General features: G+C 38.1%; 4 protein-coding genes across 6 annotated transcripts; 1 reads left to right on the forward strand and 3 right to left on the reverse strand.

Annotated features, from left to right (window-relative positions):
* The first annotated feature begins 279 nt into the window (after positions 1 to 279).
* On the forward strand, positions 280 to 75404 carry PPP4R4 (protein phosphatase 4 regulatory subunit 4). Of its 3 annotated transcripts, XM_074908592.1 has the most exons (25): positions 280 to 841; positions 1341 to 1414; positions 25688 to 25790; positions 33913 to 34060; positions 34747 to 34820; positions 36911 to 37017; positions 39541 to 39648; positions 44049 to 44170; positions 46741 to 46863; positions 49421 to 49590; positions 50643 to 50762; positions 52595 to 52672; positions 54149 to 54232; positions 55514 to 55696; positions 56411 to 56516; positions 57318 to 57465; positions 60950 to 61094; positions 61962 to 62003; positions 62095 to 62169; positions 64626 to 64701; positions 65106 to 65186; positions 65527 to 65620; positions 66080 to 66150; positions 66948 to 67086; positions 72755 to 75404. In XM_074908592.1, the coding sequence occupies exons 1-25, from the start codon at positions 725 to 727 to the stop codon at positions 72777 to 72779; spliced, it is 2613 nt and encodes an 870-aa protein (XP_074764693.1). In that variant the 5' UTR covers positions 280 to 724; the 3' UTR covers positions 72780 to 75404. The 3 variants fall into 3 exon arrangements, with proteins under 3 accessions (XP_074764693.1, XP_074764694.1, XP_074764695.1); XM_074908593.1 differs by lacking the exon at positions 62095 to 62169; XM_074908594.1 differs by lacking the exons at positions 280 to 841; positions 25688 to 25790 and having other exon boundaries at positions 1342 to 1414.
* A 1350-nt stretch (positions 75405 to 76754) lies between these two features.
* Positions 76755 to 82190, reverse strand: SERPINA10 (serpin family A member 10). The gene is made up of 4 exons (XM_074909251.1): positions 81458 to 82190; positions 79675 to 79948; positions 78806 to 78953; positions 76755 to 76946 (listed from the first exon to the last, which is right to left on the reverse strand). The coding sequence occupies exons 1-4, from the start codon at positions 82164 to 82166 to the stop codon at positions 76755 to 76757; spliced, it is 1323 nt and encodes a 440-aa protein (XP_074765352.1). The 5' UTR covers positions 82167 to 82190.
* Positions 82191 to 102274: 20084 nt separating this feature from the next.
* Positions 102275 to 106961, reverse strand: LOC141961899 (alpha-1-antiproteinase-like). Its single transcript, XM_074909253.1, has 4 exons — positions 106313 to 106961; positions 105050 to 105320; positions 103103 to 103250; positions 102275 to 102469 (listed from the first exon to the last, which is right to left on the reverse strand). The coding sequence occupies exons 1-4, from the start codon at positions 106959 to 106961 to the stop codon at positions 102275 to 102277; spliced, it is 1263 nt and encodes a 420-aa protein (XP_074765354.1).
* A 30280-nt stretch (positions 106962 to 137241) lies between these two features.
* On the reverse strand, positions 137242 to 143954 carry LOC141961900 (alpha-1-antitrypsin-like). The gene is made up of 5 exons (XM_074909254.1): positions 143934 to 143954; positions 141589 to 142257; positions 140655 to 140925; positions 139966 to 140113; positions 137242 to 138280 (listed from the first exon to the last, which is right to left on the reverse strand). The coding sequence occupies exons 2-5, from the start codon at positions 142238 to 142240 to the stop codon at positions 138071 to 138073; spliced, it is 1281 nt and encodes a 426-aa protein (XP_074765355.1). The 5' UTR covers positions 142241 to 142257; positions 143934 to 143954; the 3' UTR covers positions 137242 to 138070.
* Positions 143955 to 144179: the final 225 nt, after the last annotated feature.

The raw sequence follows: 144179 nt of genomic DNA on the forward strand, positions 1-144179 counted from the left end.
GCTCGGGAGCTGTTTGGCCCCGCGGAGGCCGCTGTAGCGCCGCGTTGCCCCGGCGACCGGCTCGGCGGTGCGGGGGCCGGCACCGTGCGGGCCGCGGGGCAGCGCCGGGCCGGGGCTGGGCCGGGGCCGGGGCGCTCACGCCGGCCGGGCGACGGGGGTGGGGGAGCTGCGCCGCGGAAGCGGGACGGGGGCGGGGAGCGTCACTGCACCACAGCGGCCGCCCGTCCCGCCTCCCGGGGTGGGAGGGCAGAGGCGGCAGCCGGGCACCGCGGCGGGGGGGCTGCTCCGCTCCGCGCCCTGCGCCGTCGGCGAGGAGCGAGCCGCGCGGCCCGGGCGCTGCGCGGAGGGGTTCCGCCGCCCCCTGCCCGCGCCCCCCCCCCCGGGGACGGGGCGGCCCGCGAAGGGGGGAAACTTGGCTCGAAACTCCCCGCGGCCGCACCGGGCTGCCGGGGGCTGCGGGCGCCGGCCCCGCTCCCTGCCCGCCCGGGGCAAGCGGGGAAAGTTTCCCGGCAGGAGGCTCGGCGGGGGCGAGCGGCGGCGGGCGGCCGGTGCCGCAGTGTGTGCGCTGAGGCGAGGCCGGCGGCGGGTTCCTGGCGGCCTCCCGGCGGCAGGAGGCAGGCGGCTGGCGCGCTCGGAGGGGGTGTTGCGCCGTGTCGGTCCTGCCTCCTTCAGCGCGATGTGAGAGTCGGGGAGAGCAGCGGTTGCCAAAGGCTTTAGGTGTTACATGCATCCAATAATCATCTTCTCCAAAATGGATTTTAGTCAGAGCAATTTATTTGGATACATAGAAGACCTGCAGGAACTAACTATTATAGAGAGGCCAGTACGCAGGAGCCTGAAGGTATACACTTCAAAATAGAACGATGCTTTAAAATCCATTTGAAATTGTGTCTGTTTTATTTATGCACAGCTAACTGAATAGGCAGTTTATTTTTCACAGCACCAGGATACTAAAAATTGGGTTTGGTCATTTTGGAATAAGCAGTCTCGAATTCTATAAAGCAGGGGCTTAATATTTTCAGTATAAGAATATTAAGATGGAAAAAAAATAGACTAACTTAGTTCTTTAGATTAATTCATATGTGACTTGTTTATACTTTAAGTGATTAATAGTGATGGTGGCTGACATGGAACTGTACTTCTGTTACATTCCATCTTTTCCTGGTGAAAGATTTATTTGATTGAATTTGAAATGTTGGCTAGGGATTTCAGGGATTAAATTCAAATTACTTTTGGAACTATCCCTGGATATGTGGGGAGGAAGGGGTTGTTTTAAGAAGATTAAAATGATGAAATAGTAAGGCATTGTAAACTCATAATCTCTATTTCACGCTTGACAGACACCAGAAGAAATAGAAAGATTGACAGTTGATGAAGAGCTCAGTGATATTGAAAGGGCTGTTTATCTCCTCAGGTATTTCCTAAAATATTACTGTGAAACATTGCTCACCATCATGATTACATACAGGTTTTTTTATTGGTGCTTTACTCTTTATTTTCTGTCTTTCGCTAGTAGTTTTTTTACTTTCTGCTGCATTAAACATACAGGCAGGATAAAAATAGGTACTGCATTTTTTTAAAAAAATGCATAGAATGAGATGCTTATGTACGTGTATAAACATTTCTGAGTTTCTAATATGGCCCTCACCAACACTGAGTTGTACTTCATCTTCTTTTTGCCTGCAGTTGATTTTGCAAGATTCCCTGAGTGTTAACATTAATAACACCAATCATCCACTGACTTCATATTCACCCTAAGGCATGAGCAGTTACCACAGACTGATAACAGGGCTGTTTGAGCATACTGTGTATGTCTGGGCTTTCAGAAGAGAAAATTTAAGAGATTAGTTTTACAGTCCTTGGGAAATACTGTAGAAGATACTATATTAATGCTTCCCCGTGTTCTGTTTTTCATCTTACCTCCTTCTTATTCTTTATTTATTTGCAGCTACTTGAATAACTTAAATTTTCATAGTTTGAAATACAGATCTTTCAACTACTGTGTAAGTCATCTTCGAGAGTACAAATGTTCTGAGGGATTTTGATTTGAATATGCATTTTTAAACAATACCTAGTAATTGGAGAACCAGCTGCAGCTCCCTCTCAGTTTGCTTATTCTGCTATTTTAAATGCTCTTCTAGTCTATGCCTGTCCTCAACGTTTCTCTTTTTGGGGTGCATGGCATTATTTTTAGGCAAGTATTTTTGTCCACTGATACTACTTTTGATACTGAGTTTTGCTTATGTTTTTTATTAATGCTGAGCTTTAATAAATAGTGGATTTTAAAACTTGCTTTGGTAATAGTTCCTGTAATCAAAGCAGTCTGTTGACTCTAGGGAAATTCAGAGGAAACATGCATGTGATGTGTATCATTGCAAAGGATGCATATAAATTTTGGGTTTTACCTCACAGCAGTCATCATAGTTTAATTTTTCCCCCTCTTTCCCTGTGTGGCAGCAAATTTCTTTGCTCTTTTCCCAATTAAAGATCAGGTTTCCAGCAATATGTCTTTACTGGATCATTGCCTTGTTAAAGGGTAAAAGGTTCCACTTCATATCTTTCATCTTAATAATTGCTTTTCAACCTGGCCTTGAACTTCTCCCAATATCTTTATCTGCTTTCTCTCTACTTGAGCAGCTGTTCTGGGGACATAATATTATTTTCCTTGTGATGAAGTGTTCATTTTTGCCTCTGCATTATCCTCATTGCTGAAAGGTAGCTTCAACTCTGATAAACTTCTTGTAAGGCAGTCACTTGCTGTTGATTGTCTAGGTATGTTAATACAATAATCCAGTGGAAGCTTTTGGCTGTTCAGTAGTGTATTACCTTCCCTGTACTGAGTGGAGTATAAGCAATCAGAGTTGAAAAGCTGCCTGTAACACAGGTAGTATGCTCTATATAATGTACAAAGGTATGTAGTTTTGGCTTGTCTGGTGTTTTTTAATCTATTATAATACAATAACCCTGCCTGTTCCTGTTTGACAATGTCAGTCTGGTCTTTTCATGCCTCGTTTTCTCACATGGATGCATTATTTACCGTCCTTCAGGTTGTCCCTCACGTGGGACTCTCCTTGATGTTATCCAAAACAACGCTGCATTTTCTGAAAATCCCACTATAAAAATTGCTTTGGTGAGATTGAGATGAATTGTTAATGATGTCTGTGTTGTGCTCCATTTGGAAGGGATGAGGTATCTCCGTATACGTTAAAAAATACGCAAGAACAATAATTGAAAGCAAATCTCTTACTTTAAATTCTACACATAGTATCAAAATACTTAATGTTATGTCACATTGTCTTTTATATTGTCACTTATTTATGTCACCCTAATCTGCAAGTTGGAGATTTTTATTTTACTGAGGAGGGTATCTTTGGTGTTGCACAGTACAATGGAGCTGACTAATACTGAGTGAAACCTTTGTATGATACAACAAAGCTAATGTTTACTAATTATTCCGTGAAAGTGCAAGAGTCCTCACATTTTAATGGCGTTCATTTTGAACAAAAAAGCCCAATCGCTTTCTTCTCTTTTCGCATCTTCCTTTCCCTACAAAAACTGTCCCAACTTCTCTCCTCCCCACGCTTGAACTTGGATACTCTGATCTGCTTATATGCAGAGTTGTATGTTTAGTAGACACTTCCTTTTTCTAGGTTTCTGCTTCTGAAGTCTTTTACTATTGTAGTCTGAAAACAGGTACATTGACATCATAGTTGGAGAGAATAGTACAGCCTTTTACTGTCTGAGGTTTTTGGTGCCTGAATAGTGGGTTGGGTTTGGTTTGGTTTGTGGCTTTTTTTTTTTTCCTTCTTCTTCTTTTTTCCTGTGACTGATTCTTGATATACTGTGTGTATGAGGAGGTATTAATTTCTCAACTCCGATCAGTTTCATCAGTTCATTCTTCTCTTTTCACCTCTTGTATTACTTCTAATTTGCCAGTAATACTATGGAAGTTTCTGACATGCTCTTTTATTTCTTGATATTGTAAACTTATTTGTTTTGCTCATCTAGTATGTATTTGTATCCATCTAATGATTATTTTGTATTTCCACAATATCTTGTCTGCCTCTGTCTAGCCATGATGTATTGTCATAGATTTTGTAAATTTCTGTTCATTATCTTCTCCTAAGTATGACATAAATCTATGTCTACCAATGTTCTTAGCACATGGGAAGTACATTTCCACATTAATCCTTTTTGAAACCTCAGTCTCACAGGAATGTGGCTTCATTTTAATTGGTTTTCTATTGTTACTTATCATAGTTTGGTTTTACATTCTAAAGTGCTAATTGTAATTTTGCCAGTCCCAACAAGTTTTTATATTTGATTGTTATTTTTAGGGGATGACTTTTATTTCAGTCTCTCCTTTCCTGCCAGTGCTATTCTTCAGATAACTATGTAATGATGTAGACTGACAAGATGATCTAGCTATAGCTAATAATTTTTAGTCAGATTAGTTTTCAGATGAATCAACTCCCTGATACAGAAACAGTCATGCAAGCAAAAGAAAAGGACTCAGTAGCTCTCCTGGTGGCCAGAGTCACTTTCATATGACAAAAGCATGGGTGAACTTCAGCTTTAGATGATTGTTGCCCAGAGTACTCAGTTTTAATTAGGTAACATTCTGCAATTAGATTTAGCAAGTTCTAATTTAATAAGAATGCGGTAACAAATTGGATTGTCATTTGTTGTAATCTCAATTAACCTTGATTCTGGTTGAGGAACTGGGCTTCCTTAGACCAGTTTGTCAGGGATGTTTATGAATTTGCCCTGGAAATCAAATAGATTATGGTACCTAAAGATAGGGAGAGGCATCTAAGTATCTAGGATCTGTTTTAGAGCTTCAGCCTGAGTGCTTTGGGGGTTTCTGGAACATCTAACTGGAGTAACTGAAGAGTTGTATTCTGACTGTATTTTGGATATTGCTGCACCAACAGAAGAACAAGGAGAGCAAAATAGTTATGTACATCTCAACCATGTTGTTTTCAAGATTGATGGCTTATCATAAAATCATCAGCAGATTAAAAGGAGCTGCCAGACTTCGCACCGAACCAGCTGAATGGTTTTCATTCTGCTTCAGGGCATCATGACCTCTACCAGGACAGTGGCAATAAGCAGCTTGGGGACAGTAATTTTTATTCCTGCTATGAACTTTTGCCTATAGTCTTACTTTCTGTGTTAGCTGATGTTTGATTGCTGTTATTACTTATTTTTATTTGTCTTACATATTGGCATACAGCCAATAGTAAAGTATGTATTCTTTATCTGGTTTGAATCTGGTTTGGGTACAGGGGTGCTGACTGACATGCACGTTGTAGCATGGTTTGTTTCCTGAGGACTTTTCTGATAGATTTTCCTCGGGGTTTTACATTGTTGTGTGTATTGTATTATTTTGTATTCACCTACTTTTTGTTTATTTGTGCCTGCTTTATGTTAAAGCTTTCAGGCCTTGACATTTCTGTCATACTCAAAATAACAGGGTAATAATGAGTTATCAAGGTGGAAGATTGAATTATTCACCCTTTTAGGAACATACTGTAATTTGTTTTTGGAGTGATCCTATCTCTCAGTTTAGAAAACAAAACAATCCTCCTTCAAAACATTTAGCACAGTTTTTGAAGACACAATAGATACTTTATCAAGATTGGAAAGAATTCAATGCCTGTAAAATTAGCGTGTCTTTAAAAAAAAATTTGTACTTTATTGTAGCCATTTGTGATTAGCTAGAGTATTCTCAGATTCTAAACAACTTTTTATACATTATATGTTGTTAATTGTGAGTGTCAAAACCACTAACATTACAAAGATTTAAAAAATTTTTCTTTCTAGTTTTTAGTCTTCATCATGTTAGTTTTGGAGGTTGTAGGTGCAGGCAATGCACCTTTGAATTTAAATTGAACCGTTCATTTAAATGTAACTTTAGGAACTGATTTTCTAATGTACACATTGTGTCACTTTTTCTGTGTTACATAATCCTGAGAACTGGCTTCTCTCTTCCAATTATACAGCTTCTGAATTTATGGTCCCAATGCATACATAGTATACCGAAAGATCCAGCTGTCATGCTAAGCACATTGGAAGATAATTCTTCCAACTATACTGGCAAGCTGTAATTACTAACATAAAAAGTATTTCTTCAGTCTTTCCCCACCCTCCCCCCTGTATTTTATTTTGTAAATAACAAATTTTATACAAGTTTCATTCCTGATTCACTTAATTGGACAGATGAGTTGCTTGACCTTGACTCAGTTGCACAAACAAATGAATATATATGAAATTGATTCTTTCATCTTAAAGTGAAAGGTGTACCTGTAGTCTTCTGAAATGATGCCAAGTCACATGCTTTTTATTAAAATTTGGATTTATGCAAATACTTTGGTTGATCATATTTGCTGAGTTGAAACTACAGCTGGGGAACCAGCTCTAAGTGTACAGAGCAGAGTTCATGTAGTGCTCTGAGAAACCTCAAAAAAAAAAAAAAGAAAAAAAAGAAAAATTTACATTTCAGTTTTCTTTCTCTGGCCACAATCAGTGCAGGAAGATGGCAATGCCAGTCCTCTACCCATTCTGGTGTTTGTGCTACATTTGCCCTTGTGCCTGCACAGTGCATTGGGGAATTTGTCTGAAGCAAGCCATGAAAATAATGGTTAGTTTTGAAACAGATCAATTGTGTGATCCAGGACTTTGTGCAACTGAAAAAAAGCCCTGTGTCAGCACAAGAGAATTGGGAACAGTGCTTGAGAGTGGGTGAAATGGCTTTGAGACTTACATTTGGCTGCTTTATGGTATTCGTAAAGCTATGGTTTCCTGTTGTATAGTTTTGCAGTCAAGCTGAATGAAGCTCTTCCTATATCAGAAAGAGTAGCTCTTCTCTCCTTCCTTACATAACTGCGTGTTACTGATAAATTTTGTGTGCCAGCACTAATGCTATTGCAGCCATGCAGTCTCGGTCAGATTAGGGAACAGATGCTAATCCTAAGAAATTTTTCAGGTACTTGCTTCCAACAAAATGTGCAACTGCATGACTTCTTGTGCTACTGTAAGCGGGAGCATGAACAGAGAAGTCACAGCTGGTACAGTACTCTCCCATCAACAGTAGAACAGATTTAGTTCAGGTTACTCTAATCTTGAATCTGTACTTTGTATCTGTGAAGTCAAATACTGGTTGAAATGATCAGAGAGTATAAAGTATTAGCTGTAGTGTATTTAATGAACCCTTTGACATTAAATGGACTTCTGGAAGTGTACATGAGAGCTGCGATGTGTGAGATCAGTGGTAGCTCTTCCTTCTGCATTGCTTAATTCTCCTCTGGAGATGTCAATTATATTTATGTTTCAGAGCATCTTTGTGCATGACATAATAAGGAGAAACTAGGTAGCTATGTAGATGCCTTTTATAATAGTTGTAAACACAACTGTATTATAGTTGTAAACACAACTGAAAGAACTGTGAGTTTTCATAACTTCTAAAAATTGTTTTCTTGCCCTGGTAAAACCTTATCATGCTCTCCTAGAAAAGATCTACATAGGAATATCCAGCTACACATTTACAATGTTTCTTTCTTTCTACATGGCAAATCCCATACAGCAATAACATGTTGCCCAGCAGGGGACTGAGTTTGTTTTGTTTTTGTTCAGATGAGCACTGGCATTTAATAAATAACTTCAACAGCTGCATAGTTAATTTTGAGATGGCACATACAGCAGCAGAAGTAGGGAGGTGACAGTGCCCTTGTATTCTGCACTGGTGAGGCCACACCTGGAGTGTTGTGTCCAGTTTTGGGCACCTCAATACGAGAGAGATATCGAGGTGCTGGAGTGAGTGCAGAGGAGGGCAACGAAGCTGGTGAAGGGCCTGGAGAATAAATCCTGTGAGGAGAGATTGAGGGAGCTGGGACTGTTCAGTTTGAGGAAGAGAAGGCTGAGGGGAGACCTCATCACTCTCTACAGCTACCTGAAAGGACATTGTAGAGAGGCTGGTGCTGGTCTCTTCTCACAGGTAATTAGTGACAGAACAAGGGGGAGCGGCTTTAAACTCCAACAAGGGAGGTTCAGACTGGACATTAGGAAAAATTTTTTTAAAAGGAAGAGTGGCCAGACAGTGGAATAGGCTGCCCAGGGAGGTGGTGGAGTCACCATCCCTGGATGTGTTTAAGGGTCGTTTAGATGAGATGCTGGGGGATATGGTGTAGGGGAGAACTTTGTAGAGTAGGGCTGATGGTTGGACTCAATGATCCCAAGGGTTTTTTCCAACCTGAATGTTTCTATGATTCTATAATTAATGTATAATAATTCTTCTATGTATCACCTTCCTTAAAAAACTCCAAGTGTTTATAACAACATTTTGTACTTTTAAGGAGCTCTTATGCTGGGTCAGTATTACTAATTTATGTTCGTATCCTTTACCTGATTTGGGAACAGATAATAGTATTACGCTAGTTTATGTTAGGACCTGGGATGCATCCAGTGGAAACTGCATGAAGACGTAGATGGGAAAATGCAATGTTTTGTGTTAGAATACATCGAAGGTGCAAACTCCTCAAAGAGTAGGCCAAACTGTCCATTTATGGCAAGCATGAGAACACTTTCACGTGATGGTGCACTGTAATATGACTGTCATATGCTAGTGACTGAAACAAGTGTCTAGTGAATTTTCTTGCAAACCCCTTCTGGTGTTTTGAGGACTATTTTGCCATAGGCATGGAGAGCCCTTCACATGTCATGGCAAGATGCTTCCATGGCCCTGCACTTTATTTGTTGCTGACAGAGGGAAGAAGCAGCAATTAGTACTGGTCCAGCTACTCTTCCCCTAAAAGCAGCAGTAGATATTTCAGTTTTGTGAATATCAGACTAGTAGTGTGCACCATTACCTGTCCCAAAATGTGAGTACCTGTCCCAAAAATGTGAGTACTTTAAGACTCTTCAGAATAATGATTCTTAGTGCTGATACACCACATTTTTACATTCAGAGCTCTTTTAGATACTTATCAGAATTTCCACAAAGTGAGGCAGATAATGATAATGATCCATTATGTATTGGTTCACATTGCTGCACTTTGTAAAGTTTGAGTGAAAGGAAGTTGTTTTACTGAGGTGAAATTTTGATTATAATTTAGGGACTTCAGGAACTAGGACTTCAGGAACTAGGACTTCAGGCCTGGGCCTGTGTCTGTGCCTCAGCTGATATGCTATGACAGGAATAATTTGGAATGAGACAAGAAATAGCTTCACTGAGTTTTAAAATTAATCCTGTTCTCTGGGGTATACTTGTAGAACTGTTATATTTAGCTATTTTTAGAGTTAACTTCAGTAATATTAATGTTTTTGTCTTTATCTAACCAGCTGGTAGTCTAAATGCCAACACTGTGGTAAAGTTACATCGGATCTTTGTCAAGACTCAGACCCCCAAAGCTTTATGTCACAAGATAGAAACCAGGATTATTTCATCACTTAAACAGAAATTTTTACACCGTGAAGACAGAATGGGAATGTAGACAGTTCTTGAGATTAATATGAGGAGGTTTCCATTATTCATGGAGAAGTTCTTCTGTGTTGGTTGGGGCATTTTATTCAATCTTTCAGAAGTTCTCTTTAGGTCTTGAAAACAAACAGAAAAGGAAATAGGAAGGGATTTCTATAGTGAGGATTTCTATTGACAGAGTCTGACAAAACCCATATTACAGCTAAAGAGCCAACTGTTTAAATGATACACAATTGTAGGACTCTGTGTCTGAAAAAGAAGATCGCTTCAGATTCCTAAAACTGATGCCACAAGTGGCATTTCTAACCAAAGACAGAGTTATGTCCTCAGGGAAAGATTTTTAAAGATAGGCTAGTGATGCAAAACTAGAAAGAATCTTTTCATTTGAATATGATAGTGATGGGAATGCTATATAACTGAGTTTTCAAAACTCACAGTTTGAGAATTAATGTGTCACTGGCATTCTTACATTTTGATTCCCCCCTTACCCATCCTAGGTTGTGTATGGGTCTTGCCATTCTGAACAATAATAGTATCTTTTGCAGGCTTTGAAAATAAGGGTTCTCTAACTCTTACACCTCAGTCTGTTAAAACTAGTTTTAGATGGCTATCACCTTCACTGCAGCTGAAGTCGCTTCTCTCCGTGAATAAACTTGCTGGTGTCATGGAGACACTTTTTGACAAGATAGAGTCTTTCCAATTGTATGTTAATTCCCTATAGCCTATCAGATGAACACCCCTGTCTACAGAAGAAAAATGTCATCTTCTTTATGAGTCATAATAAAACAGAATGAGAAAAGAGACAAAGAAGCACTTGGAAACTTCTGCTAGATCTCTTAGATACATCTGTCTGAGGCATGCTTTATTGCCTCTGGCTGATACTTTTATACAAGCAGGAAGATATACCAGATGTTTCATATCCATGTTATTATTTGAATAGACTCTTGATGATGCAGGTATTCTTATTTAAATTCTACCTTTTAGCTTCTTTTACTTTCGAATAAATGTTTTTGCCTGTTCCTGTTTGCAAAGCATTACCCTACAAGGGGTTAACTTTTAAGTAATAAAAATATCAGGCTCTGGATATATTCCTGCATCTCTTGGTAGCGGTTGTTTCAGGAGCAGTTTCTTTATTCCGTGTTGCGTGTCTGTGGGTTCTGAGAATGTGTACAACTCTCATGTGCAGATGAGCTGAGTCATTCTTTGTCAGTCGTATCAATTCACAGCAAAACCGAGGGGAATTTCTATTTCTTGAACCTGTTTCCAACAATAATTAACATCTTGCCCATCTATCCCTACATACTAAGGAATTTTAGATACCTACCCCTTTCTTAACAGACTCTGTGGACAGACAGTACTTCTTAGTCATTGTATAATTCCAAAATTACGCATTCTTTGTTTACAGAAACATGCTACAGTGTGATTTTTAGCCCCAGTGATTTCTACTTTGCTGTTCTTTCACTCTTCTTAAATTTGCTATAGCATAATAAAGTCAGGTTCAGGCTGTCTGTAAGGAGGGATAGATGAACTGACATGAATGGAATTATATTAATTTAAAATGTGTGTGAATCCAAGCTGAGTAGAGTAACTAGGGCTTTTGTTTTACTGACTTTACTCACAGTAGCCAGGAAGGTATTTTATGTCTTCAAAATTTTTTTTTAAACATACATTTTCTGGAAGATCATGTAAATAAAGGTGACCAGCATCACCAAGTCAAAATAATGTATAATGATGAAGAAAGACTGAAGCTTCAAAGAGCATAGTCTTATGTTCTTTGTAACAGGGGAAAACCAAAAGTAATTTATACATTCTTCTCATCCTTACCCATTTTTCAGTAATCATCCAGTTTAAGAGAATTTTTCTGGCTTTGCAAATAGATCAATGCAGACATTTTAAAAACCTATGAGAAAAATGCCTTAGGAAAAAGTTAAATCTTCCACTTGGAAAAAAAAAAAGATTTTTTTTTTCCCTAGTGTATCTTAAATCAGAATGATATAATTGGGTTTTATTTTTTTAAATGGCAATGCACTGTAACTTTGAATAAAATTGCCAGAGTTGCACAGAGTTTTATGTGGCAGTCCAGGAACATGAGGAAGGGTATAAGCAGAAAGTCTTGTAGCCTGTATTTTGGGTTTTTGGTGGTTTTTTTTTTGCTTATGAGAATAGCTTTACATACAAATTGTCAATTATGTCCCTGTTGTACAAATTGTCAATTATTTCCCTAGTAAAAAGCTTTGAGTCCACATTTCTTGAAGTAAAAACAGTGAATTAATTTGGATAGTATCAATTAGCTTTCCCCCCCAATGGCTGTTGTTGAATAACAAAAGAGAACAGCATTAAGCACTGGAGCCATCAGCTTATGCTAAGATTATACAGAAGTTGTTCAAAGCTGCCTGTATAATTCCAACACATTTTCCTTTACGAGGTGGAGAAGAACAGGGAAGTTGGATTCAAGCTGTGTTGAAGCATTGATAACTCAATTGATATAAACAGAGCTGCACAGTAGGAGAGAAGCACTGTTGCACTCAGTAATACCAATACATTTTGCTTGCAAGGGTTATGTCTGCAAAATGGATGATTTACTGTTTGCCTGTGCTGCATCAGAACTCCAACTGACCAGCTTGTGGTCTGACTTTCCAAAGTAGTATATATTCTCTATTTCCCCCCCTCCTTTATCCTTTTTCTTTTTTTCTTCCTTCCACACACCCTCCAACTTCTGTTATCAAGAGTATATTGAGAAGGCTAGATGAGGGACAGTAAGGCAATACTTCAAAAATGCTAACTTTTTTTTTTTTTTGTAAATATGAATTAATTGTGTTGTCTCTGACAGAACAGACATATGTAAAAGAGAAATGTGAAAGGCATCTGCTTTAATATACATCTTTACATGTTGATATTACTTACATTGTTGTGCAGGCCTGCATGTTGGCTTTAAATGTTGACTTTAAAGGGAGAAACAGAAAAGATGCCATTTTCACTGCTGAAATTGTAACTGAGCTTTTTGAGGAGGAGGATTTATGTCCATATTAAATAGCAAAACATGAGTCACTGCCTCATTGCTGCTTGCAACAAAATTCTTCTGTTATAAACAGTTAATCTCCTTTATGTAATTTCATTTAAAAGTTCAGGATTAGGATACCTATTTGTCTGCCATTTTGGGAGCTAGAAGTTATTTAGGGTAGAGACTTCTATTTTTATTTTTACTTTTTTTACAACTGCTTCAAGTGCTAACCAGATGAATGGTGACAAAATTAACATGCTTCTTTAGTGCAGGTTTTAACCCAAGAGTACGTCTGTTTCCTCTTATCACCACGTAAGACCAACTGTAGATGCATTTTAAGGGTTACTTGTAACTTCTTTTGAACCTTGCATGCCTGTTGTATTACACATGAAGAAAATACTTGCACCATGAGTTTGTAATAAATTATTAGGTGCATACTCTTAAGGGCAGATAAATACACTTGTGTTTGGATCACTTAAACTGTCCCACCTATTTGAAAGCAATGTGTTAGAGAGTAGATAGATCAATAAAATTAATATCCAGATCTTTGTATCTTACTTATTTATTGCCAATTCTGAAGGCTTTAAATATTTGCTTTTCCAGCGCCTCATCATACTTCCTGATTAAATGAAGAAGAAGATTTTTATTTTTTAAATGAATAATTGAAAAGGCAGCTTTTGGATATATTGTTTATAATGCCCAACACCTATAAGCTGAAGAAGATTTTAAGTAGATTTTAGTAATTGAGTCATAAACACCTCAATGACCTAACATTTTACGTGACTTTTGTTGAAGGATGCAAGTGCTAGGTATTTTTTTTATTCTGTTGCTCCCCCTTTTTGAGCCCAACATACAGAAGAGTGATTTTATTTTTCCCCAAAAGCTATTCCTTGCATGTGCATACATCTTATTTTCCTTTTATTTGCCGTCATCCCTATGACTGTGGGTTTGTCTTAGGCTCATTATCTTCAGAAGACTACACACCAAATACCAGTGGACATGGTTAGTGTGACACCTGTAAAGACTACACTGGCCCTGTGATACTCGTCAAGAACTTTGCAGTTCTGGATCACTGAAATAACATTGATAATCTTAAGTTCTGTGTGCTGTTTTTGAGGTAAAGTCTACCTGTAGATATCCATTTGCATTGGTGCCATATCAGATACCTAATAAAAGTCTAATTTATTAAAATAATACATTGTGTTAATATTCCACAGTGAGTTTAGACTAAACATTTTCTGTCCACACCTTTTAGTGATCAGTTAATTCTGTTCGTTTTCAGTAACAAACAAACCAAAGGTAGGGGAAAATAAGTGGTGTTCAAATGTTATTGTATCAGTGGTTGCCTTTTACCGTAATTTTTCTTTTTCCATGTTACTTTTGTTTCCATAGAAAGATATTGATACTAACATGGTAAACAGATAAGCCAGATGTTCTGTGTTTAATACTCGTATGCTGCGATGATTCTATGCAGTTGAGTATATTTGACACACATTCAGATGAAAGAGATACTCTTTTCTTTCAGAGATTGTTCTGAACTAATTTTAGTAAATGTGGGTGGAATTACTGGTAAATGCTTTATTTATTCTTTCCATTGCAGAATGTCAAACTCTTTTTGAGATAATTGTACTGTTAGAAATAATTTAAAATATGAGTATGGTAGGAAAAAATAGTCTAACAAAAGGCTAAGATCATTGTAGTGATTTTGAAAGTAGGGAATGTTATTGGGATTATAATTACCTGAACCTAGTTGGGTAGGCAGGAGGATTCTGATGCTGTGCTCATAATAATTTTAACAGGGATGTAAATACAGATGAATTATCTGTATGTATAAGTCATTTAAATCTACTGTTTGAAATTATTCTGTCATCTGGAAATTTGCAAGACTTGTGTCATCACTTCAATTTGTTTATTATGTTAATTGTATTAGCTGGTTTGATTATCTGTCCACTCCAAGCTGTATGTCGTCAGTGGAACAAAGCTCACGTATTGCTGGGAGACATAACTCTGACTCTTCATTTTAATTAAGTGGCTGAATTTTATCCTACTTTCCAAAGTGAACATTAATCAAGTAAAACACTTTTTTGTTTGACAGAACATGAATCAGCAACGACTTGAAATTGAAGTATTTTTTAGTTATTTGCATGTTTACCTCAGAAAGCTGCCTTTAATCTATGATTGTTTCTGATGGATGAGAAAGCAACACTGGAGTTAGCTGTTTGACATTGTATTGCTGATGCATGTAACTGCTTCAGTCTGAAGTAGATGTCCCATACTACTTGAAAACATTTGAATAATGAACAGAAGGTGAACAAGCAAGGCTTTCCACTTTTGAGGTGTTTAAAAGCTATCTTATACGAGGTTTTTGTCTTTGTTTTCTAATTATTTTTTTCTTTTGAGTCACCAGGTCCTTTGAGTTTGACAGCAATAATTTGGTAAAAATGTAGTGTTAACTGGTTGAAGTCCTTCTGAGGTCACAATCAGATTTCCATGGTTGGGAAGAAAGACCTGCTTCTTCAGCTAAAGCTTCAAAAGGGTTTCTAAAATTTCAAATGTATTTTTCAGTGCTTACAATTTTACTCCCCTATTTTTCAAATTGAAATACAAACAGTTTATGTTATTGTATGTGATATCTATCTACTTAAAATATCTCTATAGATATATAGAGATATTTCTGTTGCATATGGGGGAAAATGCTCTGAGCAATGGCTTCAAACCCTTGGATTCAGTCTCCTTACCCTTTTTTATTTTTATTTTCCTTGTGGCTTTTCATTCATTCATTCATTCATTCATTCACTGTACTCATACACTGTACTTTCATTCATTCTGTACTCAGCATTCTTTACAGTGTCTCTGCTGGTCTCTTACATTTGCATTTTCTTTTGATCCAGTCTGTGTGGTTTTGAAAATGGATGATTGACTTGTCCAAAGTATGTTTTATGCACCATTTGTCTGTGTTATAGCAGTTGATGCAGCAACTTAGATTTTGTTGTTCTAGATCTTATAAGCCTATTCTAAAAAGTTTGAATTTTTTGAAAGAGGGCTTAAAAGTCCTACTTGTACTTTAAGTCTTTGAAGGTTATTGTTATTTGAGGCTTTTACCATAGTCTTCAATACAAAACAAGCTCTTGCTTATCCAGAAAAGGCTTTTTTGTTGTTGTTGTTCATATAGACAAATAGACCAGTAACAGTTGCTTTCCTAACCTTTGATGTGTTTTTCCTAATGGCATGCAGAGGAATTCCTAATGGAATTAGTATAGCATAGTTAATTTTTGAATAAATGATTGGAGACTCATAGCACAGGATAGGGTGAATGTAAGTGATACCTTCTGTTAGACTAGTCAATGTATCTTGAAAAAACAGACAATTTTTTAGATCTGCAAGTCCATCTTCTAAAGGAGAGATTGAAATACACAGATACTGCTTTCTGGATCAAGAACCTTTAAATATTTCTGAGAAGATTCTCATTAACTTCCACAACTATTGGTTAGGGTTGCTGTGAAAAAAACAGAAAACCCACAAATTAATACAAGATGGAATATGTTATGGTCAGAAGGGATCAGAATGCATGATAGAAAGACACACAGATAAGTAATAAAGTGGGAGCTTTTGGATCTGTTGTGTATAATACCCCACACATGTAAGACCCTTGAGTTGAAGAAGACTCTAAGTAGATACTAGGACTTGTTAGATCATCTGAAGTGTTCATTTCTTCCGTGTCACAAATAGCTAACTCTGTGGATGAAATATACTGATACCACAAATAAGACTGGAGAGTGAAAAGAGATCCTGTGTCTAAATTAGAGTATAAGATAAATTTAGGTCAGCAGAAGTAATCTACCCTTCGAGAATTTGGTTAGCATCTGTGATTTTTTTTTTTTCCTTCTAACTTTCTGTGTAGAAAAATTACAGGTCTTGTAGTTTTTCAGAAGACTTCTTATATCATATAATGCATGCTGTGAAGTGACAAAATCTTGTTGAAGTGAAAATTATAAATTCTGAGACAGTGAATGAGGACTGGACAGAGAAAAAAATAGTATCAGCTACTAGCTCATTTTTATTATATCACCTAGGAATTGGAAATTGTATTGTCTTGATTTTGGAGTGAAAAGACTGCTTTTACTTCTCAAATTTAGACTCAGAATAAAAAATACTAAGATAAATTCTACCCAGAGACCATACAAAATGCAATATGTGCTATAAGTCATCTAAGGAAGAGGAAATATTTATCTTCTAGGAGATAGTAACGTTGATACTAGGGTAATATTTGAGAGGAAAAATGTGTTCCTTTGAGGCAATTTTTATATTCCTGAAACTTTTCTTAAAATTCAAGAGAGAAGAGCTTAATGTTTCCTCATAGCAATTAGTGTCTAAACTCACAGAAATTGATGATATTAGGAAGAATGAAGTTATTGTGTCATTACAGTACATTTGTTTTGGCTCAGGAACAGAAGGGAGTACTTGTATGAATTATAAATTCTTTCTCTTTGACAGCTGGTCAGCAAGCAAACAGAAATAAGAAACTTCAGTTGACCAAACTGATCCTGGTAAACAATGTTACTATGAATACAAAACTCCTGGGCAGCTAAATCTGGGTTTTTTATTCTGATTTTAATTGCACTAGAAGTTTTATGTTAGTGGTGCATGTTCAGATATGTACTAAGATCAGATTAATTCTTATTTTTTAATTTATAGATCACGTAGATTTTATTCAGATGTGCTGTAAAATTACTACAAGCACGTGTATCTGAGTAGAAGATCAGGATAAGAAGGTGGTTTTGCAAATGAGATTTTAATTGAAAAGCGTTACAATGTCAGTTGCAAGATGTTCACGTTGTGATATTATCAGGACTTCTGACTCTTGAAAATGGATATTAATCAGGTGTTACATTTTCAGATTCATTTTATTCTATCTTATTTTCAGTAAAATTATATAAAATTATAGAAGCCTGAAAATAAAGTTTCTTGTCTTTATTTGGTCTGGCTAGACAGGTAAGAGAGGGAGGGAGGGAAGGGTTAAAGGACAAAGCTGCTTAATGCTTCTTTGGCCCCATGGCAGTCTTGGACTTTGTTATATTCTGGTTTATATCACTGTTCTAGAATCTTGCATATTGTAATAAATTTCATATACATGAAGGCTTGCATATATAAATGTTATGCTGTATTAGTACAGAAAAAGGCTATTAGTTTCTAGGACAATTTAAATTAGTTTTGAGGTTGTTACATATGGTGCCCAGCTAACTGTGATCTTCAAAAGGTGTTCTGACAATAAAGAAAGTGCAGCATATGGCTTAGGAGCCCAAATACTGTATTTTAATACATAAGATTGCTTATAATATATAAAATAATTAATATGATGCATAGATCTGTAATTATGTATATGTATGTGTCTAAATGAGTAATGTTTTTAAATTTTTGTACTAGCTTTTTTTGAGAAAGAAGCCTCTTTTTTTAGCAGTTACTGTACAATGCCAGAAATGTAAGCAGTTTGATACATCAGATACATGATTTTAGAAGTATATCCCATATATCTTGTGTATTTTGCAGTTTCAAATCCTAGGGCAAATTATCAGATAAAACATCATTTTGATTCCAGATGCTTTTATTTGTCATTTGCAACATGGTAGAGGATAATACACAATTTTGTACAGCACTTATGGTCTATAAAATCTACCTTATAATGTATAGTTTTAATAGTTTTAAGACCATGTTAATATTTGTACAGCTCATTCTTCTCAGTCTTTGTTCAGCTAAGTCTTTTAAAGTTATTTTAATGAAATGATCCTTCCATGGGACTGAGTCAGTTTACAATATACTTATTACAAGATATGTCAGATGTTCAGATACACCTGGTATACAATTTATGTTTACAGAAGTATACTTAGATTGTAAGTATGCATAACAAGAAATAAAGGGAAAGTTACTGCTTTACACTGGTGTTAAGAAAGGATTGTACTTTTACAGAAAATACCAGACTCTATTTTATCAAAGGAGTATTCACCTCGAAAAAACCCCAAAATTAGTCTTAAAATCACTCAATATTTGTGATTTCAATACATTTTTCTACTTTCTAGAATTTTTCCCCTTTTTGTTATGAAAAACCTGAAATTATACAATCAAAGATAAAATCAAAAAATAAAACTTGAAAAAGAGTTTTTACTTAGTAAGAGTAGTATATAGGAAGCAGTTTTATAAATTTAAAGTCTGTGCCTACCCATCTGCATCGGAAAGATTGATATATAAAAATCTTCACAGTAAAAGAAGATTCTCTAAGGACGTCTTGTGGACCAAGCACTTTTATGTTATTGACAGAAATACTTAACTGGATTTCTAGTTTGCCTTGGCAACCAGTATATTGTACAGGAGAAGAGAAATCCTGGAAGGAGAATTGATACTGAATCATTCTGAATAGGCTAAATCCTGTCAGATACTGAGCTTTTATACAAAGAGAAAATTAATTTTAGGATTTACGAATCACAGTCACAGAATAGTTTAGGTGGTTGGGGACGTCTGGAGGTCATTCAGCCCAATGCCCTGCTCAAAGCAGGGCCATCTTCCATGTCTAATGTAATTTGTTGTTAGATCAGGTTGTTCAAGACATTGTCCAGGTGAGTTTTGAATGTCTCCAAGGATCCTCCAACCTCCAAGCACCCTTTTTCAGTGTTTGACAATGTTCTTTGTGAATGTCTTTTTCCTAATACCTAATAGTTATTGAATACTTTAGTCATTTTTTATCATGTTATTCTAATCCCTTGTTGGTAAATTTTTACTTCTGTTTTCAGCAAATGCAGATTTAGACCAACACAGAACATTTTGGGAGTCTTGCACTGAAAATAATGTCACTTATGAGGTGTTAACACTGTAATTCCCTGCAGCCATCCCTCAGAACTCCTAGGTTTATAAAATCAAGTTACACAAAGCACAGACTTCAGGGGTTGATTCAACAATGGCTATTTAGCAAATAATTTTTGTTGAACAGATACAGTTAGCTACAGTGTTAAAGAAAAGTCAGTTCATAAACACAGTGCTTTAGTTGGATCTTGGGTAAACACTATGCTGTATTCAGCTTCTGTCATCACGTTTTGCAGGCTAGTGCAAATGAAGGGGAGACATATAAATCTATCTTATCTTTTTGAAACTCCTTTGTGGTAATATTCTCTTGGGGAACATTCAGTGACTAATCTTTCTTCATGCTGTAGAAGGAGCTGTAGTCCTTCATTCCCTTTCTAGATACAAATGTTCCTAATTGAGTACCCAGGGACCTTTTAAACTTTTTTGTTCTTATTTTGCATAATCTGTTTTTAAAAATGCTTTAAAAATTAAATTCAAGTTGAATATTTAAGCATCCATTTTAAGTAGCTATTTTTTTAAAAATATATCTTATTGTCTGCCCTGAGTTTGCTGAAAGTTTACAAACCTGGAAACACCTATCCTGAATATAATCATAGAATCATAGTATAGTTGTGCTGGGAAGAAACCTCTGGAGATCATCTAGTCCACCTCCCTGCTCAAAACAGTGTCAGTTAGAGAAATGTATTAAGGATCTTGTCCTCAACTCAGGGTTTTGAATCCTAAGGATGGAGACTCTACCATGTGTCTGGGCAACTCACTCCAATATTTGAGCACTCTGACATAGAAGGAATCTGCCTCTGTCTTCTTCACAGCCTTACATCAGATTTTATACCTATTAAATAAGGCCCCCAAGCCTTCTCAAAACTAAAAACCTTGTTGTCTAAGCTTCTGCTCATATTTTAGATGATATAACCATTTTAGCGGTCCTTCGATGGACTGGCTGCCATCTGTCTATGGGTTTCTTTTGCTGAATAGAGAATAATAATCACCTCCCTTGAGTTGTTGATGATGCTTTCCTAGTGCAGCCCAGAATGCTGTCAGCTGCCTTTGCCACAACAATGCATTGCTGGCTCCTGGTCAACTTGGTGTCCACTGGGACCTCCAGGTCCTTTTCTGTCAAGCTACTTTCCAGTTGGCTGGCCCCCAGCCTGTACTGGTGCAGGGGGTTATTCTTGCATTTCCTGCTGTTGAACTTTGTAAGATCCCTGTTGGTTTGTTTCTCCAGCTTGATGAGGAAGCACAACCATTTGGTCTATCAGGCCCTCCTCCTGATTTTGTCATCTGCATACTAGCTGAAGGTGCACTCTGTTCCATTATCCAGGTCATTAATCAAACCATTAAACAATATTGCCCCTCGTGTAGGTGCCTGAAGTAAACCACTCTTGGCTGGATTCCAGCTTGCTGCCTTTCCACTGATGACAACCCTTTAAGCTCAATAGTTCAGCCAGCTTTCAGTCCACATTGCTTTCCATTTGTCTTGCTTGTACGTCATCAGTTTATCTATGAGGATATTATGGGAGACAATGTCAAAAGCCTTGCTAAATTAAGTTAAACTACTTCTACCATCCAAGCCAGTCGTGTCATAGAGGGCTGTCAAGTCGATTGTTCAGGCATGATTTCCTTTTCACCAAACCTGACTACTCAACGTCCCTGTTTTGTCCTTTGTATGTTTGTAAATGGTTTCTAGGAGGATTTGCTTCAGTCTCAAGGCAATCTCAAATATAATGTAGAGGGTAGAAAAACAAGTAAAACCAAATGTAGGGGCTAGAGGGAGAGGTTTAGTGCTACCCTTGTGCTTGAGAAGTACCAGCTCTTCAGTGAGCCTTGTAGTTAGACCAGCTCTGGTACCAGAGGCTGGCAGCAAGCAGCTGGTCTTGCAGAGGCAGTATGTATTAGGACAGAAGTGTTCAGGCATGAGAGCTTTCCCCCTGGTTGAGGATTCCCAGCATTATAAAGTCACTGGGATCTTCTGTAGGATAAACTCAGAAGATGAGTCCTGAAGTTTTATATTTAAATGATCTTATCTATGTGGATTTTGCTAGCATAAAAGAGGTTGAGCTAAATTGCTTCTAAGTATAGGGCTCTGTTGAGTTCTTCTATAGTTAGCACTGTTAATAAAGGAATAGCACCTTCATTACATTGAGCTTACTGTGACTCTGAAGAAAAGATTTAGCACTTATTTTAATATATTTATTAGTACAAAAATGTCTACATCTGAGCATTTAGCAATAATTCACTGTAATCCTGAAGTCTTTAAGGTTTAAAGAAAATCTATGGTACGGCTCCTTTAGAAATAGGAGAAAAATCTTCTGCAGTTGGAAAATTACAGGCTGTGTAGGTGTTGAAATGCCTCCTGCTTCACATTCTTAATTCTGGCAGCAGGCCAGATACTAAGCATTTCTGCTTTAAAGGGAAATGCTCCCCTTTTCTTTATGTTTCTGATGGATAAATGTTGCATTTTGGTTTCATTTTTTAGCAGTTAGGATTTCTTCCGTCTTGATACAAAATGAATAAAACTTTTTGTTAAATAGCTTCTCCAAGTTACCTTGATCTTCTACATTATTGCTGGATAATACAAAGGCATGCATGTTTTTCTTGCAGGTTGTATCATAAGACGTTGTGGGCCTCATCCACCCTGTGACCCTTTTCTGCTCTGGGAGCTCTAGATTTCTCAGTTCTGCTTTAAAGCTTTGTTGGAATAAGTATGTGATACCCAGAGAAATCTTCCATAAACATAAAATACTTTAATATTCATGGATTTAAATTAGATAATAAAATGGTTTTGAATAATGCAAAAATATTGCAAGTTGTAAATAGGTCAGTTATTAATCATTAATTTAAGTTGATTTTCAGTAGTTGACAGAATACTGTCCTTTCACTGAGTTTAGATGTTACTGGGAGACTTGTTTTTATTGAGAGAGCTCATACATGTTTACCAAATAAGATTTCAGGGATGCTAATATTAAAATTGGTTTAAAAATCTGTACCTCTCATCCGTTCTTGCTGGTTTTGAAGGGCATTAAAAAGGGCTTTGGTATAGCTTTGCTCAGTCAAAACTTGCCAACATTCTTGTGTTTATAGACAACAATTAAAAAGATAGAGGGGTGTATATGGTAACTAGTCAGAAAATTGGTTCCTAATACTTTTAAGAAAGTCACATCATCTTAATTTTACATCAGTAGTAGTCTTAACAGAGAGTTAAAAAAAATATAATAATACTGATACATTTTCTCAGTTGGAATACACACTGTATTTTAAAAAACATACAGTATTGGGTTAGTATTTTCTGTATTCCTAAAGTAAGGTATAAACCAAGAGAAAAGATAACCCATTTTCAAAAAATACAGGAAATGGTGATTGGTTTTTGTCAAGTCTCTTACTCTTAACCTTGAAATTATGTAACATTTGTCTTGTTTTCAGCCTGTTGAGGTTTTTTTAATCATTATTTTTGTTATTACACTGATACTGTGAATTTCAGTGGGGCTTTTTTACATTTGTGTTGAGCTCCATCTCCAGCTATAATTTTGTTTTCTCTTTATTGTTGTAAATGTATAGGCACAATAAAGGTGACGTCTCCACACTGGGAATGATTCCCAGAATTTGCTTAGCGGGTCAGAATGTTGCAGCCCTGATGACAGCAATGTGTGCTAACCTCAGTACAGTGTTCACAGCTTTCGTCTCACTTAGTACTCATCATAGAATTTATGATAACTCTCCTATTTGGGTTCTTACCTTTCTGAAGTATAAGGTGTACTGGTTCCTGGCATTTGTCGTATGTAGCAACTATTTAGAACAATTATTGCCATGACTAAATGTGAGATGGGATACTTCTTGATTGCTCTGGAACTCAGGGAAGTAGGAATGTTTTATTTTGTTTCAGATTAGTTCTATGAGTTAGGTGCTATAATCACAAAAGCATTTCTAAAGATGTTAATTCAAGTTCATATTGGACATTAGGGAAAGGCTTTTCACTGGGAGGGTGGTTGGTCACTGGAACAGGCTCCCCAGGGAAGCAGTCATGGCACCAAGCCTGCTGGAGTTCAAGGAGTGTCTGGACGATGCTCTTAGGCATATGGTTTAGTTTTATGTAGTCCTGTGAGGAGCAGGGAGTTGGACTTGATGGTTCTTATGGATCCTTTCCAATCTGGGATATGCTATGATTCTAATACATTACTATGTGAGAAATCAATGGTACTACTTGCAATGGCGAAGCTAAGCATAAACATGAATGCCTGTAGGACTAAACCTTGTAATGTGTTTCTGTGGGCAGGAGCATTGTTTACTTACAGTGCAGGTGACATGCAGGAGAGCTAGTCTGTGTCTGCCTTTACAGGCAGTAGAGAGAAACAGGCACTTCAGGGGCACTGTCCATCTCATCTATTTAGGCTGAGATAAATTACTTTTTACTTAGTCCTATTTCTCTCCATTGATTTTAAAGAAAAATTATCTTAGAAGAGGAAATGTGCAATCTAAGATTAGGTTAAATCCATCGTGTATGCTTTAGATGCATACTTTCAAATTAACAGGTACTTCGTGTAATTCTCACAAAAAATGAGACATATCTGCTGTAGCAAGATTTACTCTTTCTGGAAGAGGAATGTTTTGTTGGGGCAGAGGCTTTCTCATGTTAAGACCCTTAAATAGAGTGATAGTTCGTAGTTGGTGAGTTGAGTAATTACACCCATCTGTAGAATGGAAATCCAACTCAAAAATCAACTGGGGTGTGTATGACTCTCCACCTTGCAAAGACAATTTTAATTTCTGAATTCCTGCCTTCCAGCCTGCACTTAATCTTCCAGAATGTACTGCCTTCTGAAATGGAGAATAATCTTTGTGAGGATAGTGAAGAATGCTTTATTTCTTAAATATACTGAAATTGCAGTTTGCTAAACATGATTAAGTTAATATTGGTGATACCTAATTGTTGTTTGAATATTTTCACTGGGAAATTATAGTGTGCAAAGAAAAAAAAAATTCCAGTAGGATAGTACAGTATCTCTGTGGGACTATTTTAGTGTCTGTTGATTTTAACCAAAGCTTTTACTTTTCCTTCTTGCTTATTATATAAACATTTCCTAATTTTTAAAAGCACATTTGTATACATTTAACAAAATGGATCTAAATTGGCCTGCCTGACTGTACCTATAATTTTATTTCATCTGCTGAAAGACATGAATGTTGAGGATGATATAGAGCATTAATGGAATGTGTAAAGTTATTTTCAGCTCTAAACACTGCAGAAAAGCTTTATATCTTCACTGTGAATTCCCTAATATACTTCAGAAAAGAACTGGAAAATTACTCTGTAAAACTGCTGTCTTCTGACCAATTTGTCTACCTAGTTCCCTTTCTGAGCTCATATGCTTCACTAAGAAAACTTCGAATGACGATGGGATGGGGAGAGGCATATGGAACTATTTAAAAGTAGTTTTATTATGAAGTTCTTTTAAAATTATAATCCTACTGTACATTTAGTTGTAATGTCACACTAAGAAAAATGCTTGCATGTGTACAGTTGAGCTTTGTGTGCTTATTTAAAAATGAGCTGCTTAGCTGTTGGAATAAATCTGAATTTGTTTAGCAAAATGGATTTTATGCATTTAAATAGAATAAAGGATGTCTTGATGTTTAGTTTTATTTTTAATTTTGGCATCCAGACTCTTTCTGATTCTGTTCTAGTTTATCCACTTGGGTAGTTTTGGTTTTCATCTCATGCCTTTTCTTCATTCCTGTCTACCGTTTCCCTCCCATCCTTTTTTTTTTTTTTTCCCCTTTTCAATTGTGGGATACCATTGAAAGACAGGATGAGGAAAAGGGTATAAGATCTGCAATCTAACTAAGTTTTTGCATCCTCCTTTAATGATGTTTGTCAGTATACATTTGATTATACATCTGTTTTTCCTGCATAAAGGAAGGAATGGTAGACTTCTGTTAAAATGTTGTACACTGAGTGCATTTTTCATTTATGTCTTCTATTTGTCCCCTTCCTATGCTTTATCACTTGTGCTGTTAACATATAAAAGCTCCCACAAAACTACTGCCTTGATCATCCAGTGTGAAAAGATCTTTCAAGCATTTTATATTTTTTTCCAAAGCCACACTAAAAATTAGAATATTCCATATTAGAAATTATACATAACAGCTTTTATGGTTGATTTTTTTAATGTTTTCTACTACTTATTATATACAAAAATTAAGGCCTCTCTCAACTTACTATATGAATAACCTGGGTAGTGTGAATTTGTTGTTCAGTTTGTTTTTTTTTGTTTTTTGTGTTTTTTTTGGTTTTTTAATGAAAGCTGTGAGCTTGTAACCATCATAGAGAGTAATGTATTGTATATATATATTTTTGTAAGTTCTGGCCAGGATGTCCAAGGAACAAGTGTGGTGGCAAATCTTCCAGTCCTCATGCGACAGAATCCTGCAGACACACTTCGTCGGGTTTTACCAAAAATCAGAGTAAGTTTTGTGTAATGAGGTTTGAATGTATTTTATCTGCCAGTATAAGTATTTTAACAAAGGCAAAAAAAATCATCTTTTACTGCAAACTCACTCTCTAGGAGATATATGTCCAGCAGATCTTCCACAATTCAGTGAATTTACAAAGTATTGCATGTATTTTTTTTTTTTAAATGTTACACAGGAAAAAAAAAAAAGCAGAATGAATACTATTTACATATCCTAAAGATTTACCGGTGTTTTGACAGATTTTTGAGAACTCTTTTTTTGAGGATCAGCCAATCATAATGGTTCATTTTGATATTCTCAATCTCCTTCCATCCAAACATTAAGATTTTCATGCTGCTGTCCCAAAAAGTATACTTTGCTTTTAGCTGTCTGAAGTTTCACACGTTGCCCTACACATTTTTAGTAAGTCATTGTTAGCTGTGGTAGATGCATACTGGCCACGTAATGTTACACAGTGATTTTATATACAGTTATGTTTATATAAAGGATATTTGGGTTGTTTAAGCTGGAAAACAGAAGGGTCCAGGGTGACCTTATTGCAAACTTTCAATATTTAAAGGGGGCTAATAAGAAAGATGGGGAGGGACTTCTTAGTAGGGCCTATTGCAATAGGACAAGGAGTAATGGGTTTAAACTAAAAGGGGCTAGATTTAGACTAGATATAAGGAAGAAATTTTTTATGATGAGGGTGATGAAACACTGGAACAGGTTGCCCATAGAGGTGACAGATGCCCCATCCCTGGAAGCATTCAGGGCCAGGTTGGATGGGGCTCTGAGCAACCTGATCTGGTTGAAGATGTCCCTGCTCATTGCAGGGGGGTTGGACTAGATGACCTTTAAAGGTCCCTTCCAACACAAACCATTCTATGATTTTAAGTAAGATAAATATCTCTGTATTTCCATTCTGCCCCAGGTATGGCCCCTTGCCTAGAAGAAATGAAAAAGTTAATTTAAGGAGCATCTTCAGCCAAATAAAAACAAATTGCATCACAAATGCAAATGCAAAGCCTAATAACTCTAGAGCTAATAACTAATAACTCTATGTAAGGCTACAATTGGAATTAAGACTTTGCTTATGTTGTCATGCCTGTTAGAGTGGTTTTCAGTGGTTGTTTTTTAGTGGTGGTTTCCAGTGATTTTCAGTGGTTTTCAGAGCTACCAGATGAGTGGAAAAATACATTGGGTTTTAGCTGTCAAAATATCTGAAAGTTTATTTGGTAACAGCAAATTTTTGAGTTTTTTTTTCATTTAGTCAGTGTATTATCAGTCTTCTACTGATACTATTGACAGTTTTAATGTGATTAAAATAAAGTTTTGATTTAGAAGAGTCTCTGGCCTGACCTCATGCAATTGATCACTCATATAAACCTGGTTCTAATTTATACAAATTGTCAGCTAAAGGAACATTGTGTTTGTTAGTAGCTGTTCGAATGTTTGTGCTCTCTGTGGGAAAAGAAGTAAAAGTCACTAGGGTTTCTTGTAGAAAATTTATTTCAGAGCATTGAGTTGTGTTCATAACATTATGGACAGACTCAGTTTCCCCCAAAATTTTTAGACCTACATTTGACATTTTCAGTAGTGTGATTCAGTCATGATTTTACTAGGATGCTGTAGAATTTAAAGGTTTTTTCCCCATATAATTTAAAATTCTCTTTTTCACGCAATTTGGCAACAGCAATGTCATTTTCTTGTTGCAAAAACTAATGCTTAAGAAGAGTATTTGGATCACTAACTTCAGAAAGACGGAGTTTGACTAGTTACTGACTTAAGATAAATATGTATTTCATGATCTAAAATACCTTGAACTGGAACTTTGAGTTATGTTAAGAATCCTCTCAGCTATGTTATCCTCTCTGTGTCAAGCACCTTAGGGATGAGAAGAAAAAGTCTTCTGTAGTAGCTACTGTGAGTTTTCTTCCTATATCTGTATCAGATTCTCACTGCCAGGTGTAAGAATGTATATAATTATGTTAGTAACAAACGTGAGATGGCTGAGTCACATGCTTATGTTATGCAGTTTTCTATCTACAGAGGAGATGATTACTGAATAGCAAATTGGGCCCATGCCAGAATAATACTTGTTTGTTTCAGTAATTTCTCATTTATAATTCATTGTTTTCTTTGCTGAAGTTTTGAAGAAATGAATTGTTTATTTTATTGAAAAGCTGTCTGGATATGTATCTCTCAGCTTTTTTGTTTGTTTTTGTTTGTTTGTTTGTTTGTTGTGTTTTGGTTTTTTTTGTTTTTTTTTTTTTCAAGGCAGCTACTGTAACATTCTATTAATAAAAGAATTCCAGAAAAAAAGGAAAAATTACTTGGCATATTTCTTACTGCATGTGGATTTGTTCTTAAAGTGAATCCTACCTCTGTGTCCTAATCTTAAGAAAGAGGCTACTCAAGGGACAATTCAGTTTTTATGAAAAAATAATGTAATGAGTTACATTCTGCTCATTTGTTATGAATTGATTGACTGAAAGGTGAGGAACAAATATGTATGTAGTCCTCAACTGATTACTTAGCAATATTCTCTAGGATATTTAAATGCAAGCCCTACTGCAGAAGAGTCTTAAGTTCCATGTGGTAGGTGTACTCAGTAATACTCCATGCACCAATATATACTGGGGGCCACCCAACTGAAAAGCAGTTTTGCAGAAGAAGACAAGGGGGTCCTGGTGGACCCCAAGTTGAACATGATCCAGCAGTGTGCCCCTGTGGCAAAGCATCCAGGGCTGCATTAAACAAAACATTGCCAGGAGTTCGAAGACAGTGATCCTTCCCCTCTACTCCACTTTCTGTTCTAATACTACACTTGGAGCATTGTGTCCAGTTCTGAACTTCCCAGTACAAGAGAGACATGGACATAATGAAAGGAGTACAATGAAGGTCCATGAAGAGGATTAAGGGACTGGAACATCTCTCCTATGAGGAAAGGCTGTGAGGGCTGAGACTGTTCAACATGGAGAAGAGAAGGCTTGGAGAGGATCTTATCAATGTATATAAATACTTGAAGGGAGAGGATGCAAAAAGGGTGCTAGGCTCTTTTCAGTGGTACCCAGTGACAGGGCAAGAGGCAGTGGGCATGAACTGAAATACAGGAGGTTCCCTCAGAGTACCAGGAAACACTTTTTCACTGTGAGGGTGACTGGGCACTGTCACAGTTTGCCCAGAGAGGTGGTTGTCTCCCTCCTTGGAGATACTCAAAAGGTGTCTGGACATGTACTGGCTCTAGGTGGCCCTACTTGAGCAGAGGAATTGGACAAAATGTTCTCCAGAGGACCCTTCCAGCCTCAGCCATTCTGTGAATATCAGATATCACCTGTAAACTTCATATATTATCTCCTGAAACTTCTGTGAGCCCAGGAGACTCCTATTCTTAAGAGGAGCTGTTCCAGCTTTTGGCTGATTATTTAAATTCGCAAATGGACAAGAAATAGCTGTCCTCAGAACTGAGGAGTGGTACAGGCTGACAGTTTAGAAAACATTAAAGTACTTGTTATCATGTTCTGTGCTATAAGATGCAGATCAGTAGGAATTTTGTTTGAATATATATATATATATATATGTATTTAAAAAAATGCTTGCAGAAAAAAGAATGACTTGAAGTTACAAAGTAATTGAAAACCCTTTAGTTTAAACCAAGTTTCTGCAGTTACTACCAGATGTTATGCTGACATTCATAATGCATTCTTTCCTAAACCAACCTACAGGCTTCAAGAAAAGTTTTAAAAAATTTTCTGTTTAACATACTGAATCAATTTTTTTTCCTCTGGTGTTTCTGCTTTGAGAGCAGAGTTCTTACTGAAATGAAGGAGTAATAAGAAACTCAGGGGGTTTTTTACCCTTATTTGTCAGGGTGTGGAGAAGTGGTAGTCTTTACTTCTCTGCCTTTAATAAAAAGTATAATATAGGAGTACAGTTTTTGATTCTAGTCTTAGGTTTTTTATATAGGAATGGAGAAAAAATTTAAAGGGTGATCATTAGCATGATCAGAGCCTAGGGCCTGGAAAATACTTAAATGGTGGAGTTTGAGCAAAGTTTGTTTAGATCAGGTAGTACTTAATTACTTTGTAAAAGTATCTTCCTGCATAATATTAAAGGACATTCAACTGAAAACAGTATATGAAGAAAGAAGAGTTAGAAATTGAAGACAGAAATATTAGAAATGAAGCAGACAATTAATAATAAATCAATTTTTTTTAGCAAATAACGGAGGAAAATAGTGTGTTTTTCATCTTGCAGTGTTTTTTAAATTAAAACTAAATGCCTTCCTAGATGATGAATTAAATGAAACCTGAGTTAATGGGCTCAAGCAGAGGTAAAAGAGTGAAATAGAATGAAGTCAGTCTAAATCTAAGTGTTCCTTTCATGTTTAAGATTTATAAATTGAGACTTTATGGAATGTATGAGATAAATTTCTTTCTGTGGCTATACTCTTATAAAGCAGGTTCTTCAGTGGTGCTCTGTTAGTTAATATTTATTTAATCTCTAATAGAACTGTTCTGTTGTATCTATATTCACTGCACTTTCAACTGCAAAACAGTATTTGGCATCATTAACCACTTGACCTTTTTTTTTCTTATCCTTGTTTGTATTGGAGGAATAGTCCTGAACATTAAATGGAAACTGTTAGAGTCTATAAAGGCATAATTGAACTCAACTGCAATCAGAGTCTTGCAGATGTAGTCTGGCATTGCAGGGAAATAATCTGATTTAAATTACTGCACTTGGTTTCACTTCTGTAGATTGTGAAAAATAATCTGTGAATTCAAATTTACACATGAACAGTGAGTTGTATAGTAGTTTCAGGGTGCTATTTATCTGAAAGTATCGTCACCATATAACTGGGTAGGGAAACCAGTATACTTATTTAGCATAGTTGCAGAAACCCAAAGTAAAAATAAATACTGTTTTTATTAGAGCTGAGGAGAAACAGATAGAGGAAGAAATAAATGTAAGGAGTGTTCTGGCTGGATATATTACAAATTTTTATTTCACTTGTGAAAAATTGATAAACCTGGTTACTTTTCTAAATAAATATTGGAATAGATATATGCAAATTGCTTATCATTCCTTGAAACCTAATTAAATTAAAAGTATATCAAAGACCCTTTATATATTTAACATAAGTGTTTTAGGTCTGAGATGAGCAAAATCAAACATACACTACGTCAATAAATATGCCGGATCTAAGTAATGGTTAAATTGGGTATCAATATTTTGGTTATGCTAATAAAATAAATACATTGTATATCATTTAGATGTTAGCATAGGAATGAGATTATTAAATATTTAAAAAAATTCTACAGTTAAAATGAAGTGGCATCCTTGTATGGGTCCTTTTGCGTAGAGATCCCCACTCTCTGGATTTCTGCATGCACCTCCTCCTGAACCTTGGAAGTCATTGAAATGCATATTGAGGGAAAGCTTAGTCATTCTTCTCAGCTTTCTTGTTGTGCACCAAATGGCTCCTTTGAAATTATGTTAGTATTTTCCCCATTTTCCATCCTTGGGCACTGCCACTGAAAGCAGTGGAGGGAGATTGCAGGCATCTATCTGATTGACTAATAAGAGATTTTTCCAAATGCTGTGACTGCAGAAAACTATGACTACTCTCATTGAAGTGCATACATCAAGCATTATTTGGTGCTGTCTGATTAGTTCCAAACTCATTTTCAGTTACCTGTTTTCGTAATATATCAGTCTCCCCTTGAAAGCTTTTCTTTTCCCCAGTTGTTTTTATAGTTTAACAAGTGTAGACTGATTTTCATGCTGTCTTATATACCTAACATTTATTTTAAGGTCTATCCTCATTGTATCTTTGAGGTTCTGTAATCTCCATTATTTCTGTGTCTTTTTAGTCCTTAGTGAAGATTTCTGTCACATCAACAAAAAACGATTGGCTATGTTTCTGCTTGCAGCATTCTTTAAAGAAAATTCTGTTGCTGCAGGACATAAATGAGTGCATTAAACTAGAGGTGCATTTTCTGTTTTCTAATTAATGGAATAAACCAGGCTTTCTAAATTCTGCAAGTTTTGATGCCTGAGTTTAACTTGCAGGCATTAGGATAGTTCAAGAACATGCTAATACCTTTAAATTCTGTTAAATATGCTTGGCTGAATAAGACAGACAGGGAAAGCTTTTTTTCCTCCAGAGTGAGAATCTGTGGAGGATCCATGTCTATACATGGATAAAAATGCATTACTTTCAAAATAAATACATTTATATTAAGTAAATTAAGTCATTCAACTTGAGTTCAGTGCAATTGGAATGAAGAGACCTGTACATTTTCATATGTGGAACTATAGAGTTCTGAGTGCAACAATCGATGCAGGCAGGTGTGTAAGCAATCTAGAAATTTACATTTCAGTGTCTCCCGAGGTCCATGAGGAGACACATCCAGAGAATGTGTTCTCACACATGATTATCCAGAGTTGTGTGGATCTGTGGAGGAGACTATTTGGAAACTTTATTTGATGGTAAGTAACTCTGTTTGCATTGCATACAAAGAGAATACATAAATAAAATTGAATTCAACTCTGTTATGTTCGGGTCTGCAGTGTGATCTTAGTATGTACAGAGTGTAGATAGTTCTTTTGATTATTTTGGATATGTAAACCAAAATCCTAGAACAGTGTGCACAGGTATTCTGATCCCAGAAATATTCAAATTACAAAATTGTTAGGTGTCCTTATTCTTGGCAATGGCTGTTGTAATAACAATGAAGGAACAAGGACAGAGGTAGGCTGTGGAGATAACAAGAGGGCGGTTTCCATGGCTATTGAATGCAATTATTTTATCACACTTTGATTTGTAAACTGCAGTGCTATTTCTTTTTTTTCATTTGGGAGAGGAGGGGCACAGAGAAGAATGCTTTCACAAATATACACGGCTGTAAACTGAGGCAGCTGTTCGATAAGTAATGGCTCTCTTTGAAATCAGATAATTAACTATATATTTGCATGCACAAACTGGTTGACAGTTGTCTAATGAAAACTTCTTGGTGCTTTGAAGTACTAAATTTCTCAGATGTTCTCTGCAAACTGTATTTTCTCAGCAAAATTCCTCTGCTATATAATACCTAGGTGTATAATGAATATTTACTTAAACTGATCTATCATGTTTTTTTAAAAAAATTAAATTATCAGCTTATCATTGATTTTTGATATGCAATCTGAGAAAACACTGTTCATCTCAAGCACTTTAAAAAAACCCAAACAAAACCACACATATAAAGTGTTTAGGAAGTATGAGCTTTAAATTCTTACTGAGTTTGGAATCACTTGTAGAATGAGTATAATGCTTTAGTAGTAGAATAATACACTTTATTTTCTCATGAGGTAGAGATGCATTTAGAAAAGTAAACAAATGGAATGTTCACCTAGCTGATACGTGCATACTTACAATGAATGCTATGTCATAGACTGCATCCTGCAAGCTCTTTGGCGTGTGCGTAAGTCTGAAATTTAAGTTGCCTTTTTGTTTCATTCAGAAAATTTAGTAATATTCCTATATTATCTTTGTTTAACTTTTGAATTAAAGATGGCCTAATTACTTATATTCTTATATGTTAAAGCTAAGTACTAATAAATGCTGAGTTACCTAGATAAATATTCTAGTACATCTTGCTTTATTCTTGAGAATATATATATATATATATACACACACACTTATATATAAATTTTCGTTTGTGTTCCATGTCAGTTGGCAAGGGATGAAATTTAAATTGCCTTCTGCTATTTCAGTATCTCTCACTGGATGAATGAAATATTTCTTTTTAATTCATGTGCATAAATTGCAGAAGCGTAATTGTTGGCTGGTCTGTTTTTACCTCTCATTTTCCAAAGCAGAAAAATCTACATGTATGCTTTAATGCAACAAATTCACAAAAAATATTGTCATTAACGTTATTTTTCCTTAAAGGTTCATGCTATAATATAAGAGATTTTAATATCTCCAAGTAATTGCTGTTAAGAGAAAATAATTTTACAGACCATTTTGTAGTTTACCGAGGATGCTACATTTTCATTCTTAAAAGTGAATACAAAAATATGAATCTTCTTTCAGTACGTTTCTGCCTCGTGCTTTAAACTGATATAATTTGTAATTATACAGGAGGTGCTGCACGTTGCAGGAGTGGAAATGCAGTTAACAGCTGCTGTTTCATTTTTGACTGTTCTGCAAGAGGAGTCGGTATCCATTCATACGTACTCCCACTCCTTCCTACACATCATTCTCCAGAACCTGGAACACAGAGATGCAGGTCAGGGCTGGACGACTATACAGATGACTGATTGCTTCTATATGTTTTGTTTCCTTAGTGACCGTACAATACTGTGTAAAGCAGTGAGTGCAATCACTGTGACTTTGTATCTAGACTTGCATGAATGAAAAGATTTTTGCATGCTGACCACTAACATACTGATATATAAATGTAATTCTGATTGAAGCAAACAAAACCACTTTGTCTGAAGGACTAAATCCTGAAGTTGTTACTGAGTTCGAGCTTCTACTGAAGTATCAGAATTTTGTGGCTGAGAAAATGTAGGGAGGGTGGTTGACATTTCTTCTGTGATGATTAGTTTTCTTATACTCTGACACTATATTTATGATACAAAGGAAAAAAAAAGGCCTCATGTAAAACTAGAAAGTTTCAGTCAGCATAAAAAAAGGATATACTTCTAAATGAGGGGAATTATCTTTTCAAAACAAACAGGATCATTATTACATTTTGCAGCAATTGAAAAGATAAAAGAAATGGGGACAGAATTTGCTTCTCACCTATCCTACTTCTTAGTTTGAAGTCTTGAATGTTAATTTTGTGGCTTTTAGATACAGAGGTCCTTGAGGTGTGTATAGGAAGTGAGAACCAATTTTGTAAAACTGATGTGTGTTTTGTTATACTTGTTGTACGTACAACATAACACATAACCCATTTCTTTCTAACAGGTGTCAGCAACGCATGGCTAGAAACCCTTCTTGCTGTAATAGAGGCTTTACCAAAAGAGACTATCAGACATGAGGTAACAATATTCCCCCACTTACGCTAACAACAAGTTAGTAGTATTTTGTAAGATTGTATTTTCCTGCAAGGCTCATTTATTTTAGTAAGATTTGTGGCAGTTCTGTGCCTGTGAAAACAGTAATGCTTGTGCAACATACTGTAAGAGAGGAGTGTGCTAAAAGGTGAGGCAGGAAGGTCACCTTAAAAAATTTTATCGTTCTTCTGCAAATAAAGACTATTTACTGTAACACTTCCACTGCACTTAGTATTCTCAGTAACATACTCTTATGTATCCTGTTTTGGTTTATAGGATAGTATCTCACTCTGTGTCTTCGTGAAGAAACTACATTTTGTTTGCTATTGGACTAAAATTCTGATTTCTGCTAAATGGGACTGAATGCTAGAGATCCATTTCATTGTGTATTTCAGTTGTTCTTGATGTACCAAAACAATGCCTTGCAAACACTTAGTTTTTCACTGTGTAGCTCAAGAAACAGGAAGGAAATCTATTGCAAAGTCATAATGTCACTTCCCTTTACTCGGCTAATTTATTCAGTTTTAAGTATTCATATTTCATTGTTAAGTTTAAAAGCTTTGCAATGGGTGTATTTTACTGTGTTTATAATTTTAAACAATATGTAAATTTAAATATATGATTCTTTATTATAAAAATACTTACTAAAATTAGTGGGTAATTGAAACCCAGCACTGTTTAAAAACATAAACTTCTAAATGGTGAAAGGTTAGGTCATAAGAAAAAAAGAAAAATTATTCTATCACCTCCAGTATCTAACTGTAGTGTAATTTTAAAGATGCCATTTAAACAAGATGGAGTTTCTTGCCTGATTTGTCTCCAGGATCACATTTTTAAGTTTCCACAAAAATTCGCTTCGGGAAGAAAACTGTTCAGGATAAAGCAGTGTTGATTCAGCAGCTATACAGAAACCTGAATCAGAAAAGGATGCTTTTGTGTTACTTCAAGGATCTTTGTATCAGAAAACTTGGAATATTCTAGTTAATTTTTTTGTAAGTAAAAGTCATAGGACAATCATCGATTTCAAGGACATAAGGAAAGGTGTGTGTCTCAAACCAAAGGTCAGTCTAACCCACTATCCTGTCTCTGGCAGCAGGCACTTCATGGGAGAGACTGTGTCTAGGTCAGTAAGTGGAGCTGGGATAGACGTGGTGCGTTTGCTGTCATAGTTCAAACACCACATAAGTAATATGCAGACTGTAGATAACTACTGATATGTTTCTTTATGCAGCATTATAGTTAGAAGCATACCTTAATGTACTAATTCTAGTCTGGGTGATCTGTTTTTCCTTAGGGTGGTAAGAGGAGAAGAAAAATGCTTTTAGAATATTGTTGGACTTTCCTGCCCTGTCTGTTTTCCTGTTGTGGAGCTCTGCAGAAGAGCTTGAGTGAGGAACTGTGGCAGACTACAGGAGAAACCTCTCTGTAATGTTTCTCCTGGCCTGGCACCTGGATTTCTGTGATTATTTCTGGGCAAAAAAATAATATATCGAGGTGATCCAGCAAATGACAGCAGAGCTCCAATAAATATGCAGATTTTCTCCATCTGTATGGAAATTAAACCTCTTCCCTTCAGATCTCCAAAGTATGCATAATTGAGAGGGATCTTTGCCTCAAAACATTATATCAAAAGAGGTGCTTCCTGAGAAAACTTATGAGAAGGAATCTCAGAGAGGCTTCCTTTTTCTTTCTCTATTTTTTTTTACTGTGCAGGAATGTATTTAACAACTTTTGTGAAAATTACCAGCTAATAGCTATAAATATTCATACACTGCTTAGTCTCAAAATAAAGACACAAGTAGACAGATGTAAAACAGTGGCTGTGATGTGAATCATAAACTGCTATTTGGGCCAAAATATGGGCTTAATATGCTATAATTAGCACTGAATATTAAATATGAGTTTCCAGTAGACTATTAATGTACATAGGCATCATTATTGTTAGTACTGATTAATTCCCTGAAAGTGGTAGATGATATTTGGGGTATGTTTTTCTAGATATTTTTTTTAAGAGGAGGAATATGTTATTTACTGCTTAAATTTCTGCATTCATATTTCTTTTTTCTTTCATATAGATCCTGAATCCACTTGTTTCCAAAGCACAGCTTTCTCAAACACTTCAGTCCCGCTTAGTTAGTTGTAAAATCATGGGAAAATTAGCTAACAAATTTGAAGCTCATATGTAAGTAGACTGTACATATATTTTCATTTCATAGTATATACCGGTATTTCTTTGTTAGTGGGCAAAAATTGCTACAAAAAAGTAGACTTTATTGCAAAAATTAAATGCTTTCTTTTTACAGATTCCTTTATCTAGATATTAATTAATAATTAAAAAAATGTTAATTATGTAACTAGCATAATTAGTCTTGGTTCCTCGGTTTATCATTCAGTTTATATGTTCTTCCACAGGTTTGAATGGGTACCATTTTCATGCCATTCTTCCATACTGTTTTTCTTATTAGGAAGTAAGCCAAACAGTGGTTTTCTCTGCAATTTAAAGACAAAAGACAACTTCATTACCTTAGAGTTTCTTGTTATAACAAGAAGAATCCTGTTCCTAACTTTTTTTTTTTTTTGTCTAGCCAAATATAACTTGTAGATATATATTTTTTTTCTATCCCTAATTATATGGAGGTGTATCAAGAGCCACTGTTGTTGCCTGATATTATCCAGCTCTTAGATTTAATGTCTGTGAGTCTGGACAGTGGTGCTGAAGAGGGAAACGATGGAAGTAAATCTGAATAACTAAACTGCCCAAAGCTGTTGGTATTGTACATTCCCTGGACAATTTATCCAGTCTTATGATAGTAGGACCATTTCACCAAATGTGTTTCCTATCCAGGCAATTGGCCACATGTGATTTTGCATTAGAAAAGAAATCCAGAAATGTACTAAAATCACAGAAACCCTGTTGAGCTGAGGAAGTCTGCTCTAATAATGGTTTTGATCTGCCCCAAAATGCAAGAATTCAGTATAACAGAAAAGATGAACAACAGGACCGTATGACAAGACATTTAGGAATAAATTTATTTTAATTATGATTTTTTTCTTCCAATAAAAAAGAACTAGAAGCAACCAAAAGGAAGCTATCTACACCTTCATTTGCTATGTAGACTATGCTTGTTGGGCATGCAGAAGTTAATTTGCATGTTTTTTTGAGAAAGTTTGAGAATTTTTTGAGATTGTTATCAAAGCCTTCAAATCTTTATCTTCAAAATTTGTAGAATTCTGGCAGAATCACTATTGCTTTTATTTATTTGATGTTACAGTCTCATGAAAATAAAGTGACTTTCCAGATTACTTGTAATCTTATGAGAGATTATAATAGTGCTAGCCATAATAAATTCATGTAATCATACCTTCTTTTGTGGTGTTTCTTTAATATGATTCCTTGCTTTTCAGAAGTAGGAAATCCCTAATTTCAGTGAACCTATATTAGCACCATTTCTGTACAGAAGCTACATGTTAAGAAGATGGCTGAGAATTTTCTGGGACATACTGATAGAGGGTTTTGAGTGCAGTTTAGAGGGCTGAAAAGAGATCTGGATCTGCTGGTTTAGGATGTGACAGGCTAAGTAAGATTCATGACACACTCTCATTCTCCTTGTGTGAGATGTCTTGGTATAGGCTTAGGAGATGTGTCTGGCCTCAGGATCAGGCAATATATAAGCATATCTTCATATTCTTCTTCAGAATGGCACCATTTTACTCATAAAATTTATACTATAATTAAAATTTCACATGACTCCCAGGTTATTTTAGAGTATTGAAAAAGTCCTGACCTTGGAATAGAACACCAGTTTTTCAACCCTCTGTTCGAACAGCTAGTTAAAACCAAGTCTTTTTTGGAAGTAATCACTACTTCAGCATATTCTAAAATGCCAAACTCTCAAGACTTTGTACAAGTTTTGAAACTTGAGGCCAAATTTTTCTGTAAGAAGTAAATTAATTTTCACTGGAATGAGTGGAGGCTGTGCAAGCTGGCTTGAAAATTTGCTTGTCTATGTCTTCATATTATTTCTCTTGAGTTTTGCAACAACATAAGGATTTGGATAGAGATATTTTATGAATACTTATGACAGCATCTTGGGCAGTGAAAGGAAACACAATGGCTGATTCTGCCAAGTTGTGGTATGTGTTTTTACTTAAATATAATTCAAAATAGTTATTTGTATCTGCCATTGATTTAACATGAATACTTGGGTCTACTTGCATAAAGGCATTGCAGTACTGAAGCTTTTAATCTTAGTCTTTTTCTACTTCCCAAATACCACTTTGGCGATACATGCATACCAAAGATGAGGTATTAGAGACTGTTAATTGGGATTTGCACTTCCATTTATGTAATTCTTTGTGTTCTTACAGTGGCTGTTCAAAATTGTACTGAAGATGGTTATTAAATGACGACAGCAACTCTAAGCCTACCTACTATTTTTGTAGTTCAAAAAAAAGATAGGTGAAATATGAGCAAATTATAATGACTGTATATAATCCTTTTGGTCTTTCTCTGTAGCACATATTTGCATCTGATGTACAGTATTCTTTTACTCAAAAAAAATCATTTACCATGTGTGATAAATTAGTTTAATAAAAAATTGCCATTAGAAGTAATATATTGGTAAAATTTGAGTGGATCCACTACAGAGTGGATTTTGTATATTGTTGTTCTGTATATATTAATAAAGAATGTTCACGGTTTTAGTATTAAAAGAGAGATTCTTCCACTGGTAAAATCACTGTGCCAGGATGTGGAATATGAAGTTAGAACTTGCATGTGTCGGCAACTGGAACATATAGCTCAAGGAATAGGGTGAGTACAGTTTGCATAACTGCTTTTAAATGCAAAATCTTTCTCTAAAATATCTAATGGTAACCTAAAAACTCATTTTAAGATTTCTGACTTAATTCATGCATACTCAGTAATGAATTTGGAGTGTACAGATGTGTTCTTAGGAATCGGCTGTTTGCAGTTGGCTCTTTTCCATTTTCAGATTTTTTTCTTTCTCTCTGATAGTAAAATTGCTGAACCATACAAACAACAGGTTTTTTTGTAAATAATGAGTTCATCTATAGCTTCTTGAAATCATCTCAATTATCCATTGATGTCATTGGGTTTATTAAAAAATGGAAGAGGATTATGGCAAGTATTAGCAGTTTCTAATAATTACTGTGCATTTTTTTGTGAAAGGATGCTAAATGTGTTTTGTAAGCAAATTTCAGTTCAGTATCAACTTTTACTCTAAGCTTGAAGACCTTCAATATTGCACATACAGGAATAGAAAAAGTCTAGAACTTTTATTTTAATAAATAGAACATGCCAACTACCCACAGAGGATTGGTCTGTGAATGAACAAATATTTTAAAATTCCAGATCTGTCTATCTGTAACTATGTCAGGAAGAAAAAAAAAAAGCAGTAACTTCTCTTACAGACTGGAAGAAGTTATCAAGTAAGGTTCCCTACCCTGTGTTACACAGCGGGCATAGATTAGATTTTAGGAGTCCCTCTGGCTTTTAATATTGTGAATTTATGAGAAAATTCAAGAATCAGGCTGAAACTGAAATGTAATTTGAAAGATACAGTACATATGCACTTCAGTTTGTTAGTGCTTGTGTTTGTGGAAAAGATGCCTCCCTGTGGCTGTGATTTTATTTTTTTTTTTAATGGAGAATTATGTTGTGGTTTAGCTTCTGAGTTATTAAAAAAACCAAACAGAAACAAACCACCAGAAATTCCTCAAGCAATGTGATTTATTTCACAGCCATGGAATGCTGGAAAAGTGTATGTTTAGGCAGTGTTTTGGCTTACTCAGATATAAGGAATGAATATTCACAGCAAGAACCAAGTATTACTGCCAAGTACTTAATTTAACTTTGTTTTGGTAAGGTCATGCAGGATGGTAATTTCTAGATTCCTAGATAAACTTGTCTTTTTTGCATACAAAATACTTTTATATATGTGCTTTAGGCACCTCTTCTGCAAGGTCCTTGTCCTGCAAAAGTTCAAGGGATGTGAATAATGTGAAAACACAATATTACTCATCTCAGTAAAGTTACTCTTTTATTTTCCATATTGGCTTTGAATTTAAAAGAACTTGTGATTACAGAAAACTAAGGTAGTATTTGTCAATGTTGTTGATAATTTGTAAAACTGGAAATTTAACATGCATTTTACTAACCTGAATTACTGAATAATTTGAGCTTGCATTTATTTTTACTGTATTTATGTATCTCATGTATATCTCTATATCTTAAAATTGAATTTTGTTTAATGGAAGATTAAAGATGAGTGAAAGAGAGGGTACTGTTTATCTTCAGGGAGTGACCAGTTTGGTTTTTTTTCCATAACTACTGAGTTTTGAAGGGAGACACGGTTCTGTCATACTAGTTTGAAGATTTTTGATGCCACCAAAATGGAAATGCAAAGAAACATGTTTGCAAATAATTTATTTTTTCCTCTTCCCGCCCCCCCCCCCCCCCCCCCCCGTCTTTTCCCCCTGATTTCTGAGTCTTGATTTAGGATGTAGTCCTACCTTTCTCTCCCCTAAGCATTCCTAGGCCACATGTTCTTGTCTATCACAATCACCTTCCTTCCTCTTTTCTCATTTGTTATTGCTCAATCCCATGAGATTTTTTTGGTCTCTTATTTGAGATACTGTCTGCATTTCCATGGATTCCTCTAACATTTTCAATTAAACTCCGCTATAGTCAAGAATTAATCATATGAATTTGGCTTTGGAAATTATTTCTGCCACATAATACAGCAAAATAGTTTTGTTTGTTTTTTTGTTAAATAGTGTAAGCATGATATTCTGAATAAAATAACTCTTATCTAGGATATGCATATAGTTAGAGAAAATTCCCTTCAGATATTACTGAAATATTCTTATGTTGTAAAAATCTATAGCTGCACAGATTTCCTTGCCTTGTGGCTCAGTCTATTGAGAAGCAGAAAATAGTTTTGGTGGTAGCGTTTAGGAAGCACTCAGTTTGTTGGAATCTGTGTGAATTTGCTTTCAGCAGTTTTATTTTACATTTAAGATAGGTATATGTACAGCCAGGTGTTAGAAAAGGAACTAAATGTGTGCCTTTGCATCCTTTTCCTCACTCCTCCAAATACTGTTTAAGTTCAATGTATACTAAGCAGTGTGAAAGAAGAAGCAAAAAAGTTGTTTTCGTATGTAACAAGGTGGCTATATCTTATACTAGTAAGTGACCATTTTGGAAAGAAAATAACACTTTCTTCATTCTGTTTAGTGTCTTTAAAATGAACTAAATTGCATTTATTATACCTGTGAGCTGAAAGTCTTAAAACAAGATAGGTGATATGCAGTGAGAAATGACAGTATTACTGGCAATTTACCCAATTTAATAGGTTAAATACATAGTTATCAATTAGTCGTCCATTCTGTATATTTTTCTTTAACTCTTCCTTACCCAACTTTTATTTTTATCATTAATGTATCCATATACACTGTTCTCCCTCTGAGACTTTTGCCTGGTCCATTCCCAATGATTTAGATGCTTTAATCTTTAATCTCATAAGAAATGGTGAACTGTTGGTATTTTAAGTATGTAAACTATTGCAGTATTTCATGTTGAGGATGAATAGGTATAGGAAAATAAAGATAATTAAATAAACAGAAATAAGCACATTTTTGGTAAATGCTGAAGGCATAATGTGACTACAGTCCCAACGCTTATTTTTACTATTTAGTGATATCACCACTGAATGATGTAATTTTCTCATAATTTTATCTGAATGATTAATCATCTGTTTGGAAGGATACTGTTAAACTACATCTTGATTTGCTGGTAGCAATAAACTGCATAAGGTGCAAATCACTGATGCTGATTATAAGCATTTGATAGTATTATTGTTCATACTGATTTACAAAAGGGACAGCTGTTACTTGTTTAATCTGATTGGAAGGGGTATTTTGGACATTTTTATTTCAGTAAAAGTCTGGCATCCTGGAGTTGTGATCCCTTCTGTATTGAAAATTGTGATTGAAATGGCAGAGTAAATTCTTCATACACAGTTGCTCAAAGTACCAAATGTAGTCTCAATTTTGTCATCTTGGTTAATGTTGCAGTTTTGTTTTGGGCAGAATAACATTGAGGGCCAGATCCCTAGATATTATAAATTGCTGAGGTCCCATGCTTGAGATGTGCTTAGAACAGCTTTCACTATTTGACAAGCTCATACATGAAAACAGGACAAAGTGGGCTTCTCAAATGCAGACAAATTCAAACACTAGAAATCTTGACTTCTATAAATAAGAAGTGTGACAAAAAGAAGTGGAAATACTGGGTATGTCTTCCCAGTTCTTGTTGATAGTAAGGCTGCAGAAAAGATCTTTCTAATCTCTTAACAGTCAGTAATCAGTTATACACTGGGACATGGGAAATTATGCTGGTTGGTAGCTTCTACAGAAGCTATGCTTTTGCTCCAAGAAGTAAATCTCTTTTTATCTTACTTATGCCAGTCACTTCCTGCACAAATAGTTCTGTTAAGAGTATCTGACTCCCCTTAGTCACTTCTCTGATTAAACTCTGATTTCTAAGTCAGTCTCTTATACAGCAATCTGCTGCCAATGTATAGATTCAAGTTGCCAGGACTGTGACACACAACAGTGCTAGCAATTACCAAGGCAAAAAGACAAGCAGAACCCTTTCTTTAATACTTTAAAACAAGCCTAAAAGCTAATGTTTGGACTAGTTGGGAAGCCATGTTTTCCCTGAGCAGTAGTTGCTTACCCTCTGTAAAGAAGGCTTAGCTTTGAAGCGTAAGGTTTCCAGACACTTCAGTCCAACATGACTCATGTTTGATAATTTTTGGCCTTGGACCATTGCATTGAGCAGTTTCTACATATTGGGTCGGAAGAGTTTTCTTAGTAACAGTGAAGTAGCTGGACTCCTTTTGAGTTTTTTCAGGCTCCATTTTCTCTGATTTAGATCTAATTTGAATGCTTTTTTAGTGATGAATTTCGCATTTTAAATTTGCATGTTTCTTTGGGTGGCAAAGAAAAAAAGTCTTGAGATTGACTGGAGGTTTTTATTTAATTTCCATTTTCTTACAACTTTGTCAATTCTTCCTTCATCGCTACCCAAAAAATATCTAAATGAATGTTTCAAGGAAGAATTCTGTTTTGCTGTGGCAATATTGTTTTATTGTGAGTTTTCTGTTGACTGCTTACCTCACTTTGCAGGACAGAACTAACAAAAACCGTGGTGCTTCCTGAATTAATAGAACTGGCAAGAGATGAGGGCAGCAGTGTACGCCTTGCAGCTTTTGAGACTTTAGTGAATCTGCTCGATATGTTTGATGCAGGTAAGAATTTAATTTACTAGCCCAGTTCTTAATGCTTTAATTCATCTTCTAAATGTATTTAAATGCTTTTTGTTCTGCCTGCATTCTTCAGACATTTTTGGGTTTATTTAGTTTATTGTTTTACCCTTTATATATTTCATGTCTTCCAGTGCATTACACATAGTAAGTTTTAAGGAAGGTGAACCAGTTATCCATGAAATAAGTTACCTTAGTTTAAGTTTCTAATGTAATGTGCCTAAATGGAAGGAGTAAAATTATATATAAAAGACAGGCATATAGGTTTGTTAGTATTTATTTAATGCTATCAATACACATAATACAAAATGTTAGCTCCACATGTGCCATTGCTTATGCTTTTTTTGCTGTTAACTAGTTTTTGCCTCTTAACGTGAAGTAAAGCTAGTCCTAATTAGAGACTGCAGCCTGCCTGCTGAGCTGAAGAACCCAGACTGAAGCTATGATATGATATTTGTGTGTGTATAAGTAAACCTTGCAGGTTTTAACATCCAGTGTTATATGTCAAATACATTCATAAATTTTGGAACAGAAAATGTTTATCTTGTTCCATACACAGCAGTGTGCACAATTGATCAGTTTTAGAGGTACTAAGCATCAGCTCAAGCTTGATCCCTTTAAGTTTGTGGCTATATGGCACTGAAAGCTTTCTTCTTTGCAATGAGAAATTGTGTGTATTTTATAAAGCTTTTCTGTATTTAAAACAGGCAATCTAAATGCATGTATTTTTCTCAGCACTCTGTATCTTTCCTCTGATCAACATGCATATTTCATGCTTCTCCAGATGTAGGGGTGAGTGTCTGTGTCTTCATGTGAGGAAGGAGAAATTCTTTGTTGTATCTGGTTCTTTTGGCTTAGGGATGGTTGGTTACCCACGTGCATGCCTCAGGTTCTCATCACAAGTTCAGTTCAACATTGACTGGGGCAGACTTTAAGGAGAGCTACTGTGAGTGCTCCAGTATGGGGGAATATTCTGGGTAAATGCTGTGCCTTGTCCTCCAATCAGCTGCTCTGTCTAGATTTCTTCAGGGAGGCGTAGAAGACAGTAACAGCCAACTTTTCTGGCTCTGTATCAGTTGTGCTCTCTGCCATTTTTGGTGTTTTTTTTTTTACAACTGGAAATGTACAAAGCAGCAAAGTACATGACAGATCATTGCTATAGTGTGTATGAAAAAAAATTACATTGTTAATCACTGCTCATTATTTGCCACTTTGCTCTTTATACTGTCTTTTTCCAAACTCTTCAGTTGTTTATCTTCATTAGCAACTCTGTATCTTGCACCACATTTCCCACTCCCACTCCCATCTTACTGACTCTACTACTCCTTCCTGATGCATAAGTGAGGAGGAAATATTTACTGTACAGGAACTTGATGATGAATTACTAAAATTCATGACTGCATATAAGCCGTATGGAGGAGTACATAAAGAAATAAGATAGTTTTGGGGAGAATACCATAAATGGACTTTTTAGCAGCTAGTGTTTATATCAGTAAATATGATAGTAGGTTAATTTTCAAATTATGGAACCTTTGCATTGATGCTATCAAGTTTGTGCTTCTCTTTGCACCTCTCAGTCTTCACTCCTCCTCCCTCATCCCACAACTGCTGTAACTACTGCTTTTAGCTATTGAAAAAATCTTAGAGAAGGTAATCAGGGATTATTTACAGATTTGTAAGGAATGTGTTTCTAGAAATTTGGTTTGTGTAGTTTTTTGTTTTGCAGCTGAACTAGAAAATGAACATTTTGAAGGTAGATGACCCAAAATGAAATCCTAGTGTCTCTTTGCCACAATTTCAAAATATTTCTTCAGGTCAAGCTAAATATTTTGTTCAGCCATAATTATTTGCTGAATTTTGGTGTTGATCTACCATTAAAAAATCCTAATACCTTTAAAACTTGAACATTTTAAAATACAGTGGTTTTATTTAAAACAAGTCAAACCACATAAATTTCTTTGATAATTTACTCATTTTATAAGGAGGCAGCGTGCTTGGATTTTACTTTAGTTTCTAAATTATTTCATTTTTTTCCTCTGTCCTTAATTATTTTGTTTCTCTGTGAATTTATTGTTTACCAAAAGATTTTCAACTCTTCTTCTGAGAAGGTTGAAAAAACTAACTTCCAGCATATCCAGATTTTTCTTTTTACTGTCATGGTCATGTTTGGTCTTCATCTCCCTGTATTTCTACTATTGTAGGAAATATTATTGTAGGAGTACTGCAGTATTCTTATTCTCCTTGTATTCTTGGTGAACAGAGAAGCTAGTGACTCTTCATTTATTCTCTGTCCCATCATTTTCTGGGGGATGTCTTTTCCATAAAAGCAAACAAAACAAACAAACAAAACAGGTAAGGTATTAAGATTTATGACCTGTATTATGGTAGTATGTTCATCATTCTCTATACCTCGTTTTCTACCTCCAATGAGTGCCTGCCAAAAATACTCACAAGCATGTTAAATGAGATTTTTCATAATATACTATGGAAGTCCACTCTGTACTCTTTTGTTAGATGTTGACAAACTAACTTTAAAAATTTCTTTTGTTTTTCAGATGATAGGAGTCAAACTGTGCTTCCCTTAGTGAAATCATTCTGTGAAAAATCCTTCAAAGCAGATGAATCTATCCTGGTTTCTTTATCTTTCCATTTAGGGAAACTATGTAATGGATTATATGGTATGATTTAATGTTCTTTTTAAAAAAATCTTAGAAATGAGGGAAGATTAGAGTGTGAAGCCCTTGGAAAATATCCAGATTTGAATGTATCAAATGAAACGATAGTTAGGAAATGAAATATGAAAGCAAAATTCTGAAATTATCTATTGAATAAATATTGGATTCTGTGAATTTTCTCTTTGGGTGTCCATCTGTTTATTGGGTTTTTTATGTTTAAACAGGGACAGAATTTTTCGTTTAGACAGAGTTAGAGATGGAAATGTGGTGGTTTGTGTTTATTGGTTTGACTGATTTATTTTGCTTCCTTGAACATTTTGGAGCTTGTGAGGCGGATGAGTGAATATTTGAAACTACATTGAAAATACTTTGAAAACACAGTATGATGTTAACTGTGTATGTTCACTTCTGTGCTTGATATCCTTTTTGAGGTACTTGTACAGAGTGTGGCCCATAAGGAACTTCAGAGGAGAAAGACCTAACAGTGTGTGGATTCCCAGCTGCAGGCTGAGGCCAAATCTGTACCCATAATTTTTTGTGGTTTTCACTTGAGCTTGGTCATTCTGCCCACCATATGCCCTCTACTCAGAGCTTACCTGGGGAGGAAAAGCACAGAATCATGGTTTCACATTATAGAGCATTTTTCCCTAGACTCTTAAACCCTTTGATTCTTCTTACAAATCTCTAAAATGATCCTTTATGGTTGTGTTAGCGACTATCAAATTGACCCTTGCTTCACTACAAATAACTCGAAGGGGCTGTTCCAGTGTCAAACTGTTTACAGAAACATAAAGCTAGGACAGTCCATCCTGTTTTTGTCATGTCTTCCCAGTCTTTTCTCTAGGTTGAATGACTTTAATTGCTGATCTGTCTTCACCTCTGAACTCTCTCTGGCAAGTTCATATATTTCTTGAAGTGTTACACCTTAGGAGAGCTGAACAAAGTGAAAAGGTTACTTCATGTGTCTTGCAAGCTCTATTGCTGTTTACATTTTTCAACATGAAAAACTGCCTCTTTTTTTTGCAACAGTTTGCAATAGTTTGACATATTTGTTCAAGTGCAGTTTACGAAGCCTTTTATTTTTTCCCAAAAGATCTGACAGCTAGTTAGTCTTTCTCTTTCCTGGCCTTGTGCAGGTGATGCAGATCTGGCTAAGCATGGTACCTTACCATTGTCCTAATGGAATAATACGCTAAAGTTTTAAGACCGTATGTTTCTGAAGATCATTTTAAACACTATCTTCTGAATAATAAGCAGTCTCCCTCCTAGGCTGATGTTAACAGAATATCGAATAGGCGAAGTCTCCAACATCCAAAAAACCAGTGAAGATACTGAATAGTACCAGAACTAGAATAGACCTTCCTTTATACAGTTGCCTATCTTGTCAGTGGACTATGGGTAGCTTTCTCTTAACTATTTTTTCTAAGCAGTTACACAGCACCTTTATAGTTTTTCACCTCTGTTTCCTGATCCCTTCTACAGCTTGTGAAAAACATGACCTTTACTGCCTCTTTTGTATTCACAGGTCCTGTTATCCAGTACTAGAAGGAAATAGAATCAGTTTGACAAGTTTTGCTTTTGCCATGTTGGCTGCTACTAATTTTCTTGTTTTCTTTTCGGTATCTACAAATAGATTTTTTTGACTTTTTTGTTCCAATTCTTTTTAAAAATGTGGAAATAATCCGACTGACCTGTAATTATATGGCTGTTACTTCACCACTCCAACTTTTATCAGTACCACTTCAGCCATGTTCCATTTTGATATCTCACTTATTTAAGATTTCAGCAGCTAATACTTTAAATACTTTTGAATACTGGAATGAAACACATCTGACCCTGCACAATTTGAAAACCTGTCATGTTTAAGTATTCACTGACCTGTTCCTTCTCTACTTAAAGCTTGAATCTTTGTCATGTTTATTAATTGTACTGATCCTAATCATACTAGTGGAATTTGAGAAAGAAAATAAAAACATAAAGGGTTTCAACTTTCTTGGTACCAATCACTGATAGCTTTTCTCTCTTTCAAATAGAAAATGGGACCTTTCATTGATTGTTCTTTTCCTACTACTATACTTAAAAATTTACTTGTAATTTTTTAAGTCATCTTGCTAGTTGCATTCCACTTTGTTCTGAGTTTTCTATTTTTATTCTTATACCTCTTTATTATCTGTAGCAACATGGCCTAATTTTTCAGCTTTCTGCAGATGTGCATTCTTCGTGTGACTGAGTTCCATAAAGATCTAAAAATGTAATCAAGAAGAAAATGGTATTAGTGGAACAAACAAATATATTCACAGTCCTGCTGTTTAAGTCCTGAATTTTTTAAGAATTATATAAACAGACATTAAGATTCACTCTGTTATAGTTAGCTGTCATATTTCTGTAGTCGCTTTTTCTGTATAGTGTGTACTGATGATACTCTGCAAGACTCAAGGCAGGGAGGAGGAGGGGTAAAAATCAATATATTTGATAGGTTTGTAAATTAGATTTATTTTGGGACCTTATTAATAGCATTTGTAATGAGGAGAGTAAACTTTTTTTTTTCTTTTTTTTGGAGGCATTTTTACTCCTGAACAGCACTTACGTTTTTTGGAATTTTATAAGAAGCTTTCCACACTGGGTTTACAGCAGGAAAATGGGCACAATGATAATCAACTACAACTTCAAACTCTGGAACAGGAAAAGAAGTATATTTCAGTGAGGAAAAACTGTGCTTACAATTTTCCAGTAAGTAACATTAATTTAAGGTAAAAAAAATTATGTTGTGCATATAGTTCACTAAATAGGACTGCATGAATGATAGACAAATTATTCTCAAATTGTATATGCTTAGCTAAGTTCTAGCTCTCTCCTGGAAAGTTAATGGCTTCAAGTAGACATCAAAAAAAAATTACCAGGAAGGATTCCTCTTTGTAGAGCCTCAGAAAATTATTGAAAAGTTTTGACTGAAAGAGTGTTGGTCTAAGAGGTTACTGATCTCATTCTTTCTTATACATTTTCTCCAAACACCACAAAGGCTTTGAGAAAATGGCTATGAAACAGAGTCCCCAGTTTCAGACCACTCAAAGCTAGGTTTTAGCATTTGCTGTGTATGGCATTTTAGGGAGTTGAAGATTGAATCTGAATGGTCAGATTCATGTTTTGGTTATGTTCCTGCCTGAATACAGAAAGTCTTTTCAAGTTTACCTGAGGTCATTAAACTTACCACTCATGTTTCTGTAAATTTGCTTTGTATTTTGACATTCTGCATTGATATTTAAGGAAAATATGTTTGTACAAAGAGTCAGTAGACAGTTATTTTTATTCTACCTTTTAAAGACAAGCACCCTGTAAGTAGGTAGACATCTGTTGCTTTATTTGAGCAAAACCAAGGTATGTGCACACACAATTATGTTGAATTCAGATGCTTGCTTTGCTCCTTGATAAAACATTCATTTTTGAAGTCTCCAGTTGCAGCTTCTACTAGTGTATGGAGGCATTAACAATATTTATAAAAATAAGGTTTTATATCTTGTGGTTTTAATCTGTGTCTTCAGGAAAAAAACCAAAACCTGCAGCATGTCTGGAAGATATGTAAATCAAGTTTTAGTTCTCAACTCCAGAACTTGTCTGGTGGCTGTTTTTTGACACGGCCATCAAAACCACCACACTTCCTCTTTAAAATCACAACCGGTTATCTCCCATGTCTTGCTGGTTGTAACTCAGTGTTTTCATCTGATAATCTCTGATAGTGTGGTCCTTTAGCTATACAGTTAATAAAATCTTTTATCTTTCCACAGGCCATGATTGTTTTTGTGGATCCAAAGAACTTCCATTTAGAACTATATTCTATATTTTTCTGTCTTTGTCATGACCCTGAAGTTCCTGTCAGATATACTATGGCCATAAGCTTCTATGAAGTGAGTTACATGTTTGTGGTTTACATGTTTCTGGTTTATGTTATTTTCTTCTTTAAGATTACATTTGTGACTGTTCAACCAAAATAAAAAGGCTTTAAAAAACTTGTTGAAATGATTCAGTTTGTCAAAGGTGTTGAGTCCCTTCTAACCTCTCTATATAGGCCATATACACACGTTAGTCTGTTTAAACTGTGTGACATTTGGCTACAAGAGCCTACAGGTAGGTGAGCTTTTAAGGAGCAAAAGCTAGAAGAAACTTATAATGATCTAGTACAGCAAACATAATATTTGAAGGTTTTCAATGCTATTAGAAAACAATGAGACAAATGGGAGAAAGCAACTTGCCATTTCTGGTCCTGAAAACCTTCTTTAGAACTGTATGGTTTGTTGATTGTGCTGATATTCTGTGGAGGATGCTTATATGGCTCAGTCTGAGCTAAATGCTCAATTTAATAGGAAACTACTTGAAAACTTATGCCGATATAAAAGCATATGTATTCTTGTTATTCCATTCAGTTTACATTAAGTTCCACTGTATTATTTTCATAAAAGTTAAAAAATGTACAACTGCATAGATACGATTAGCTATATGGGGTGAATTCCAGAAATGAAAATACACTCTCTCCTTATTGTAGTAACCTATACAGGGCGATCTTCAAGGATTTCATAGTGTTTTACTGAGAATCCTTGTGTTTCCGTCCTTGAGCTAGTCTTTTATCCCATTTTCTTGCTGGGGAAACTGGTAAGTTAAGTGGCTTGCTGAAAGCATTTAAATCACTAGTAGAGGCATAAATGGCTTTATTTCCAACATTATAAGAAAGATAGATACATTTCCAGTTCTCATTACCTACTGACGCCTTGTCTTAATGGTAATCCAAGGTGATTGCTGAAATTGTAAAATTAACATCTAATTCTACATAATGTTTTGTTAGATGTATAACACTTTCAAGGTACTGCCTGAGTATAAGCAAAGTATTTTAGCTCATTTAAAAAAAACTGTAAAATTATAGCTTGGTCTGAATGTACATTCAGTGCTGGTTGATTTAATTTTAACACCATAACTAGGCAACCACGTGACACCCAAAAATGATCAATTTATGGCTTTCACTGCTAGGTGGATTTTTTTTTTTAAATAAACACCCTGTAGCCATTTTCTTAAAGCTTCCTCTTGATTGGAAGTAAGCTCTTATTTTCACTTGGCTTATATAAATAAATCCGTTAAAAGGCGTCACCTAAATATTCCGTAGAGCAAAAATCTCATTCCTCAATTTTTTCTCATATTTGATGTAAAACCTTTTTAACAGTGTGGAGATGGACTGGTGGTTATTTTTAGAAATTTATATATGACTTATGAATCACAGTCAAAAAAACCAAAAAAGTAAGGAGTGAAAACTTCAGATGGAAAGGTTGGGGAAACTTAAAATCCAGCACAAGCTAAGCCAGTTTTTATATTTTATCTTTTGTAAATTACATAGCAGACTGACTGTTAACTCTTCTAAGGAGCATGAAGTATAACATTTGAATATTCCAGAAGAAATTTCTCAAGCCTTGCAGTGCAGCCTTAAAATTTTTTGTTAAATATGAAATACAGTTAATTCTAAAAGCATGTTTCATGGTTAGATAATAGGCCTGTTTCTTGACTCATATTCTTTATATAAGCGTATTTTTAATGTGATCAATGGGAAAGCACACAACTTTAGATGGCTGATATTAAACAGTTGTTCTGCATCACTTCTTCATGTTTGCTGTTAAGTAAGCACATGTAGTATAGTTGTTGCAGTGCCGTGGAACTAAAGAATGTTTCACCTTTCTATCTTACTGTCATTTTTTAGGTTGCTAAGCTTTTAAATTCTGGTGTATACGCAATACATAAAGAACTGGTTACGCTATTACAGGATGAATCACTGGAGGTATAATACACTTTTATTGAAACTTTCTTTTGCTTGTTACGTTGAGGCAGATGGTTTTGATGTTTAATAGGTCTGTGATAAGACAGTAAGGTAACTGCTTAAAATAATCAGCAGTTTTTACTTCTGTTTCACAGATGTTTCATAAAGATGTCAGCCTTCTGTGAATAGAAAAGAGGAAAATACGAAGATGTTTGAGTTTAGTAAAAACTGATTTTATTAGCTTTTTAAAATATTAATTCTAAATTGTTTTAATTGCGATATTATTACTTTACAAATTCTGTGGAAAGATTTGGTTTTGTTACTATATCAGTATAGTAATTGATAGCATTCAAGGTTTTTGCTTTGTTTTATTTTCATTTCTCCAATTGATAAGATGAAGTTGTGTATGGTTCAAAGATCAAGATTTATAGGAAGAGTTTCAGTGCAAGATCTGATACAGAATCTGTGAGTGTTTATGAGACAGTTTAGTGCACCTCAGTTTCAACCTGAGTAAAACATGGATCACTTACCTATATTACAGACAATATAGTGAGATTTTTTGGATTGAAAAAAATCCAAATATATATGTTTGAGAAAAAATCATTATTTCCTCTGATACCAGTTATGCCAATAGTTGATCTTTTTTGTTTTCTATGTAGGATCTTTGGATATGGCATGGAAAAATGAGTTTTGCTTTCAGCTGCTCCTTTTTGTTTTGGTACCCTTCATTAGACATTTTCCAGGAAATGAAAAGTGTTCATAGAACATCATAGAACATCTACTAATGCAAAATTTATAAAATTCTGACCCATCTTAAAAGATTTCTCAAGTTGAACACCTGAAAGTTGAAATTCAAAAGCAGCTGGGGATTTTGAAAAATTCCTTGATTTGATCCCTATAGAATTATCTAAATAATAATTTAAAAAATGGTCCTTTATCTTATATACCACCTCAGACAGATATTTAATTATGTACTTCTCTACTCTAGTTTCAAGTATTGCAACATTTGAAAGTAGGCCTATTCTATTGATATAGACTCTATATTCTATTTTAATTTATCAACTGCAGTTTTTCTTAGATTAGGAAAAATGGCTTTTAAGATTCATCTGACAAATATAAAAAAAAGTTTATGTTTGTTAAGGCAGTGACAAAAACTGTCTAAGAAACATAGATCTTTCTTAAGAATGAATGTTCATTTTAAAATATTGTATGCTGTGAATAGTTCAGAAGGCATTGGCTGTGGTACTCACATCAATCTAAAGTATAGTTTGTTCTAACTGAAACCTGTAATACTTACATTACTTACTACGTTAAAGCATCAGTTTTAAATCCCAATCCTCATCAATGCAAATATGTTGCATTTCTTTTTTTCTTTTTTTAAACATGGATGTGAGAGAACAGGAACATAAGATATGTCAGCAGGGATATGTTGGTGAGAAGTAAAAATTGAGTCAAGTTAATTTACAGACCTTATTCATGCAGCCTTTCTTTAAATAGGTGTTAGATGCCCTGGTAGGTCATCTTCCTGAAATCCTTGAACTAATGACTAATGGAGGAGAAAACAGTGGATCAGAAAGCAAGGTGGGTATTCTTATGGGTTTTTTTAATTTGCTTTCTAAATAAAGGTAGTAGCAAAGTTGTTCAGACATATATTGTATGAAAAGGCTTTCATGATTAGTTTCTGCTTTGGAGAGATATAAAGGTTCTGTGGTTTTTTGATTGCTTGTTAACTTTATAAACTCTAAAATAAAAAACTTTTGAAAGGTTAGACTTAATGTAAAAATGAACAGTTTCTCTATGTTCTTTTTCAAAGTTACCACAGATTTGCTGGAATAGATCAAATTTTTAAATGCAATCATTTAACAAACAAAACTTGATTTCATGCCAAAGGAGTGATAGCTATATATTTATTTATTTATTTTTATATATTGATATGGCCCATGGCTGACATTTTCAGACACAGTTTCTGTGGGAAGGAAGCCTATTTTCTGAAGTAAAGACACTGAATTAGGATTTAGAGGATTTGTATTCAGCTCCCAATTGTGTTAATTTAATTGTATGTGGCTCTGGATGATGGTTTATTCAGTAACTCCTCACCTATAAAATGGAACATAAAAGATCATCTCTTGCTTCAAGATGATGTTTTGAGCATGCTTCCTAAATGTATAGAGAAATAAGAACTGTATAAGTTTATTTTCTTGTATGGATGAAAGCTGAGAGTGTAATTTAAAATGTGAATTTATCAGATGATTGCAGCTGTAAATGTAGATAACATATAACAAGTGTAATGTCAAATGTGGCAGTCTGTTTCATTTTGCTTAGTGCTAAAAGGATTTTAGCTTTGCCTCCTACTGAGAAAAGGTGTATAATTCCTACTAAAATTAATTAGGGAGCTGAGAAGAATAACTGCAAAGATTAAGAGGCTAGAAGGAAAATGGGATTTATTTGTTTTGAGAAATAAAAGACTGAGGAGGGTTGTCATAATGGTCTTCAGATCTGTAAAAGGGTATTACAGAAAGAACAGTAATTAGTTTTTCTTTGTCAAGAGGAGGAGTTGGAAGTGAAGGTGAGTTTAGTTAGGTACTGGAATAGCTTTTTGACTAGTTAAGTGGAATTTACTGCTTAGGGGAGATTGTTTATACCTGATCATTAACTTTTTTAAAGAAGAAGTTAGACTAATATCTAGTCTAACTGGGACTGGAAATGTTCATAGTGTGGCTGATCCTCTCAAAGGAGATTAATTAATTGACCCCTTAAAATCTCTTCCTTACTTGCATTGTTGTGATATGCTTTTTAAGCATAGTAACATGACATAAAGCTAGAAGATGTGAAATTATTTCATGTTTATATTTTTATTTCTAGTTATTGTCTATTCCTGACTTGATTCCTGCATTAACAACAGCAGAACAGAGAGCAGCAACTTCTTTAAAATGGAGAACTCACGAGAAGTTACTACAAAAATATGCATGTCTCCCTCATATCATATCAAGTGATCAGATTTATTACCGTTTTCTTCACAGAATGTTAACAATCATTTTGACAAATGTGAGCCCACCTATCTCTTTCCCATTGTTTTTTGTTTACACCGTTTAGAACAATGACTGCCAGATATTTGCTATGTGTAGTACTTACATTAATGTTATTGCATATGGTATATCAAGCTGTGGGTTTTTTATATAAGACTGAGAAATTGCTCTGAAAACTCTCCCCCTCATTTGAGAAGCAAAATTTGGATTGACAGATTGTCATGTTTTTTTCCCATCCAAGACTTCTTTTCTTTCCTTGTGCTCATTATCAGTTTGTTTCTAGGTAAATCAAAACTTTTTCCTCTGATATATGCTGTCTTTTTCCTCATTCAGTACATTACTTTGTATTGTGTTCTTTATGAAAGAACACTATTCTAAAAATGGTCATTTAGAGCTACTAGTCTGAAATTTGACAGAATTAATTGAAGAGTAGAACTGTCTGTTGTAAGAGAAAATGTTGTAAATTTTATTTTCTATCACCTGCAATATAGAAGGTGCCTTCCAAACATGGAATACTTTAAAGCAAGTTGAATAAGCAAGTTAGGCAGAAGGGATAAATAATTAGGTGTCTCATGAATTGGCCAAACTTCCTTATTCTCCCTTTTGCCAATTATTTAAAAATTGATAAAGTTAGGCTATTTTTTAGCTATTTTTTCTATTTCTAGAATTTTTATACATTTTTTCTCATATTCCTTCAGGTATGTTTAATTGTGTTCTCTTTGTTTCTTTCAAGAATGTCCTCCCTGTCCAAAAAGCAGCTGCACGAACTCTCTGTGTTTATTTGCGTTATAATCGCAAACAAGAACAGAGGCATGAGGTTATTCAGAAACTGATTGAACGTAAGACAATTTTTCCTTGATTACTTAGAGATGCAAGTTAGTTTTGACTGAAGATCTATTTATGGTTATATTTATTCAGTGTAACTTCCTGCCATCATTGGAGGGATTACACTTAGAAGACATTCAGTTGCTCATATTATCACCAGGCAAAATATATTGTGCATGTGCAAGGAATATATCTGAAGCTTATGCAAATGAATTGGGAAAGAGGCAATATGGGAAGCTGATAATATGCCAAGACCTTTTCAGCCCTGCTTCTTGAATCCAAAATTGCTTAGTTGTAGGTCCTGCAACATACAAAGCAGAGTTCCTCTATAGAAGTAAAATTCTCTAGAGGCTTCAGCATCAGAAGTGCTGAATAAATCTTCTCAGACATTATTTTATGAATGAGTTAGTCACCTAAGTTGACTTTCTAGTCTACACTATGTTTTAAAGATAGGTTAGAAGTTTGAAGGGTTCCAATTAGCAGTTTTTAATATTCCCACAGTAATTTTGATACACTCATGACATGGTTTGAGAGGCATACAGGGCTTTGATCAACATAGTAATTAGTTCACTCACTGGTTTTGGTTTTTCAAATGGTTAAAAGAGACAGGTTGTATTTCTGAAAAAAATGTTCACTGACAGAAATGATCATTGTATTCAGAAGGTTATGTTTTTACTGAAAGAAGGATCTCAGTCTGAAGGTCTGCCTCGTGATGAGTATGATTATCATCTTTGAGTCAAAGATTAACCGTTGAATTGTTTTCTATCTGACATTGAAAACGTAATAGATAATATCTGTGGATTTTTATTTTTCAGAACTGGGCCAAGGAAAAAGTTATTGGAACAGACTTCGTTTTTTAGATACTTGTGAATTCATTATGGAACTGTTTTCAAAATCATTCTTCTGTAAATACTTCTTTCTACCTGTGCTTGAACTTACACATGATCCAGTGGCGAATGTGAGGTACTGTATGAAGAGTATATAGCAGTGTATAGGAAAAAAGCTTTAAATAATATATTAAGAATATTGCTACAGGTTTGATATCTTATTTAAATAATGGGACTTGAGTGAAAAGGTACAGAGCCTTCAGGGTAACCAGTATTAAAGGTCTAGGGGACTATGGGAATAATGTTAGAAAACCACAGAAGCGGATCAGTCTAATCAAAAGTGTCAGGTTTTGGGAGTGAGAGGAACACTGAGCCAGAGGAGCCAGAAATAGATGAGAAGAAAGTAATACGCTGTTTCTTGGGTGTTGAGAGAGAAATTTAACTTCAGTTACTGTTAATTTCCATCCATTTCAACATCACTATATGTAAAGTAAAACACACAAGCAATTCTTTCAGTGGTCTGAGCTTAACAAGTTAGCGTATGTTTTACCTTATGTAAAAGTGTTCTATGCATTGTTGAAGCAAATAAAAAAGAATAGAAAAATATAAGGGAATTTGGTATGTTATTCATTTTTATACAGTTTTTTCCATTGTTTTTTTTAGTCGATTTTTTTCTTCACTAAACAGATAGGGACCAGGCAGTTATTACCAATAAGAAAATACTTCTTTTCTTTTTGTCATGTATTTTCTATGATTTTATGCTTTTAATCTTATTTCTGATGTGTGTAATTCATTTTATTATTAACATGTTTGAACACCTAATACTAATGCTGCACAGTGATTTCCGTAAGCATAATTTGCACATACAGGTGTGCATTCAGTAAGCTTCACTAAGTATGGTTTATACCGAGTGAAACTGTTTAAATAGACCTTGTGTTTAGTAGAACTCCAACATCTCAGTTCAGCAGAATCCCAAACCTAAAAACTGAGCCATTTCGTGCATTGAGGTTAGCATTCATGTCTCATGCACTTAAATTAAGAGAATTATATTAAAACAATAAACTAAATTTGTATATAATCTGAAGTAGCTTATTGCTTTTAACAGACATTTTAATTGAAAGCTCTATTGATACAATATTAAAATTTAATGGAAACTTGAAATAACTTGCAATCCCTTAACATTAAAATTAATTTTGTCATAATTCTTTTTTGGATTGTTGACTAACACTTTTTACAAAAGGAATGCACTGTCTGTAGTGGACAGAAATTTAGAAGTCAAACATAGATATTAGCTCATGATTTTAAAACAAATTTAGGAAGATACTATTATAGGTTTCTACAGAATGGTGTAACTCTTTGTAATGGAAAGTTCTGAAGGTTAAAATGTTTTAAAGGTATGAAACCAGTAAGATTGATTCATATAAGAAATTATTTTGAATGTTATTAATCACAAGGTTACCATTTCAGGCACAGGATTGTCTCTCTCACAAGCCAGTGGAATCTGAGAACAGCAGAGAATATTACCATGTATTGTTCGTGATGTTTTTTTAATCTGTCGCTATAGATTAAAACTATTCACTATTACACACTATTACAGTCCGATCAAATTCAGTAATTTTTATTTTCTTAAATGTGTGAAATATTTTTTATTTAATCTGTGGAGTATTTTGGTGTTAATGATATAAAAAGGAATAAACATTTTTTTTATATATAACCAGTTTAGAAACAATATCTAAGAATTAAGGCAAATCAATTATTATAGAATCACAGAATTATTTAGGTTGGAAAAGATCATTGAGTCCAACTGTTAACTGCCAAGTCCACCACTAAACCATGTCCCTAAGTGACACACCTATGTGTCTTTTAAATACCTCCAGGGATGGTGACTCAACCACTTCCCTGGGCAGCTTGTTCCAATGCTTAATAGCCCCTTCGGTGAAGAAATTTTTCCTAATACTGAGTCAAAACCTCCCTGGCACATCTTGAGGATGTTTCCTCTCGTCCTATCATATGTTGCTTGGGAGACCAACACCCACGTTGCTACAACCTCTTTTAGGTAGTTGTTAGAGAGTGATAAGGTCTCCCATGAGCCTCCTTTTCTCCAGGCTAAACAACCCCAGTTCCCTCAGCTGCTCCTCACAAGACTTGTGCTCTAGATCCTTCACCAGCTTCGTTGCCCTTCTGGACGTGCTCCAGAACCTCAGTGTCTTTCCTGTAGTGAGGGGCCCAAAACTGAACACAGTATTCAAGGTTCAACATCACCAGTGCCAAGTACAGGGGCACAATCAGTTCCCTAGTCCTGCTGGACACACCATTCCTGACACAAGTCAGGATGCTATTGGCCTTCTTGGCCACCTGGCACACTGCTGGCTCATATTCAGCCAGCTGTTGACCAGCACCGCCAGGTCCTTTTCCACCTGGCACCTTTCCAGGCACTCTTCTCCAAGCCTGTAGTGTTGCATGGGGTTGTTGTAACCTAGGTGCAGGACCCAGCACAGAGCCTTGTTGAACCTCATACAATTGACCTTGGCTCATCAATCCAGCCTGTCCCAATCCCTCTGTAGAGCCTCCCTACCCTCAAACAGATCAACACTCCTGCCCACCTTGGTGTCATCTTCAGACATACTGAGGGTGCACTCGATCCCCTCATCCAGGTCATTGATAAAGATATTAAAGAGAAGTGGCCCCAGTACCGAGCCATGAGGAACACCACTGGTGACTGGCCATCAACTGCACGTAACTCCATTCACCACCACTCTTTGGGCCCAGCCATCCAGGCAGTTTTTTCACCCAGAAAAGAGTACAAATTCATACTGTGTTTAAAATTGCATCCTCAGTCAATAGAGCAGCTCACAGTTCTGAAAGCATCCTACCCTGTTACTACTTTTCTTTCATCCTGATTCCTAACCGCACTGTTCACCCTTTCCATTACCTTGAGGAGTGCTTATTGGACCTTTGGATAGGCTGACTCACTGAGTCATCAGAAAACTATCTACTTTTTTCTGCCCTCCCCCTCTCAAGTAAGTTGGTTTTCTGCTATGTTAATCAGTTGGGGGTTGGGCTGGCTGAGCTGATGAAAGGTCCAGCTGGTACAGAGACAGCACAAGCAGGGAGAGCCTCCAGACAGAAAGAGGGAGATGGGGTAGGGGGAAGAAGGGCTTTCTTCTTTTAGGAGCCAGTAAACAGTTCAGTCCTTTTAGTCTATCTGATACACCATCCTTGCAGTTGTATGGAACTGCAGTCACATGATTTTTGATGAGACTTAGGCTCCTTTGTACTGATGGACCAGATTTCCAGGGTATTTAGGTACCAGATAGAGTTAGGTGTGTAGATAATTTTGAAAATTTAGAGCTTCTCTTTTTAGGTTAAAAAAAAACCCCAAACCAAAACCAAAGAAATTTTTATTGACTTTCAGGTACAGGACTGTAGTCCTGATCTATGGAGAAGCTTTTGAAAATGCTACAATATATCTGGAAACAACACATCAGCAGTAATTATTTCTGATAAATAAGACCTACTAACTTAATTATTTTATATCAAATGCTAGCATACAATTAAAAAATTAATAATGATCATTAGATATCTGCATCAAAAGTTGAATATTTACTTTTATTTTGTAGAATGAAGCTGTGCTATTTGTTGCCAAAAGTTAAATCTACTCTGAAGATTCCCACTGATAAACATTTACTTCAGCAGCTGGAATTATGTATAAGGAAGCTTTTGTGTCAAGAGAAAGACAAAGATGTCCTGACTATTGTAAAAAGAGTAAGCATTTTTCTTTTCCAGCAGAATTTTGTCTTGGGGTTATCAGTGAAAGTTAAGATGATCAGTTATGCTTTCTGTTGATTCTCTTAATGTAAGACAGGAGACTAAACAATTCTGTTGTCTATTATGTAATTTTGAACAATTAAGAGAAGATGTAGTATAGTGCGTTCTGTCAAATCTAAGAAGGTTGTTGTTTCCTTGGTTACTTATATTGCATATATTTTCTAGTGATTGGAGTTCAGGATTTTGGCTCGATGACCATTGTGAAAAAATAGATGACTAAAGATAGTATTAAAGATTGACTGTAGTAAAAATGATAGACTTTGAGGTAGAGACATCTTGTTAGTCTATATATTTTACAATATACAGGTAAAGGATTTGAAGGATTTTGAAATGTTACAAATGTCGTTGTAATGTGAATATTCATGAAAAAGTACATCTTTAAGGGATGCCCATACTTAGTCTCAAAGAAGTCATGAAGTGAAGTAACTAAAGTAGGTGGCTTCTGTATAGGGCCAGTCTGCAGGAGAGAATGGGTGAAAACCTGTGTGGACCATCCTGGATTATTCACAGATTGCTCAATTGTTCTTTTCAGTCTTGGTTCCTACGTCCATGCTCCAGCCTTCATACTTCTGTGCTTTCCTTAAGTGTATTTTGAGTTCCACTAGTCCTTCATTGTGCGTTTCAGCAAGGCTCTGAGAATACTCATAGTTTTTAACTGCATTTGTAGCACAAAAATGCAAGCAGGAAGAAAAGGCATATTTAATTTTGAATACCACTATTCTAAGCTTCTTATCTGGGTAGTTTTTTAGTTAAAAGTGTCATGCTGTTGAGTAATGATAAATAACATTTTGATTTTCTTTATAGACAGTGTTAGAATTGGACAGAATGGAGATCTCTGTAGATGCTGTAAGTACTTAATAACTTTAATACTTACCAAGCACTTTTAATTCCCATTTTCATGTAGTGATTTTTTATTTTTATTGATTTTATTTTGAAGTTTCAGAAAAGATTTTACGAAAATGATATATTGGATCAAGAAAAAGAGAGACAAGAACATCTCCTTTTGGAAATGGTATATTTTATCAGTACAATCTGTCTGATATATTGGAACATGGTATATTTTTCCAAAATATATTTGGAAATGGTGTATTTTATCAGTACAGTCTGTCATTTTTTTAATAGCTTGTAGCTAAATATTAATGAGGCAATAATTTTAAGGTAGGGGAATGCATATTATGAGACACCTGGTACGTTCATAATTTGTGTGTAAATTTACACTTTACAATAGGGTTAAGTCCTTCAAAGTAACATAAAATTTCCTTTTATTTACCACCTAAATTCTGCTGTATCAATTAGAAAGGCAAACTGGAAGTTCTTGAAATATACTCATGCTTGATGCCTCTGTAGTTCTAAAATCCAAGCCCTTCAGCACACCCTTATGAAATCTTTTTGAGGGAGTTTAGCAATTTGTCAGTCACGTATAACATAGTAAGTTGAATAATGAAACACCTCAGAATTCACATACAGCTTCCGTAGCAAAGAAATTAATGTCATAACTTCTTTTGTGCTGAGGAAGCTGAGGGAGGCTCTGTTTGTTACAAGCTTTCCTGTTAGACAAAAAGAGAGAGAAGGGGGGAGAGAGAGAGAGAAATGCCATTGATATCTGCAGCCTGGCAGGAGGGAGACTTAGTGCAGGTTGTACAGAGCAAAAGGAGCTACAAGTTACTTAGGATTTGTAAGAAGTCTGCAGAATGCTTTTCCAGCTTATAAAACTATCTTCAGTCATGGCTGTAAGCAAAACCTGCAGCAGGTGCTTCACTACATAGCCTAATACATCTTCACAAAGCCTAGATTAGATTACTGCAGTTCTCCATTCTGCTGCCTCCTCTCCAGCCTGAGGTTGGAGAAGCTAAGAAGCTGATAGGATTTAGAAGAGGTCAAATTTAATTAGCATGGTTCCTCTGACTTGTAATTTACATCCCCTGTAGTGAATCAGAACAGATCCAAGACTGTCCAAAAAATGCCACTTTTTCCTCTTTGGGATTGCTACAAAGCCTATTTATAGCATCACATGATTTGGGTTGGAAGGGACCTTAAAGATCATCTCATTCCAACCCCCCTGCTATGGGGGTTTGTGGCCCACTGATGTCAGTAGGTACTGCAGGCCTTCTCTTGGGCAGCTGATGATGATTCGATTTCACCTGTCTGATGTACTTCCTGCCACCTCCCGTTAGCTGGAACCAGCAGTTCAAGCTTTGTTCTCAGGACCTGCATACACATATTCAAAGACTTGAACTTAGCTTTAGTGTTTTTCAGGTAGATGAATGTTTTCGTAGTGAAAACATTTGGGGCTGTGGTAAAATAACCTCCTGTGCACTCTGTGTTATCATGTATTTTACGATAACATTAATTTGTACCCTGTTTCTACAGCTAGACTTTAGGAGAGCAGCTGTATTTTTCTATGTCCCATTGATATGGGCATACCTTCTGTATCACAAAGGTCTCGTTAAGCATTGTCTGGGAGAGGCATGCTTTTGAGGAGCTGGAGATGTACACAAGTAAATTGTGACATGTCACAGTCCCAAATAGATGAGGAGCCATTGAACCCAGTTAAACATATCTGACTGCTACACATTTTAATATTGAATATGTTAATATGTTTCCTTAATTTTAGTAACTGACTTAGTAGAAACTATATTCCAGCAACCTTGACCTGAATTAATTACCTCTTTTTTCGTTAACCTGGGTAGTAATTAGAGTGAAATGAGAAGATAGAGTAGAACAATTAATGTTCACTTGATACTTTTTATTATTAACATAGTACAGAAAATAAGCTAATATTACATAACTTTTTAAAGTTGGAGTGATAGCTATTCACCAAGAATCCTGAAGCAAGTATTGACTTCTGAAATTATTGGTGTAGCTGGGTTAACACTGCTTTCTGTCTGTGGAGATGCTCTCAAAATGTATTCTAAGGCTAGGTAATACTGCAGGAAGGCAAATAAATTCCTTAAACTTGAACGATTGTAATACTTGGGTTTGTTTTGTGTAAAGGTTTATCAGCTGTAGATGTTAATTTTAGACCTTTAAAAAGTTTGAGCATGTATCACCACCATTTCAAGAAAACATTTTCACTGAATTGTATATCTGAATTGAAAATATTGCCAGTTCTATTATTAGAGTATCTGTGTAGCACAAAAAGTTTACATTGTCAGCTACCAATTTCTGTATCTTTTTAATTTAAAAAAGCCAGTCTTAATTTTAATAATGTTATAAAAGCGAACTTCAACTCTGAGGTCCCTTCATAATTAAAGTCAACATTTTTTGGTGTGATTTTTATATAGGATATGTACTCTGTTTTCATTCTGTACTATTTAATTGGTTCCCAGGGTCTTCAGTAGGGGTTGTGCTAATAGCAGGAGAGAGTAGAAATTAACTGTTTTGGTGATTTGGAAGCAATCCCCAGTTGAAACACTATTTATTTATTTATTTATGAGTAATACCTACAAAAATTATTCATTTTTTTAGGAACAATTAGAGAAAGAGAAGCAGCAAAATGAAGGAAGATCTGCAAATGTTAATGATAAAATGTTTGAAAAGAAGCGTAAGTTTGTTTATTGGTGTACACGCTGTGCATGCATTACTCTTCTACAAAGATAGAGGAGAAAGGAGCAGAAAATAGACACTTTATATAGTAAATAACAGAGTTCTATAAAGTGGCAATAAAACTTTTTTCTATGTATTTCTAAAGATACTTGGGAAAACTGGCCTCATTATATTGAAAGATTTGTGGCTTTATTAATAAAATGCATGGCAGTTTTAGTTCTCTGGTATTTCTGATTATTTTGGTATGTAATAGAAGTGCTTGTCTGTGTTATTTCTGAAGTGTTAGTAGCACTAGATTAGATAATGCTACTATCTACCCCAGGACTGTGGTATGTTATGTCCTCTTTCTTTATTTAAAGTTAAGCTTTAAGAGATAAGTATTTATACTGGACTTTTTTTTAGGTAGAGACAGTAAAACATCATCAGTGTTGACAAAAAGTATCACACTCTCTGTTCCTGGAAGCTCTTCTGGTACATCAGCAGGTAAGAACCCTTTAAAGACTCTTCTAGAACGCTTTGATCGCACATCAGCAGGATAAAACCCAGTAAAGCTGCTGTTGGCATTTACGGGCCAAAGTTTCACCTACTGCACACAGGAAAAAATTCTACTCCTAGATCTGAATGTGTTTTCTATATTTTTTAGTTTTATTTTATTCTTCAGTATATAAATAGGTGGCATGAGGTTTATTTATTGTTACTGGAGTACTTAAATCAGTTCCTTCAGCTAGCACAGGTTGACAGTGTTAAAAGTCTAAAAGTGTTCTTAGTTACTGAGGAAATGCAATGATATCCATGTTAAAAATTTTTCTACTTATAATTTTAGGCAAAGAAGACAAAAAATCCAAGTTGGTTCGAAGCCAGTCTTTCAGTACTCAAGCACTACATCCAAAATACAGCAACATAGACAAGTGTCCTAAGTATCTTTATTATCTTCATTATCTTCATTGTTTACCTTTATAGACTACTGTTATGAAAATAAATGCACGTGAATCTTTGAAAGCAGTGATCTGCTCACTGAATTGTGACCTAAATTTTCAGCTTTCTTTTTAATTGATTAATGTACACAGTTTTGAACTGAGGGAAGAAATACCATTTTAAGGCATGCTGAGGCCTAAAAATTTTTATGAATTCCTTTTAAGTTAATACATGTCACCTTTAATGACATATTAAAAGTATTTTTCAATATGAACGGCTAAATCTAAATTTGTATATTTCTTAAAGAAATTACAGCATAACTTTCTCATTTAATTTTTTCATATAAACTCAGAAATAACCTCTAATATTATTAAACAGAAGGATGATACAATGACTAAGTATACTTTTCTGTAATAAGCAATTTGGTTTTGTTGGGTTGTTTGTTTTGTTTTGTTTTTAAGTAAAAGCTCTGCTACAGGATATACATCTTCAGTATCAGGAATGGGAAAGAGTTGTCTGTTATCCTTCAGTGGTAAGTAGGTTATTGTATTTTACATCAGTTCATGCGGGTGATGAATATCTGGGCCCCATTAAACAGGCATACTGTAGGATATCATTCTCCTAAAGAATGTAGAATAATAGATATCCAACGTATTTGAGCACTTAAGTGCTAGTCTAGTTAGTCTGTTTTTCAGATTTATTTTTTTTTTTGTTACACGTTTGTTTAAAGTTACATTTAAAAGCAGTAAAATAGTAAAATGAGTTTGGCATTTCTTGACTGGCATTTTGGATGTCATAAAAAGGTTGGATTTGCAATTTGCCTCCATCCATTTTATGTGAGGAAGGGGATATTATGTATAACTTCTGTTGAATTAGGGGAGACAAACTGCTGTCTGGAGTGCCCCTCTCTCTATTTGTTGTTGAAGAGTTTGGATGACTAATGATTAGAATGAAATTAATTTCTTCCTAGAGGAACCTGTCTTTTTCAATTCACTACCAATAGACACTAGACAATTAGTTTAGATGAAATAGTTAAATTTTAAGCAGCTAAAGACTGGCCAATTAAATCCCACTATTTTAACATATTAAATATATTAATCTTCTCCTCCAAAATGTGTGTTCTAATTATTTTTATTTAGCATTTTTTTTATAGAAATACTTGAAGAAATGTTAAGTTGAAACCATTGCCCTTACAGAAAGTTAAATTTCTGGATTATTGCTTTAGGAAATATGCCACTATTGCCACAGGAGAAACAGCTCATTCTGTTTACTCTCTCTGTATTTTTTTCAGACAAAATTCTTTGTCTAAACTGAAACTCTTTATTTCAGATGATTCATTCCGGAGTCATTCTACAGGTAATAGTGGGAATTCTGCCTTCCCTTCCAGTTCTTCATCTCGCAATTTATTTAACTCAGCTGACCAAAAGAACAATGGAAATAAGGAGAGTCAGTCCCGAAAGATGAGCATGTAAGTGGTTGCCAAGGGGTTAAATCAGGCTTATGGTAACATTTTCAAAGGGAACTCAAAAGAGCCATATAAAATTAAGCCTATATTGATGATACTTCTCCATCCAGATTTTGAAATACTAAAATAGGAGAGTAGAAATATGTGTGCAATTATAAGTGTTTTTAAGATTGAGTTTCCTTTTAATTAGTCTTTCACATTGTTTCTGCTGCATGTTTGCATTCCGCTGGTACATTATGGGGAGGGTGGAATAGGACAAAGAGAAGGTTAGTGCATTTGATATATAATAACTACAGTCACTGTGATTTAGCTTCCTGTAGTTGGAGAAATAAAATGTATGTATTATTAGATGATCTAATTTTTCCTTTTCCTTCTTTTAATGTGCTTATATATGTTTATATATTATTATGTAACAATTTCATGATGAATTATGAGAGTTATGATAAACTGGTAATGCTACTTGTTATTAAGGCTGCCTTCTTTGCCTTACCTTAACCATATAGATATAAAAAAATCAGTGCTAGGCATCTTCCTCAGATTGATCTTTTTTTTTTTTAAACATCAGCCTAAACTGTTCTTGTTTTGCAAGAACAAAATCAAAGATTAATTTTTTTGCTCCTGTAATAAAAGTGTATCCATCTTAGAAAATTGCTGTGATGTGTACTTGCTTGGCCAACTCTCTGTAGACTCAAGCAGCTAATTCCTTGCAGATTCCCTTTATAACTTGTAGTTCTAAATTACTGTGATTGGACTAGCTGTAATTTTAGGTGCTCACACTGAGATTTTTCTTTGCTATCAGAGATTTTCTTTCTTAGCCAAGGCAGAATGGAGAAAGGAAAGGAGCCAGCAATACCAAGAAAGGGAGGTTGCTTGGGAAAGTAGACTTAGGTGTAATAGAAAACAGAACTAGAAGCTGAAAAGTAGAGGACAATGCAAGCTGAGCTTTGGAAGTCTGAATAGGTATGAGAGACCAAGAATGAAAGGAGAGTCCAGAATGTGAGGCTGTGATTTGCTGGTCAAAGATAAAGGAGCTGAGATATGGAGCCTGCACCACATAGGAAAGCGGAAACACCTTACACTCACTTGCCAGGTATAGAGAGGGAACAGCAGTGATAGTAATTCACCAGAAAGGACCACTCAGGAGATACTAAGTATCTGTATGAACTCATTTTTCCCTAAGAGTATTTTCAAGTTCCTTTAAAAAACAAACCAAAGCAACTGCTCCAATTTTATTCACAGATGTTAATAATGTTCCTAAATTGTGAAATGAAACACTCAGAAGTTTAACAAATGTAAAAAGAAATCTCTGAACAGCTTGCATTCAGCTGCTTGTATTCATTATATTATGATACAGTCTCTTGCTGTGCATAGGATTTTTTCTATTGCAATTTTACCCCCTTCACTGTACAAGATAAACTTGTTCTTGAATGAGATCAAGCTTGTGTAGCGACCTATTGTTTTTTAAATGGCATTTTCTTTGTAGAAGAGGTTGGAAGATAAGTAGTGAATCAAGGTGGACTGTTTGTGTTGAGTCAGTGGTTTCACAGCAGAAGTACCTTAAGGTGCCAAGTCAAATTGCTCTCTGTCCCTGACTTTGCCAAAGTCTAATGCTTTCTCTTAAATATTACCCACAGTACCTATGTCACACTTTTTATAGGTGATCATTAGGTGGTCACTTATTTCAAAGTGCATGATTTCCAACTCATTAGATTAGATGTGCTGACATTTTCAGCTATGTATAAAGTAGATGTATCTTGAATACATAACATGATAGTGCTTCATACTTTCAAAAACTAGGTGTGCTCAAAACCCCATGTGCTTTCACCTTAATCACTGTATACCCCTGTTCCCTCTCTTTGAAACCAGAAAATTCGTTCAAATGTTGTAATATTTTTTTAGCAACCATTGTAGAAATACCAGTTACTCCTCCATCTCACAAGGATTTGTGGAAAATAAATGGATTAATATTCACAAGGCAGATGCAAAGATTTTCATTACATGAAGCTTTTCCAAATTTCAAAGAATTTTCTATCTGTCATTTAAAATAAAACTGATATCATTGTTTGAATACAAAAAGAACAGAAGAAGACTCACACAGAGCGGTTTGTTCCTTTGTCTTCAGGCAGGAAAGTGGAATGTAAGAGACTCAGCTTCAAGTCTCAGTGTACCATTCCCAAGTGAATACCTTAACAGCAGACTATTTGAAAGCAGGTATCTGATCAAACACAATGATCTGGATGCTCTCTCTAGTTCAGAAAGTCCCTAAAATGCAAAGTGTCAGAAGCCAAGAGGATATACTAGGGGAAGAAAAACAGTTTTTTAAGAGCAGGCTTAGTATGACCTACATTTAGTTCTGAATAAAATTTTTAATGTTTTATGTTCTTATGGGAAAACACATCTCTCAAGTTGGTATAATGTCTGAGGCACTGTACATTCAATTTCTCTTTTGTAATCTGGCCCAATACTTAATTATTTTCATAAGAAAATGGAGCAGCTCTATGAGGAAGTATTAGGAGATATAGAAACAGGAATGGTTGGTGGTAAATGCATTCATCTGTATAACCTTGCTGACCACAGATCTTGCTTTTCTTCAGAAAGTCAGTCCTGGTGCTAAATAGACACATATTAAGATACTGTTTTGCCAATTATTAGGCCTAGCATAAAGGACACAGCCAGCATAAAGATGAACCAATAACCAAATTGTATTTGATACAAGAGGTTCAGTACATGGGTGAGTGCTGGGGGTACAAACAAGTCAGATGATACATAACTGACATCAATCCCACTGACCACAACAACAACACCGCATGACCAACAATGGGTGGACTTAATGGTGAAATGCAGTTTCCCATAGAAGGGTCGGGAGACAACCAAGTCAACAAACCAAATACATAAGACCAAGGAAGCCACATACTGAATCTCTACAGAGCCCACATTTACAAAAGCCAGACCTGACTGGAGCCCAGTCCCAGGGAGGCAGGAGGTCCTTCCCCAACAGGGAACTCTGCACAGTGCATCCACCTCACACACAGACACTGCCCCTGCCTGCAAGTGGTCCCAGCTTTTCTCCCTCAGTGGGACACCTGACCTTTGTTTACTTAATGCAGACACCTGGGGCTCCTTTGCCCAATGGCTCTGGCTGCAAGGCCGGACCCACCCTGGAGGGAAGCTGAAAGGGAAACTGGGGGAATCACCCATATGTCAACCTTAATTTAGGGCTTGAGGTTGAAACCCCAGCATTTCAGATTTAAAAAAAGTCAGTTTCAAGGAAAAGTTATTCTCTTAAGTAGAAGGATGGAAAGAATTGATACCCAAATACATAAGCAGTTGATGGAAATGACTCTTACTGAGATAAGAATTTGAAAATTATACAATGAGAGGGGCAATTGAATAGATGCTCATTAATGAGTGTCACTATCTGTGGACTCACTAAGGTAGAAAACTTATGAGAAAAAAGTGGGTACATATTTAGACGATATCACCATGTAAATTTACATATGTGCTGGTCAAACATTTCAATGACCATCTTAATTCTGATAAGTCATAGCTTTTAGTTTATTGGCTCTGCAGGATAAATAAGGTAACTTCTAATATGTTTCTTTTTCTAAGTAATTGTGTGCGTTTGTGAAGAATGGAAGATTGGGCAGTAATGTGTTGTTTAATAATTAAAATATCAGCAGATATAATTAATGATTCTTAGTGCAAAATGATGTATACTTGGACAGAATATTTTTCAATTGCTTAAGTGTAATGTTTTCTATAAAACTGCTCTACTGAATGTTGGCATATGTTCACTTTTAACAATATAGTGCAGTCTACAGGGAGGAAGAATTTCTGATTTCATATATTCATGTTGTTCTAGGAATTTTTCAAAACCCAAAGCTACTCTGGTGGAGAACTTATACTCATGACTTCAAACATTTTGTTTGTCCCATTTCAGAGATGTGTGTGTCAATTAAAATATTATCTCTTTTTGAAAATAATGTAGATGCAAGAAAAAAAAACCTCAGTAAATCCTGATCCAGTGCTTACAAGCAGGTGACAACAAAATGACCATTAGGTTCGGTGTCATTTGCTAGACCTTAAATAATACTCAGGCAATAGGAAATGCAAAAATTATGCTAAAGATGCATCTGTATGACTTAATGGTGGAACCACAAAAGAGATGAATACCTGCTTTAAGCACCTTATGGAATAGGAAACAATCCCAAAGAGCACTGGTTGAGTTTTCATCCCACAAGAGACCTCACTTAAGTCAGTGTACAGAGCAAACGTGCTGTTCTAATTTTGTGTTGAAAATTTGCCAGTTTAGATCGTGAATCATCCTAGTGCAGAAATTGGCATGATTCATAAACACTGTGTTCCATCAAGTAGTCCGATCTATTATTTTGCTATGTATTTTATTATCTTTAAAAATGTTTTCATTTTTATGAGATTAGGATGTTTTAGGATGATAATTGCTGGTTTGCCTAAGTGTACATCACTGTAATGTGACTGATTTCAATATGCAATTGGTTAAAACTGTTTTCTAGAAGTTTTTAGATTCATCAGTAAAAATATCTAGCTCTATAGACAGCATTTTAAAATTTTAAACTTGCCTATAGACATACAGATAGTACCTGATTTTATTTCACTTCTAATTAAAACCTATTTCAAGAATGAGGGGTACAGGTTTTTCATCCTGTAAAAAGTGGGAGTAGATGTACTATTGCATAGAAATTGATTTCTTAATAATAAATTGATATCAGTATTTTATCAGATATCCACAACTGACCTTTAAGACATCCACATTGATGTGTGACCATGTTGTAACAATTATATGCATAAGCATCTTAAAGTAGTGTCTTTCATCCATTGATATAATTGCTTTCAAACTTGAGCACAAGATGAAGTAATTCTACCGTTAATCTGCTATGCTTTGAGTTGGTTATTTAAAGCTTCTATGCACATTTTCCTTTTGCTGTTTAAACTGGTAAGAGTTTCGAGATCCAGTGGGACTGGCATGTGATTTAGGTGCCATTTCTAAGACAAAGCTAGTGGGTATCCAGCAATTTTAAAAAGGTGAAACAGAACAATATCTTGCTTCGTTTGTAAATGCTATTGTAAAATATTGATGCAAATATTTCCACAGAGTTCTAAAAGTTAAGCCCTGTTCTGGAGATCTCTGACCATTTCAAACAGTTGTTCATTGACAGCTACAGCTGTGAAGATGAAGAACAGTATATTTAAAGATTAAAAAAGTAAGGCGTGAAAAGTGCAGAAAGTGCCCAAATGACATGATCAACAGCAAACCTAGAAATAATGCTGTAAAGAGCTCTTAAACTTCTCCCTCTCCCCATCTCCACTTTCCCCACATTTTATCCTGGATTAAGCTGGAGAAATCTGGCATTATTTGCAGCCATGAGTAAAATGTTTGTATTACCTTAACCATCTCACTTAGAAGGATCTCTACATAACCTTCTGTAGGAAACTTCATGGAGAACTACACCCTTCTTATGAAGAATGCCCTCAGAATGTGTCCATTTGGCTTCTTCAGTGGGCGCGGTAGAGCAGCTAGTAATTTTTAAAGTCCAGCATCGAAGAGTTATATTAACGTTGCATGCAATAGCAGTTTATTATGTTATTAATATAGCAACAACACATGATATGTGTTTTTTTCTTTTGTATGAAGAAAAAACAGAAAATCAAACTCTTAGATCTTCTGACAGAAAAAGAAGGAAATGAGAGACTGGTGGAAGCAACGTTCTGGTGTCATAAGGTGGGAGCAACAGATGGACTGTCTAATGCCTGGAGTGAATGAAGTGCATCTTGCAATGTTAAAACTTTCTATCTTTTAAATAAAATCCCAAGCTGTAAAATGTGTTCCGATAAGTAATGTAATGGTTGCAGAATTCTAATGTAGTAGTGAAATGTTAAGAAGTATAACTTCAGCTATGTGCTCTTAACTGCTGCAGCTAATGAGAGGATTTTGTTTTCTTCAATTATGCCTTTGTATATCAAATTCTCAGATTTAGAATGCACATATCCATTACTTAATTGGCTTATTTACAATTTTAGCAATTGTTAGCACCCATGTTTTATGCAAGAAATAAAGGAATTGTTATGAATATGAAAAAGTAATCCCACATTTTAAAGAACTTTCAAACCTAATTTAAGACCAAAGTCCAGAACCATTGCTAAGTCTATGAAAAAAGATAAACTTCAGTAGCATTGTGCTGTGAATTTAGAGGTAGTTTTTACAAGTACTAAGTTCATAAAATCCTGTGTAAGTTTCAAAGCAATCTGAAAGCAGATGTCTCCAGATGATATATATAAAAAAGTTTTATTTCATAAGTTTTGTTGTATAAATACTTGTTTTAATTTTTAGTATTTCAGATTGTATTTTCACTTGAATAATTTATAACGATGAACCTAGTTTTTAATCAGCTGCTATTGCAAGCTATCATGCTTCAGTGATGTCATCTACATTTGTTTGTATTAATGCTAATGTTTCTATCAAAATTTGTCTGTGGAAAACATGCAATTCTATTTTAAAAAGTTATTTATGCCAATACTTCAGACAGAGCCTATGAAGCTATTGTCAGCTTCTCTATTCCAGAATGGAAGCAGCATAAATATATTGATATCAGAAATATGTGGTTTTTAAAATTTATTGGTGTATGATAAAGATGATCTGATCTGTGAATGCATATGCGTGTGTGGTTACTTTTTATAATGTAAAAATATGAATGATGATTTACTCAAAATAAAACCTAGGACAATGCTGTACATGCATGTTCTTGAAAAAAATTTTCTCAGGGCATCTTTTATAATGAAAATAAATAAAAGCATTTACCTATAGAAGGTATTTATTTTAAATAGTAATAATGCTAGATGTTTGCTGTCATGTGTGAAGTACAAAATGTGTCTTTGGATTTAACAGATTTACTGTCTGAATTCTTAAGCTTCTTACACTGCAGTTGGATTTAGGTGTATTCTCTGTCTTTAGTCACAACATTGTTTGGATTCTGTGGAAACACTGAAGTTTTCAGTTTGTTCTGCAGCCTGGTGTAAGGATCTTGTAAATCACAGATTTCTTTAACAGCTCCTTCGAGTATTATGATACTTAACATGCAATATTGATGCAGATATACAGACGACCTATGCTGTGTCCTCCCAGGTTCTGCTTTTGTCTCATTCATGAAAGCAGATATTCCCTGTTCCCCAGGGACAGCTAATTTAAGGTGCCAGCTACAGCTGCTCACCTGTGGGCTGAAGGAGACTGCCAGTCTGTTCTTTGACTTCTGCCAGGGACTGAACTCAGATCAGCAGTACCCAGCTGCAGAACAGGACTCGAAACTCAGATGCCTTCACTGGAGCAATGTAGAACAACCAGTAAGTTCAGAAACTTGAATCGAAGCTATTTCTCCCCTTAATAAGCATGTAATGAGTTCTGTATACAGTCTGTCATTTGTTTCTTATTGGCTGTCATTTGTCTGTCATTTTTAACTGATTAATTTATTTAATGATGGTAACATGTTCCACTCAATAACCCTACTATGTATTAAATTCCTGCTATGTAATCTTTAAATGCTTTTTTTAGACATTTTTTGGTCTGCACATCTTCCTTGTACAATACTCCTGGTGTCTTGTGTGTGTACTTTCATCAGTCCTTCACACTACAGACCTCCATCCCAGCAATCTTCTGTGGGGCTGATTACTTCTGGGTTACTTCTCTTGACAGCACCAATACTTTTGAATCCTTCATAGCATTGTTTTTACCTGCAATTCAGAGTAACAGCTGGGGTTCATCTGTACAGTGATAACTGGGTGGGTCTGTATAGCAACATTCCTCCTATTAATCATTCAGAGGCAGGAAGGAGTGATTCTCTTTCTTTCTGGGTACATTCATACTGCAGTGTGGAGTTAGGCTAGATGCACCTTCATAGTCTAGTCAGAAACCAGTCTGCTTGCTAAATCCTTTTTTGAGTGGCTTATGTCACTGTCTGGATTGCTGCAGGTAGACATCTGATGGTAACTGAAGTGATTTTGAGAAATGTTTACCAGCTTTACCCTGTAAAGTTTGTATCTTCTCTTGTGAATGCGTCTGTCTATGTGTGTTTGCTGATAGACAGCTTTGAAGCTTCTATGCCAAATGGTGTTGAAAACTCTTCTTCCCCCTGTTGGGGAGCTATTTTGTGGAGGCTGTATGAGCAAGTAGAGTAATGCTTAGATCTGTTAGTTATATATAGTTAGAAGTAGCTTTTTGCATTGTTTCATACTTTATATACAGCTGCTAATTAAAATTTACGGAATGTTAAAGATCTTGCTGTTCTGTTGGAATCACTGCTCTGCTTGAATAAAGTGAATTGGATCTAGATCATGGAAATAATTTTCTAAAACACTTTGGGAAAACCTTTTGGATTTTAGGGTCAACTCTGAATAGATTTATTCCACTTTATAGAGGTATGTTTTTTCCTACCAAAGTCTGTCTTAGTTCAGGCATAGAGTCCTGTTACATAGTTCACCCTGATATCTAAATGGTAACACATGCAGAAATTCTGTTTTAGGAGAGGCCCAGCTTGATGTTATGAAGTAGTACAGATTTAGATTTTCCAGATTCAGAATACTGAGGTAATTTTTCAGAATTATTTTGTCTTTAATAGAAATAATATTTTAAAAGCAGGTACATCATATACCCTGAGAAAATGAGGTGGTTTGATACTTTGAATATTCACTTTGAAAGAGCTCACACTCTGCGGGAGAGCCGAGCACGCACACGACCAAAGTGATCAAGCAATGCCCGTTTATTACAACTAAGAAAGCCCTTTTATAATGTTCTCCCGCACACGTGAGTAACATGCAGTACAAGTCCTCAAGATTGGACAGTTAACTTAGCCCGCGCTTTAAACCTTCTTATGATTGGATAAAAAGTGCCACATCAGCCTTGCCAGGCTTCCTGCCTTGTGGAACGTCCTCTTCCGTCCCAACCCCTTCAGGGGTTGTTTGTCTCGTTGAGTTTCTCCCCCCTCATTCAGGGTCACATCCTTATCGCATTCTTGCTCAGGCTGAGGCTCTTACCAGTCTTGTTCTCACGCAGGATTGCTCACATGGCCATTCTCTCACAGAAAGTCCTCTTGAATCCCAACAACACTCCAGACAATGCAGGCTTCACGATAGATTCGGCACAATTTCCATAGTAATAAAATAAAGATCTCTAGACAGAGCCTGTAAATTCTCTTTTAGGGCTTGATCCTGCTTCTGTTTTTTTAAGGGGCAAAATTCAGCTCGCATTGAGATCAGTAGGTTCTTAAGTCTCATTGCAAGAGAAGATAACAGGAATATCAAGATGCAGTGTTTGGGAATGAACTTTGTGAATATTTTGCATATGATTCTGTGGGTTTCTTTCAGACTTATCACTAAAATGATGAATTTTGTAAGTTCAGCTCGAGGTTTTTTTTTTAATTTTCAGGGTAGCTTTTACAAGACACATTTTTGTTCCTCAGTGCCTTAGTGAATTTAGCTTGTTACTTAGGCATTAATAAAGTCTTAACAGGATGACTTATTGCTAGGTGGGGAGACAAAACAGGTTTTCACATTTTAATATTTCACTATCTTTTTATGCTAATGTAAATTACTAAAGTAGAAATAAAGCCTCTTACATACACCAGAATAGAAACTGTTACCTTTATTCACATTTCTGTTGGATCAACCACCCTGCCAATGAACAGTAATGTTTTAAAAGTGTCTTCAAAAATCATAAAAAGGAATGGTCTGTCCACTTTGATGACAGGAGGCACTGTGAATGCAATTATTTCTGACCCACTAGCTGCTGTGGCCTCAGTTCCTTCTTCATCCACTTCAATTACTGCCTTTTGGACAACCTGAAATGCAATATAGCAATAAAATATGTGACAGAAAGAAATACTGACATGAAGAATGTTTTTCAAAGAGCAAGGCATTCAGCTGAAGTAGGCTTCTATTAAAGGTTATAATGAGTAGGTCTGTGCAGTCTAGTTCTGTGTGGTAGACCCACATGCTGTCTGCTTCAGCAGCAGAGGAGTTAGTACAGCCACCTTGACCACAATACTTACTATGTGGATGCTAGTTCAGGTGTCATTGTTCTTTTCCACATTACTGAGCATGGGCCTCACTTAGAGGTTTTGTTCTCGCAGCTTGTAGCATGAAGCAACCATTGCTTTTCTATAGTAGTCCTCTTTGACTAACTGTTTTTCAAAAGTGGGAGGTGTGTTTTCATCATTCACACCACTGACTGGCTGGATATGTCATTCACAGCTGATTTTGTGAGAGCTTAGGCAAATGCACCAACCTTGACTTTTTTCCTATATATTTCTAATTTGTACATTTGGTAGCACACAGTAAAGATGTACAGCAATAAGGTAATCCTAGGTTGATCTGAGGACTTTCCCTTCCCACTGAAATCTCAGCTTGGCAGGATCCGATTCTTTTCTCTTTTTGTTCTTTCAGCCTGCATGTACCTATCAGTACTTCCCCTGTACGTGGGTCTGTATTGGTGAACTGCCTGGTCAGCTAGTGCATTCCAGACTTCTAAACTCCTAATTCTAGGAATGAGTTATGTGAAGACAGCTGAAGGACTTCAGTGGTGTTGAGCTCTTTGCTAAATATTCTTAAATAGTGAATCTGGCTGTCATGATTCACAAAGGACAGGATGCTTCTCTGGCACTTTATAACTGATGCACATATTCCTTCTAATATCAGTTAGCAGCTACTATTCAAGTGTGATTTTTTTTCATGATAACACAACAGAGTTAACTGCTGAGAATCAGCATGGAATAGTTATATGATCGAGGGGAAGAAAAGAAGGTGCTGCATTTACCATTGTACTTCCCAAAAGTTAAACAGTTTATACCAAACTGGAAAGCACTGCAATTTTATCCTTTAAATATTTATGTTATGTTTTCCCAGAAAAGTTATTTTGTTACGCCGGCACAATATTGGAAAACTGTAGTTCAGGGCTTAGAGTTTTTGCAACTTGTATAGAAGTCCTTATCATACTGCCTGTTAACAGTTTTGGCAAGTCAGAAAGGCTTCTGTAATGATTTGGTGTAGGGAGACTTGTAACGTGTAGCCTTGCCTTTGCCTGTTTCAGTGATCTTGAAAAGTTTCAGTGTATGAAGTGGGGCATCCCTATGGGTTGAAATACAGCTGTGTTGTGCAGATGCTTTGCTGTGAGATTCTGTTTTTTCTCTGCCAAGGTATGTAGAAGGAAAGGCAGGAGTGCTTCAACTTTTCTTTCTCACTGTTACCTTTTTGAGATTTTATTATTTGAACTTTCTAAAGTTCTTTATTTGTAAGAAGAATACCTGTCTCTGAACTGTGTATGACAGGTTCCCTCTTGGGGTTTCCTTCCTTTCTCTGGCTTTTGCCATTTGACTGTCATTTACGATGACTTTCTTGTTCACAGTTTTTGTTTAATTGTACTCCTTCCCTACCAACCATACTCTTCTTGAGGCAGAGCTTTCCTCCTGTGATGGGTTAGCTTTGGAGGTGTTGAGCATATATGAAATGTAACCACCCCTTATTTCTACACACCTCGTACTTGAAGTGGGACCCATACTGATTAAGGTGTGCAGATTGCGTATACTTGGCAGATAAGGTCCTTTCCTATTAGTGTCCCTCTAATTGTATATGACATAGTCTCTTGGCTAGACCATTTATATACCATTATAATCTAAATAACAAATAATTTTAGAAGGCTTACCTGTGAAACTGCTACATATCCTTGATCTGTGAGATGACTAAGATTTGCTGTACGTGTAAAGAGATTTTTAATTCCAAGAGCATGAAGCAATTTCTTCATTTTGTATTTTTGCTCTAGTTTGAACTTTGGAAATGAAATATCCACTTCTCTGGAAGAAAAAAGTTCAATGCAAACTTGGACTATATAGTATATCATTTGACTGCTAAAATGCATGCTACTCAGGAATTAAGCTTTACAGAGAAAAAAAGAAGGGGCAAAAACTAAAGAGTGACTGCTGGAATTCAGGTTTGCATCATATCATCTCTGACCTTTTGACTGCCAAAGATGCTAGAAATCATTTCCTTCTGTGTATAAAATACTTCCACCAGCACTTACAGTGCCCTGATACCAGGGTGATACAATAATTTATTGATCAGTGAAAAGAATTATCACTTCAGGAATTATATTTTAACAGGAATAATTTGGGTTTGCATTTTCATATTCAAATTTATCCATTACTCTGGGTTTCTACAGGTAGGAAAGGTTTAGTAAAAATACTGTATATCTAGACACTTTGCCTGGCAGTGCTAAATTGAAGGAGAAAAAAGGCCTAAAGAAGAATTTGAAAAGTCTAGATTGACTGTCCCCTCAGTGAGACAGACATTTCTTACTGAGATGAGCCACAGACTTGTCACCTCGGAGTAGAAGCTTTCACATGCCTCTTTGGCTGTGGGTAGCCATTAAAGGACCTATGCTCTGTAGGTACTTAATGCCACAGAGATGCCAGCATGTGAAAAGGGTTAGGAAGACCAGCTAATCTTCGTTGTGCTTTGTTGCTTTTCTGCAGTAGACATAAAAGACATTAAGACCAATGGTTGTCAAAGCAATACCTGGTTTTCATGTTTTCAAGCCAGGATTCCACAAGCTCTGTAGTCAAATGATCTTCAAGTGAAATGTAATCTCCCTCCTTTTCTGGGATGACAATAAGCATGTGAGCTTTCCCTTTGTAGGGTAGCTTTATCACAGTGCATCTTAAGTTCTCATCAAAAGTTGAATTAACTTTATCTGACTTGAACATCATGGGTACCTGTACACTTCTGTATTTGTTTATGTGGAAAGTCTCCATTTCTGTGAATTTGGAGTTAAATGGATAGACCCACTTGCCTGAGGAAAGAAAAAATTAAGTAATGATGAGCATTTAGACGTCAGAAAAATGTTCAGAAACCTTTAAAAAAGCATAAAAAAAGTATTAAAGTCATAAAAGTTTTATAAAAGTTATTATAAAAAAGTATAAAAGTATTTTCTGTATCTAGTTGAAGTGGATGTCAGTTAAGTGGATGACAATTGCAGTATATTTAGTGTATGTGCTTTTAATTTTTTTACAGCAGGAAAAGGAAGCAATTCACAAAGTAAACTCCTTCATTTGCAGGGAAAGAAGGGAAATATTTTTCTAAGGTTGATTAATTGCCAGTCGAGTTCAGAACTGATATCCTTTTTGCTTATTGAATGCCATGACCATCCATCTTTCATTAACATGTCAGCTTCTCTAAAATTCTCTACTAGCTGTTCAACATCCTGGTTTTAAATTAATTATACAATCTTTTGAATGGGTATTCAGCAGTGCACTGACTTCTAACATGCACTGGAATGTGACCTCTTCTATACTAATGATTCTGATCTCTAGCATTTCTTTCAAACGTAGCCACAGCCATTTATCTCTTGATCTCTGATATTCTGTCAGGGAAATAATGGCATAGGACAAACTGCACTTTTGTAAATACGAAAGAATAAACTCAGTCCATAGGGAGCCTGTATGGCTGAGGGGTAGTTTTCTTTGTTCTCAGGTGTGCATTTATTTCAGTGGGGTTTCCATGGATGGCATCTGCTGAGTGCTGTGGACTGGAGCAGTGGCTGTGGCTGTGGCTTCTCTGCATTGCATTCCTCTCGTCCCCGTTGTCAGCCTAGCTCTCTGTCTTTGCTTTTTATCTGACCAGCTGTCTCTGGCTTCTCATAGCTGTTTCAGAGTAAAGGGTTGGCTACAGCTCCCTGTCATTCCCAGGACCTCCATTTGGAGTCCCGAATCTATCTTCTAAGTCAGAAGTGAGTAAAGAAGTGTAAGATATTTGGCAGTAGACCTCTTCATAGAACAGTCTCTGCCCATCACAGCTATTTCTTTCCCTTACCCTGTAAGGTAATAATATAATGGGGCACTTTGGTTCCTCTGGGGAAAAAGATTCTTGACTGAAATAGTGAAATTATTTTTGTTTTCATGATTTTGTGTGCTATGTAAAATCAGTAAATGATTTTATGCCCAGTATCTATCATTGGAAAGACTATCATGATTAAGGCTTCTTCATTTTAATTGATGAATGAAAATTAAACATAATTTTATTTGTAAAGAGGGATTATTCAGAGATGGATTGAAATAATTTGATGGAGGGCTTTTTGTTCTCTTTGAGACTGTTGTATGGAAGAAAGTGGAGAAGAACTGTGGTTCCTTACTGTGAAAAATAATTTCCTATTACATAAACCTAATAGAAGAAAGTAAATTTGGATAGACATGTAGAGAAAACAGGACATCTGAATTCATTTAAACTTCCCCTAATGTAATTGAAGTTAGAGTCCCGATTCTTCTAATAAATAATAATTTTGCAAAATAAAAACAGCAGTTACCTTTAAAGACAATGTAGTCCACAAGTAGCAGTTTATTATGGCGGTCAAGCTCCTCAAAAAGCTCTGGGATTTTTCCTTTCGTCCTTTTGTTAATGTTGTGATTTATGACAAATTTTGCCTGTGTAAAGTTTTGAAAGTCCACTCTCAGGAATTCCATATCAAAGTACTGCTTAGATAAATTGAGGAAAGACTCCTTGAGTCTGAAGTCCTTTTGGATAAAAGAAAGAGTACCTTGCACAAGGAGAAGTTCTTCATTCATTGTCATGTTATCTTTCAGTTGTTTAAACAAAGCTGGTAAATGATGGCGATCCACTCTGCCCTTCAGAGCATGGAGGTTTAGACTTTTTACTATTTGTCTGTGTGTTTCCCCTTTGGCTGCCAGCATATATGCAGTCATGAGAGCTGATACAGAAAGGGGGGAGATGATTACATTGTTATCATGTGTCATTGCAATTTTTCTGTAGAGGTTAAATCCAAAATTCGCAGTCTTTTCAGTGAAGTTGTAAAGAGAGAACTCTTCAAGACCTCGGTCTTCAAAAGGCTTAGAGATATTTTTATGATGTTGCCACTCTTCAGAAATACTGACATTTTTATTTCTCTCCAACAAATTACTCTCTTTTTCCTTCTTTGGAATTTTAGGTTTGATGCTAGCCTCTATGCTTTCAACACATATTTCACTTAAGAGAAGTAGGTAAATTCCTGTTTTCATGTTGACATCCAGTAATGAAATCTTTTTTTTCTAGTAAAGAAAATGGAAAAAGAAAAAAAAAAAAAGTAAAAACAATTACTTTTTAGTTTGTTGTTCTATTCACAGTGCAAAAGGTCATAGATGGAGAAGGGGGTCTTTCTGTGTCTTCAGTGTATATACTGTAAACCTGAGATCTGGTTCCTATCTGAAGGATCAGATTTAGATAAGTGAAAGAGGACAGTTTTCAACATCACTAAGTGAATCTGGAAGAAATACCATTATCTTCTGGTATTGGTGGTTCATGTCAGAAATATTTATCTGATTTTTCCCGTGCTAACTTGTAATTCTTTACAAAATGAAAGCCAAATTTCAAGTACAATATGCATCTCAAAGATGAAAAATTGGCTCGTTGGACCTATGTCACAGCTTTTGCTCCTGTGAAATAGATGTCATCTATAAGCACAAGAATTCTAGGCAGCATGTGGTGGAAATAACATGCTTGTCTTTCATCATTTCAGTTTTCATCCTTCTGCTACAGGTGTATATTACTCCATTCAGATAATTTTCCTGATCACATGCCATAGGATTCCCTGTTCTTTTATACTTCATTATCCAGCAAACACTGAAGCAGGTTTGTCAGTGCCATCTCCTCCCTGAAAATACCATTTTCCAGTGTCAAATAGCACAAGGATGAAACAGTTGTTCTGTGCTTAAAAATACAGTATTTTACACAACTTGTGATTTCTAAGCAAAGAAAATACAGGATCTCTCATCTGTCCAACAAATTCTTTGGAGAGAACTGAACACATTTTACAGAAGGACTCAGACAGATTTTATCATTGGACATTGCTTGTGTAAATTTGCACATGCAAACACACTTTTTAAGCATAAAATGCAAATATGCTTGTCATTCATCTTTCCATTAAAGCAATATATGAATTTCTCTCCCATACAGCAGTGTTGAATTGCACCTTATGGAAAAATTTTGAATGGCCGTTATCTTTGGAGATGCATTTTCCTGTTGTAAATTAAACACAATGTTCAAGACCAGCCCGCCTGCACAGAATCCTGTTGTATAACAGTGGCATGCAAATGGATAAATGACATGAAAAGATGGATTATGTGGCCCCATCTTTAAAGTAGTAAGTGATTCAACAATCTAGAAAACACATGGCAACTATTAACTACTCCTTTTAATTTAAGGATCTGTAACAACAAATTACAGTCATTGTATAATTTGTGATTTGGCATACAGGAAAGCTGGCTTTATTTGATTGCCATTTATTTAGAGTTCAGCTGAATTTCACAGTTGCCTGATTCAGGCTGTGGGAGTTAGTCCTGAAAAGGTATTTTGATGTGAGTACTGAGACATTTGGGTGCCAAGTCACAGGGTGCTTTTGGCAGTCAGGTGGTGTGCTATTTTCTTTTGAGATAATAGGTCACGTTCTGTACTTGGTGCAACACAGATGGGCTGTAATGACTTAATCGGTAAGCAGTGAAAGTCCTGAACGTTATGCCTCTTCTTGAGTGCATGGCAGCCAGGGAACAGCATAAAATATACAGTGTACTGTGGTTATGAATATTTTTCTTTCCCATTAGCTCTTGCTATTTTTTTTTTTTTCCAATGAGATTCAGTGTCTGGATTCTGCAGGAATGAAATAAAGAAGGGGATGACCTGACTTCAGCTGCCGCCTTGCTGGCCAGATGGTGTTGGGATACTTACTCTGCCCTGACAGACTGCAAGCAGCGCTGTTAAGAGCTATGCCAGTAACCACTAGGCATTTCTGCTCCTTCCATAGTGACCCACTTCTGAGGTACTGTTTCTGCCACAATGCTATGCCTACCCTGGCAGCAAAGAAGGAGGTCCTTTCCCTGAGAGTCATCCCTACTTCAAAGAGGTTTCCTTGGACATTGCAGTCAGCCCTAGCAAAGAGCAGGGATTGGAAAATTTTGGTTCTGATCATATTTAGTCACAGAGAAAGGGCTTTCTGCAGCAGCAACAGTCCCTCTAAAAGAGTATCAGGCCTAACTGCTCAATGGACATTGCAGAGCACCAGCTCTTCCCCATCTTTTCTGGGGATAGTGCAGTTCTTGTGCAATATCTGGCAGTGCTACGTTTGGCAGACGTTACTGTTGCCTCTCTCTTTGAGAGGTCTGGAACAGTACTTGGATCATGCAGGCCATCTGATCCCCCTGGGAGATGTGAAGGGACCGAATGGGGAAAGCGGTGAGCTGCTTTCCAGGGGGCTCTGCCTTCCTAACACAAATATGTTTCAGACTGAAAGGACAGGACAAACTCAGAAGGCCCTGTTTACACAGGCAAATCCCAGACCATTCAACACTCAAGAAAAGTCTTGCATCCTCAGGCATACACAAATGCTACTGATATGGGTGTTACAAACATCACAGGAATAAGAACCTCACAACTGCACTAAGCATTCACTGCAATTTGAGATTGCAAAAATTTAAAGTTGACATTACAGCAGTTTTATTATTCAGCTTCAGTAAGAATTAGAAATAAAGGATGTTGTCTAAGATTAGGAAAAACAGTTCTGGAAACAATAAAGTGATATTTTTAGACCTGAGTGAAGCTTATTGCTAATTTTAGAGAACTCACTTTATGCATAGACTAGACAGTTCATTAATAAATATTTAAGTGTTAGAGCAAAGTTAACATTCTTTCCATTTTAAGAATTATTGGTTTCTAGTAATCTCAGATATCAAAGAAGTTTGTTACTCAAATGCATTTTTCTTCTGAAGGCATTAGAGCAAGAGAAAACTATATTGAAATGCTGATTAAGATCTAGAACCACTTAAAACATCATGTCTAGGGAATAGGTGATAAATATATAAAATGTGTAGGTATAGATATAAAAGATAGTCCTTCTCTTTACAGTCTAAATACTTTATATAAATCTTGTCTTACCTATTAGGTAGCTCCTCTGTTACTTTTCTCAATCAGCTACCTTTAAAAATGAGATGAAGATGTCTGTCCCATTTAGAAGTTTTTCGACAAATATTTGCTCTTCTGAAGAGTGACAATGTGTCTGTTATAAATTAACTGCTTTATAAACACTGCATCTTGTGTTTCCCATAAATGGCATAATGAGGGAGGGTTATATTCCAGTAAATATATCTTTCATGAGAAACAAGAGAACAGTAAACTCTTTGCATCCAGCCCTTCGGCACCCCAGCAGGATTTGGCCCCACATATCCAGTTGCCCATGAGAATATTTTACAGGCAGGCTCTGAGCTACTCAGTGGTGGAAGCAGTGTCTAACCTTGCTTAAAATACCCCCTTCTGTAAAAGAATCGGTCACTATTCACCAAGGCAGGGGGGAGCACAAGGGAGGGAGCCCCTACAGAGCATTTGTACAGCGCCCTCGCCCTGCCGTTTGGCTGTTACTTTTAGAGCAGAGACCAAGGCTCAACTCCCTGTTTCAAGTGCATGCCAGCTATTCAGTAACATATCAGTATGCCAAAATGAACTGACTGATAAGCACTGAGTGATGTTTCTCCTATAAAAGACAAAAATGGGGGGAGCTGATATTCCTGTAAATGTACAGAGCTATGGGAAGTAAGAATAAACTTTTAAAATCTTCATTTGGTCTGGCTTGTACAGATTTGACAGGCCAGTTTTGGGTCTTGAACATTATTAGTTGGGCAAGGCACATTCTTTAAGACAGATAGTTTACTCAGCAATTTCTATAGTGTGGGGATGATCTAAACTCTTCAATATTTTAGTCATTGGACTAATTTCAAATAAAATATAAACATGGAACTCCCTATCTTCCCCTCATTCTCCTAAACTACTTTTTAAAATACTCCCAAAAGAAACAGAACATTCCATTCTGATTTGGATTGTAAAAGAAAAAGAATTTGGCCTTAAAACTTGAGATAAGGGGACTAGTCTCTATTTTTCAACTTAACTGAAAAAAAAAAATAAATTATTATATGCAGTCTAAGTGGAAGCATTATCAGAGAAAAGGATGAAACTTTAGGAAGCCCGTAAAGGACTTGGGCATCCAGGACTTTTGTTTGTTGCTGATGAGTACTACTTCTATAAAAGTGTTTGCTTACAAAGTGCAAGATTTGCTTAGGAAGTGCTTAAGACCTGAATGTAACCCCTTCATGGTCTGACTATGTTTACATCCGTGTTGGAAAGACATGTTACTGGAGGGCACTTCTGGGTTTTATGCTCTTAAGAAGTTCAACAGAGGGGTCATGAAGGTTCACAGGCTCTAGGTACCTAAATTCTTCCTTGGCTTAAAATATTTTAAAATATTCTTGGTTTAGAAACAATCCCAGTCATAATAGGCCCCAAGTATAGGCATTCTCTAAAGAACACAGCAACATAAGGCAGAGTGAAGGCCCTGCCCTAACATCATGCAGTCTATTCCCTAAACATACAAAGCTTGACTGTGAGTGCCCCAGTGACTCCAGAATTTGTTCTCTGTCCATACTGAACAGTTTTTTCTACTTCCTAGTCTATTTGTGGTTAGTTCAGTTGGATTTGAAATTCAAATGTCTTCTCATTACATGGAAAAAATTTACATCTGATATGGTTGAACAAAGCTGCATTTCTGTGATGTGCTTCTGAATCTGCATCTTCTAGAGACTGTGGTACTGTGCTTGTGGCCCAAAAAGACAATACAAGGATAATCTAGTGTACACAAAATTATACCCAGTTTATGTGCTCAGCAAAATTAGCAACGTTAGTTGCAATGACAGTAGCAACTAAGCCTCTGCCCTCTCACCAGGCCCCTGACAAACATGGTCACCACTGGAAGCTCTGCCTGAGTTAAGATGCAACAATAGTGATATTTAATATTCAAAAGATGAAGTCTTGTTTATAGATGGTCGAGAAAAGAAGGGTTTGAATAAATCTTAGAATCTTTGAATCTCAGTTAAATCTTTTCTGGACCACACAAACCACATCAATCCTATTTTGTCTGGAAGAAAAAGGAGGTTGCTATGAGATGTATTAGCTGTGTACAGAGATCTGAGGAGATTGTCTTCCTCTCCAGTTACTCACAAAGCCCTTGCTAGTTTTTCATGCTGGGTAACACCTTGCTGGGAGTATCTTCCACACGCTATTGGGAGTAACGTATTCCTCCCACCAACTACTATTTATATTGTCAGTCACCCCTTGGATTCAACAGAGCTTTCTGAGCAGTAAAAGACCACACAGCATATGGGTAACACTCTGCCAAACTATACATATTCACAGAGTGATTTAATGGGAGAGAATTGCTGGTGTGTCACGCTGGCAAAATTACACTTTTCTTCAGTTTAAGACAAAACTGCCCTGAGACCAGAACAAGTAAGGGCAATACATGTGTGTTGCTGCCCAGTTGTGTCCATGCTGGGAGCTTGTGCCAGCACAGGGCTGAGGCTGGGCAATAGGCAACTGATAAGTCAGCAGTTGACCTAAAGACCATCTAATGGACAAGTGTTTTTGGAAGCATATGCAACTCTGCAAGACTTGACAGTGATTATGTAGTCCAGGTTCTCAGCAATCTATTTGCCTAAAGTCCTGTGACTCTTGAGTACCTGGGGTTAGATACTGCAGAGGCAGGCTCAGCTGCTAGTTCCAGACATTCAAATGATTTCTGTTACAAGCCTCTTTCATCTTTTTGCAGTTCTTGTGTGGGCTGGCAACACCTCTGCTTCAGTGGCTGCTTTTCCTCTTACTTATTTTCCCCAGTTTGGTTTAGGAAAACTTCAGTGACCATGGAGCAACCAGTCATCTTAATTTTTGGTTTGTTTTGGGCCTAAGTTCCCTGTGCTAACTATGGTTCCTTCCAATTACAATCTCCTTGGTACAGCAATAGTCCTTCATTAGGTAATGACCATTTCACATACCTTGCCCCTTTTTAGCAATGTTTGTAACTTGACCACAGCTGAGCTTCAAAGTGATCTGTAGGATATGATGGGCAGGATTGCAGTACCAAGAGATCATGTTCCAGGAAGGAAACTAGTGATTTAATTAAGTGTATCTGTACCAGGTTCCCAGTAAGAAATTTTCTGAAACTGAGTTTCTTGCCTTGCTCAAACAAGGTAGTAGCCAAATAGATACATTTCACTCCAGGCCCTATGAATTTTTGCCCCCAGGTAGTGGCTATCCATTTGGTTTCTCAAGGGCAGACACAGGATATTTACACCTGTCTTGAAGGAGCTAGTTGAGATCAGTCAGTAATACTATCCAGGATGGAGTCTGATGAGAAGAACTGATGAGTTTGATGAGAACACCTTCCTGGAGGTGTTTAAGAGTTGGGTCAACATAGCACTTAGGGATGTGGTGTAGTTGGGGACTGTCAGTGTTAGGTTAATGGTTGGACTAGGTGATCTTCAAGGTCCTTTCCAACCCAGATGATTCTGTGATTCTGTGAATTAAGGTAACTTAAGAAAATATTTGGGCTGAATGTAATCTAACCTCTTCCACATTTCTTAGACTGAACAAAATACCAGTTTACCCATAGTGCAGGAGATACAGAGATTTTCAAGGATCTATATTTCTTCTGAAGTCTCACTGTGAAATTACTCATAACACATAAACTAACAAGCTCTAACAGTTATAAAACAGCTCTTCATACATTCTATTGAACATAGTTTGTCAACGAGATGATTCATCAAGGTGGCTGCTGCTTCACCCACTCAAAGAGTGCACATTATAACAAATCATCTGGATGCAAACACCCTGATGGCTCCACACCTACACTTTTTATAAGGCTGACCCTTTTCGTAGAGAACTAGGCCTATGCAATTGTTCATATGAGAGGATTCCTGTAGTGAAAGCATCTTTGGAACATATGTATTCCTGTGTCTCACCTGAGGTGGGATGGGTACATCACTGTATGAGATGACTAAAGCAGTAAAGCTGTAGTATTTAATAACACAGGGCTGAAGTATCTCCTTTATATTTTCAGCCTCACAGTCAAGCACTGTCTAATTGTCCTTGAACACACAAAATTATAATTGTCTGTTAATAGGACATCTTACTATGGAAACTTTTATAGGAAATGAAAAGAACTATGACACACTGTAATAGTGTGTCCAGAGAAGTACTATCAGTTTTCAGTAGCAGGTAAAACAATGACCCATGAGTAGCATGAATCCTGCTTTATTCCAGGGGATGGAGTAAATGATCTTCGAAAGTCACCCCCAGCCTTCTTTCCTGTGATTCTCTGACTCACAGCAAAGGAATATTTTCATTTTCAATAATTTATTTGGCCTGTGTTTTTACATACAAGAACTCAAGAGCTTCAAAGGGTTTGGTGTTTGCGTAGTCCCCATGGAGCCAGCAGGTGTCATCAGAACCTTTATTTCTCTGATGGGAAGAAGGATAATTTTATGTGTTTGGACATCTGCCCTTCTCTGTGCCTTACTAAGTTTTGTATCATGAGTCAGGACGTAAGCAGGCAGGAGACACAAACTTAAAAAAATGGCATCGGGAGATATGTCTGTTCTCCTGGGAGGGCATCTCAAAGTTTCTCCACTAGATGTAAAACGCAGGTGCATTTCTACTTTAAATTACTGGAAAAAAAATCGACTTTGACGGCAGAAGTTATAAAGTGTTTAAGAGATTGGTATGTCTAAAGGGAAAAACTCTTACTGCATCTTCAAAGTGGCAGAAAATACAGACATCAGTGACTTCTGATCACCTGAAACTGGAATATATTCTCCCACAATTCCTTGTCCAAATTCCATGTTTACATGCTCTGTGTATGCATCTCCTTATTGCTGTGATAATCAAGTTGAGTTCCTGTGACTTGCAGTCTGGCCTGAAGCTATTACGTGATGTAATGAAGAAGTCTCTGCACTTTGCCCTCTGTAAAAGACAAGCAAAAGATGTTCTCCTGCATTTCTGAAATGTGCTGACTTTTACTAAGTACCAAATGGATGCAGGTTAGTGTTATCCACATTGCTCAGAATGGCTGGCAAAAGGCTCTGCATTGTGGGGTTGGGTTTTTTGTTTGTTTTTTCCTTTTAAGTAGTGATATCAATACAGTAACCTGCTACAGGTCTGGTACTAGTTTTCATGGCTTGAGTGTTGGCTTCCCGTAGGCTGCATGGGGGGGTATTCCAGAAGATAGTTTTCGTACAGGACTTGGTATCTTTATTTAAACTGCTTCAGCACTTTACCTGGTCTTCCATGAGACAAACCAGTATCCATGTGCTTCTGTTCATTGATACATGCTGGTCTTGAGCCCAGTCCCTTCTTGAGATTTTTAAAGACAATATCTGAGTTTAGCTGAAAACAATAAAACTAAAGTGGAAAAGCAAGGGCAGATAAACAGATCTTTAAGAACACATGAACATTTTCTTCAAATACCATATGAAGCTGTCATATGGCAACAACATAATTCTCGTGCGTTTGAGTTAAAAGGATAATAAATTACACGCTGCTACATGCAAGAGATATCCATAACGATCAGTCTCAAATGTAAGGCCAGAGACACTAAATACTTATGTCTGTCACTTGATCATATATATTTTCAAGAAGCAGACATATTATACTAAAAATCCACTATCAGTTGAAAATTTATAACTAATATTTCCATTTTTTCTTTCCCATAAGTAAAAATATTTAGACAGTGGAATAGTTACATGGACAGCAACCCCTGTCTATGAGCTCTGTGGGGACTCAAATATGGTTTTCTTTCTGTTTCATAAGAATATTGCATTTAATATGTGGGCAGTGCCAGATGTGAAGTGTTAATTATTCATTTCCTTGATTTAAGTGCTAATGTCACTTAGCAACCTTACTCATCTTTGAAATGGAACTTTTTAAGGATGCACATACATTGCTAGTGAGAATAACATATTAAAAAAAATATTTGGGAAATGGAGAAAATGCATGAATCTCTTCGCTTCTGATGGGAACCAGGTAAAAAGTTGCTAGTTCTTCTGACAGGTTTCCTTTAGACCATTACAGTATTTGATTGCTTTACTCAGTTCTGGATATTTTCTGGCTAAAGTTCCATTTGACTTTGTAACTGTGACTCTGAATTTTCAGTTTGGGTTTTTTTTTAAGGAAATTCAGGTTATACTTTCTCTGTCTCATTCTCTCTCTCTCTCCTTCTCTCCATTCCATTTATATATTTTGAAAGTATTCTTTTTTTTGCATCCAATCTGACAAAATGGTAAAGGTCTGAAACATACCAAATTCATGCAAGTTTAATGAAGTTGAATGACCTGATCTAGGACAGAGACACTTTACAGCCTGCACTGTGGGAGGAGCTGATGAGCTTGTCTTTGCTAGACATCAGAGAATCCATACCAGAGCAGCTATGGAAACCAGGTTGCACTGAATCTGTAGACCAGATAACTATTTATATATACAAAACAAAGTGCATAGGTTTGCTTTTGGATATTTATTTTTATGCTGATAAGTTAGGCCCATCAGTGTGTTGGAGGTAAATGAAACCTTAATATTCACTTGCTGGATAACAAAGAGTAGCAGGATATGTTCATGCTGAGCAGTTTTTATGTAAGTATCAACACCTAGAGAGTAATAGAACAGCTGGAAGGAAGGAAGAAAAGGAAGACAATCAAGGTAGCAGGAAGCTGAGACTTTATTGAACATAGCTCAGGAATAGGAACTGTCCTTGGAGACACTCAAATCCTGGTCAAGATTTCATCAATCCATGAAGCGTAACTGGTCATTCGAGGTCTGTTCCTTAGCTAGGGACAGCATTTTGCCACGTGGTTGGTGATGGCAGTGCAGTCTCTTTGGACACTGACTCACTTGGATTAGAAAATTGTGTTCCCACAGGATGTGGACCACGGGCCAGCTTAAAGCACCTTCACCATCAGGGCCTCTGAAGATTCAGCTGTAGGTTAGTCTTGCTTTTCTGTGCCACAGCCATAAGCACAGTATCAGCACTGCTCTATATGCCTTTTCTTGGAAAGATTCCTGGTCTCCTACAGTCGGGATTTTGTGCCAAACTGAAGTATTTAAAAGCCTGTAATATACTGTATTATATATTCCTTTCAAGAGTGGTGTCTCCAGCGTGGGAGCAGTCTTCAGACACTTCCTGGGTCTGTGGCCAGATCAGAACAAGACACTGAACACATTGAAGACATCCTTCCTACCTCCCAGAAAGCCTCATCTAGCATCTTCAGTTGTTTCTTCTTAGTCATTTTTGATTGAAAGTACCTATTTTGCTCCCTCTATAATGAAACAATTTTTGCTTCCCACTGAAGTGACTCCATACTGAATGATAGTAACCTTGGTCAACGGCTGATTATATATAGAATGAATATGAGATTTCTGCATCATATAATTTGCCTTTGATAGGGATATTCATTTTTCTTTTTGGCATTGTAATGAGCATGGAAGCATTTGCATTGACAGGAGGTTTAAATTACAATTCACCACCCATTCTTCTTCAGTGAGCAGTGGTGTCTTCAAGTTGCAGTCATTGTCCTTCTAAAGGACATCTAGTCCTGTGGTCAGACTTGTCAGCCAACATTTCTATTTAGTAGAAGATAAATGTAGGGTGAATATGATATTTCAACTACATTTTATTGAGTGAGTGGCTATATTTAACAAGACTTTGCTCTCTCTGACCAACAGGAAAATGAGTGCTCTTGTGAACACCAGTGCAGTAATATCATGAAATTGAGGACTCTGTATCAAGAGAGCGTTTGAGAGCAGACTTTAGTCTTGCCACCAAAACTCATGTGAGTGCCACTTGCCACCGAAACTCATGTCTTCAGCTTGACCCTAGCTATCTTATAGCTTAGCCACATACATCATATCCATAATAGGCATTGGAAGATCTGAGCTTTGACACTTGGACCACAGTCCCTTTCTATAGTAAGAATTGGACCTACTCTGATAGTTGTGGTAGGTCAGACCCAGTGATAATCCACCTTCTCTGTGCTCCATACAGGTTGGACTGTCTAGGCAAATGTCTGCTGCTGACATGCTCCAGACATCAGGTCTCGACTCCTTAGACTTGTACGAGTGATGTGGACCGTATGTGACAATGTGCTCAGATGCTCAGACTCCTGCTATTGTGTACCAGATCCAATTGTTCTTCCCAGGTAACGTGTAATGAGATGGGCTACAGAAGAGGGATGTCTGCTAGCGGACACATTGGAAGCGCTGAAGAGGACATGAAAAATAGAGAACTGGTGATTTTGGTCTGAATAAAGGAACCTACAAGATACAGATCATTAAAATAATAGAGAAAAATTAACAGTCTTTTCAGTGTGGATATGTTTTATCATTGTATCAGTAAAATAGGGCTGTCTACATGAGGAAATAATTCAGTGAAACTCTGATGGGAAGATGTCCTTGTGTGGACTTTAATTCCAGCATAAGAGTGACTTTTTGGTTGAGCTTAAACTCTTAGCCAGGTGACAAATTTAAAAGGATGTCTTATACCAGAACAAAAGTTTCTGTACAGGACATTTTCATTCTAGAACTATATTGCTTTAAACTAATCCTTTAGATCATAGCAGAAGCTTGTTCTTGTGCACATACAATTTTAATGTGAAGGTCGAATTATTCATCAAATATAATTTTTGGAAATCAGTGCAACTGTTTCTGCCTTTTTGACCAAAATTCAACATGTGAAGCCTTGCAAAACTCACAGCTTCCACTGCTAGCTGGTACCACAGTAGTAGATGGACTGCTCACCCTGTGTCTGCGAGACTCACACACTTACCCGATTTACAGTGCAGCTCTTACCCTAGGCACGCCTGGACCAGCCATGGAGTGATGGGTTTTGAGTTCTTACTGAGAGCTGAGCCAGTGAGACCCACTCTCACTGTAGGAGAGAGTTAGGAGCAATTACACTGGTACAGCTGTGCCTATAACAGCACAGCCTGTGCAGCTCAGGGGAAGTGGCATAAACAGTCTCCGTGTGAAGCAGTTGTATAATGACATAACTGTATTACTTCACTGAGTAGGCTGTGGGTTTAACTGTCCTTGGTCAGGCAAGAACCAATTTAGTAATTAATTATGCACATGCTGCAGTTTATGTTGGTAACAGCACATCTAGTTTAAGTCGATGTGATAGATTGCAGGTGTTGAGGCCAGTCTGCAGCATGACACTGAAAGCCTGCAAGCAAACAAGCTCTAACAGATGAGATTGCAAAAGCAAAAGCTGAAGGCAGGCTGGCAATTTGGTCCTGAAATGTAAATACTTCTCTTTTTCAGTTCTGCTGAAAAGAAAAATAAGCTGTGCAATGGAGCCTTGTGCAGCGTTTTATCTCCTAGTTTAAAATCAAGCAATAGGGCATGAGGGTAGAAGGAGTGTGCAAAGTCAGCATGCTTGCTGCAATGCAAACATGAGGGTTATCTTAAATTTACCCTGAAAGACTGGAAAACAAAGATATCAGCTAGCAAAGCATTTTCTCATAGAATCGCCACTGTGCATTGAGACCGTCTTAGCCACAATCTTCTATAGAGTAATTTGATTTTATTATAATAACAGCACCTAACACTTTTGCAACACCAAAACATACAAGATGAGTGTATGTGCATTTGTGTGTGAAAGCATCTGTAGGAAGGAAATACAATGACACTGAACATAGCTAAATGCCAGGACATGAAGCAAACCGGTGCAGAGCTCGACAAACCCAGGTTGTGTCCCTTTATTAGCCAGGGTTTGCTCAGAAATGGTGGCAAATTGAAGTCAACCTGAGAGCAGATCTGGGGAAGAGAGCTGAGAAGAAAGCATGCTTTGGTGGAGCACACTCCATCCAGGGGACCCTGCTGGTATGTCAAGCAGCACCAATACTGCTCAGTGGTGGTGGGGAGCAGGGGGGAAGGAGCCAAGTCCTAAAACCCACCGTTCCTTCTGTAATCTCAATAGTAATGCATTTGAGCTAGGGAGAAACCTCTCTTACAAAGTGCTGTGACCAGAGTCTCCCAGTAATCTCAAAAATGTCCAAATTTTGTCCTGCTTTTTTCCACAGGCTTGGTCTCTTCCTCATCTGCACGGGGTGAGACTTACCTCTTCCTGAAGTGCTCAACCAGACATGGAGATATGCCGTGTGCTGGTAAATGTAACCTGCATTGGTTACAATATGATATATGTGGTAGGCAGAATAAGCTGAAATAAAATGTGCTGGCTGTCTTGAAGTATCTATTTTTGATTCTGCAGTGATATTGTGAACCTAGTTGTCATATCCAAAAAATATGGGGTTTGCTCATATCGGGTTAAAAGAAACATTTGAAGGTTGGTATTTCTTCTGCAGGGGAGATTGTGCCTCCAAATGTGGCAACAAACACACTTATACTCCTGACTTCAGACTTCCAGCTTCATGGAAGTCTCTCCTTTCCCCTGCCATCCCCATCTGTGCTACCCGGGGAAGGACAGCACTGCCAGGGGCATGGGGCATGGCACTGGGGATCCTGCATCATGGCCAGTGGCTCTCTGCTTGGCAGTGAGGCTGGGAGCCACAACCCCATGGCTCCTTCCACCTGAGCTCCTGTTTATCCTCAGCCCTCATCACAGGGATACCCCTGGTTTCTCAACACAAGTGGCCTTGCATGTAGCCAGGCTTGTCACCCAGCGCTGCCAGTCCCGGTGGCCATGGGCAGAAGCAGACCAAGCTAACCTCCTATACTAAAAAGGGAGGCTGAGCTTTGCTGCAGCTGCCAGATTAAACACACCCTTTTCTTCTTAAATTTTGCATTTGTATTTCACTATAATCTGGAATGATTAGAAAGTTTTTCTCCTGTGACCAGAAGAAGCCGACTTCATGAGGAAAAATGCATACGAGATCTGCCTGTTTGGGAAGATTGCTGAGTCAGCCAGTCTTCCTTGACTGATGCTGGTGAGCTACATGGGATGGCATCACCCTCACTGCCCAGCATAACCAGCTGAGCTCATTGCAAGTGTATCTCTTCCTCACTACTGTATGAGGAACTCAGGATATATTTTGAGAATATATGAAAAATAAATCCCTCTAGTATATATTGCTAAAGCTTTTGTTAAAGTTTTGGATGTTATACAAATATTAAGTCATGCTAGATTTTTACCTGTGGCCAAATGCATTACATTAGTTAAACAGTTATCTCCCTTGTTTTGAAGCCAGCTATTTCAACACACTAGGTAGTCTGGTAATCTCTTAGCTGCATCGTTTAGCAGGCAAATAGCTTCTCTGTGTAAAAGACATAGCAAACCCAGGGATATAAAATAATGGATAGAACTAGATCAAGCTGTAACACAAGCACTTAAAATTCATATGTTCAGATTGCCTGGAGAGTGATCACAAACACTACCAGAATCTCATGCTGGTCTCCTGCAACCAGTAACCCTCACAAACAGATTCACACCTGGCCTGCCACAAGCTGTCCTTAAAAATGCTGGCTGTCATCAATGACCCAACACCAACAAAACTGTGTGTTTCAACATCACTTCTGATTAGAGGCTGGGTGCTCTGGGAGTGGTGATTTTGACACACATGAATGAGCACACAAGGGTTTTGTCACAGCAACTTCTGTGTAGCTATCAAAGACAGTCACAGTTATTTAAAGCTGGGGAGATCTGTTTTTAAATAGTTTTTCCATGTAACCATGAAGAAAGCAACCTAATAGAGTTTTTATCTGTGATTTTTACCTCCTCTGGGTGAGCTGCTGTCAGTGAGGAGGTATGCTGATGCCTTCCACTAATCTGTAGCTGACTGGCTCAGTTAGTGAAGATAAGACAGAATAAATAATGATGAAATATTATTTCTTATGGCTATCCAGGGGAAAAAAAAAAAAAAAAAAAAAAGAAGTGCTTTTGGTCAAGTTGCTAAATATCTAGTGACTGAATAACAGAGTATCAGTATATCAGATAAGATAAGGAGGCAAAGAAAAAGAAGTCATACTCTTGTACTGCCTTCCTCAGCTTCCAGACTAATGAAGCAATTTGAAAGACTGTCTGTCCATGGGACACGTCTCCTCTGACCACCTCAACAGAGTGGAGAGGAGCCTGTTAGCCCTGGTGTAGTCACCCAGAAGGTCTCTGGGCAGGCCACCCAGGTGGGCAGGGGCTCACTGAAATTACCAGGTTTTTGGCATCAAGGTAACAGAGTAGGTGGCTTGAATTCCTACCATTCCTACCAAAATCCTATTATGGTGAAAAAAAACCCATGCCTTATATGCAATGATGATAATTTATCAGTAGTATATTTAAAATCTTAACAGTCTTACCCAAGAAGTTTTAGTCTGGTTGTAACACTAAGACTTGCAGTTCAGATTATGTATCATTAAAATTAATACACATGAACTTTTTAGCATCTTCCCCATTCTCCAGTATATTCACCCTTTCTCTGCCCCACTGGTTCCTCAGGTCAATGTCTTCAGCCCTAAGGCCCTAAAGGAAGGGGACAGCAGGACAGCCACGTCCTGCATCCTTGCCAGGAGGAGTACAAGGGTGGTGGGTGCAAACTCTGTGCTCTGGGGTCTGCTTGGAGTCATTTTTATACATTTGTTTGCATACTCTACCCCTTGCTCTTCCTTCATTGGCTCACAGATCCACATTACTCCTGAGTTTACTACCTGTGCTGTGTTTTACATACACCGGGTACTCAATCTTTGTTCTCCTAGCTATACCCCAAACTGGTTTTACCCAGCTCCCAAAGCTGCAGTTCTTTGATGACCAGCAACTGAGTACTGGCGAGTTTTTCATAGCCCTGAGGCCTCCAGTATCATCCTATTCCTGCGCTCTCAAGTCCCCTGCTATCCTCCCACTGTGCCTGTACTCCTTCATGTTTCATTCTAGGGCCATAGACACTCTGCTCTATGCAAATAACTACTTATTCTTACTATCTCCTAGTTATAGAAATATCTATATTTGTATCAATATGTAAATGTATACCATACAATCATATAAAGCTAAGGAAAAATTTGAACAAATTAGGTAATAGCACCTGATTATTGATAATTATTGTTATAAACAAAGAAGCTAAAGCAAAACCCCAGTGTACAGTACAAGTCCAAGCAAAGCCTGACAATGCAGAGACCCAAGACCTGTGCTGTTTGTTTAACACAAAGCAGGTAGCTCTGTTACAAGCAGCAACACTGCTGTATTTGCAAGGCTAAAGGTTATGCTGACCCATGTCTTTCTTCATGCTGAACAAGAGCATGTTACACTTGCCTGAAGTGTAAATGGGGAGTTTCTTCCTTGACTCCTCTTTATAGGGGGCCTGAAGGACATGGGGTGGAAAGTGCGGGGAGTTTCAGTTCCCTTCCTCCAGGTACAGCCTTGGACAATGGTGAGAAAAGAGCAAAACATACCCCAAACACCTCCTTCCAGAAACAGTGTGTGAGCCGAGGAGTCTGTTCCAGTCTTGGGATGTGGTACTTGGGGTGCTTGGAGTCTGCTGGGCTACAGCCGACGGCATGGCCCTGGTGCAGTCAATGAAACGGGGCTTTCTGCCTGGCCAGGGAATGAGCAAGGTCCCCCAGACCTGGGATCAGCACAAGCACAGCTGTGAATCCCATCCTCACACTCATTAGCTGTGTCAATGGCTAATGAACCTGATAGTTAATTGCTCCAGAGATGTACCTCTGACTCGTTTATATCCACACATTGCCCATCTCACCAAATGGGAGTAGGTCAGTGGCCTCAAGCCCTGCCTTTCTGCACAGCCTTCCCTGCTCAGCCGTGAGTATCCTTGAGGTGGTCGGTGGGAGTCAAGGAGCCCTGTTGCCTCCTGCTCTCCATTTCCTGGGAAGGAGGAGACCAGGACTTGCTGGTGAAGCAGGCGCTACAGCCGAGCTGGCAGAGTCCACCTCCTGCATGAACAAACGGCACCAGCAGGTGGGAGGGATGAAATGTTAGCCTACAGGAGGGAGAGTGGGATGCTGTGAAAAAGATCTGGTGTGGAGAGGAAATGCAAAGAGCAAGCTTAATAGGGAAAATCTGTTTGGTGTTGCTCGCAGCAACAAGAGCAGGATTAGGAGAGTAGGACTTGGTGGATGGGGGGAGAGATGAGAATGGGCCATATAATGAACCGTGCAGTGCAGCACAGATGTAGGCAGTGAGCAAGCTGTCTGATGCTCTTTTGTGCTAAGTGTGGTGCCTGCCTCTTCTTCAATGCTGTCTCTGGCAAATCCTGCAGTGGAAAATCACAGCATGATGTCAATACACCAGGAGCTATTGCCTGATGAAGTAAGTCTGGCAGACAGCACCCGGACGGTGATCATGACATTGGCAGGAAATCCCCCGTGGGAACAGCAGACACCCCCTCATCACCACCACTCTGTCTTCCCATGGCTGGCACACAGGTACCACGTCACCCACTGTCCCTGCAACCTCTCCAACACATTTTACCAACACAGAGAGATCATATAAGAGATGCAATGAGAGAATGTTATGGTTTAACCCCAGTCAGCAACTAAGCTCCGCCCAGTCACTTGCTCACTCCCGCCCTGGTGGGATGAGGGAGGGAATTGGAAGGGTAAAAGTGAGAAAACTCGTGGGCTGAGATAAAGACAGTTTAATAGATAAAGCAAAAGCTGCGTGTGCAAGCAAAGCAAAACAAAGAATTCATTCAACACTTCCCATCAGCAGGCAGATGTTAAGTCATCTCCAGGAAACCGGGGCTTCATCACACGTAATGGTTACCTGGGAAGACAAATGCCATCACTCTGAACATCCCCCCCTTCCATCTTCTTCCCCCAGCTTTATACGCTGAGTGTGACACCACATGGTCTGGGATATCCCTTTGGTCAGCTGGGTTCAGCTGTTCCGGGTGTGTCCCCTCCCAACTTTTTGTGTCCCCCAGCCTGCTTGTTGGTGGGGTGGTGTGAGGAGCAGAAGAGGCCTTGACTCTGTGTCAGCATGGCTCAGCAATAAAGAAAACATCCCTGTATTATCCACACTGTTTTCAGCACCAATCCAAAACATAACCCATACCAGCTACTATGAAGAAAATTAGCTCTAGCCCAGCCCAAACCAGCATGGAGAGGAAGAACAAGCTGTGGAGTGCCAGTTCTGCATGACAGATGTCTGCCCCTGCACCTCCTTCCTACAACCCTGTGGGCTCATTTTCCTGGAATATGAAAGGAAAACAGAATTCCAACATCCTGTTTCTGAAGAGGGCATGCATCTGTGAGAGCACCAAGGTATTGAGGGTGGGAAAGAAAGGAGTCTCCTTCCCAAAATATGGATTAACAGACTGCAATAGCTGATTTAGCTGATGTGAGGAATTCTCTTGATCTTCAAATCTCTTCCAGAACCACATGGGAACAACTTTCTTCTTACTATGCCGTATTTTAATGTAATATAAATATTATAATTATATTTAATATAAACACACATTAATAGATCCATATATTGTACAAATATATAATTATATATATATATGTTTATATATAATTATAAATATATAATAACTCCATCCACTCCAAAATAGTTTACAAGGCAGTGAGCAATATTTAGTCTTGCTGCTCCCACAGGATACTGGGACCTCTGTTTCTTCCACATTTCTTGATGTAAACTGAGGATCACTCTACTAAAATCAATTATGTCAGTTTTTCAACTGGTGCAAATTGGTGTGGCTCTAGAGAATTCAATACATAGCTAAGGATGTCACCTATCTGAGCTCTGTCATCCCTAAAAATTTTACTGTTGCTTTGCTGCATGCCCATTTTTTAACAGCAGTTAACAGTATGAGTGATAATGGCTAAGACTGACCTGATAGATGCTGCACCATGCAGTCGTATTTCAGGAAGACAAGAAACCTGCACAGTCAGATAGGATGCCTTGTGAATTATTACTGTGTGGACGTTGGGCCACAAAGCCACCAAAACAGATGGAGGTGAGTGCAGGAAGGAGCCAGGAAGATGTAGTGCACATGCATCTCTCTTACTGGGAGTCCTGCCATCAATGTTTGTGAGTTCATACAGTTGTCTATAGAGAGACTTGTCAAAAAGCACCCTGTATGATGAGAGTTAACACCATTTTTTTACTAGGAACACAGAGCTGAAAGAGGGCTTTCCTTTTGACTGTGAATGGGGAGACTGTGCTTTGCACCAGACTGATAAAATCACATTTGATCTTAATTTCACAGAGAGCACACAAGACCTGGCTGAGGCTGTGTTAGCTTCCCAAACTGTTTTGACTGCTCCCAGTGTAATTTTGATGCCATGACACCATTTCATCTCCTTTCAAAAAACACAAATGTAGGGAATAAAGATGGTCTTTCTGGTACCTGTTGCCAAAGCAGGTCATTTGAAAACAGTTACCAGTCAGCCCTCAAACTGCCCTATGTCCTCCCTGGGTGCCTGCCACCACCCCCTGGGGTCAGGTCATCTACTTATTGGGTGCTCCCTACCTACTTTTTTGGCTGTAAAAGGACAGCACTTGATAAAGCCTCATTATATATTTTCCACAAATCTCAACCGGCAGTATGCTTGTGTAATTGTCATCCAAGTACCTCACCTGCCCATCCAGCTGCATCCTCCTTCTGACCTCTGATGGATACATGTGTGAGAAGTCAGCTACTCATGCAAGCTACCTAAGTCTGTCAATTTGGCAATACATAGCTGAAAGTCTTCGGGTTCAAGAGTGGATTTGATCCCCCTGTTCTGTTTTGAGCTGTTAAGAAACTTAGGAAGATTTGCTGCTAGATTAGTACTAAAAATGATGAAAGGTTTCTGGTGGAGAAAGCACATTTCTTTCTCTGCTGGACAGCTTTTCACATTCTCAGTGCTGTCTCCATTAGATGCTTCAGTTTCCTGTCACCCTGCATTGTTGATCCAACTCTTCCCATCTCTTGTTTACTTGCTTATGGTAAATTACAGCCATTTCTTTGTTTGCAAGAGTGTTAATCATTTTATCTGTTATTCTGGCTGACAACCACCTATTAAGTTGGAGTCATCCATTGTAATACAAATGTCTCGCTCTCTGAATGCTGGCAAATCTTAGGTCTTCCTTTGGCTTTCAGTCAAGTAAAAAATACATTCTTTGCTAGCTGAATTTAAAACATTTTCCTTTCTTCCTCTTAAGCAAGCATCATGGTCTATATCAGTATTTTCTGATAATGGCATAGAATGAAAGCTGTTGCTAAAAAAGAACCATATACTAAGATGGTACAAATGGAAATAAATCACATCATGCAGTTTCACATCTTCTTTAATCAGTAATAACAAACAGAATTCATACGTCACTTCAGCTAGTGATGGTCGGGTTAACTATTTTTCCTATGAAGAGTGTACTGTTCGTATCTCTGTCGAAAATCAGCATGAGGAAGGGATGGTTGAATTCAATGGTTGGAGGAAGAGACATTGTCACTATTTCAGCAGCAGTTGCTGCTGCTGCCTCAGTACCTCTCTCATCAACATCCAGAGAGGCCTTATGAACAACCTAGGAAGAAAGAAAACAGTCATTCTGGGCAAAAAACAGCCACCTGAGAGATGAGTCAGACCCCTTTTAAAGCAGTCTTGGTTTTGAGAATCCACTGAGAAGTGAGTAGAGGCAGCAGAGACGTGAGCTGTGTTGTTGTAGTCATGGCTGCTTTAAATGAGGACCACGATGAAGTTACAGAATGTCCTCAAAATAAAAACCTCCCAGACCATTTTTCCTGTCCCAAAGACTGAATGAAGGATGGAAGCTCCACATTTAAGAGTTTGTCTGCACCTCTGAAACTGAGTCTCCAGGGTGGGAGGACAAGCTGTGGAGTGGGTGGGAGAGTTAGCGTCTCCCCTCGAGGGCCCAGGGCTTCATGTTCCTTTCATGTTCCAGATACCACCCAAGGAATCTTGGCCAATACCAGGCTTGAAAGAAACAGGTGTGCAGCAAACTAATCTGATCTCCAGCATCACTGAGGGCCAAACTCCTCTTGTAAGCTTGCAGGCTGGGGCCAGGGTGAGCCTAGCTGCAGGCAAGCTGTATTTAGCTGGTGTTTCTGTATTTAGCTGGTGTTTCTGTGTACTACCTCAGAGGGGTTTTCCTGCAAGTTTGTGAAAGAAAGGAGACAGCCAACAGCCACGGACTTACTTTAGAAACCTTCAGCTCTGGGGTGCCAGTGATGCCAGAGAGATCTGCCTGGTCGGTGAAAACATCCACAATTCCCATCTTGCTAAGGGTGTTTGTTATTTCATAGCTCCCAGAAATAGAAAATTTGGGGAAGTAGAGGCTCATCAAGCTATTAGGTAGAAGAGAAACACAGAATGTGGTGAGAAGGATTTTTCACTGGGGTAAACGGTGGTGAGAAAGCTGTGTAATTCCCATGAGCATCAAATCCCAAGGGATTGGACCCTGAGTGTACAATGAGTGCTAATTCAATTGCTCAACTGCTGGTGTTTCTCATGGTGATACAAGCACTATCATTCATCACCATCATCATCATCATATCTATCTGGTGTTTTGCTTCAGCAAATCTTTGAGCACTCTGCAAAGGAGGACAGTAATGAGAGCCCCTCTTTACAGCCAGAAACGATGAGGTGCAGAGGTGATAGCCCATGTCATCCAAGCAGGTGGAGACCTCCTGAAGTGGGGCACAGAGTCTACTTGGGGAGAAGTGTGGCAAACTTCAAAGCAAAGCAGTGATTCTGGCATAACTGTGGCATTTGGCACAGCTCCAGGAAAGGTCTGTGCCCTGCTGCCTGCACCTTTTGACACACTATCCTCTAATAGTTTTCCTCCCGTGGGCTGGCCATGATTGAGCTTGCCTTTGACTGTGAGCTATCTGTAGGTAGCTCCTGCTTGGAATGCTTTCTGCTGAATTGCTCTTCATGCACTGTCTAGGGATCCTTGGAGCCTCCAAGTCACCCACTGCAGTGATTACTCTTTAGGTAGCTCAAGTCTTTTGCTGTCTCACCCAGAAACAGCTTGGATTGAATAGCAAAACAGACAGGATCCAAATCCCACTGCTGTAGCCTTCATGTGATGCTGCCCTGTGCACTAGAAAACGATGGGACCAAGTGTATTAGTGCTGGCATCAACATAACAGTAGAACTGAAATTGCCATTTGGTTATCACAACCTCTCCCATGAAGAACTTATTCCTATGTTGATCTTCAAGGAATTTGCACCGAGAATTAATTTAGATAAGGATTTTCCTAATTTTGCATCTGATAATGATACAGTTTTATTTTTCATATTTGAGATATCATGCTATTAGCTCATATTCAATTTGCTACCCATTATGTTTTTATTAACTGTGCTGGCATTTCTATAATGATGCACCAAGAATCATGGGTGTGAACTGCACAGCCTTATTAGTTGTGAATCACGGCAGAGCTTGGTAAATTAGGCATGTATTAACTTGATATTACTCATCTGCTGGTCCTAAGATCTCTTTCCTCCCAGACAAACAAGGTTGTAAAATGTGTTGGCTGATGTTAGTGTCAACGGTAGGAGCTAACAAAACCTCATTAGATTTTTATAGTTTCAAAAGTAAAATGCCAGAAAATCAGGACACCCCAATTAATTACGAGCCTGTTCTAACAACCATTGTGTGCTGCAATGATTCTTGTAAGGAAGATATTTGTGTAGGACATATTATGTATATATGCATTGCTACAAACTGTTTAAGTTATGGTTTATTTAAGATTTAGACATATGTCTGAGTCACGATGTGTCAGTGACATATGAGAGGTAAAACACATTAGTTGAAACCTCAGTATAGGAGATTTGTCTTAGAATTGCTACCTTCCCACTCAGTCAATGGACTGTTTTAGAAACACCAATATAGGCTGGTTATTTGGGACTTTTGGAAGTCCATCAGGATGGTCTCCACTCTGATGGGGGGAGCAGCAAGTCACTCAGGCATCAACAAAGTAGTTAAATACAAACCAGCCACAAGATTTTTACAGCTAGGGTGCACAAGCCAAAAATAACCCACTCAGTTCCCAGAATCAGCAAGTTCACAATCTTTGCATTCCCAAAAAAGAAAAAAGGCTATAAATCTAGGTGCTGCTGCAGCTGACTGGCAGAAGATTACCTCTGGAAGAGATGGTCTGACCATTTCTGGATGGTTTCCTTGACCAGAATTTGCTCTAACTGGTTCATTTTCCCTTTTGCTGGCAGAACCAGAAATGCAGTAGCACTCCCATTATAATGAAGCCGTACCACAGTGCATGACAGCTCCTCATCAAAATAGAAGTCGAATCTACCCGTCTGGTGCATCATAGGGACTTTCACAGTAGTTTCAGCATCCACAAAGAACTCTCTTTCTTCGGTATGGTCTGGTTTAAAAGGTGTTTCCCAGTTGCCTGATACAGAGAAGGAGAATGCAGCTGAATATCCCATGTCCCATCCCATCATAAATTGAATTTTATGTAGCTAGCAATAATATTCACCTATTCATCCATTTGTTAAATTCAGAATTTTCAAATTTAACATTTTAAAATGTGTATCACAGTAAGGCAAGAATCTTTTACCTGGTCAAAAGGGTGCATTAGATTCCAAATTCACTTTATTTTTCAGATGCTGGTAGTGTACTAATTAGGCTTTTTCTTCTTACCTACCAGTACTTTTCTGTTCAGGTGATTTAAGTGGCCTTTCTGTAAGTTGCCATTTTAGGGTTTACCTGACATCATCTGTCTACTCACATACTTTATTCATTTCATTTCTATTTACTTTAATCATAAGCCTCATTTCTTAGATAAAATTAATGTAGGATCTTATATCTGAGTGCTGCTGTGCCAGGTTTAAGAGCACATCTAACCCACATCAGAAATGCACTGTGGTTCCACTTTGTTCCTTAAAATGTCCTCCCCCGTTCATCACTAGCTTGTTCCATATATAAATACGTTTGTGTGTATACATAAAGGAGTCTGATAGGAAAAAAAAGGAGTATGTAGTAAATTAGGCCATTGAATCATGCATACTTTTAAAGAGAGGCATTACAAGGATTAGGTCATGCACGAGTCTCAGCACCTTCACTGAAAATTAGAACACAGGGCAATCAGAGTTATAGCTAAACCCATGTAAGCGAGCTCAGGCTGCACGGGAGGCTGCGGCTTGGAGCAGAGCTCCCATGACTGCCACAAAGAAAACCAAGCCTGTGTGGCCCCGGCGGCCTCTCTATGCTGAGCAGGGTCCTTCCACTTCTCCACCACCTCTCATATGCCATTCTGGGCTCTTCTGGCCCAGTAAAGATCATTTGAAATTCCCCCCCCCCGAGCAATTTCCAAATGAGGTACCTGACATTAGATCTGTTGATAAGAATGAATAACATGAATGCAAATCCTAGAGGACTTACTTTTAAAGAAAACAAAGCTAGCCAGAAGCATTACAGTTTGTGGATCCATGTCCTTGACCAAATTAGTAATTTTCCCATGTGTTTTCCTCTCTACATAATCATTGATCTGCTTCTCAGCCTCTGTGGGATTGCTGAAGTCAGTGGTAAAAGCTTCCAGCTGATACAGAGCTTTGGCATCATCTAAAAACGTTTTCTGAGGTTTCAGCTTCTCTGTTAGAAAGATGGCATTCCCCATGTTGAGCTGGACGCCATTCTCGGGATGGCTCAGCATGTGGTAGAGGTTGTGGAAGCCTTCATGTATCTCTTTCTCCTGAATCTCTGTAAGGTTAAAGGTGAGTCCTTCCAGAATCTGAGTCCGAGTCGTTGATCTAGCCCCTAGGGCTAGCATTGCAAATGCAGTGGAGATGCTTACAGGAGAAAAGAAAATGTTCTTATTAGGTGCCTCCAGTGTAACTTCTTTAAAAAATTGAAATGCAAAGTCAGCATTGCTTGGCACTAGTTTGAGGCAAGCGATTGCTTCACCTCTGTGATTCATGTGGAGTTTAGGTTCATTTGGATCGTGTCCATTGTGGTGGTTGGGTGGGAGCTGACCATGGGCAACAGCATGAAGCCCAGCCAGTAGCAAACTTATGCAGAATGTGGTCTTCATCTTCTTGTATTAAAATCCTGTTGAAAAAGGGAGAAGCTATTACTAAGTTAAGTAAATTAATTAAGTAGAAATAGTTATTCTGTTATTCCCACTGAATAAGGAATCTTACATCTTTCTTTTGTCCTTTGTTTCAATGTTCTCCAACTCTTGCCAGATATTTTTTTATTTTCCCAGGCCTCTTGTCAAATCTCTAACTCTTTCTGCTACCCTCCCCCTAAATACCTGCAAAGGCAAAATTCAGCATGTATTAGCTGAATACACAGCACCCTCAGCAGGCCAGAGAATGGATCATATCCCATCAGAAAACAACATGGCTAATCACTGAAGGGCTGCAATACCACTGTGCTTTTGACACTAATGATCTAAGACAATTACTGGAAAGGGCATCATGGAAGAAGTCTGGATGGTTTGTGAGTAAAGGGAGAAAGAGGAAATAAATGCAAGTGGGCAGCAATCAGTAGCCACATGTAAACAGAATTTGAGCAAACAGGCATGAATGAGATCTTTAAATAAACTTTTGGTCAGATTGAAAAGGCACCCTATTTCAGGAGAGGACAAATGGTGATGGCTGTTTTTCAGTAGCAAACTGAATATAAAGCCCTATGTCTCTAAGGAACAGGTGTTCTTTTTTTTTTTTCTTCCGAATAAAAATGATGTAATGCTTTAAATAAGAACCTGAAGTAATGTGTTGTGTCTTAATAGACAAACTAAACCATTGGAATGGGTTAATTTTCAGCACAGCAGAAGGACTCAATGTCATTAACAAAAACAAGGCTTTATTTTTATCAGATGCTCTACTGGTCAAAGGGTGATATATTTATCAACCTGTTACACTTGGCTGTGGTAGCCACATTCCTTTACAGAGCTGACACTCTGCACTGTATAAGCTCTTACAAAGGGACCTTGGAAATGTGGATATGAATGTCCCAGTGGGCCTCATTTCTGAGAAGGAATCTAGGACAAAGAAACAGAGAGTTGCAAAGAATTTGGGGAGATAATGAGCCAGATTTACTAAAACTTGTGCAAGGAGAGGCATATTAAACCAACTGCACCTTTCTGTTCTGGCATGATTCAACTTGAGAGACTATTGTCAGAAAGTGCTATGCTCACGGCCCTGCTTTCTCCATAACATCAGAGGGAGCAATTAGTGTTAGTAGTTGAATATCCAGTTACACTTAGATCTGCACAAGAACAACAAAACATTTTTGAGCTGTAATCAAATATTCAAACATTTATGTGTTTGATAAAAGTATTTATAGAAAGCAGGCCTATTTGCAGTAACACCCACTGGGTTACTGACAATGGAAGAACCATAAGGGTTCTTGGTAACTACATTTTCAACTACTGTACACAGTAGTTTTGAATTATAGGTTGGCCTCCTCTGATTTTGACATTTATATGATACTAGCTACTTGTAAGTCATCATAAGATTTCCAGTTCTGAATATTTAGAACTCTTATCAGTGAGACAATATATTAGCCAGACTCTGAAAAGAAATCACTCCCAAACAGTAGCATCAGAGCTAAGCCTAATCTATTTCCATATAACCAGCAGGCCGATTCAGAAGCTACCTCTGGATAAATTATTCACTGAGAACTATTCACTCAGCTGCAGTCATCATTTATTAAGAATAACATGAATACCAAAGAACGAAACATTTCATTTTAAACATAAGTCACCAACTGTTCCCTATCTCATCGCATTTAATATTTATTACAAAGCACAGCAGTTAGACAGACTTTTCTATATACACAGTGAACTGCCAATTTCTATTTATTTGGAATACAAAGTAGACATGGAATTTAACTGACCTGGCCTCAAATTTATGGCTAATGGATATACCTTGATTCTGCTGCAAGACTTGTATAAAATATCGGTTAGTTTTCTGAAGGGTTTTTTCCTATCCTGTTATTTTTGCTCTATTTAGTTATGACATGATTGCATTTCGTGGTAAATTTATGTACTTTCATGGAATTAATTTTATTTTATTACAGCTTCGTATCCACAGATAATTAAATACAATCTGAATCATTCATCTGTTACTCACTACTGGCCAATCACAAGCAGTTAAGACTCATGAGTCAGCCTTCACAAAAATCTTGATAATGGTTGATTTTAAAATCATAAGATTATAAAAGACCCAGCACCTGCAGTATGTAGAGATCTTTTTTGTTGTTTAGGCCTTGAAGATACAAGTGGCCCACTCTATTAGGCCCTTCTTTGAAATGTAAAGGTACTTTTATAATTGAATTTGCATCCTGTAAACCTTTTGAATATGATTGGGGATTGTTACTTCATACTTGATATTTACTATTCCTTTTGACATTATTGTGGCTTCCAGGTTAGTAAGTGATCAGCCAGTGATAATAGAGATCCTTTCAGTATGAATGAGAAGATGCAGATTGTCATATGGTCTTAATGACTGAGAGATTTTCCTACCAAGCATAGTTGCTAACAGTTTATTAAAGAATGAAGAGTTGAGAACCTGTGCTAAAAAGCCCTTAGGGAATTCCCTATCTGAAGGGGTTAATTTTGCAGGAAGCTTCCTATCTTAAGATCTTTACTCATATAATCTCCAGAAAAATAGTTTGTTCATAAACATATAAACAAAAATGAAAAGCTCTTCAATTCTAATTCCAAACCTATATTGAGTTCTTGAATAGCCTGGGAGAAAACTCATTTACCTATCTGCCTCTTTTTTCTGTCTATGGTATGCAATGACTATATTTCTGATATTCAAGATTGCTTTCATAAAGAGCTTTAAATCAAACTAGACAAAGGTACAGGAGCATGCCAACACCTGGAGGACAGTGTTCCTTTAAACAATTTATCTGTAATAGACCTGGTGATAACACTTGTGAAGATATTACCTCATCCTTATCACACAATCTTCCCTACCATGCAACCCAGAATTGCAGTACTTATTTTGGACAGTATATCCTAGAAAGAAAATGGAGAAAACTAGGATTAGCTGAAGTTGCCCTAGAATAATTCCACCAGAAGACCTGAAAATGAGACGGACTAAATTTTCTGAATGACAAAACTTGTTTCTTTGTGGATATACGTTATTTGTCCACTTTAGGGATGACTTCTATCTCCATGATTTGGAGAGACAATTCTGAAGACAATTTTCTGCCATTAGAGTCCCATGTCATAGTCCAGGAGATGAGTATTCATCCCATGCTACTCCCATTAGGGGTCCTCACTGATATAATCTCATTTCAGACAACATGAAAATTTGAACTGCTTAAAAACATATGTAGGCACAAAATAGAAAACCTGTTTGCTCACCAGATGGTGCTGCTTCCCTCCTGATTGCTTCTACATGAGGAAAGCTGAGAAATCCGTTTTGCCAAAAGCTGCATTGTGGGGGTACGAGGCACATCAAGATGCACCCTCCCTCACCTGTGGTGTCTGCTGAACTAACCTCATCTACTCAAGGTCATATCAAAAAAAAAAAAAAAAATCACCCAAGCAGACAACAAAAGTCACAAAATGCTTGACAAGTTACATAAGTGTGTGAGAAAATGACCTCAGAAGCCTACTGTCCAGGACCACTTATTCACAGGAGCACTTCAAACTCACATGTGCTTTCCTGGCTCTCCAGAAATCTCTCTGCATACCTCATTGTATGTGCTTGGACACACTCGGGGGCTTTTTCAAGCTGATTAGCTAGACATTTACTTCTCTTGTAATTCAGAGTTTTGATGTCTCTGTAGCTGAAGCCCCTGAGAATATTGCAAGCACATGTCAAGGGCATTGGATTCTGCAAGGAATCCAACCAGTGTGACTATTTCTTTAAAAGTAATTATTTTTGCATTAGAAACATGGAATCCAAGTTTACACTATCCTTTAGAAATGTATAAGACTGTTCACAGAGCTTTTTCCCAGTGTCATCTATCTTCTGTAAGTTTAGCACTGGAGAATGCCAACCGAGAAGTGCACCCTCCAAGAGTAGCATCACACACTTCCAGGCTTCCTTTTACTTGGAAACAGGTGAAGATGAGCTCTCACTCTTCTACCAGGACACCATCAGTATTGCTGTTGAACCTGAGTTACTGCATATACTCAGAGATGAAGCATCACTGAGGCCAGAGGGTAAAAAAAGAAGATAGAAAAGAACCAGTGCAATGGTTAGGCAGTCAGGTAGGACAGAGGAGATTTTCTTCTCTCTGCAAAGCAGCAGCAGTCCCAAGAACAGATTAGACCATGTTCCCAGTTTCTACTTTCCAGTGTGTACCTGACCACTTCCCGGTCTCTGGCTCCATGGACATGTTGGCCTCACTGTGATCTTAATTGCCCTGAGCATGTGGAAAACACCATTTTCTCTCCTTCCCTCTCAATGATCCTGTAATATGATGATTAGAGCAATAAGGAGGTGTCTCATCTAAAAGAGAAGCAGACCTTAGATATCCCATTCCCTAAGCAGAGATATTTCTTGTAGATCTTGAATATAAAATTCAGCAGAATCACTAATACATTTTTTATAAAAAGCTCTAAGCACCCATCCTCAGGCTTTTAATGGAGCAGAGCCTATTTCCTCTAGCAGCAATTACATCTGGAAAAGACTCACTTTTAGGTGCTTAGAATTTGCTGGCTCCAGAGATCACATTGCTTCCCTGCAAGGCAACTAGACACCCCACTCTGGCTTTTAGTTTCTTACTCCTCCTGCCAGCCACCTGACAATGTGCAGGCAACTCCATGCCTAAATTGTGATCTCTATGTCTTTTATATCCGGCTGACCCAATAAAAGCCTCTTTATCCCTGGAACAATTGCTAAGACAGATTTCAATATAAGAAACAACCCTATGAAAGATTTAAAATCAACTGTGTGAAACAAGAGGATACGCTTTTGAAGTCTCTATAGGAAACAAAAAATTCACTACTTACAGCAGCTTCCAAGGATCCTGCTGTCTTCGCTAGGACTACCCTGCAGCTCCGTCTCTTATTTATACTGTTAAATAGCATTATGAAAGAAAAGTGTCCTCTAGAAAACATTAACCAGGGCAGACAAGTGTTATTACTTTTGGAATGGTGCAGAGTAAACAGTGAAGACAATTTTTTGGGAGAGGCACCTGATTTTTGCTGTATATGCATGGCCAAACCCTGCCTTTGCTTACAACAGTCATTAGAGTCCTCCTGCATTTCTGCAGATCCTCCTGCCGGGAATCCAGCCCCTCACTCTAGCAAATACTTCACATGCATCATTAACTTCTGTAAACTGCAGGAATTCATACAGTAGAAGTACTGAAATGAATAAATTAAAACCATACATAATGCTAGACAAGAACCTAAGGAAAATACAGCTGGATGCATGCTGTAGCCAGATCTCATCTTAGTATTTTGTGCAGGGATGTTTTGCTTCCTCTACACCAGACTTTTAATAGCTTTTATTTGGCATATTTATTTTAAATAATCCACCATTTCTTAATTATCCGCATAGCCATTAATAAGGGCCAAATTCTGGGACATCACTAGTAAACTTAAGTCATAGTAGTGATGTTTGTAGTGACTGAGGGTTGTTATAGGGATGGCTACATGATGGAGAGATGGACATTGAGGAGCCCATGGCACCTAGCACACCCCAGCCAGACTGGTGTCACCCAGTACCTCATGCAGCAATGGACTGAAGGACAGTGTTGCTCTGTTCTTCGTGAGTGTGGGCTGACACAAGGTGAAGACACTGCTGAAATGCAGGCGAGGAAGTATCAGGCCAGTACACCATAACATGCTTTCACACAGAGGTGGACACATGTGGTTGGGCCACCTGTGAATTACATGACTCCCCCCTTAAAGCCAAACTCCATGCAGGAGGCTGTGCTCCTGCGGCACCCATGGAGGGGCAATCACAGGGGATGTGCTAATGTGAGTATAACTGAGCGACTGGAAAAAGCTCACAGGTCACTTCCCAGCTGAACACTTTCCACCCAGGAAGAGTATCACCTTGGGAGGTAGGGGACTGCAGGAGAAAAGGTGCTATACTTCATAGAATCATAGAATCGTTTAGGCTGGAGAAGACACTAGTGCCACATCTCAATGTCTTTTGAATTTCACCTCCAGGGATAGTGACTCCACGACTTCCCTGAGCAGCCTGTTCCAATGCTTGGTAAGAATTTTTTCCTAATATCCAATCTAACCATCCCCCTGTGCAACCCGAGGCCTTTTCCTCTCATCCTATCGCTTGTTACTTGGGAAAAGAGATCGACACCCACCTCGCTACAACCTCTTTTCAGGTAGTTGTAGCAAGCAATAAGGTCTCCCCTCAGCCTCCTCTTCTCCAGACTAAACAGCTTCAGTTCCCTCGGCTGTTCTGCTTCAAATCTTTTCTGTCCTGGCTTCTCTCTTTCCTCTGCAGGTGCCTTTCACCCATGCAAAGGTAAGCAGAGCAGCTCAGAATGAGTTTTGATCCAGGATGCTAGAACATGTGTTTGAATTGCTTACCAGCTGGTAAAACAGCATCTGGGCACATGCAGCCTGTTTCTCTTTAAAGTAACAAATGAAAACAGGCTCTGAAGTTACAGAGCCTTACCCAGAACATGTGCAGACTGAAGATGAATAATACATGCACCAAGAGACAGATAAGAACACAATTAAAGAAAAAGTGCAGCTATGAGTAACGTTACTGACAAAAGTGAAGAAAACAACAATTGAATTAACATGACTTTGTTTAAGAGCAGTTTAGTCTTGCAATTCAAAGTGCCCTTTACCTGCTGACATTTCTATGGGAGTGCAAGAGGGAAAATGAATTAAATAAAATCTAATTCATATCAATCTGCAATGTTATATGCAATGTGATACTTGATTTCTTTTCCCTCATGTATACAACAGTTTCATCCAATTATGTAAATTACCCTGAAATTTGGAAAGACTGTTTCAATATTTGATAGCAGAATATGTTGCATACGAACCTGCAGCTCTCTTTTTGTACAGGCAGCAGGCTTATGTAGACACTTCTCTGATATTTTGAAAGAGCTCATTACCAACAATGCTGTTAAGAATCCTTCTATTTGCTCCTCTTGGACTGGAATATTAGGTGTCTTATTACTTTGAACCCCAAGTTACTTTGGGTTTTTTGAAATTATTATTATTATCATAGCAAGATCTTAATAATACTATTTCATTTTAAATAAATTGATCACATTAACAAGAGTCATCCAGCATGAATTCCTTTGGAAACAGGCTGGCTGTATTCCAAAAATAATTAGTTATTTAAATTAGAAGAACTGTATGCTTGCTTCTCTGGCAGAGAAACACTTTCATCTTTTTTAAATATATAACTAATTACCCTGAAAGCCATTTTAAAACATGATGGGTTGTTGTTGTTCTGATGATGCCCTCTGGAGTACAGAGAGCACACGAGTCCCTCCTACGATGCTGAGATTAAATATCAGCATGGATCTGGTGAAGGCTGTGTCTTTCTCTCCGCTGCCAGGCTATGTTTAATTTGTGGAGCACTGTTTCTTGCTGTGTTTCAGGGGGAAATGTGCTTATAGTTACATGAACAGTTCAGCAGTGACCTGATGGAACAAGTTACCCACAGCATCAATACAGGTCAAGTACAACTGTGTCAAGTGTCTACTGCAGTCCTTCCAAGTGAAGATATGACGGACTTTCACTGTTAAGTTGCTTCTTCCTTGATTTCATGCTGTATACAGGTCTTGTCCCACAGTAGGTCCAGGCTTACCTCAAGGGAGACCATCTCACTCAGATGTTAATTCCAGCCCCAAAAAGGGAATGCAGCCATAGCACTGTCCCCCAAGCCACTGCAGTAAGTCCCTACTCTTGCTTTCACTCTAGCATCAGTTTCTTTCTGCAATGAGTAAAGACCCTCTGGGTCCCAAGGAGACTCCTATTTTCCATCACTTCCAAAATGTGGATTTGAGTCTGCTTCCTCCTCTTCTCAGGCTGTGGTTTCACAATTGCTTTAACCTGTCCAAAGTGCAGCATGCTGCTGGCAGAGGTGTCTCATCTTCCTGCATCCCTGTCATCTCTCCAGGATGGTCAGGGGTCTGGAGCCCAGGGCAAGTAAGAAGAGGCTGGAAGACCTGGGCTTGTTCAGTCTGGAGAAGAGAAAGCAAAGGGAGAGGCTGTACCTGCTGTCCTCCCCTACATAATGGGTTAGATTTGAGAGAAGATGGAGCCAGAGGTGCACAGTGGTTGTGTGCAAGGCAGGGGATGCAAGCTGCAGCAAGGTAAATACAGATGAGATATAAGGAAAGTAATGTTCACAGGGAGGTGAAATACAAAGGCACAGCACCGTGTGAGGCTGTGAAATTGCCATCCTTGGAGGCATCCAAAACCTGGCTGGACATGGCCCTGAGCAACCTGAGCTAGATTCCAGGCTGGTGATGCTGTGAGCAGATGGTGGGATTGGATGACCTCCAAAGGTGCTTTCCAAGTTAAATTGTTCTACTTTTCTAATAAATATGACTTGAAACCATGCTCTCAGGAGTCCCTGCTTCCACCTGCACTTAAGGTTTGCACCTCACCTTGCAGAGAAACCTTCCTCTGCTTCTCATCGCATGACTCCAGAGGCTTTTCCCTGAAACACTCAGCCCCCTGGGAAGGTGTCATCTCCCTTGTCCTCTGGCATGCCCCAGCAGAGCCAGCACAAGGCAAGAAGAAAGCCTCCCTCCTGGCTGCCCAGACACAAGCTCTGCCAGAGTGTGGCACACAGTGTGCACACTGGGAACAAATAAATCTGGTGGACCATCTGCTGTGCTCCCAGCACGCCACAGCCGTGGCAGGCGGCATGCACCCCTCCGTGATGTCACCCGGGCTCAGGCTTGCAACACTGTACAGGTATGTGCTTTTCTCCTCAGAGAGCTTGAAGGTTTCCAGCACTGATCATGATCTCAGTAGAGATCCATGTAGTTGCCTTGATTTCTCTAGACCTGCCTGTAATTAAGACCTGCTAATGATACGCTTTTTAAAAGCCTATGTGGGAGGGGAGAAGGAAAATGGTGAATCTTGGAACAGGCAACCTTGAATGGGCTATTTCAAAATTAAAGGTAAGTTTCTGCCAAAGAAATACTTGATACTGTCATTTTCCTTCACATATCTCCATTAAGATGGTAATTTTTCAGATGTTTCCTTAATGGGGTGTTCAAGCAGTTGAGATTTAACTCTTTTTTCTTCCCTAGAGATGCAAGAAGCATGACTGTGGGTGTCTCAACAGGTCTTGATTCTTTGTTGCCTAAGCTTAGGACAAAATAAAGCATCTCCAAAGATGAATTTGCGTGCTTGTGGTGTGGAGAGCTGTCTCTGATTATTGACGAAGTCTGATAGCACAGAAGAATGGAGTTTGGAAAATATTCAAATATTTTGTACATTTATATTTTTTATTATCTGAGCAGACTGATGTTCTGCTTTCTTGTGCCATGAATAAATAACATATGAGTGGGTCTGAGAACAAATGTTGACAGTTCTCTACTTTTTGTCTGTGCAAATTTCATTCCTCTTTGTGTCTGTTTGCAATTGTTCCCTCTGGAGAACCATAGGGAAAAGGAAGATTCAGTGAACCTGTTGCTTCTGTGCTCTTAAAATTATGTGATCTGAGCATACTCAGATCTTTATTTTCATAACGACTGGTTCTTTCACCAAAGAAAAGTCATAGGTTTCTGCAGGTTTAAAAATATCTGCACACCTCTTGCCCTGCACTGTGAGACAGATGATCCATGAAAGATTTAAACACTGGAAGATGCCCAGGGGATAGCAACTACTGTACATGTCCTATGGAAACATGTTCTTTCAAATTCCTCCTTAAAAAGCACATCACCTCTGCCAAGATGCCTTTCAATCTCTCTGAAATGGCTAGAAAATTAGACACTGGTCACTTACAGACATACCCAGAAGACTGAAAGCTAGTTTATTATTTAGCTTGATTTTGAACTTTGTAAGTCTACGATCACCTGTGTGTTAGGCTGATTGCTCCAGCATTTGTATTGTCATCTCTTCCTCCAGAATCTTATTTTTATTCCATCCACCATTTGCAGTGTTCTTGTTCTTAGACACCTCAGGTGGTATGGGATGTGCATCATGTTCTTAGACACCTCAGGTGGTATGGGATACTGCAGATGATGAAATCTGGGACTCTTGGATGGGTTGTCACATGCCAGGTGCCTTAGCAGGACACATTAACTGTAAACTCCTACAGTTAGGAAATGCCAGGATGAAGGTGGCTGTGTTGTGCTTCTTGGCCAGAGATGGGACTGCTGGAGTCTTGCTTCGCTGACACTGATTTGATATTACATTTCTCCAGATGCAAAACTGAAGCCCCCAGTGTTCCTATACCCGGCTGTCACATACTGCCCCTGGGCTGCACTCTGCCTCCTCCTCTTCTTATACCTGGTGTCTTTATACCAGTGGTAGTTAAATATTGAATCAGCCTACACTCAGAGCACACCCCCGAGAAAGACCAGTTTCTCTTAAAGCTGGGTCACTAAAATCTTTGAAAATGTTTTCCAATCTTGCACCAATCATGTAGTGCATATTTCTGTACCTTATGTAAGAATATGTCATGTAAAACAATAACGCCTTACTAAACCTAAATATAACCTAGCTATTGCTTAGCTAAGCTGTACTTTAGCTCAACTATTTCCTAATGACAAGGCTTGTTACTCTGCCATTGGAGGGGATTAAGTTGGTCTGATGTGGTTTGTTTTTGACAAAACCATTTTCATTTTGTCATCCTGCTTTTTTTCTTGCTATTTATCATCTTGTTTTCTAGATGTTTTACTAATATTTCCAACATTTTTCCAAGATCTGGAGTTGGGCTGAGTGGCCTATAATTCCCTCTCTTCTCTTTTTTTAAAGAAAAATACTTTTAATCCTTTTGCAATGCTCTGAAAATTTTGCTTTTTTTTTTTTAAGTTTGGCTCCTCTGTCCCTTTGCAGGGGCTGGGAGGGACTTGGGGAGCTCAGAGGACTTTAGGGTATCCGTAACTCAGATGGGGAGCTGAGGAAAACTGTATATGGAGGGAGATGTTTGTGAGGGTGATTCCCGCATACAGACTTTTCCTTTCAACTTTCACAAACTACTGCTTGAGTAGGAATTATGCGCAAGCATAAAGACAAAGTCGTGTCTGTTTATGTAGAACTCATTATAATCAATGCTGGCAGTGTTAATCCCTCCAACTGAAGGCTTTTAATTAGTAACAGATTAACCACTGTGGAAATACACCTTAATAGCCACTTTCTGTTGTAGATGTGAACATGGTTTACTGACCCACTGTAATCAATGAATCAAAGGTAAACAGAATGCATTGCCAAGTATAGAGTTTTCTGGAGGATTTACTGTTTCCTCCAGATTGAGAGTGCTGCTGGCTGGCCTTTCAACAGAGGGAGGCATAGGATGATCAGCTCTACTGAAGGGGGAACCAATCCTTCTCCTGCATGTATGTGAGGATCTCCTGCAGCAGTTGTCCCACCAGAGAGATGACAGCCTTAGGAACAGGTTGCAGTGAAATAATGCAGAGTAATCCTCACCTTTTGAATGTGAGACATGGGTTTATGATGAAGTAGATATGGACTGTTTTTAAGAGCATTTTAAGAGCATTGTCCTTGAACAGACAAATCATGGATGATTTGCACTGAGCAAACAGGACTGTTTTTGCACTCTTGGCACAAGAAAGTACCTCCCAGTACTGTTGTGCACCATAGGTAGGTCCAAGCAGGCTAGCAGACCTGTTCCACACATTGTTTTCCCAACAGACAGATAACAGGTATACTGGTTCACTCCAATATAAAAAAATAATTTAAAAACCCCCCCAACAAAATAGAACAAATCTCAGTTTGGCAGATGTCTGTCCTTGATCTAATCCAAGTAACTCATGAGATGGCGCTCTGGATTGTGTGGGCACAGGAGAACAGCAGTTGTCTTCTTGAGCTAAGTTTAGGGTTGGGGTGGGAGCCAGTGGTGATACTCGCACCAAGCAGGCACAGAGAGAGGTCACAGTTGTCCCTGGAGTGTATGAAGGTTCTTAGCTAGGAATGATGCATTATTATCTTATTTTTCATCAAAACATGAAGGAAGTACCTGGGTCTGGGCTGATGAAATGTCTTGTAGGTAGGCAGACCCTTCCTAAAGTATATATGGGACATACACAGAGGTATGTCCAGGCATTGCTCAGCTGCTTGGAATAGCACAGTTTTACTTCCCAGAAATTCCCAACAAGCATGGGTTGCTTTGATGGTACTTTGGTCCAATTCATTTTCCTGAGCAGGTCCATTTGCTCATGCCAATTGGATAATCTTGGGCTACACAAACATTTGCCATTGCTTAGAAAAAGAAACCTATTATACAATAAAGATTAAAGCATTTAAGTGACTATATTGTTTAAAATATTCTAGAATACTTTGCATGAATGTAGACAAAAGTCTTTATTCATGATCACTAAAAGTTGCTGTTTGTATTGATAAGGAGACTGGTGGCAATATCTGGCACTTGCATGCATAATTAGGGTAACCAAGTGAAGATTTTGCCACAAGCTTAGTTCCACTTCCTTGTATTTATGACATGCTTAAGCCAGTATCAGCTTACACGCACTACATAGTCACCCATCTGCTCTGGAAATGCTGTGCAGTGAAAGCTATTAGTCCCCTACCCTCAACTTCAAGAATAAAATATGCTGTGGCTATCTGTTAAACCCACAGAAAAGTGTGGAAATACACATGGGAGAGAATGGGGAGAAAAACAGTTCAGTCTGAAAGAAGTGTGAATAGTTTCAGTGAAATATAGTATGGAAATGATTCAGTATGAACATTTATTGAAAACATAAATAACAATCATAGAATCATACAGTACCAGGTTGGAAGGTACCTCAAGGATCGTCTGGTCCAACCTGCCTTGGCAAAAGCATGGTCTAGACAAGATGGCCCAGCACCCTGTCCAGATGAATATTAGAAGTGTGGAATGTTGGGAAATCCACCACTTCCCTGGGGAGATTGTTCCAGTTGCTGATTGCTCTCATTGTGAAAAATTTTCCTCTTGTGTCCCATCAGAACGACCCCAGGAGTTACTTGTACCCATTACCCTTCGTCTTTTCCATGTGACTCCTTGTAAGAAGGGAATCTCCATGTTCTTCGTAGTCACCCTTTAAATACTGGAACTTGGTGATAAGGTCTCCGCTAAGCCTTCTCTTCTCAAGGCTGAACAAGCCCAGTTCTCTCAGCCTTTCCTGACATGGCAGGCTTCCCAGCCCTTTGATCACCTTTGTGGCCCTCCTCTGGACACTCTCCAGCCTGTCCACATCTTTTTTGTATAGCAGGCACCAAAATGGAGCATAATATTCCAGGTGTGGCCTGGCAAGCGCCAAGTAGAGTGGGATAATGACTTCTTTATCTCTGCTGGTGATGCCCTTGTTGATGCAATCCAGCATCCTGTTGGCTTGCTTTGTCACAGCAGCACACTGTTCACCCATGTTGAGCTTGTTGTCCACCAGGACCCCCAGATCCCTTTCTACAGAGCTGTTCCCCAGCTGGGTAGATCCCAGCCTGTGCTACCCTCCTGGATTATGTTTTCCCAGGTGCATGACTTTGTCCTTGTCTTTGCTGAACTTTGTAAGGTTCTTGCTAGACCACTTTTCCAGCCTATCCAGGTCTTCCTGCACAGTGGCTCTCCCTTCAAAAGTGTCCACTTCCCCACTCAGTTTGGTATCAGTAGCAAAATTCATCAGGGTACACTTGATCCCATTATTCAGATCACATACGAAGATATTAAAAAGCATTGGGCCCAATATTGATCCCTGGGGGACCACACTTGTGACAGGTTGCCAGTTTGAAAAGGAACTGTCAGCCACCACTCAACATGATTGATCAATCAACAATGATTGATGACTGGATATTGGTATCTATTCCATTTCCTTGTGGTGCATAAAACTTTTCCCATTACATAAGTGGTAAATAAAAAAGAGAAATCTCTCTGGGAAGGAGGTGAACTGGATGATCTCTAGCATTCAATAAGAGGAAACACAGATTTTCAAAACTGTTTTTGCCAGATTATTTAGTCTTAATTAATATTTTTTCTTTAACAAGCACAGAATTAATATAGAGCTATTTTACAGCTGGGCAGCAAATTAGTTCATGCTGAGGACCCACTGTCTTCACTAGACTCATTTCAGGGGAGTTTCCTTCTGGAACAGGTGTCTCCCAGCACTGAGCAGACATGCTGGGAAGTCCTGGAAGGCATCATCCTATCCAGCTTCACCTAGAGGGGAGCCAGCTCCCACCCCAGAGCTCTGTTGACCTTGGAGCGTGTTATTCCTGCCCTAAAGTTATCTTACATTTCTGACTGCTTTTGTCTAGTTTTTTGCTTAGTCCTCCAGTCAAGGTAAAAGTAAACTATGGTGCATAATTCAGGGCTTTATCACCATCTAAAATATCCATGGAGAAAGGAACAGCTGAAGGGTTACTTGTGAAATTATTTTTCTCTGTGACTCAGAATTTCTTCTGGCAGATTATCTTCTGCCCCTCTCTTCATTTGTGCTTCATCAGGTGGGGTGAAAAACTCGCTGATATTTCCCAGGGAGGATAACCACAGAAGAAGGCCCAGCAGCCGATCACCCGATCACCTTCGCCCAGGGTATTCATAAATACATTGTCCTCCTGGAGATAATGCACTTGTTTGGTGATCTGCAGGAAAATCATCTTCTCGGGGAGTTCACTAAAGCTTTCCTCCAGTTGGCTTCTAGCAATTGAAGATAGAAGATAAAAGTGCGTGTTTTCAGTGTTTAGATGTTTGTCTTAACCTCCAAAGAGAATAAAATGTCAGTTTTTCATACATTCTCTCTAGAATGAAAACTGAAAGAAGAGTCAGGAAATGTGTATTTTGTGTCAGCGGCGTGTACTGAAAAAAGCCAGAACAGGAAATTGAGTTTTGCTTTGCACAGACCAAGGAAGTCTTCATTTCAGTGTGAGCTGTTCATGGCTCAGTGGGGAGCCCTTACTCCCCATCCATGTTTTGGCTAGTCTGCAGTGCATCCTGATGCACAGAGATAACCCAGCCTCAGGAAGGGCCAAGGGAAGCTGCTCCACCCTGGCAGTGGAGTGCGAGGGGTGCAAGAGGTCATGTGGGTACCACAGCTCACAGGATGCACTGCACTTGGTCAAATGGAAGCAGAAACATGCTTCCAGCTGATACCAAAGAAAACATTTTGTTCTGATTTTCCTGGGTGAAATCTCTGCCAGCTTACACCCGTAGCCATTAAAGATATACATTTTGATGTAATTACATTGGTTTTGCTGAAAAGATTGCTTCAACTTAAATCTTTTTTACTTGTCTACTGGTATTTTTAGCTGCATCTGGACTACATGTGGAGATTGCACTTTTATATTTGGGACGGTTACACAAGCTCGAATGTTGGTTTTCTATTGGGGCTTCTCCATTGTGGAATGTTTTCTGCAGAATCAGAAATAATGGGACATTCTGAAAAACATGAAGCAGGTACAGTTTATAATGATCTTCTTTACAATGTTTAAACAATATTTTGCCATTAACTTTGTATTTGTTCTACATTCTTCCTTCTCACCAGAAGTACTGACTGGAACATTTGTAGTTATTTGTAGTACATGTTAAATACTGTATAAAGCTACATGTATAGCATATAACAATATAATTCTAATTTTATTTGATGTATGCAATACAGCTCTAAAATCTCCATGGTGACCATGAATTATGAATTCTTTTGGGAAGTCCCTGGTGATAATCCCCTGCTGGGTCTTGTTGTGCAAGTATCTGACAGTGAAATGCCCATGCACTCTTCAATAGCTCTTCAGTGAATTTCTCAACAATTTTAAAACAGTATAATTATGCCTTTACAAGTTTCTTACAACACTGTTTGCACTAAAAGCTAAAAGCCCCTAAAGCTCCAGATACTCTTCCTTGGGAAAAACTTTCCTGCCTCAAGCATCTTTAGGCCAATGTGAAAACTTTTAGAGTTGACACTGACATTAGGATTAGAGATTTGATACTCTTCAGGCTTTTCCAAGGCTTTTTGGTAGATTACTAGTATTTCTAGCATCAGTAGAGCTCAGAACCATATACCCATCATATTTATACTTGTATGTTTGCAAATTAAGATCTTTCAGAAGTACCTTTAATACTACTGCTGCTGCAATTGATAGAACAAAATTTGCCAATATATCTAATTTCTATTTGCTTTCCTACAAACATGTGCTGTAGATCCATCTTTCTCAGAGGAAGAGTGACTACACTCATGTGTTCATAAATGCTTGTCATTATTCCTTCCTTGCAGCTAAAAACTGCATGCAGCATCTCCGCAAAGAGCCGCAGGCTGATGTCTCTGGAGTGTGTGTCACACCACACTCTGTGGTTTAGGGAGCTCTCAACATTTTTATGGCTCTGCATAGGAGACTCCAAGTGCTGTGTCAGGAGGGGTCACAAGCTCTCAGAAGATGGTGCTTTCCTCCAAGGTGTCCCTGAGCTGGAGTCCTTGCTCAGAGCATGTGCTGATGAACGGGAGGCAGCATCACACAGTGCCCCCAGGACCTCAGGCTAGACATAAGCCTGGGACAGCTGGGTGACATCAGTGAGTGAGACATGGCAGGACTGCACCTACTGTTCTGTGCTTCCTAAAATTGAGGAACAATTGTTAAGAATTATTGTCAAGAATTATTTCTTTGTTTATGGGATCAAAACCTTTGGCTTCTTCAGTGACTTGCTCACATATTTTTCTGCTTCTTGATCTGCCGCTCTTGATCTGCTGCTCTTGATCTGCTTCACAATTTTGGTGAAGTGCCAAAGGTCACTGGAGAAAGCATCTGCTTCATAAACATCTTTCACATCTGTAGCAGCTGTAGCCACTTACTTGTGAACGTGACATTTCCTATATTTTATTTTATGAGAACATTCATGAATAATTTAGCATCTTAATGAGATGACACACGATTGCTTATCTCCTTTTCCTTAACTCTCTGGCTAATTAAAGATAAAGCCTTTTGGTGTTCAGCTCAGCATGGCAAATCTCTTACCCAACACTAACACTGCAAAAGCAGTGGAAGTGCTGATGGGGAGAAGAAAATATTTCAGAAAATGTTATTTGTCTTACACGGTGTGTGTTGTCAGGCTGGTCTGTATCTTTGTGATGATCACCTGCACCTGAGCAGGAGGGGGTTTGCTACTGACATGATGTCGCTTTCACAGAATCATAGAATGGTTTGTGTTGTAAGGGATCTTTAAAGGTCATCTAGTCCAACCCCCCTGCAATGAGCAGACACATCTTCAACTAGATCAGGTTGCTCAGAGCCCCATCCAACCTGACCTTGAATGCTGCCAGGGATGGGGCATCTGCCACCTCTCTGGGCAACCTGTTCCAGTGTTTCATCACCCTCATTATAAAAAAATATTCTTTCAGCTTTTGAACCGTGTTATAAACCCAGACTATATCATAAACATTAACCAGACTACAGGCAGATAATCATTCCTGAGGAACAGCAAATAATGTAGATATTGCCCATGTCTCTTTTTTCACAAATGCCAAGTGACTTGATACTTAGAGGGAGGTCAGCTGCATGGTGAAGACTTTCTGACAGGGTGAAATCTGCTTGTCAATACTCCATCCAAACGTGTTGTGTCAGGTTGCCCAGAGCAACTCCTGAAGATTTTGCTGAATCTACTGAATAGTTTCTCCCCAAATACCTTTTAGATGAAAGATTAAAGCTTTTAGTTTTGGCAGTTTCTGAACCAGAAAACTATTTTAAAAAGCTTCTTTCAAATTTTTTCTGACTGTTCTAATCCCTCCCACGGCTCAGTAATACTCAGCTTTTCAGCTGGGGTCAGACAAAACATGCTGATCACTTGGAGAATATTTCAGCTCATTTACTGAGAAAATGAAATGTGTTTTTCTGAAGATTTTTTCATTCAAAGGGCAAATTTTAAGCTGTTTTTTAGCACCATTCTGACATGGTATTTCATTTACTCGGGGGCAGATCTGGGGATGAGACCAGTGGGGATTAGGGAAGGGTGTGGAAGACTATGAACAGGCACCAACCTGCCTCCAAGGGGAAAGGCTCCCATCCCACGCACACTCACTTCAGCAGCAGCTGAGTCCTGCTGCTGGTGACTGAAACTCCTGAATGCCATGGAAGCATAAGGAATAGATGACACAAATGTGTCACATCCCACTCAGATGAGGGAGACAAGTGACTCAGATTCGTAAATCCCCAACAGAGTGGACAATGGTGAGACAAGTCTCAAAGCCCAAACATTTATTAACTTCCCACAATGTACTAATTAGATACATGATAATTAGCTAAGTATATAACGAGTTATGGCAAGCATTATAGTATGCCTTGAACTACTTAATAGTAGTGATGGAAAAGAGGAAGAAGGAGGGAGATAGAGAGAACAGAAAATAGAGAAAGAGAGCAAATAGGGATGACTGGTCTGGGTTCCTGCGCTTGTTCCACCTAAGTTCATCAGGGATGCAGCTGTCTTCTTCACTTCTTCATGTCTTCTTTTTCCTTTCTCCCTTTCACTCCTTGCCCCCCCCCCCCCCCCCCCCCCTCATTTATACACACTTTCCTTGGGTCTATCCCTTAGGTCAACCCACATATCCCATGTATGGGGAGGGGTAAGGTGCTTCACGGGATGATGTAATAAGCATGGTGTTGTTAATTTTTATTAGCATATTCAGGAGTGTCAACTTTAGCATGAATTTTGTCGATAATGAAGCAAAGGTCATTCACCAGACAGATGGCCCTTGAAACTTTGCAAGGTGCACCAGAGCAGAACCATCCTGCCTTCACAGGGCTCGCTACTCCAGCTGCATGGTGTGCTATCCAGGCAGCCTTATCAGCTCGAAGTTCCACACTATCCACCCTATGACTACAATTTCACTACTTGTGAGTGTTTGAGACATTCCTCGGCTCGGAGGGCCTCTGCTCCTCCCCCCTCCCTTATCTCTCTCAGGCTGATTTTTCTCGCAGGCCTGTTTCTCTCAGGCCCTGTGTTGGGGAGTTACAAGTCGTCTCTCACAAAACGGTGCCTGGAAAATTCTGATAATCAATTGCTATGAAATATTATTCATGACATCGTTCTTAAGAAACCTGTTTGAGTTTTGGGGTTTTTTTCTACTTTCTTCAGTGTGTTTGAGAAGAACAACTGGTCCGAGGTCTGAGAAGGAAATCAGTCACCTCAGTCAGAGGAAGCCCTGCATCTTTTGGATTCAGGCAGCATAAGCAGAAGAAAGTGATCTAGCAAGGTGAATTGTGCAGTTATTTGATTAATAAATTGAATTAACATTTGCAAAGACAGTGCAGGAAGAAGGCTGTGGTTTTCTGGTCAGGATTAAGAGGAGAAATTTCCAGCAAAATAGAAGTAGAAGAAAACCACCATAAACCCACAGATAGCCCATAAGATGATGAACTGCAGTGTGGAATCTGCAGGTGTTGAAAGCTTGTAATTTATAGCCTCTTTTGTCCTTAGACCTAAAACATAACACTTTGTTAAAGATCGCAACTCCTCTCTGGTAATGACCATCTGGCAGTGTTCCTGCAGTTGGTGAGTTGTGAGCAATGGAGAGAAGGACCAGTGGGACTGTAATTCATGCAGTGCTACCTTGCCCTCTTAGTAAAAGAATGTTGGACCCCTCATGCCTTTCTTACCTGGCAACACAATAGCCAAAGAAAATAAAAAGTGGCCAGGCATTTACCATGATCAGTACTAATAGCAGCATGGATGTCTATTGGTGATGCCATTTATCCATCCTTTACTGTTTTCCTTTTTTGCCTACGTATAAAGCAAACCACAAGGAGCAGGGACTGAGTTACAGACAGTAACATTGTCTGGAGTGTCTCAGTTGATGGACACCTGCAGTGGCTGCTGTGCATCCACATTCCCTGTGCTGCTGTGCCTGTTGGGACACACAGCAACAGAGAGGAAGATGAGGGGAAGTGATGGGCAGTGTCTGGTGGATATTTTCCACTGAAAGGAAATGGGCAAATCTGATTTTAGTAGCACAGACAGTGCAGAGAAAGGCTGAGCATAACATGCCTTTTTCTTTTCTTTTCTTTTCTTTTCTTTTCTTTTCTTTTCTTTTCTTTTCTTTTCTTTTCTTTTCTTTTCTTTTCTTTTCTTTTCTTTTCTTTTCTTTTCTTTTCTTTTCTTTTCTTTTCTTTTCTTTTCTTTTCTTTTCTTTTCTTTTCTTTTCTTTTCTTTTCTTTTCTTTTCTTTTTTTCCCACTTAAATGAGGGTAGTGGACCACAAGAGTTTCATAATTGAAAGAAGGTGCATTTAGTGAGCTGTTCAGAGTAGCAACTCATTGACACTGGGCAGGGATGTCCTTCATTGCCTCTGAAGTGATTGTTACCTGAAATGATTAATAACAACCTTTCGGAATAAGAAAATGAACTGTCTCTTCAAATCGCTCTATAACTTCTTAGGTCTCTCGTCCTCAGGATTTTCCCAGAAAGCCTTCTGGAAACCTGCACTGGAATCTGTTGGGAGCACTTAATTTTCTTTTCATTCATGGTTTTGTCTAAGGGAAGAGCTTTTTTCCCTGAAGAGTTTCATAATTCTTGGACCCACTTCCAGCCATCCCAGCGTGGCCACATTGTACTGGCTTGGGGCCACCTCTGTTACAAAACCATCTTCCTCCTGTAGAAGTTTGCTCACTCTGACTCTATTCCCTGCCAGAAGCTGAAGATGTAGGGAATAATTGCTAAGTGCAACATCCTAATACCATTTACAAATATTGAGACTACACAAAGTCAATCTTTTCACCTTGAACTCCAGCAGGAGTTTCCAAGTGTTTGTTCAGCACATTGTGATGCCAGTGAGGGCTCTCTCTGTTCTTTCCCATTTTCTTTCTGTTCTTTAACATTTGCAGATCAGGTACCCAGATATTCCATGCTTGTTTTGACCAGCCAGCACATCACTGGACAGGTATTTGGAATAGGAGCTGCTTTAGGCAAAAGTGATCATCTTGGAGTGAAGGACTCTGCGTCCAGACACGGTAATTTTTATTGCAGTGGAAGTGTTATGTGGAGTCATCCAAACTGGAAAGCTACTTACAGACAATCAGTTAACAACAGCAAAGGAAGCAACTACCAGTAGTGTCCCCATGCACAGTCATAGAATCTCTTGAGACTTTTGTCTTGGCAGTGTCATGTATGTATCATGAGTACATATACAGTCAAGTATGCCTTATGCTCTCAATTCTTCTCAGCTAGTGATCCCAAATTGAGAGTGGAAAGTGAATGTGTATATATAAAATTCTTCCAGAAAAATGCAGGTATTGCTAAGCACCTTTCCTTTTTTTATCCTGAAGAGGCCTTTAGGATCAATACATCTGAACTAGACATAAAAAGGAAGCTATGTTGTCAGAAGGAAGATTGATTTGGCTGGTGGATCTGAACACAATAAAAATATAATAAGGTGGAAATATTAAGAACAACACTGTACATCTGTGTGTGTGTTTAGGTAGGTAGGCAGTGGGCCCTTAGCTGTAGCAGAAGTCTTAGGAAGGTATCTCGAGGTGAAACTCTCTCCTCCCTTTCCTCCTTTCCTGAGCCTCCCCTGCAGTGTCAGATGTTCTTCCTGGGAAGCGTTACACTCTCTCAGAGGTGGCAAAGCATCTCTTGTCCTTAAATGTTTCTGTCTCAGTTATTTTCACAGTTTTGCCTTTTTTTTTTTTTTTTTTTTTTTTTTTTAAATCTCTAGGTAATCACAGATGTCATTTTCAACCTCAGAAGTTTTCTGGAAGTTTCTAGGAATAGTGTTAACGTCATGCAGCATCTGGGCATTAGCCAGAAGCCTGAGGAGCAGTGACGCTTGGCTATCTGCTGCTGTCACAGTCATTCAGTAGCTGGACAAAACACTGAAAACAATCATGGATCTCTTGCTACTCCAACCTTTGTGTAGCTGACTCCATGTGGCCATTTTGGTCCCCAGGAGAGCATTGCAAAGACCGTGGAGAGGCTCAAAGGACAGAAGAAAATGACCTTGTTACCTGCCTCTGCTGGGGCCTGCTTTTAGAATGTAATGCAAAGTCAGTGCTCCTAGGGGATACTTGGGATAAGCCAGATTTTCATGACCACCCCACCTTCATTTGGGGAATGTTGATCTTTCTGTTCGCTGTGGTGGTCATATAGGGGCTGCCACATGGGACCTGGTCAGCAGCACACCCCAAAAAAAGGACTCTGCTCACTTTCTTCTGGGATTATTCACTTCTCTGGATAATGTAAGTAACATCAGATAGAGAATCTGACTGTGTATTTTCCAAATGGTCAAGTCCTGCTGTTGCCCCATGTTGTCATCCTCAACATGCTTTCATCACCACTTCTTTCTTATCTTCTTATTGGTCTATTTATCCTATCCTCCGTCTTCACTCCCAGTCCCTCCCCACCTGTCAGTCACCTGCACAGAAAAGGCCCTGATTTTCATTCTCCACATTGGCACCAATTATTTCATGCCACTTAGATCCCTCCTCTCTGACCCCACCGACAACCAGAGGTAGGATGTCTGCTTTGGGGTCCATTCATATGAAGCTGCAGGTTTTCTTTTGAGTTTCCTGATTCTCTCTGTAGGTTTTCTGCTATGAGACCCCCTGGATTTATTCCTTGCTATAAGGCCTCTGTTCTGACAGACTTTATGTGCTGAAGGGGAGCCACCATTTCTATACCAAAGAAATAGATACACTAGTTATCTACTAATGATGAGAACTAGTCCTTCCTAAAAACCCTGCAACTTTCTATAATTTGTGCCCAGTGATCCATGTTTGTCCAACTGCTGTTTCTTTAAAATTTTCATTCAAAAATAATTTTCACAGGAGTGAAAACCTCATCCACACTCTTAGCTGGCTAATGAAAAGCCTCTTTGTACAGGGTAGGTTGTCATTGCCATAGTGAACTGCATCAGCTGCGCATGAATGAATTAAACTATTCAATGCATTCATCTATTGAATGCATTAATCTATGATGCAGAGAGCTAATGTGAGTTTAATGTCTGTAGCTACCAAAACCTAACAGTAAGCACAGCTCTTTCAGAAGGACCCCATCATATTTATCTGACCTTTACTGCTTTTTGTACTGTTTTTATATTGTTTGAACAGACTTAAAGAGTGAGCACACTGTTATACATTAAACAAAGCAAACAAAGTTTTTACAGTAGCTGTAGAGCAAGCAGTGATAATGTTGCTCCTCTGGAGACAAATAAATACCTGATGCATGCCAGCACAAGAGAGCAAAACCAGCATTTACTAAGAACTCCTGGGTCCCAATGGCTCCGCTGTTTCTTGCCGTCCTGTAAGGCTCATGCCAGAAATGCAGGGCAATGGGATTTTCACACAGCTTCTCTTGGACAGAGTCTGGTAAGCTGTAGCAAATTCTCTCCTTCCCCTGCATTTCTGAATCAAAGTCTTCAAAGGAAAGCCTACAGCAGCATGGCTCCAAATTCAGATATACCAAGTAAAGCTGTTTTCTTCATAAATCCTGGAAATCCTGACAAACTGGAGTCCTAGTTGCATGTGACAGATGCAACATTTCTTCCTGAGACATTTTTTCTAAATTGCATCTCATCCTTGAAAAATCAACCTCTTCCTTTGAAGCTAAGTGTCACTTTTATTCTCTTTCCCATGTCTGGTTGCTAGAAAGAGATACTATTTCAGTCAAAGAATGTAAAATTATTTACCTCCCAAGCAGTTACATTTAAAAATCTAGAGAAATTTTAAGATTAATTAAAACAATAATTACAGTCAAAATACAAGCCAGCTATATTTTATGTGATTCTTTGAATAAAATTAACAACGGACCCTAAGCTGATCACAAATATCAAATCATGCCTATTTTAGTTTCTTTCCAATCTGAGTATTTGAACAACTTTTCCTAGTTTACAGCTTTAGGATAAATTAAGCCTTTAGAGCAATGTTAGCAACATGGTATCATGATGAGATGTTTTGGTTAAGGCTAAGTAAGAAGTCTTTAAGTGGTAAATTGACAAATGCAGATGTTTAGTACCCTGAATATTGCTAGAGTTACTGACTGTGTCCTCTCTGAAATATCCCTAAGAATTTTGGTCCCTGTATCACACAAGGTTCAGCATGATGAAGAGTTCAAGGAAACAACTCAGAGTTCACAGAAAGTAAAACTACGTGCAAGTTAAAACTCTTGGATCCTCATCCAGGAAAACCAACACAGAGGAACAGGCATGTTACCCGTTAGCCAGGATGGTACTTAGTGGTTAAGAACACAGGTCATTATAAAGAACTTTATATCAGATACTCAGTTACAAAAACATTGTGTCGTTAATTACAGTGAGCTCAGTATGTGACTGGGAAATCTGGGTGTCCATGCTCATGAATAACTGTGAATTTGGCTGTATTAAAAATGTGGCCTAAGTTTTGTTTGGGTTAGTGTCTACTGTCACACAGCTTTTGTGGTTTCCAAGTCTGACCACCATGTTAATATGCTCACTGCTTTGATACTCTCTGTGCACCTGTGTTAACCTAGTTGGAGCCTGAGCTGGCATTGGCACTTGGAGCCAGCAGTCAGGTTGTTGTGAAAATGAACAACAGAATGTGAGGGGTACACATTTCTTTTCTCTGGACTTCACAAATACATATTTGCCCCACTCAGACCCATGGCTTTGACCCTTTGAAGATTTCACTGTTTTTCCTCTGTTATTACTGCATTGGTAATTGCTTCTCTTTTGTTTCCAAGGTCTTTGCAAACTCCGCATGTTTTCTATTGCCTCCCTTTCAGTATGATGAGGCCAACTCCCATTTCTGACAAATTCCATTTGTACTGACAGATAAATACTTTATTTTTCACTCCCTATCCACTGATCCACAAACCTACTTTAAGATAATCTCTCTAATTACTCCTTAAAAGTCTTCCTTGAACATAGAACTCCCAAATACTACCATTTCACCAATAGACTACTCTTTATAGTGTTGAAGGAGCTAAACAGGAGGATTTATAATTTTCCATACTGGAGTAGGAGTTGGCAGTCTCTGATCCAGCATGAAGAGAGGGAAATGGTCTTATTTAGTTGGAGTATGATGGCTCCTTCAACATGACTGCTCTGGGGAAAATACTAAGGCAATGATTCCCTGTGCCCCTTCCTACCAGCTGTGCAAGATGCTGCATTTATCACCTGTGAGGCAATTGCAAACCTTGACATTGCAGATCATGGGGAAGAATACCCTGGAAGAAAAAGCCTCCATCTCATGTATAACATCAAGCTCCTAGTAAAACTAGGGAAGGAACACTCTCCTTTGCAGAGTAGACCTTTAGAGGCAAAAGAGCTTTTTCCAAGGACAGTGAGAAATGCATTGCCCCCTTATTACTGTACGAAAAAGCAAGATACCAGACTATACTTGTATTGCCAAGGCATAGTTTTCTGGCTTGTTCTGGCCTCAAGTGTATGTAAACATAGCAACAGATAAAAAAAATGTACTCCATCGAATTTTCTTCTGTGTTTATATAGCATTTTATTCCAATGAGCCTTCTATGCCTCTTTCAGTTTTGTTTCTGTAAAATAAACAAGAGATTTAATATGTCTATGGGATTTCACCACCTAGGCAGGCAGCCACTCAGTGCTCATGAGGTTTACTATAATTTTTACTCAGTTTGGTCCTCATTGGGCTTTAACTGATATTTTGCCATCACAAAAAACCAAACATGATCCTGAGTCATTTTTATAATTAAATTCTTTGTTCATGAGGCTTTTGAGAAACAGTGGAAAATGAAGCTAAAAGAACCAAAAGAGAAATAATTAGGAAATATCCAATGATTCTCTGTTTTGATAGTTATTTAATTTGTTTTGACCACAGAAATCTTATTTCTGCAATGGCATATCTACCATGTAACCAGATGGCCAGATTCACCAAGCTATACCCATAATTACTGGTGCTCTGAAAGTTTTATTAGCTAGTAATATTCTTGGTGAAAGGCAAACATGTGAAATGAGTGGAAACTGATTTTCTTTAAATCTGCAGTTTTAGGAAAGCTTTTTTCTAAATTGTTTTTCTCAGTTGTTTCTGTTGTTACGCTGAGGCCCTTACATATGTTTCAGATGAGTTCCAGATCAAACAGTTTCATTTTTAGAAATGCGTAGAAATGAATAGACACTCTATTTCCTCGGTGCAACTGAGGATTCTTGCCCTGAACCCTTACAACATGTGGTTCAGTGGCTGAGCCAAAGAGCTGGCTCATGTTCAGCTTATATCTAATTTACTTTCCTTCTGTAATACCACAGGGAATTCAAGAGATAGGGACATAGATGGGAAAGTGACAAGCATTCAGAGTTTTTATTTAAGATACTTTTTTTTAGTTTAGAGTTGTTGATGTCATCCAAGTAATTTGAAAGTTATGAGAAGACTTTCACACAACTCACCTCCACCTACAACCCTTATGGACTACCAAAAATCCTTACACCAAACAACCTGCAAGATGGGAAATTAAATTGTTCAAAATTAATCCTGCTGGGCAGAATGAATCCTGATGCTGTTTTCTCCCTTTCCCATCCATGTGCACATGTAGACTTTAACAGGGCTGCAGATAGGGGAGCAGGGATATCTGGGGAGCCAGCTTCTCAAGCTTGGTCTAATGCCATCTGTTATTGTGGGAAGGAACTTGTTTCTTCCATGTGAACTGCTTCATCAGCTTGGCCACTTTCTGAACAGTCACAACACTTCAGCTATTGATTTTTTTAGATCTTAAGGTGAATGTCCAGGATTGCAGACTGTCCCTCACAGAACAGAATGGATAGTGCTCAGTTTTGGGCACTTTGTTCTTGAATGGAAGTTGAACAAAGGTAAGTGCAAAGGCACTGTGTGTGAATGTCACAGACCCTGCAGAGCTTTGGGAAGAATGGCTGTGCTCCTAAATTAGACAGAAGTTGTGGATTTCTGTTTCCTTTTTCAGAGCTATATTTAAATACTTAAATCAATCCCACCTGCAGTACAGACAGTCGATATGTATCTACACCTCCCATTGACTTCCACACAGCATGTAGGCATGTAAAATTTTGATGAATATGTGATGTACTTGCCTAAAGACTCTCAGATTTACAAATGCGGACTAACAGGTTTCATGGAAAACATTAACAGAGCTAGCAATAGTTTTAAAAGAATAAAAGACCAGTGGTGCCCCTTTGATACAAACATGGGTTTTTTTCCTGACCCTTTCTGATTTGATGGCTATTTATGGTTATTATTTCAATAGGTGCATTTCAGTTTGAAGTGCAATATGTTACTTTTCAAATCTGCCAGTTTGCTGTCTGGAACATTCCCTATTGCTGCTCATAAACCTTAGTTTTGCTGGATGCCAGGTCAGACTGTTTGAAAATACCAAACATAACCACTGCTCAGTTAATCTCCATCCCCACTTATGGCTGACCGCAGGCAATGCCAGGTCAGGCTCCCTGTGACTCCACCAACAGCACTGCTGTCTCTGAGCACTTCAGTAATGCCTGTCTTCTCAGATCGAGCCTTGACACCATAGGTGATTAATGAAGGCATGGAGAAATCTGTCTGTTAAAAACTATGCGAAATGGAGGCAAAACATTGTAAAGTTTATGCAGTCTAGTTTTACTCCTCATTGTGTTTACAGATCCTGCATGCCCAGTATTCCTGTGTGGTAGGGAGCGATGCTACTGTTTCTGTTAACAAGGGAAGTCATCAAGGATCAAAATCCATATCCTTGTTTTTTAGTTAATTACCTGAAGGCACTGTGCTGGTGGAGGATGCAGTGAGGCTAGTTATCCCCTCATAACATGGGGACACAGCATGTCGGCAGTCCATTCCATGTGGCTCCAAGATTTCTCTCCCTTGGGTCAGTATGTCTTGAATGTGAGGACCATCAATGTTGACGTGTGGCCAAGAGTTCCTCGTCCTGTTCAGAGAGATTTGACTCTTCCTACCCCTCTTCTTTCCATGTTGCTCCCAAAAATGTGAGGGCTTTACTGTTTGCTAGTGGTACCTTGGCCCAGGGTGATATGTTTTCCTCTTGGTAGAATTTCAGTTTCAGCAAGGGCTGATTCAGGCTATCTATGGCTGGGCCACTGTGCTGCCTTTGGTTTTATGGCAGTGTTTCTGAACATCTATAAAGTTTTCACTTTTTCTGTTAAATCATCCTGTTCTTGCTGTACTCCCCCTAGTTCCACCATGGAGCGAAAATTCCTGAGCAAACCAGCTCAACGCTCCTGCTTTCTTCCAACTCTTTAAGCCTCTTTCCAAAACCCATATAAATATTCAACAAAGTCTTTGAACTTAACTGCTTATTTGAGAAATCATTGGCCTGCCTTTTAAAACTTTTTTGAGTGGTTGTTCTTATTTGCAGTTGTAGGGAAGTTGCAAAAGCATAGCTGGGAACTATCAGCTGAAATAATTTTTCCACCCTCAAATAACTGCGTTTAACCCATAGGGCACCAAGTGAACTTGCATTCTTTTCTTTAAGAAAATCTCACAGTTCTGATAAGAAGATAATCAAGAATTTTTACAAAGGTTTCTGTTTCAGATATGTAATATTTACAACTGAACAAAAAGACTAGTGTTGTTCCTGGTTTTCGTTTTCCAGGAGCGGGCAGAGAGGGAGGGAAGAAATGAAGTAATATGAACAGTTTCCTCTTTAGTCTCATTCTTGCCTTCCCTCTAACATGTCCCAAATAGTGCACAGTTAACTGTTCATCTAAACCTCACCACTCCCAAAGCAGGGGAGCAATGACTGTGCAAGCTGTATTAGTAGCTGTGGATAAAGAGACTTGCAGTTTAGCAGCCTTGTGCAGAGCTGAAATCCTTGGCTTAGCTCCAGCAGCAAAGGTTCACCCCCTCAAGCACTGCTGAAACAATTGATTTTGTTTTCCTGAGAGAGAATATCAGTTAGGCAGGGATAGCTGACTAAGGTTTTCCATAGGGCAGTTTTCAAGCATTGCTGATTTTCTTTCTTTAAAGTCTGGAGACAAGGGGATGATTACAGAGAAAATATTTTTCATTGTGGAAATCTTTAAGTCTGTATTAATAGGTTGCCTAGAGTTGGGGTTTTTTGCCCATAGGTCTGGGAAGAGGTCTGTGCTTGCCCACATGAAAGGCCTTATTATGTCTCACTGCAAATATGCACACTATGGTTTTCTCCCATCCGTATGACCTGTCAAAGCTTTCCCAAACCAAGCCACAACAGCAGAAGCATTTAGCATTTCTGATTCATCCTAGCCAGGAGCCAAACCCCTCCAGCAGTGGCAGGGAGCCCCAGGCCCTCAGGTAAAGTTGTGATTCCTGCCCCTCCTCAGGTGGAAAGCGGAGCTGAGACTGGAAATTTTGGGAGGAGGTTGTTTAGCTCAGGCTGCATTTTGCCGAGTGCCTGGAGGCCCACCAGTCCTTGATGCCAGAGGAAACTGTGAAGGAATCCTCATGGCAGCTCCTGACAGTTCATTAGCACCGTCAAAGCGTTTTACCCATCCATTAAACATCGTTCCCCTTACTGAACTTGGTATTATTTTAGGATTGTGTTTCCGTTATCAGGTGCCTGCGCAGAGGTGCTGGCAGCAGGGCGCTGCAGGGCGGCCTCTGTGAGGAGAGGCTGGGGCTGCCCCGTGCTGGACATGGCTGGATCCGGACCCACCACACGACATGGCTGAGCCCCTCAGCCAAGATTGCTGGTCCCTCCGAGAAAGTGTATTTAAGAAATATGGTAAAAAATGCTACACAGCAGCTGTGAGAGGGAGGAATAAAAAAACGTGTGAGAGAAACAGCCCTGCAGACACACAGGTCAGGGAAGAAGGCGGGGAGGAGTTACTCCAGGCGCCTGAGCAGAGATTCCCCTGCAGCCCCTGGAGAAGAGCATGGTGAGGCAGCTGTGCCCCTGCAGCCCATGCAGGACGGTGGTGGAACAGATATGCACACTGCTGCCCAGGGAGGACCCCACAGCAGAGCAAGTGGTTGTGCCCTGAAGGAAGCTGCAGCCCATGGAGAGCCCGTGCTGGAGTGGGGTCCTGACAGGATCTGTGGCCATATGGAGATGAGTCCATACTGAGGAAATCTGTTCCTGACAGACTGTACCCTCTAGGAAAGACCCATGCTGGAGCAGTTTGTGAAGGACTGTCCCCTGTGGGAGGAACATCAGGCTGGAGCAGGGGAAGATTGTGAGGAGGAAGGAGCAGCAGAGAATGAAGCATTATAAACTGACAGCGACCACCATATCTCCATACCCCCATTCCCCCTTCCCCTGTGCTTCTTAGGGGGAGGAGGTAGAGGAGGTAGGAGTGAAATTGAGCCTGGGAAGACAGGAGGGATGGGAGAAAGGTGTTTTTAATTATGTCTTTGTTTATTACTATCCTACTCTTTTTAATTGGCAATAAATTAATCTGCTGCAGCACAGTTCTCCATTCACATCATGCTGCTGGTAACACCAACTTCTTTAGGACCAGGCTTTACTGTACATACACAAGACTATAAAGGATGACCACCTGAGCAATGATGTGTGGCTTTCACTGACACAGAAGCTAAATTCTTGCCCTGCCAGAAAAGTTGGCCCCTTACTCTGGAGCAAATCATGAGGAATGGAGATGGGAGCAAGGGTTTAGGGTGCTAGGAGGCAGCTGTCAAGCTGGAAGGAAAAAGGATTATCCTTTACCCAGGAGCATCCACCATCTAAGAGAGGAAAGATTTAACAGGTCTGTGTTTTTTTCCCTTCTTAGCCACTGAGCCCTGGAAGGACTTCAAAGATGAAGGAGATTTCTCTTGTGATTCACCGTGAAATGAGAGGGAAGGAAAGGATGGTTTCTCAGCTGAAGGGGAAAGATTTGTGGCTTTTGAGCTGAGGACTTGATATGCAGGAAATGGGAGACTTAGGGAGTTTCTCAGCCAGGAATAGGAAGGTTTATCTTCATGCAAGGGACAACGGCACCAGTGATGATTGAGTGAGGTAGGAAAACATTTATCTGTTGAAGATCTCATGGCTGCCTATTTGGCCTGGGTCATTTTGTAAACATGGCTCACTCATGCTTGTCTCCAACTGTGTGTAAGTGAAGAATTACTTCATGTAATATTTATTTATTTGTTAATTATGGATCAATTCTAGTCCCTTTTTGCAAAGAAGTCCCTGGAATATGTACAAGCAATCTTCTCTGCACTGGAGAGTATAAGTGGTCTGGCTTAGTTTTCCTTGACAGCTGGGTTGACAATTTTCCCCATGAAGAGGATGCTGTGGCTGATTTTGTCAAAAATCAGCATCAGAAAAGGTCTGTTGAATTTGATATGAGGAGGAGGAGGAAACAGTGCAGACATTGGTACCAGTTCTATTACGGTCGCAGCAGCAGCCTCTGTGCCATTCTCACTCACATCCACCATGGCTTTGTGCATTGCCTGCAAGGGAAGCAAAGATTAAAATCTAAATACAGAAGAGTAGAAGTAGCTGTGGACAAACTTGCTTGCTTTAACACCGTGAGAAGGTAATTCTTAAAAGAAAGCACAGAATGAGTGTAGAACAGTTGTCCAAGACAAGCAAAGTTTGCTCTGAGTTCAGGGAGGGTTTTCCTCAGCACTCAGAGAATCAAATTTGGCTGCTTGCAGAGAATGAGCAGCATAGAGAACCTTTATTGTTCCGTTGTTTCTCAGAGTAAGATTTTGTCCTTAGCATTTAACACAAAAGAAGAAAGTTTTCATTTTTCATCTTTTTCTGTGTATGCAAAAGAATTCTTTCAGCAAAGACACAATAGTGACAAGTTTTATAGGGTGTCTTTCTGTAACACAGCCCACTGATATGACTTGACTTTACAGGGCTTTTTATGGTAGGTATGGCAAATTCATATTTCTGAATTCCCGTGATCTCATTTCATTGTCTTTGGCCAGTCCCTAGTGTTTGTTCATTGTCCATAGCACATCAGAAATTTCCTCTCATGAGGTCCTGCTATCCTTCCTCTATTCACTTGTCTTATATCTGTAATCCAGGTGTTTACATGTGGAATAAGGTATTATTCAGTGTGAGGAATCACAATGTCATTAAATAATATAGGTTGGAAGGACCTCTACAGGTCATCTAGTGCAACCAACCACCCTGCACTGTGTCGGCTGACACTAGATAATGTTGCGCAGGGTCTCATCCAGCCAGGGTTTGAGTATTTCCAAGGATAGAAATTTCACAGCCTCTTTAAATAACCCATCCTAGTTTTTGATCACCCTCACGGTGAATTATTTTACATAGTATCTGATGAGAATTTCCCATTTTCTAACTTGTGTGCATTGTTTCTTGTCCAATTACTGTACACCTGGAAGAAGAGTCTGGGTCCATCTTCTCTGCACCCTCCTAATATGTATCTGTAGCCAACACTAAGAACCCCCCTTCTCCTTCCCTTCTGGCTGAACAACTTCAGGTCTCCCAACCTCTTCTCATACATCCTATGCTCCAGCCATGAGGCTGTCCTGCTCACCCTCCACTGGACTGCTCTGCTCCAGTATGCCCACATCTCTCGTGCATTGGAGAACCCCAGACTGGATGTGCAGTACTCCAGAGGTGGTCTCACAAGTGCAGAATACAGGGGAAGGATCACTTCCTCATGACACAAGGCATATATTCCCTCAGACACCAGGGAAATCACTTATTTGTGTATCAGTTTCTTGTTTGTGAACTATCCCTGTCCCACAAGTCTGTTGTCCATATAAATTCTGAGGTGCTCAGATAATGCAGTAATGAAAGGTGTATACATAGGATAAGAATGACTATTCCCAAACTTATATCACAGCTATGGCTCTCATCATACATTGATTATTTTACACCAGCTTTTTGTGAAATTGTTTCTGTTTTCCTTTCTAGATCTGTTTTCTTCTTCAGAGACTTTCAAGTGAATTTACAGGATTGCTATGCAGTAAACAATTTTATATTAAACTGTAGGAACAACAGCCATTTAATGCCTAACATTTTCCTTCCTTTGTTACCATCAATAAGCCATGACTAGACTCCAGAAGTGGGATCAGCCTATTTGCAGAGGCAAAACCCGCATGCAAGCAAGACATACAAATCTCTTGATTACCACTTCTGTTTGTATACTTACTTTGGAAACCTTCAGATGAGTATTTTCTGCCACTTTGGAGAGATCAGCCTGGACACTGAACACATCTGTCACACCCATTTTCTTAAACAGGTTCTTAACATCATAGGAACCAGAGATGGAGAATTTTGGAAGATCCAAGTAGATTTTTCTTTTCAAAAATAAATGAAAAATGTGAGTTCATTATGGAAAGATCCCTTGATGCAGTAGCTGCTGCTGGTATACACCCATCCCAAATACCTGTGGAGCTAAGGCTTAGCTTTCTAAGACAGTGATAAATCCTATGTTAGAGAAGCAGAAATTGAAATTCCTGTCCCACCAGCCACAGTGGTGCAGGGACAGAGTGCTGATTTATGAAAGTGGCTGGCTAGAAAGTATCATCCAGACTGGAGAAAAATAAATTGTATTTTATTTTGAACTGGATTCTTCCTACTCAAAACAGGCTCCTGAGGGCAATGTACCCATGTGCAGGATCCTCACAGCTGGTAGCACTCCCACTGCTGTGACAGGGGGACCTGAGGTGAGCGTTCCCCTTTAGTACAAAATCACCTGATACCTTGTTAAAAAAACTGTGCCATATTTGTTTCTCAGGGTTGCTTAGCAACTCGTTGTGGCATCCTAAGCTTTACTTTGCCTGGATGAGTAGTTACGGCCTGTTCAATATTTAAACAAAGCAGCAGTTAAAAGATTACCTTTTTTCAAGTGATTGCATCCAGTTAGACACTGTTTCTTTTAGCAGAGAGTCCTCCACCTGCTTCATTGTCCCTTCATCAGGCAGAACAAACAATGAAGTAGCGTTTCCTTTGTATGGGATTTCTACTACCCAGCAAGACAACTTCTCATCCCTATGGATATTAAAGGCTTTGTTTTGATGCATCATTTTGACCTTAACAGAATTCTTGGTATCCAACAAGAAGTCATCATCTCTGGTGGCTAAATTGTTGAAAGGTTTTTCCCAGTAGCCTTTTGACAAAAGAATAGGTATAGAATTGAATAAATTGAAAAAGGGACTAATAAAGGCATGTCACATTAGTTGATGCTTAAAACGCTGTATTTGAACTGTAAAAGTAACAACAATCCTATGTCAGTTTAAGGATGCTTGTTCCCTGGCCATGGAATGAAGCTCTAAATCATTTCAATGGTTCTAATAAAAATCACATACGAAAAATATGGGCTGAGATCATGGAAAAGCGCCTTTGCCTGCTAATGCAATTGTAAAACTTCCACAGACTGCTACAATACAGGCTTATTCCTTTCATACAAGTGTCATCCATGTTTGACCACGTCCTGCACACCCAAACACCTGTACCTTTCAACAAATGATCATAAGCTGACACACTCATCCTTTATGAATATTTTCAGCTCTGAACCTCTTTAAAATTGATATGACATTGATCAGTATTTCTATGGGTTGATTTTTTTCTTTCTTTTTTTTTTTACTCATACAGAAAAATGATTCTTCATACCTTGTTTTCAAATATTTCCTTATGTCATTTAAAAGTAGAAAGACATATTTTACATTAGATGATAGCATAGGTTCATAATGTGAAAAAATTTATGTTTCTTACACCTGGATAAGACTTCCAGAGCTTATGTGTATAACACCTATCTATGTTTGTCACTCACCTTTAAAGAAAATGTAGTTAACCAGAACCATCACAGACTCGTGATCAAGACTGTTAAGTAAATCAACAATTTTCCCATGGGTTTTTGTTTCTATGTACTTATTGATTTCCTTTACAGCCTCTTCAGAATTCTGTAATTTACTAGAAATAGCTTCAGAATAATAAAAATTTGTGACGTCATCCAAAAATTTTTGGACCAGTTTCAGTTGGTCATCTATGAACAGGATATTGCCCATGTTCAACTGGATTTCTCGGTGGGGGTCATTCAGCAGCTGGAAGACACGTTGAAATCCCTCATGGATCTCATGCTCCTCCATCTCTGTCAGGTTGAAGGCGAGGCCTTTGTGCAACTGATGAAGTGTGTTTGATCTGGCTCCCAGCGAAAGCATTGCAAAGGCAGCGGAGATGCTCAAAGGAGAGAAGAAAATGTTCTTGTTGCCCACCTCCTCTCTGACCTGCTTGTAAAACTTAAATGCAAAGTCAGCATTGCTGGGGGCTATCTTGACATGAGCCAAGTTTTCACCTTCAGCCTGGGAATGGTCTTCTGGGAAATGGGGTATTTTTTGTTCCTGCTGTTCATTGAGACTGGATTTATGTTGACCCTGGGCTTGAAGTCCAAGAAACAACAAACAGAGATGAAATGCAGACTTCATTTTCCTTCTGAACAATTCTGTTAAAAAAGAATAATCAGCTTTTAGAATGGGAGAATTTTATCTTTCCTGCATAAAAATAGTTTCTGTATTCTAGTTACTGATTTTCAGATGTCAGTCTTTAGGATTACTGTTCAATTTAGAAATACTCTTCTACTTGGCCTCCTGGATAGCCTATTTCTAGTCAGTTCTCTCAGTGTCTGACCAATGAGAAAAGGAAGGAAGACATTAATGTGGCATCACCAGGGAAGAATTGATGTCGTGTAGGCTTTTGTGAGAAGTAATGCCTGAAGTTTTTGTGAGAAGTAATGCCTGAAGTAATAGTTCTTGCCTCTGACCAGCATGGCCTCATTGCATTCCTACATGCCTTTGGGTGCATAGTTGAGTTCACCTATTAGCCCCCATATATTTGGTAAGTACTTTGGCAGAGGAACTGACTTTTGCTGATATGTTTCTGTAGTACTCGTGGTCTTATTCTCACTTGGGTTTTCAAGCACTGCAGTGATACAGAGATAACATCTGTTATAGCTGTGAATAAAATCCATCTAAACAGTCACCCCTTAAACTGTTTATATCTTTCTGCGTCTTGAGTAGCAGCTTGGAACTCAAGAACCATAATATTTCAAAATATCATCTTAAATGTTTCAGCAAATTAAGGATAAATCGAGAAAGTTTATTCACTCTCTATTGCACATAAACTGTCCATAAAGTTGCAAAGCCCAAGACTCAAGAGCTTAGGAAAAGCTATAGTGGAATCTGCCCTCCTGTGTATGTGGAACCCAATGACCTTTCCTCTTCCATTAACTGACATAAGCAAATTCTACATAATCCCACAATCTCTCTTCTGCTCTTTTCAGGGGAAGAATCATGAACTATACTGGAGAATATTTTCCATAGGGTGTCTCACCTAAATTATCTCAAATGAGAGAAGTTCAAAAATATGAAGTAGGCAGTGGCCTGCAGGAAAGTAGAGACAATCTGAATGTTGCTCATAGCAGCTCTATACTTATTCTGGAGCATGGGATTCTGCTCCAGGGTCTGCCTCAGGCTCTGTGTCTAATGGCAGGTTTAGGTCTTACATCAAACTTTTCAAGGGGAGTTGTTAAATCTGCATTCCCCCTTTTCTGTCTGCCCAGTATGAAACACTGGAGATACAAGCTGTGGAAGTGCTGAGTTTGGGAGCTGTGCTCAGCATGCCTAAAATGCTGGATAAAAGCATCAACTCTGAGAAAAAAAAGACATTCTACATGGAGGTAATTCCTTTTGGTCTGGTAAATACTCTTTTCGTAATTCTCCAAAGCTGCTTTTGAGACACTTATTTCTCTTCCAGGCCACCTGGCTGCAAGTAGCCTGGTCTCTAGGCACACAGGGATGCTACTCGCATTAGCCCTGCATCAGCCTAGAGTAATCAGAACATCGAGACTGCAACTAAATCTACTCCTCTGAGAGCAGAGACAACTTATTCATCACCTTGGAATTGACTGTTAAGTATTCATTTTGAACCTTATTTCCTGGTCATCCTGCCACTATAGCTAGCAGCTGGATCACTGACTGAACATGCTTCCAGAAGCTAAAATAATTTCCAATTACTGTACAAAATAAATTCATCTCAGAATTAAATATAGTGCAGTAAATGATGGAGATCACAGACAATGTGAATTCAAAGGCTTCTAAGAAAGTGTAATATGGTACTTACAGTGCTGGACCTCTCTTTCACTGTGCTTCTTTCCTATTCATTTTGCTGGGTAGTGTTAAATTAATGTCTGCTGGTAAATATTAAACAGAGCAAATAAGATTTATTTGTAAAGCAAAGAATGAGTAAGCTATTTTTTTTTCTGGACATCAAACATTGTAAGTCTGTTTTCCCATCATACAGGCAGAATGATGCCATCACCTAGGGATCTGAGGGGAGAGAGAGAGCAGGGACCTTTCTACTATTGGG

Source organism: Athene noctua, chromosome 6 (genome assembly GCF_965140245.1).
Source record: "Athene noctua chromosome 6, bAthNoc1.hap1.1, whole genome shotgun sequence".
Lineage (NCBI taxonomy): Eukaryota > Metazoa > Chordata > Aves > Strigiformes > Strigidae > Athene > Athene noctua.

Coding starts and splice junctions, on each gene's coding strand:
- PPP4R4 (XM_074908592.1), top strand. CDS start 725: ATGCATCCAATAATCATCTTCTCCAAAATGGATTTTAGTCAGAGCAAT. Junction 52,673..54,148: donor TACAGGATGAATCACTGGAG/GTATAATACACT, acceptor TTCTTTAAATAG/GTGTTAGATGCCCTGGTAGG. Junction 61,095..61,961: donor TCCTGACTATTGTAAAAAGA/GTAAGCATTTTT, acceptor TTTTCTTTATAG/ACAGTGTTAGAATTGGACAG.
- SERPINA10 (XM_074909251.1), bottom strand. CDS start 82,166: ATGAAAACAGGAATTTACCTACTTCTCTTAAGTGAAATATGTGTTGAA. Junction 79,949..81,457: donor GGACTACATTGTCTTTAAAG/GTAACTGCTGTT, acceptor TTCTTTCCTCAG/GCAAGTGGGTCTATCCATTT. Junction 76,947..78,805: donor GATATGTAGCAGTTTCACAG/GTAAGCCTTCTA, acceptor ATTGCATTTCAG/GTTGTCCAAAAGGCAGTAAT.
- LOC141961899 (XM_074909253.1), bottom strand. CDS start 106,961: ATGAAGACCACATTCTGCATAAGTTTGCTACTGGCTGGGCTTCATGCT. Junction 105,321..106,312: donor TAGCTTTGTTTTCTTTAAAA/GTAAGTCCTCTA, acceptor TCTCTGTATCAG/GCAACTGGGAAACACCTTTT. Junction 102,470..103,102: donor CAGAGCTGAAGGTTTCTAAA/GTAAGTCCGTGG, acceptor CTTTCTTCCTAG/GTTGTTCATAAGGCCTCTCT.
- LOC141961900 (XM_074909254.1), bottom strand. CDS start 142,240: ATGAAGTCTGCATTTCATCTCTGTTTGTTGTTTCTTGGACTTCAAGCC. Junction 140,114..140,654: donor ATGCAATCACTTGAAAAAAG/GTAATCTTTTAA, acceptor ATTTTTGAAAAG/AAAAATCTACTTGGATCTTC. Junction 138,281..139,965: donor CTCATCTGAAGGTTTCCAAA/GTAAGTATACAA, acceptor CTTCCCTTGCAG/GCAATGCACAAAGCCATGGT.